This window comes from Calypte anna, chromosome 12 (genome assembly GCF_003957555.1).
Source record: "Calypte anna isolate BGI_N300 chromosome 12, bCalAnn1_v1.p, whole genome shotgun sequence".
Lineage (NCBI taxonomy): Eukaryota > Metazoa > Chordata > Aves > Apodiformes > Trochilidae > Calypte > Calypte anna.
The window spans coordinates 11,328,037-11,454,671 of NC_044258.1; the positions used below are offsets into that span (position 1 = coordinate 11,328,037).

A 126,635-nucleotide genomic window follows, 5' to 3' on the forward strand; every position below is an offset into this window, starting at 1 on the left:
AGCACATGCTAAAATAAGCTTTGCATTTCAAAAGAAACTGCCCCAGATCTGGCAAGGATCTCACGATGAAGACTGCAAAGGATTTCCTCTTCTTCTCAGAAGGAATGAGTCTGCATTCTCAACAAGAACGGGTGCAAAATGCAAATCACTGAGCACTTGCTGCTTTTTGACCAGTGCTCATGCAGCAGAAGGACAGATGACAGGGGCTGTCTTGTCAGTTCCACATGTCCCTTCAGAGATTTTAGCAGCTTTCTTCCACTAGGTTGAAATAAGATCAGTTGAAATTAATTTTGAATGAGAGAGCCCAAGAACACAGCGGGGATGAGGATCAGTGGTTGGCTACAAAGGGAGCCCTGCTCCATCAGTCTTTGCAAAGATGAGATCTGAGCAAACAGGGCTTCTTGCAAAGGCCCCATCTGGGGACTCTTCTCCTTCAGCAGCCAGAGGATGGGCCAGGTTTTTCTTGGTGCCTGTCAAGTATGAAGACTTCATCTATAAAAATGGGCATGGAGAAGCAAGACTGGGAAACAGGGATCAAATGTTTCCCCAGGCCATACATCAAATGTTTTCCACAGCTGCCATCTCCTGGCTGGGTCTGGCCATGCAAAGGTTACAGAGCACGTTTTTCTAGCAGAAAAAAAAATAATTGAGATAAAACCTCCCCTGGCAATAAGCTTCAGCAGGAGGGAGCAGCTGGTAAACATGAGTGGCAGTGGTTGGACACCATGGGGCCATGGCACCTGAATATCACATCTTTGCTGTTCACAGGTGGTGTCCTGCTTGCTTACCTTCTGCATTAGCAGCTGGTCCCTGTTGGGGGGTGAGGCTATCACTTCCATGTGTCCCATAACCTAAGGAGACAGTAGATATCCATGTTACTGTTCAGATTTTCTGTACACATGCAGCAGTCAACGTGTGTGGCCATCCAGCTTTTAGGACAGTCTGATGCTGAGAAGGGAGAAGAACCTGCAGGAAAATAGATTCCTATTCCTAAAATCCCATTACCCACGGGATCCCTGTAACCAAATTGAAGCTGCTTTGCCTCAGGCAGAACAAAGGCAGGAGAACAGTGTTTTGGAACCATCAGAAAATGGTCTGGTAAGGCCACAATTCTTTCATCGAGCAGAAAATCTTCTCCTGACAGCTCACCAGAGAGCACACTGAAGCAGAGAGCTGTCTGCACTGCCTTCAGCAGAGAGAGCTCTTGTAGGTGACATTCATGGACACCTGCTTGCAGATCCCTCCCCTCCTTCCTTGTGTCTAACCCCTGGCAGTTGGCTCCAACTTCCCCTTCTCCTTCCTGAGATGCTCCAGGTTCTGCAGCCACACAATTCACAGTGAAAAAGAGGAACAAGGATCTCTAGAAAAAGAAAAAGCTGTCAATCAATTCAGTATTTCTGTGGTGTTCACTGCTTTACTGCCAGGCTTTTCTCTTTTTGTGGTATGTATTGTGGCTGCTGCCATAGAAATTGAAGTGAAATACTTAAGTTAATTCATCTTGAGAAGACTTCAGACAACGGGGAGATGACTGCTCAGTGACCTGGGCACTGTCCTGGCTACACAGGGAATTTTCCATAATGATAAGACTACAAAGAAATATTGGGTACATTTCTCAATCAGCCATTTCAAAACGTTTTGCCAACATTAATTAACCCTCACACTACCTCTGTGGAAGGGATCAGCATCCCCACATCACCACCAACCTGCCACTCTCACCATGTAAACCACCTCTTTCTCAGCTGAGCACACTGTCCAGACATTTAAGAAGCCCTCAAAACAAAGTGGCCCCAAGTGACATTACACTGCCCAGAAATCCCCCAGGAGCTGCAGACCTGGTGTAGCAGCACAGCCCCTGCCACCAGGCAGATTCTCCCATGATGTTGCTCATGCTACTTACTCCAGTCATCAACCAGGTTACCAGTGGCTAAGAATAGAGCCCCCAAAAGATGTCCTTTCAGCCTTAAAAATTTCTTTGCCCTCAAGGAAAACCAAAGTGTAAGTGGCTTATGGCATGTGCAGGAAATGAGCAATGAGGCACATGGATGAAGAGCTTCCACATTTCCAGCAATTCACAAAATACATTTCTGCTTTTAAATACTCTCTGTTCCAGTTTAGGAAATAAGTGTTTAGCAAGGAAAGCACAGAACAGAGTCATGGATATATAAATGTACCATTCATTGATATGGAGATTGTGTCAGACAGAATCATAGTTGTTCAAACATCTTGGCTTCCTGTTACCTATTTCTGTGATCTTATCACCACAGCTAATTCACAGCTCTGTAATAATCTGGCATTTCTGAACTAAACCAATTTGATATTATGCCCTCAGAAAAATGCATCCTAAGTACAACTTAATAATGAATTATCTTCATGGTAATGGAAATTATTCTATAGTTAAATCTTTGATACATACTCCCCAATACATTTGGGAAATTTCCCAAAGCCTACTAAATATCTTTTTTTAATGGTTTTCTGCATCACTGCTAAAATTCAAAGCATTCAAGTGCAGAATAAAGAGAAATTTCTTCCTGTACAAGCATTTTCCTTCTGCTGCCTGACTCCAGTCTCTTGATAATCAGTAATTACTGAAAAGAATGATAACAATCAACTGGGATTTTGCACTCACAGAAAATCATGCTATTTATTTCAAGAGTTATTCAGATGGAGAAAGCTGTTTGGAAACCTATTGGTAAATGAAAAGGATTGTTCTTTCAGAAAACTGAAATTGTACTCATAGAGAGTTTAAAGAGTCTAGAAAAAATGACAATCCATTTGGAACTGATTTGGCCTTCTCAGAAACAGGAAAGAGTAAACATGGGGATCTAAGGGTCTTTTCCTCCATTAAAATATATTACTTTTTTCAACTGATATTTTAGCAAACCATTTAAAAAAATCTATTTTGGAAGGTGATATTTGGGGTTCTGTTGCACTATTGACTTGGGAAACCTCCAGTAAATGGCACTTTGTTCACCCATATCACACACACTCTCCAAACTGGGGCTGCTCAGACTTTACAAACAAAAAGACAGAGGCTCTGAAATGATAAATCACAGTTCCACAACTGGGGGCTCCAGCTCCCATTTCCTCAGCCCACTGCTTCCCTTGCAGAGGTGGGGTTAAATACCCCATTCCCAGCCCAGGTGGACAAGTAAAGAACCCAGCAAGCCAGGGACACCTCGTACGCCACAGAAGTTTTTTTTTTTGCCTTCTCCATCCTGCCATCTGGTTTGAACTGCAGCGAGCTGCCTCCAGGAGACCTGCACTGTGGCAGCCAGGCAGATGATCTTGCAAAGTCACCCGTGGTTTGGGGGGGACCCACCTGAGCCAGCTCCACTCCATCAGCGTAGTGACACACTTGTCGCTGCTGCAGGGACCCCAGGTTAACACCCGAAGGCAGCGATGCATCCCCCAGCCCCGAGGCTGCCCGGCAACCCGAGCCCGGGTTTCCATGGTGCTGCAAACAAAAACCGGGCTGGGAGCTGCCCAGAGCTGCAGCCACCTCCACATCTGAGCACAGCCCCCCCTGGAGAGGACCCTGGAGGAGCTCCCTTTCGGGTGAGAAACCAACATATAAAAGGATGAGGGCAACCACAGAAATTTCTTTCCCGTTTTTGACATCAGTTCCCGTGTCTCGCTCAGGGAAGTGGAGGTGCCTGGACAAGGACAGGCACTAACCAGCTCCTTCTCTGGGATTAAGTGGGGGGTTATGTACTGGGAAATGGGACATGTCTGTCCCTGGAAAAGTTGTGCTCTAGCTCAAAACCTGGAATTGTTTCCCAGTGAGCACAAGGAGTTTTCTCTGCAAGCATTGGTATAATTTAAATCATTTGAGTGCATACAGCATTGCTAACCCAGTGCTTAAGCATCGCTTATGGAACATGGTGGTTGGATTTTATTGTATTATTTTTTAGAACAGTTTGCATGTTTACTTTAGCATATCTTTTCCTGCACAGCAGCTTGACACTGTGGAAAAGCACTGAATAAATGTTTCAGTAAATTAAAACCATAAATGCCTTATCTATTGATTCACATACTACTGGCTATTGGTGTGTAGCTACTGCAATATAAAAATGTCAGAGGCAGTAAAATACATGCCAAATTATTCTAGCAACAAAGCAATTTTTATCTGCATTATTAAACTTAATAATTACAATTAGCACAACCAGCACTTCTGTAGCTTCTGGCACAATTTCCAAAGTGATGTGCAAACAATCTATTTAAACCACCCACCAAGCTCAAACAAAAAATACCTCAATAAGCTGAATATTTATAAGTTAATCTTTGAAACAGATTCCTCTGCTTTGCTAAAACTGTATTATAAAGCACTTTTTATCTCAGCAGGTTGTACTGACAATGATTTTCCATGTGTTAGTATCTTGTCGGGTCCTGCTTCTCAGTCCCATTCCTCATAGCAGAAATTTAAATCAACCACATGATCAAGGACATTTTTATGAGAAGGTTTTTACATTGCAGAAGTCAAGGTGCACATCCAGGTATTTGATGCAACTGTTCTGCATATTTCACAAACTATATTCAACTGAACACTGCAGGCATTTGTCTGCCTTCCTACCCCTGCCCTGATGGGCTTTTCTCCAAAACTCACATCATCAGTAGTGGTTATGCTGTTCCAGAACGTAGATGAGGTACCCTTAGAGAAATATCCCATTAAGTTATGCAAAGTTCAGAGAAATATGAAATCTAAGCAACAAGTCAAGGAAGTTTTTGGGAAAGGTGCTTCAGAAACTGAAAAGCAGAGACCAAACATTTGGGATGCATTAAACCAGCCCAAACTGACAGCTGGACTTGGTGATCTTAGAGGTCTTTTGCAACCATGACAATTCTGTCATTCTGTGAAATTCTACCCCAGCCTCTGAGTCTCATCAACAGTGAAAGTTTGACACTTCCAAAGAATAAGATGCTAATTGGGCAGCTGCAGGAACACAGCCAATAGGAAACACAAAGCATCAAGGACGTATATGGAAATTAGGTCAGATGAGTTTAGCTCAAAATACATAAAAACTGGAGGTTGTTCAGAGCAAAAAATGATGCTCTAAAATAGCCTTAAAAATGCTGCAATTGAAAGAGGATATTTTCTGCCGTATCTTATTACAGCGAAGATCAGGAATGGTCCCAGAAGAAGAATTTCATCAACTGAACTAATACCTCACTGGACCCAGCTTGCTGCCTTTGTTGATAACTTTACCAAGAGCCTATCTGCTCTTTCTGAGATCATTACAATCATGTCTTTTCCCTCAGGACCCAAGCAAAGACTACAAAAAGAAACTGGATTCAGAGGAGCAAAAAAACTAACCTTCAACTGTTTGCCAGCCTAAAATTAAACACAACAGAGATCCCTACATCATGTCTGTGCTTTCCAACAGTCCTTCAGCCTTATCACAAGAAATGCACAGTGATGAAGCAATTGCTGGTAAGAGCTTTAGGGAGTAAAAATGTTGCTTGCGGACCAGCGATAGGAGGATGAAAAAAGAAAGGTGTGGATTGAAGTGGGGATGGAACAAGAGACAAGGGGGCAAGGGACTTGTTATCTCCAAACTGCTTTGGTTTGTCTTTTCTTTCCCATCAGTGTGAGTGTAAGCAGGACTGTTTTTTTACACAGCTTTCATGTAAGCCAGGGATGAACATCTCCTTTTTGGGGTCAAAACACAAATATTTTCCAGTTTAGCAAAGCTTTTTGTTAATTCCTACAGGCACAAAAATTGAAGACCCAGAAAGCCCCTAGGCCCATCACTGCTATAAAACTTATTGCATCAGTTACTGGCAGGTCCCAGCTGATTAATTTGTTTATGCTTTTCTTTGGGCCAGGGTCAAAGATGTCACTAGCACATACAGAGTCACCATCTGAAAGTCCCTCTTCCAATCCCAGAACAGAAACCCCGGTGCTGTCTGGTAAGGACACAATGCTTTCATCAAAGGAGAAGGATTTATTCAGACTCTTTTGCCCACAGTCAGATGAGGTGGGTAAACCAGCTCCAGACTTACATATGTCCCTGGCTGAAATCCCAGGCTGATCTGCAGATACGGTCAAGCAACATAAACAATGAAGAGAGATTTCAATTATATCACTGGTTTCTTACAAGCCCCATCCAGCTCCTTGCTGTCATTTCAGCTCTGTTAGACATTTGCAGCTGTGAGCACAGTTGCCCTCCCCTCAGCAGCAGATCAGAGTTCCTTGGCACTTGATATTCTGATACTCTGCCTTCTACAGCCTCATCCATTTTTTGCAGAAAGCCCTGAAGAGGCTGAAGAAAACCAAATGAAAAATCCATTTACAATTCCTCCAGATATGGATATTTTCTCAATATGGGACAAGGAAAGAAAAAAGGCTAAGGAGGTAGGCATGTGTGCTTTAGGCCAATGCATATACAAGCAGTTCACTAGGGCAGGCAACCAACCAATACAATGTCAAGATTTAGTGCATGAGAGAAATACTAGCTGCCAAATTCAGCTGAGATTCCCCTTATCAGCTTCAGGCCCACTGAATTCCATGATGAGAGATTAACAATAAGCAGATCTGAGTACCAGCTTGCTGGTTATTAGTGCAAAATTTGGAAAGCACTGAGCATGAACAACCTTTTACCATCCAGAAAGTTCTGGAGAAGGTTTGAATAGTTCATTTTAACCTGAACCTGAAAGCTGAACTCGAGTGGATATTGAGCAAGGCCTGTCCTTTAGTTCCCTTTAACTGGGAGACTTGATGAAGGACAAATCTGAAAACTTCCATTTTCTCCCAGGAATAATCCAAGACAGACACATGAGGACATCAAATAGGTACAAACAGACATAGCTGGTGGTTGGATGCAAAATACAAATCAACAAACCAATGAGGACAAACGCTAAGACATGAGGTGTTTTAGTTGCCTCAAGAGAGAATCCCATTGGGAATAGTCAGCAGAGTATCAGTAGCCTGCAAATTTCTAGACTGTGCATAACCACTCATGTCTTTAAAAATGATAGCAAAAAAACCCACAAAATTAAACTTATGTCCACATAACCGACTTACAGGAACGTGAAAGGATGAAGACCATGAAAGTTCACGAGAAAATGACTTACTCCTCTAAAATAAAAGCAAAGCAAAAAGGGCTTAGGAAAGCTCTGCAAAAGGAGGAAGAAGAGGAGGCCAGAAAACAGGCAACAGATAAAGAGAGACTGACAACTCTTCTGGGTAGTCCTTCATATAAGAAAGCTGGTAAAAATGGTAAGGAACAGTTACCATCTTTGTACAGGTGCTGCTCAGCTGAGTAACAGCCTAAAGCAAAATCAAAGAGGGAATAGCAGATAGCTCTGGCTGATTTCAGTGAGGTATTGCAGATGTAATAGTCACATACTACATTTTGCCAACTTCTGTGGCTGGGCCATCTCCATCTCATGCATTTACATGCTGACCATGTGTCACCCCCAGCACAGAAGCCTGGGCTCCACCATCCCTTGTGGCCTTCTCAGAATCAGCTGAGAGTTTGCAGGACTTTGTGTCATTGAGACATTTCTACTGAGCTGACCTAAAGTTGGGTTTTAGTGGATGTGGGCCTCCCTCTGATGTGAGGAATAGCTTTCCTACTAATGTCTAGAGGACACTGACCTTTGTAAGACAGTCCTCTACTCCATTCTACCTGGGTTATACGCCACAAAAGCCTATATGAAACTGATCCTAAACAAGGTTAAAATAATAATAAAATAAAAGGTATTGCTGGCTCCAACACCACCCACATCAATGCTCGTCTACATATTCATGGTGTTTTACCTTGACCATGTTTCCTTCTCTAGCATGACCAACTTTATAACCTCATTTCAGATTACGCAATAGAAAAGGAGACCTTCCACGACTACATAAAAGACAGAAGAGAGATATTTTTACTTGAGGTACTTGGCTTTAAGAATATTCATGTTCATTTACTTATTCTTCCCTGCATTGTTTTTCTTTTGTTGGTTGGTTTGGTTTTGGTTTGGTTTCCCCCAACCCCCTGAGATCCATTGCCTAGAGATCACAGCAAGGCGACACACATCAGACCTCACAAACTGATTGCCCAAATCCTGTGTTACTCATAGTCTGTAGCTCACTAATTCCCAACCAAGAAATAAATCACCACAGGTCCTTGGCACCACTCAGTAGCATCCATGCAATTATTTCACTCATGAGAGGCACAGACACCCTAACCTATTGGCTGTAGCTGTCCCATACATGGATTACAGATGGTACCCATTCTGAACTCAAAATAAGGGATCCATTCCGGAAAATTCCCATTATTCATATCTATTATTGTGCTGTTACACAACTGAATCCATCTTTATTAGCCAGGAGTTAACACAGTGCCAGAACTTGTAGACTCAGTCTTCAGTTACACTGTGTATTTGCTGTGTTACTTCTGAAAACTCTCCTGGCATCCACGTACCCAGCTTGCACTAAGACACGTACCTTGCTTTGAAATCCTTACCCTCTCTGCCAACAACAGGTAATCAAGAACAAAGCCAAACAAATATACTTTTAAAACCAACCAACCAATGTTGTCTTTTGGGTTCATTTCAGTATGCCATGCAAGTAAAGAAAGAGGAGATTAAAAGGATTGAGAACATACTAAAGAATGAGGAAAGCAAGCTGGAAAAGTCTGAATATCGCCTGGAAAAGGAGGCTGCTACCTTTGATGGGTTCCTGAAGGAGAACCAAAAAAACTCTGTTCAAGCCCTGAAAATGTAATGGCAGCCTAGGAAACCATCTGTGTGCTCTTTTGTGCTGGACAAGGAATTTCATTTGCTTGATATCTGCATGTTTTTTGCTAGCATCTGTCTCAAATGCTCTGAGTTTTCACAGAGCTACAGTTTTGGTGGCACTTTCTTCCACTTCAGTGGAAGAAAGGAAGAAAATCAACAGCTTGGGAATCTCCTCATTGCCAAAGCCCTTGATTTGGTGGCAGGAAGGAACCTGCTGGTGACCCTATCACTTCTGTTCTTGTTACACTCCTCTTTTGAGAGGGAGATACCTCTGCCCAACCCCTCACAACACCGACAGTCCCCTAAGTGAAGTTGAGCACTTTACAGGTATACAAGGGCAGAGCAACAATCAATGCCCAACAGCAGACAAATTAGGAAGGCCCTGACCAGGAATTGTCACTGAGCCCCCCTACTCTCTTTGCCACAGCAAGCAGGGCCCTTAGGTAGGACCTGGTGCACATCTATAAGAGACATTTAGTGTTGCCCCCTACGTATTTCTCCGTTATATATGCACCTCGTTACTTACTGCTGAAGCATTTTATGGCTTATGTTTGTGTGTTCTTCCCTAGTGCCAGAAAAGAAACCACAGGAACCAAGAAGAAAACAACAGAGGTCCGGGCAATTACTTCCCAAATAGAGAACGTCCAAAGGTAATGGTTGTGCATGGCTGCTGCCCGGCCTTTAGCAGCCCCTCCAGCATTACACCCTCACAGCCCTTGTGGAAAAAGGGAATTGGGAAAAAAAGATTTCTAAACACATTCGATTTTAGGAGTAAAAATGTTTTAGCTTTTGTTCTCCATATGCTGACTTTGTTTCTAAAACTTCTTAACTAGTGTTTTAATTACATTTTTTACAAAGTACAAATATTCAAAAACTAAAATTAAATACCTAGCCTTACATTCAAAACCAAAGTGAAGTAATGGGTTTAAGGGTGAGCTGGGGAAAGAAGAAAAAAAAAAATCACTCCCATTATGAGATGAGCTGGCAAGATTTCTTATTCAGTACTGAGTCCAGATGTTGGGCCCTCAACACAAGACGGACATGGAGCTGTTGGAGTGAGTCCAGAGGAGGGACATGGAGATGAACAGAGGACTGGAGCATCTCTCCTATGGAGACAGACTGAGGGAGCTGAGGTTGCTCAGCCTAGAGAAGACCCTAGGGAGATCTTATAGCAGCCTTCCAGTACCTGAAGGGGCCTTCAGGAAAGCTGAATAAGGACTTTCCATGTCCATGAAGACATACATCCTCTTGTACTTTGTCTGGATGAAGCTGAATTGGTAGTTAGGAAAAAAAACCTTCAAAGAGGGGTTTCCTCCCTGCTAACCAACTTTGTCCATTTCTCTCACCCCAGTGACATATCCAGATTTAAATATACTCTGGACGAGTACAAGATGTACAGGGACTTACTCTATCATCTGTCTCCAAAGGAATGGCAGGAAGAACATGGAAAAAAACACACAAAGAAAAAAAATCTGAAAACAGCACCCAAAGCTAATGAGGAAAGTGCCTCATCTCCCACCACTGCGGAACAGGGTGAGTGCCAAGGAAGAGCTGCCCAGTTCTCACTGGGACAGTCAGTGCTCTAAGTGTACATCTCTTCTTTTCTCCAGGTCAGGGTCCAACAGTCCCTGACAGTTCCAACAGTACCAGTAATATGGATGTCCCAAGTTCCCTGCTGCCTTCAGGTTTGGAATTCAGCTCACTACATGAGATTGGGACACAGCTCAAAAACTTCCTGAAGCCTCTATTAACAAGAAAACCGTAAGTACAGGACAAAGCAAACAGCACTCAGTGCTGCAGAGAGCACTAAGCTGACTGGGAGTCAGCGTAGTGGAAATCTGCTCCTCACCTTCACTGTGAACATACCCAAGATCTCAGTCTCACTTAAACAAACCCAAATACCAGCAGAAAGCCACCAGGTGTACAAGCTGATGTGGACCTCCTCCAGCAGAGCTCCATCCTCAAATCCTCTGCTGAGAGCCTGCCCAAAAAGTTTGGGCCTTGAACTCAGGAGGAATTACAGACCTTGGACATTTGTCCTGGAGCAAAGCTTCTCTGTGGCCTATTTGTGGCTGAGTTACTGGTTCACTCTGCTGGTCACAGCCTCCGTGCAATAGCTGCCTCTTGTTTTGCCATTAATGAAGGTCCAAGGCCACTGCAGACTCACAGTACACTGACTGTTGGCTTTCAGTAGGGACCTTCAGACAGGGTGTGCTGGGACACAGGCAGAGCTGGGACACTGTAACACAGGCAGGGACAGCCTGAGGAGAGGAGAGGCAGGTGGGAGTATGAGACAAGTATGTCTCAAGAGGCTGGAGCTGGCCAAAGAAATAAATTGCCTGGAAAAGAAAAGTGTGAGTGGATGGTGAGTCTCCTAAGGCAAAAAAGACAAAAAAAAAAGAAAAAAAAAAGAAAAAAAAATTGTAATCAGTAGAGTCTGAACTAAGCCATGGCTTGCAGGGCCATTTCCTCCCCTGGAAGCATTGCAGGTGCCAGGCCTTCCCAAGCAGGGATGCTGTGTGCCACCCCTGGTGAAGCCACTGCAATTACTGGGCTGCTGCAGGAATGATATGGGGCTGACATTAAGATGATGCAATGGAGGCTTTTCAGCCCTTTCTGGCACCAGCTGGCAGGTGCAGACTCTGCTCCTAGCATTAGTCAGGCACTTCGTGCCTTTCTTTTCCAGCTCTTGTGCTGGCTTTTCTCTGGGGTTGAGCAGGGAAGAAAGAGGCCACACTGCTGGTTAATGGCAGCAGGCTGTGCAGAGGAAGAAGTGCTCAACAACCTTCTCCCTGGGCAGGTAAAAGCTGTAGACTCCCGTGGAGGCTCCACCACGTTGTTTGGCAGCAGTATCACCCCCCACAGAGCACAAGGCTTTCTCTACACTTCTAGTGCTGCTGTCTGAGCCTTTTTAACAAGGCTCCTGCCTCTGCCTTCTCACTGCCCTAGAGCCCAGCCTCCCACAGAGTTTAAAGGCACTTGGATCAACACTCTCAGTTCAGTCTCATACATCATGTCCTGATGCAGCTGTCCATGGGCAGCTCCTGCTGGCCAGCAGCACAGAAGGCAGCTTGCATGTGGACAGTCATAGCTCTCACGTTGTGTGTTTGTGTGACCCCCAGCTCCTACTGACCTCCAAGCAGCCCACAGCCACGGGGGGGGGGGGCAAATGTGTGAATGTGCAAAAGATGATTCAGGGACAAACAAGAGCAGCAAACAACAGCATTCATAACTCACTAACAAGGTCTCTTTTGAGCTATCATTTCTCTACGGGCTTGATACACAAAATGTTTTTTTCAGAAGTTTACTGGAGGATGAAGAAAGTGAAAGCTGCTCAGATGAAGATGAGGTCAGAAGTCTCATGTTGAAATATTTATACTTTCTGTTTTTCCTATGTCATTTACTAAATTTACTAATGTCTCTTATCTTCTTAACCATTCCTTATGGTATCAAGAAGTTACTGTAGCTACTAATTATAAATGTATATTTAAAAATTCATAAATGTTCATATTTTAGCAACACATATTAATATACCTTAGTTTAACTTCTCCACTTTCCAGAAAACTTACATTATCTCAAAGCTTGCCACCCCCAAATGAAATATGACATCATATAATGAGAGAGATTTAAATTAGTGAAGTTATTGTTGTATGTCTGAAATCTAAATTCTCCCAATCCTAAATTGGGAGAACTGGGAGATTGGGAGATTGGGTCCTAGATGTTTGGACCACTTTTTACTTCTCCAAAAGCACCTTGGTTTTGGGGTGATCTACTAAGGTGGAGCCAAGCTACACACATGGCAGAAATGTTTGAGACATTTGTACGTGGGCAGTCATGGCCTCTCTACATGGGAGAGGATTTGAACAACCAGGGCTTGTGTAGCCCAAGCTCCATGTAGTTCAGTGGAAAAAAGCCCTAGAAGATGACAACTCACCCTGTGTGCTTTCCACTCCAGGAGCCTGAGCTGTATTTTACAGAGCCCCAGCAACTGTTGTCTGCTTTCATGGAGATGGAGAAAGAGAACTTGTCCTTCATCCAGAATTCCCAGGAGGCTGAGGAAAGTTTCGACAAGGTCCAACACACTTTCATCACCACATGTGAAAGCACGTAAGTGCAATCCTGTGAGTGGTGGGAAGGGGTTCCTGTGCTCTGACTTTCAAGAATAAGTGATTCCCTTTTTTTCCCCCACCCCTCAATAGCTCCTCATCACCAGGCTGCATACTGCACACCACACTCAGTGCTGCTCAAACATCAACAGTTTCTATCACATACCTGCAAGCCCAGCTGCAGCCCATCCAACATCTTCCGAGCTCCTGAAAAAGTGTCCTCTCTCTGTCATTTGTGAGATAGGACTTAAGCCTGCAACTTCCTTAGTCCTCAAGGCACAGGCTGGGGAACTGATTTATTCAGCATCCTGGAGTAGACATAAGCCAGAAGTACCCTGTAATAAATAAAGATCAGAGGAAGAAGGAAGGCATGTTCTGGACTCATCCAGACCAGCACCGATTCCAACTCAATGCAAACCTTTCTAGAGGAAGCCATCAGGGACCAGGTGTAATTGCAATATAGTATTTCAATGGCAGGTAGACACACATATTCCCATGCAAAGTGCATCTTATCCCCTTCTTTAAGTTTTTTAGTGGAATATGCTTCCCCCACTGACTTATTTAAAAAAATCTCGAATGTTTATCTATGCTACTTCTCCCTTCCCAGCACCAACACAGTTAACAGTCTCCAGCACAGTTACTGTTAATCCAGAAAAATCACAAGTTCTCTCTCCCCTCAGAGCTGTGGGTACAAGTTCACCCAAAACGGCACGATGTGTTACCCCCATCTGCCGGCAGCAGGAGGGACAGTCCAGGCTGGAAAGCAGCAGCAGGAGTCGTGTTTCAGAGATACCCTTTCCAAATAACCTCCTTTCTTTTCTGGCCTAGGGAGAAGGAGTTAGCAGAGCTGAAACAGCAAGTAGACACCCTCAAATCCTCCATCGCCAAGGAAGAAAAGAGACTGGAAGATCTGAAAGTGAAAGTTCACTTCTTTTCCCTTGGAGAAGACAAAGCTGATGATCAGGTACATCCTGAGATCAGAGCAAGGGGGTTAGCACAAGCATAAATGGTTTCTCTCCACCAGCTGTATCCATCCTGGGACCAGAGCAAGCAGTGGGGTGCTCTGGGGAGGGATCAGTGCTGTTCCTCAGCAATGGAGCTACAGCAAGGGCAGGTCTGGGGCACTGCTGACAAACTAGGGCAAAGTGCCAAATTCCTGCAGCTGCTACAAGATGGGAGAAGGGCTTGCAGAGGCACCCAGGCAGCTGCAACCTGTCCCAGGCCACAGCAAAGCTGGGAAGATGAGACTTAAGACAAGAGTATCTCAGTTCAGACATCTATCCCAGAAATGGGTGCTAAGCAAACAGGGAAGCAAGCAATTGAATCTTGCTGACAGAACTAAAGTGTACTAATTTCCTTTGCTTTTGGAGGGATGATAGTTCTACTGAGCAGAACCCAGCTGTATCTCTCCCTGTATCTCCTCTCATCTCTAGGACAAACTGCTCACAAGCCTGAACAAGAAGGTGCTGGAAGTTTATCACCACTGTACTGGAGAAAATGAGGCAAACCTGCAGACAGTGGAGATGCTAATGGTGATAGAAAAACAGTTCAATGATTTACTGGACACCCTGGAGAGAACCCATCCAGCAAAGATAGAGCGAGCTGAGAAAGTCAGAAAAAAGGAACGGAGAATATGGTAAGAGTCTTTTCTGGAAATGAGCTCTCTGGTTTAAAATGTTGATAGTCAAAAGCAAAGCCACTGAAAGAGCCAAAATTGTCACACCAGCCCAAGATATTGTTAACAGCAATGTGAAAGCCAATGTGACCAATACTTCCTATTTTACATATGTAGTGGTTTCCCATTCATAGTACTTGCACCTCATGATCAGCAAGCAGCAGCACACAGCTACATTAGAAGAGACCTGGAAGCTTCACTAGACTAGTGTAAAATCTGGAAGGAAAAGAATAGGGGAAAAAAAATAAAATCTCCTGAGCAGATTCAATTATGAGAATCATCATTTTATGAAGGTGACTTGCAGTAACAATATTTTAGCTGATTAAACAGAAAATTACTGCTCTGTAGCTATTTAACACAAAGTCTGACACTCCCTGATATTTTTTCAGACTTAAATAGGTATGTAGGGACACTTGTCAGTAATGCCAGCTTTCAGATGTTTCTTCTGCAAAACTCCTGTTTAACTTGTATTATTAAATTGTAGCCAATTAACACAATATATTTACGTTCCTAGATAAGAAACATTGCTTTTGGCTCAGTTACACATAGGGTATTTCCCCTCACAAGCAGCAAAGATGCAACTGGACAGTTGATTTTACCTGACCATCCCAAATCAAATCAGATTCAGCAGAGAAAAAAAAATACTGGGAGGTTTTAAAGCCAGACATTTCCTTCCTCCTAACTCTTTCTTTGCATCTTTCTTCACCTTTGCAGTAGAAGGGGTGTGATGCTTCTTATGTTCTGTGAATGGTTTTGCACCATTAACTTAAAGAAGTAAAGCACAACTTTATTCTGCTCTGGGGATGGAGGAAAAATCAGGAAGGAATCTGACACCCCCTCCACAACCACCACTCCCAATAAAAAGCAAAACCAACCAAAACCTTCAAATTTCCTGATGATCACAAAGTTAAGAATTCATTTAATCTCTGCCACAATGTTCAGTAGCTTGAGCACATTTCTGTTCCACTGCTGCATTTCCATAGGAACCAGTTATCAGCCTCCACTGAGCCCATGGAGGCAAAGTGTAGCTCCATGGATGGAAAGCCTTCCTACTCACACCTGTACATTACAGCCTTGGTTGCACAGGTGAGAAGCTCAGACACAGAAAGTATCATTCACCCACAAAGCTGGTGAGCATCTTGGTCAGCTGTAGAGCACAAATCACCTGCTGAAGGTGGTACAGAGTATTTTTGACACCTCCATTTGCAAAGCTTGATGTGCTTTTTTTCCTCCCCTCACTCCAGAAGTAGGATCAACTGCACCAAGTGCTTCCCTCTTACCACCTTCCCAGCAACACACTTCAGCACGGGCTGTACCCAAAAACCCTCTGTGCTCTTACACTGTTAGAAAAGATGGGTACCAAAAGCATATTTGGAGTAGCTGCAAACCAAACTTAACCCATCCTTTATTTGCTCCCTTCAAAAGGCTCAGAGAGGAAAAGCTCAGACAGCAGAAGCAGCACCAGGAGGAAAGAGCCCAACGGGCCCTGGAAAGATCCCAGAGGGCCCTGGAAATATCCCCAGCAACTCGAATCAAACAGGTAACTGCAGTAACCCATAGTACTCCTGCACCCCAACAGCACCCTTCAGAGAAGCTGGGGGTACTTGAACATCCAGTGTTTAAGGGAAGAGCGTTACTGGTGTTACCTCCAGAGCTGAGGAGGGAAGGCACCCATCCTCAGGGGTAGCCCAGTTTACAGGACTGATGTACTTTAAAACTGCAGGGAATTTGGCCACACTGCCTGTTATTCCAGCTCCCTGTCCTCTCATTTTCCTTCTATCCTTGTCTCTTGACTGCATGGCCACCTCTTATTACTTGACAATTTTCTCATTAAGCTGATTTCAACTTAGCAATGTTAACGAAAGCATGAAAAGCAGCAAATGAGGAACCTTGCAGCAGCCAAGACACTCCCTGGAGCAGCAGGCCCTGACATCAGCTCAGCCATACCAACAAACCTTTCTTAGCATTACACCAAACTAATTTTTGGCCCCTTAGGAGGCACAGCACAGAGCTTCAGGCCATAGCTCCCATTCCACATTCCTCAAGGCAACTCAGTGGTGAGGACCTCCCAGTCCTCAGTCACACACCAAGCCAGTGACATCATGGACAGCTGAGAACAGACCTCAGGAGGCCCTACAACTTTACCTAAGATAAAATGAGAGGGTTTGACAGGCTCCTGCAGGTATTAAACCTTCTAGCTTCCAATGCTCTTGAGATCACAAAAATAGGGCTTTAGCCAGGAAAGTTACAGATGCAATAGTACTTTGTAGAAGCTGAAGCACTAGAATATGTTCAGCCTTCAGGTGCTTGACACATGATTTCAAATAGAAAAAACACCCTTAAGAGACACTCTGAAGCCTGGCTAGAAAACAGACAGCAAGGGGCCAAGGTCCTTCACATCAGGAGAGCCTGTAGGCAAGCAGCAGCTTTAGCTGCAGGATTCAGAAATGCTGCTCCAGCCAGCACTGATGTTCATGGCTCTTCTTCCCCTGCAGAGTGACAGGAGGGTGGTGTTTCATACCAGCCCACCTGCCAGGAAAGGGAAGAAAAAGCCCAGACAAGAAGAAATAGATAAGGAGAAGGAAGAAGAACTCTTCTATTTCACCTGACAGCTGCCTTCACTACAGCATGCAGGACTGATACTGCTCTTGAAAATTTCTCACGCATCTGTATCCCTCTTTAAGAGTCTAAGCCACTCAGTTGATGAACTTCATGGTCCATGAAATTCCCCACCTTCTCTTATCCCAAGATCCCAGGGAAAGTTGCTGTGTCAAACAACCAGTTTTTCCTCCCCCTTGATCTCGTGCCTAGGAAAATAAATAAAAAACTTCCCTCATTTTGCTTCTCAGACTTCTGCTTGCAACAGTGCTCAGTTCTGACACAAACAGCACCATCTGTAGAAACCTGACTAGTGGAATTTATTAGTCCTGGATTACAATCCTTGTTATGGCACATCTAAGTCAGGTACCTTGCAAACAGTTACTCTAAACACAGATCTGTTAAGAACTACAAAAAACAAGGGCCATGCTTTAACGTAAAGGATTTCTACCCCACTGCTATGGAAAAGACACAAAGTGAAGGAAAAACATAAGCTCTGAAGAAATTAAGCTGCTAACAAGGAGCTTTATACCAGATGCATCCATAAAAAGAACAATACCCAGTGACAAACTGACCATAAAAAAAAAGCTTTATTAAACCTTTTGCACCAGCAGTTCTTCAGGTATCCATTGCCAGCAATGGAGTTCAAGCCAAGTGATCCCATATTCGGCCCCAAGAGGTTAGCACTTTACATTCACTTACAAAGCTGAGTGAGGTACAATTTCAGAAGTAGAAAGATGCAGTCGCAAGTCCCATAAAAAGATGGAGTGTTCCTTGGCCATTTTAATAGATTAAGAACTGGTATGGTCCTTGAGAACAGAATAATGCAGGCATAAGGAGCTTGAGATGTCTCAGGTTCCAGAGAGGATGGTGACCACCAGAGCAAGACCCAGTAGCATGAGTCTTCCTCAGCCCTTCTACCTCTCAGGAGCTGAATCCATGCTGCAGTCACAGCTCTCATCTACGAATTAGTTTGTTTTGAAAACCCATTCTGAGAGGGCTAAGAGATTCCCTATACATAATCTATGAATTCAAAATGAAAGGAACAGAGACACCTCAAAGCTCAGTTAAACTAAAGATAGAAAAATAAAAACGGTTCAACCAGAGAATAAAATACTGCCTACAAATCAAGATCTGAAGCTGAATGTAACTTGTATAATTTGTTTTCCTAAGTTTTCAATCAAAAAAGCATTTATCTGGACACATACATAGTTCAAAAGGCACAGGAAGTAAATGCATTTCTGAATGACCTCATGTGAATTCAACATCAGTATAACTGTAAAATAAATAAATATGTGCAAGATTAGAAAGATCACAATGTTCTTCTGCATATCTTATTTTGTAAAAAAATCAAACAAAAACACATACGTGCATACACACACCTCATGGAGAATAAAAAATAGTACGTACACCCTTTTATCAAACTCCTATACATAATTTTATGGGTATTCAGTACATCACCATAAGAAACATTTAAATTACTACCTTAAAATGTAACCAAACTGTTTGTTTCTTTCCTATACAACCCTATACTTACTTAGATGTCTGCAGTCCAGGTAAGTACAGTACATACAACCTCTTCCACTTGCCCTCAAGAGAAACTGCAGTGTTTCAGTGGGGCAAATCTTCCTATGTAACAATTCCTTTCCCCTCATAAAATACTTAACAACTGCATATTCTGTAAACCAGCCGGAAGCTCCACGTGCATGTGACACTCTGGGATATCAATAAAGAACAAGTGTTACCAGTGTTCAGTTGAAAAAAAAAACCCACCCAAAATCTAAAATAAAAAGATAGTGGCCTGTTTACAGATAACTTGGCAGCAGTTTATAGATGAGATAAAATAAAGGTGCTTGAAGTTACATGACAGTCAACATTCCTCCCAAAAAAGGGAACACAAAGATAAAACGAACCCCTCTAAGACGCTGTTGGACTCTGCTGATCACTTACAGTGAACACAGTTCTATTGCAGTTTTCTTTATCAAGTTTTGCTGGAAGAATTCAGCAAAGTATTTGGGACACAGGAGCAAGGAAAAGGAGAAACTCAACATGAGCTACAAACTGATTCACAGCTAAGTTAACATTTAGAATCTAGCTTTCTAAAACAAAGTTTTCATAGTATCTCATTTTCATGGCATAGGACATTAATTTTGCTACATGTGACACTTTATTCCAGTTTTCTGCCAAAACACAGGGGCCAAAACTATTTTTTTGGATGTGAGAAATACTTGCAAATTTTAGCTGTTAATACCTCAACACCACTGGCTCCAGCAGGAGACCAACAGAAGGAAAGTTTTAACTGTCGTAGGCAGGATTATAAATTTGTACTTGTTAGCTGTAGAATACTTGCTTTCTGTGAAAACAGTAAATATTACCTCAGTTTGAAGTTTAATACAGTACTTCTCCCTGAAACAACACTGTACAGTTGTCTGCCTCAGTCTCTCTAACCACAAGGCAGACCAGGATATCTTACACAGGCACATCAAGCAGGATTTACATTTTTAAGAAAATCTTTCAGCTGCAACTGTCCTTAGCAAATTGCAAAGAGTGCAACCAGTACTCCAGCTTTTCATATTTTCCTTGGAAAAAGACCCACACAGTTATCTCACTATGTCAAGACACAATTGCCTGATTTGTTTTCAAGTAATTGTTCTTAACAATGGTCATTCCAGATCCTGTAAGTTTATTGTGCTTCCAGTGAATTGAGAGTTATCAGAACCCGCATCATCTTCAGTGGAATTGTGTGGCTCCTGTTAAAAAAAAAAAAAAACAACACAGAAAGCATAGAGATCAGTGCTTTCACCTCTAGATGCCTTTAATGCTTACCAATAAGATCACCTTACCCAAGACATTTACCCAAGACCAGACAAATGCTTTAAATAGTTTAGAGGAAACCCAAAGCTTTCCTGCTTCATGGATCCACACAAACAATGCCACTCCAGTTTTGCTTTGGAACCCTTCAGATGAGCATTAAAAATAGTGATAAATTGACAATCACTGACTATTTGCTTTCCCTATATCAACTCTCTATCATGGCCAATGATCCTACTGGATCACTGGATCCTGTGTGATTTATGCCTATGCTAACCATTCACTGATGCTCAGTTCTCAGTTGTTCCTCCTCACTCACATGCAGTTTACTGAAAGAGCAGAGAACATTTATGCAAGAAGCTATACAGAGCTTTCTGCATTCAAACACCACTGACAGTAGTTGCCAAGGGTAAAGTCAAAGACTGTAGAAGCAAACAGACTTTTTATTCTAACAACCATATTCATACAGACCCTGCTCTGAAATCCTGGCTCAAAAACTGCATTTCCCACTTGTTACCCTTCCTGTTCCCTATGTATCAATTCTGATTCTCCTTCTTGACTCACATCCTATCTGCAGGATGGGATCAGGAAAACAAGGACTGGGCACTTGATTAAGAAATGAGTAACATTTAGTTATTCATTACTCAGTAACCGAGAAAGCAAAAAAACACCTATGATGTGTCAAAGGTTAGTAACACACAGAAGATAAATCTTGCTCTCTGCTTACTGCTTCTTTTAAGTGAAACTGAGCCTCCAATGGAAAATAAGGTATTTTCATTAGCTAGAACACCAGTGTTCATAATAAACTGTCTTCACTTTCAAGCTAGGAAATAATACCCAACAGTACCTGAAGTATGTGAACAGGCAAATCCACTGTCAGATGAGAATGTGATGAGGAGGACTGAGAGCTCAGTTGAAAGGGCAGGTCTCCCTCTCCTGGGGAATCATCCTGTCAATACAGAAATATTATGAGATTACAAGACAACCAAGCATCTCAACACAATATGGGAAATCCAGCTCAACCTCAGTCTTAAAAAATACCTGATAAAGCTAGGGCACTGTACAGCCTAGATCCACAAAGGTATGTGGAAAGCTAAATGCCACTTGAATCTCAACCAAGATGAGTGTGCAACTTGTTATGCTATCATAATCAACTTGGAAAACTGGCAAGACCTGTAAAGGAAAGAATGGTTCATCTTCCAACAAACAACATTTTCCTAGGAAAGTGCTTCTTGCAGGCAAATGCCCTAATGAACATGGTACATACTGCAGGTCTCAAGATCCCATCTAGAGGCAGTAGTAGGACCTGAATTCACAGACAGATTCTTCCAAAATGTGTCCATTTGGGGGACAGAGGAGATGAGATTGTTTTTCCTCCTCAGCTCTTACCTGAAGAAGCTGAATTTGCACATATTGGGCTCCAGTGGCAGGGTCCCTTATTGTCAGCCCTCCATTTGGCAGAACTATGTTGCCACCCAGCCGACTGCCAGGATTGGATGATGAAAAGTTGGTAGGGCTTATTTTACCACCCTTGCTTTTTCTCTGACCAGAGCCAGATGCCCCTTAAAAAAAAAACAACAATTTTAGTATTTAAATGGTCAGAAGCAATTTGCTGAAGTTTCCTGATAGTATTTACACTACGCAGCAAATGCCTGGAACAGTGAAATAGAATTAAGCACCATCTGATAACTGCTGAAGGGACAGACAACAATCAGCTAATGAACTTCAAATGCTGACTGAGCACCTTTTTACATGAATGCCATTAAAATCACACCAAAAACTGCTGATGTTAGGGCTCACCCCTGCAGTAGCACAGAAATATCAGCACATTTGTTACAGAAAGGAATTAGGAAGTAGAATTGCATTTTTGATTTTCAAATTTGCAACTCATTTCCTGAGAAGTCAAGTACATCACTTTTCCAAAATGTAAAAAGAGTTCAGTGAAGCTCATCTATTTCCAGAAAGACTTCAAGGACTACTGTGTAGAACAGGCTACAAAAGTACAGCTACTATAGACTTAAGCATTTTTTCAGTTTAAAACAAGGCAAACAAGCTGCTTGCATCACAAGCTTAAAATCAAAACCTAATAAAAACAAACATAAGGATACAATCCTGTGAGCTGTTCCAGATTTTTGTTTTGGTTTTTTTTTTAAATCTATTCTAAATAACAGGCTTGGATAACATCTTTTTAAACAGCGTAGATCCCTTCATTCAACCTAGTTAAACCAATTAGAAAGAAAAGACTCAAATTTAGACCATTCTGATACACAAAGTAGCATTAAGGCAACAGCAAAAAAGTGGACTATTGTTAGTCTCAAGCAGGAACAGCAACAGGAATTTTCTGAAGTCATTTTAGAAAACAAACAAATTAATGCCATTTCTAGCATTAGTTCTAAACTAATGTCCAAAAGACATGTCTGATGACACATGCAAATGTTTGCTAATGCACTTTGAACTAGATTCATACAGCAGCTATATTTCCACATGACAACTGACTGAACCAGGCAGGGTTCAGTCTGGTTAATTAATGCAGGGATGTCTTTAACAAACAAGAGAAACACGACAGTGCTCACTACAGAATTAGTCTCCTAAAACTCACCTTAACAATTATCACACCTTGATTTTCAAAGGTGGGAAGTATTAAGACACAGCAAGAAGAACTACAGTTAACACAGACAGATGGATATATAGGTGTAATATTCAATTGCATCCCCAAGGGTAAATATAACTCAAATGCTTAAGCTCATGCAAGTCTGGTGAGCCACAGACCACATTAGATCTGACAAAGCAAAGGTGGGTAACTCACACCAGAGAGCTTTAAGTCAAACTACAATTTAAGAGAAAGAGGACACATCTGGAATGATGACCTAAACCTCACCCTGTGCAGGAACTCCCTACATGGCTAAAACCTAAGAGAGAGGTTTGAGTTTTTCTTGATACCTAGGAAATCAATTTCTTAAGACTGCATACACAGTTTCCAAGTGGACACAGAAGCTACAGAAATCCTGCTTTCTTCATTGTCTGCACTGAGTAAAAGATAACCCATTCAAGAAGACCAAAAGCATAAACAACTAAAAGAAAAGTGACCTTAAATTTTTTTTTTTAAGAAGAAAGTAAGAAGCAGATGAAAGATTGAGGACAATGTCTTGTTAAGTGTCACGAAACATATGGTGCAGATTCCTTTGTAAACTTACTGTGAACACGGTATTCCACAGAATGTGATCATCCCCAAGTACCAGATGGCACACATACATAATTATTTTAACTAGCAGTGAACTGGATGGGATATTTATGAACCTACTCAGATACCCATTCCCCTGCCAAAAACCCTAAATAATTGCATTAAGTAAATTTAACAAAAATATTGGCTTCTCACCTGTGCTGCTCCCATTTCCCTTTTGTTTTCTTTTCTTGGCTAGCTGAATGGCTCTGTAGTCTGTTCTTGCAGACCCACTGCTCTCCTAGAAAGAAAATGAAAAAAAAAAAAAAGCTGAGATGTTAAGTTTTTTGAATGCAAGAGCAAAGAAAAACAATGAAAACTGCAGCTAAGAAACTATTTCTCTGTCATCTTTTGAACTGCCAACACTACATTCTAGTTTCCTATGCTCTTCTAACCAGTGTCAATAAATTCCTCAAATGTACTTAATATCCAGACTTCAATACATAAAGAAGTCAGCTCCACATTTTTAAGTGTTCAGATTTTACAGTGTAAACATTTATTTTGTACTGTAAACAAAAAGTTTTGTCTACAGCTCTACAGGAACATGGTAAAGCAGAAAGGGAAGAGTACTTAAAACAGGCATGAGGACCATTATGAAAATGTGCAGTTACTCTTCCAGCACAAACCTTTCCCTGGAACAAAATGCACAATAGATAGCACATATTCTTGTAAATTCCACTTCCATCCTCAGAGAGATAGATGCTTTTTTTCTTTTTTTTTACTCCATAATTCTGAAAGGTTCGCCCTTAATTCCCCCCACCAGAATTCCAGCATGCTGTTAGAGAATTTATCACTATAATGGCTCTACTTCTGACAACACACTGTTCAATGTTACATTCTACATCCTTCAATAAAAAAAGAAAAAATGCACGATCTGCAAAATCTCAAGGAAATAAGGCACAAGTAGCAATGGATATCCCCAAAGTCAGGACGTCTCAGTCATCTGCTGGTACAATTAATATAGTTGCTGCATACCAAAAATGAGCTGCCAGTCACTGTGCCAAGATCCATTTCTTTCTGTGCACTGTAGCTCCCTGGAGGGTTGGAGAAGACAAACTGCGTCACTACTTTGCTGCCCTCTTGCTGACCAACAACATCCGAGCTAGGAAGCAAATTCCGTTCAACTTTAGTTGGTGTTAGTAACTCAGGCACATTGGTACCACCGAGGCTACTAGAAGGAGTCAAAGTGGCTGTGTCAATTGTTAAATTATTGCTGGATGTCAAACCATGCACATCTTGACTGGAATTCCTCACCGACAGAGATGCGAGCGAACCCAAGGCTTCTGCATTGACAGTCTGTACATCATCCAAATTTAAAGTGCTTTGCTGCAGAACTGTTGTACTGGTTCCCAGCAAGAGAGAACTGTCCAGGCTCTGTGGCATGTCACTGCTAGCCACCAGTATCAAGGGATCAACTGCCTGGCTTAAAGAATTGCTGCTGACAGGCAGGTTTCCTCCAAGCGTTGAGCCCACGGAAGCAACATCGATGGTGACAATCCCAGAGTTCACTAGTGCCATGTCTGTTGCAATTCCAGAATTGTTACTAGACACATTGGAGAACAGGGACACCAGGTCTATGTTGCTGAGATCACTCTGTCCTGGACTAGTGAGTTCACTGCTGGGTGTGAGGGAGCTGGTTGACTCAAGCTGAGTTAGGAGATCTGAAAGAGAAGGGTTTGGTTGTAGGACAGACCTTTTATCAGACAATGGAGAGAAAAAGAATGCATGATCAAAGGAAGAATCTCAAAACTCTAGATTCTTAGCCTTCTAAAACACTCCTCAACTTCCCTGTGAGTAGATTTAAGTTAGGCTATAGAGGAGTGGAGAAAGGAATGCAAACGAAGTGCTTTGCTGATAGCTTACAGATTACACAGAGAATGACAAGCTCTACTTTGCTAAAAAAAAATGCAATTTCTCATTTTCTGATATCGAGTTACTGATCTCATTGGAAATTTAAGGGGGGGTTGGGGACCAGCTAGTCTCAGTGAAGATTCTGCCATTCATATCAATGGGCCTCAGACTTCAACATCAGTAACCACACATTTTCTTTAACAAAACATTTAGTTTTTCCACTGCACTCTCCTGTAGATTGTAACAAATACTTTACCAGGGCTGAAGTTATGCTGCTTGACCATGTGTGTCTTCATACTGTGCTTGGAAGTGAACAATTTATTACAGCTGGATACAGGGCAGCGAGTCTTTAATGAGTCCACATCCTGAAGATGTTTTTTGGAGTGAATGTACAGACTACTTCGTGCTGAAAACTTGGCACAACAGCCTGCAAGAAGATAAACAAGGCTTTGAAGTTTCACCCAATTTCAGTTCGATGTTTGCATTCAGTGCCTTAACAATACAAATCAGAGTAGCTCTGCAGAACTCCATCTGCTGTTCTGCAGCACCTGTGCATACATTCAGAGGAACTGGGCTAAAGCTAAATATGTATTTTCTATTTTCCTATTCAGGAAATCTCAGTGGGTAGAACAGTTCAACAACTTGTTTCTGACAACAAGAAACTCAAGTCATTCAGTGTAGTGCACAACCTTTCCCCGCTATGGCATCTTACGTGTAAACTCTTCATACAGCTGATGGCAAAACCATTAAAATAAGAAACAATCACCAAGTAGAGCTTTCTTACTTTATGAAGCAGAACACTCCAAACCAGACCCAAAATCTTTGTTCCTGCAGGCCTGATGAGGTGATGGAAGTAGATCTAAGAAACCCACAGTACACTAGCAAGGCTCCCATGTGACCACAACAGACACCATTCATACAGTCATTCACCATCCCGTCAGCAGAGAGCACCACAGCACAACCACTGAACACTTGAAGTGACATGTCACAACAAAACATGGCCTTGAAAGTGTTGCACAGGACTACTTTCCACTGCTTCTCATGAATAAAGTGAAAAAGTTGAGCTACAGAAGCTGAGTACCAGAAGCAGGATTCTCCAGAACAAATCCTGTTCATCAGAAAGACAAAAAAATAGTAATAAAAAATATCTAGCTAGAGCATGAACCAATGCTTTCTCCACAACCCATAAATTTGAGAATGATCACTCATTTTCACTTTTATCTTCTGGTTAGTTTTACTTCTCCAAACTCTTCTACAAAACTAAACCATTCCAATCCTGTAATAAGAGTATGGTTTGGGGAAAACACACACAATATTTAAGCAATATAAACACTGACTACCAATTAACACATACAAGAGTAGAACAATACCTTCCACTGGACACTCAAATGGTTTTGTACCAAGGTGAGTTATACTATGGCCTTTCAAGTGTTCTGCTCTAGTGAAGGACTTCCCACAGCCTTCTACTGGGCACATAAATCTCCTGTCATCTTCATGTTTCCTACAAGGGAAAGAAATTGGCATGATTAAATCCACTGCTGCTTAGCTACTGAAGAATAACAAAGAAAGAGCAAGTGACTTAGAGCAGTAAAACCAGAAAAAGCTACCTTTTATGTCTAAGCAGCTTAGACATACTGGTGAAAGACCAGCCACAACCTTCAAAGTCACAGATGAAGGGCCTTTCACCTTAAGCAAAGAAAAGTTCCATTAATCATCTAATATGGAAATATACACTGCTAGTAGAAAATCTCAACAGCTGCTTAAACTGAACTAAAGACAAGAAGACTCAACCACCCTCTCCTGCAACTCACTACCAAGCACTGAGCCTTCTGTAATTCAACACTGCTGAATCTTTCCCTATGCATTAGGGAGCAGAGATAATAATCTGATAATAATTGATAATAATCAATCCATCTCATTCTAAACTGGGCTACCTCAAAGATTCTTTAACAACAAGCATTATTCAAAACAGAAACACAACTTAAATGTTTTTTCTCATTTCTCATGACCTATGACTAAATGTTCATTACATAGTGTCTTTCCATTAAGTTTATAAACATGCACTTAACAGAAGTGACACTTTAAAAAAAAATTCAAATAAACAAAGCCCACTCTGTAAAGCCATGAACCCAAGAAAACAAAGGACAGTAGAGAGAACACACAATTTACAAGATGAAAAGGCTGGATTGCAGTTTATCAGTTGTCCTTGCAAATCAGGAGTGCATGCCTGAGTTGAAATTTATCTTCTTGCTGTTCCAAACCTTGGTACGTACACTCAACATTTGAACTTTTGAGTCTTTCAGAATTTACACAATGTTTTTAATGTCTACAGATTTGGGAAGAGAGTTGGGATATTTTTTCTGAACAGAGTTCACATGACAAAAGCCAGTTTTGTGCATACATAGCTACTTGGCATCTGGCAAGTTCATTCAGTGGACTCCTACCCCCTCAAAAAGACCAAGAATAAAACATTTTCCCTGACTCCAAGTAACTCCTATCACTCCTTCTTCCTTCACAAATTCAAGCTTTTCCAGTGAACTGTCTCCACATACTATCTTCTGGGTACTTCCCCAAGTACAAGTCACTCTCCTGAGTACCTGTGTGACTCCTCATGTGGATTTTCAGTCTGCAGGCTTTGTCATACTGCTTGTTACAGCCAGGGAATGAACAGGAGAACTGCTCTTGCTCTCTGAAGTGGGCTCGGTTATGGGAGAACAACGCACTCACTGTGATAAAGGTTCTTTCACAGCCTGAGGAGGGAAACAGCGCATCAGCTTGATACAAAACTGAACCAGACAAAATACGTTCTTATCTTCCTCGCAACTTCTACTGTGGGACCCTCATGATCCCTTTCCCAGGATGTGACATCCTGGCACCTGAAAAGAACAAGCAGGGCAATCCCCATTTCAATTACTGTCAGGGAAAACTATTTAGACAAAGTGAGCAACACCACGCACAGCACCGCTGAAGGCGTTATCAATGAAACTCCTGCTGTGACTTCAAGCTTGGTTTCACCACACCAGCCACAAAGGCTCAGGAAAGCTGACCAGCGGGTGCACAGCGCCCAAAGCTCCCAAACTTTCTCTCTGGATAACTGAGCTGGCCCGGAGAAGGAGCCTTCCCGGGGACACGGGAGGAAACCCGAAGGGAAAGGAGGACCGGGAGGGATGAAGAAAATCAAGCTGAACGGCATCACGGACGGAGACAGCGATCCCATCCTCAGCCTACAGAACTATTTTTGGCCAGGGAACCAAGCCCCAGAGGCTTACCGGGGAAGTCGCAGCGATAGGGCCTCTCGGGCTCCAGGTGGCTGCGGCGGCGGTGGGCGGCGAGGCGGGCGGCGCTGGGAAAGCGCTGCCCGCACGCCTCGCACTTGTGCGCCGCCTCCTGCTCGTGGGCGCGGCTGTGGGCCCGCAGGTTGTAGACGGTGGTGAAGCGCTTGGAGCAACCCGGCGCCGCGCAGGCGAAGGGCCGCAGCTTGTCGTGCGAGTGCAGGTGCCGCCGCAGCTTGTAGGCCGTGGCGAAGGACCAGGCGCAGCCCGGCACCGGACAGCCGAAGGGCCGCGCCGCCGCTCCCGCCGCCCCCCGGCCGTCCTCCCCGCCGCCGTGCGCCGAGAGGCGGTGCAGCCGCAGCTGCTGCTTACGCGGGAAGGCCTCGCCGCAGCGCGGCTCCGGGCAGGGGAAGGCCGGCGGAGAGCGGGGCCGCGGCCCTCCCGGCGGCTCGGCGGGGCTGCCGGCGGCGGGGGGCGGTGGCGGGGCGGGCGGCGGCGGCGTGGCACCCGCGGCCTGCTCGGCGCCGGGCCCCAGCGTCAGGACGCCGTTCTCGATGCGCACCACCAGGCTCTGGTTGTTGATGGTGATGGTCCCCGAGAAGGAGCCGTCCTCCGCCCCGCCGCCGCTATCGCCATCGGCGGGGGGCAGCGGCGGCGGGGGAGGAGGCGGCGGAGGCGCCGAGCCGGAGGCCTCCTCCGGCGGCTCAGCGGGCGGCGGGCCGGGCTGGGTGCGCCCCGCTTTCCCGCCGCCCGAGCCCCCCTCTGCCGCGCCACGCACCACGTTGAAGACGAGCAGGAGCCCGTCGTTGTCGGGAGCGGGCCCCGCCGGCGGCGCGCAGGGGCTGGGCGCCGGGCTGGCGCCGGGCTCCGGTTTCTCCTCCACCAGCAGCACCGGGAAGCTCACGTAGAGGCCCGACGCGGCGGTGCTGGCGGCGGAGGAAGAGGAGGCGGCGGCGGCCGCCGGCTCCCAGTCGGGGGGCGGGCGGCGCGGGGCGGCTGGCGGCGCGGCGGGTCCGCCATGTTGGGCGCCGGGCCGGGCCCGGGCCGCCTCCGCGGCGGGCAGCCCCTGCGTTTCCATCTTGGGGGTCCCTGTAGCAGCGGCTGAAACCGGAGCCGCGGGGCGGGGCTGGCGCGGGCCAGCGAGGAAACCCGGAGCACGGAACCGCGGAGCGGGAGCGGCGCGGGAGGTGCCGGGAAAACCCGGAGCGAGGAGCCTCGGACGGGGCGGGGTTGGGACAGGCGATCCGCGGCCCTGGCAGCCACCTCTGTCCCTTTCCTGGGGCAAGGCTGCCCCGGTGGGTTGCACCTTGAATTCCAGTCGATAACCGAAGTGGGATAGCAGCAGTTATTTTAGTGTTTGGGAGTTATTCCACTGTCTGTTTATTCATCTTCGTATCAGGGAAGAAGCTGTGCCAGAGCAGAGCAAGTCTGAGCTTGCTGTCACGTTTGGGAGTTGCAATATGCAAATACTTTAGCAAAACACCCTTCAGTAGAAATAGAAAAACAGAGTTGTGAACCAAGCGTTCACACCGCCGGGCAGAAGCGGAGCGGAGTGAAGGGGGCGGTGCGGGGCTGTGCGGGAGGAGGACACTGGAAAGGAGGGAGAGGAGAAAGGGCAAACACAGAGAAGAAAGTGTAGAACACGCTGATGCTTAAATGAGATTAACTCGGACAAAACCCCATACAACAAAATCATCTCGTGCATAAGACGTTTTTGGTTTTTCTTTTTTTCATTCTTAACCCAAGACTTCTTTGGGAAGATGTTCAGCTGCCTTCTGCCTTTCTAAAACATAGGTTAAAGGGCAAACGATCCTGTATTTGCCTTGAAATGACACGAGTTACTTGTGCTGTAGGACTGCCGAGCAGCCCCAGCAGATGGTGCTGTGATCCTGCCATTGGACGAATTGTTTCTCCTTTTCTCTCGGCAATTTTGCATCAAATGTGGAACAGCAAGGACGGGAGACTGCTGGCCAAGAACTCTCAGCTCCAGGAGAGATGTTGCTGATCGCCAGAAAGCTGTAGGTACACCCAGGGCTCCACTGTGCATCTTGGCAGCCACCTGTGGTGGGTTGGAAATCCCTGGGTGCTTGAGCTCAGCTTCTTCTGAAATAGCCCTTAGACTACTGCTGAATGTCTCTGGAGGGGGGTCAGTCCTGTTCTTGGCTGCCCCTGGGCTCCCTGTGGAGGTCTTTGCAGGAAAAAAAAAGGTCTGCTCAGAAGTTTATTAAGAAGTTAAGATGCACATAGGTACATCTCTGGTTGAAGGATGCCAAACCTAAAGGAGAAAGGTAAAAGGAAGAAGAAAAAAATACATAAAGCCACAAATCCCTTAGATTTGACCCAGCCTAGAGAGATCCAACAAGATCCAAACTAAGAGAGTTAACAGCTTTCATGAAACAAGCTTCATACCTTTAAAAACCACTGTAAGTACAGACATGTCCTTTGTCATCAAGGTCTTTCCTTTATCTGCAACTGGCACAAGCTTCTAGGGACAAATGCCTGTGTTTTAAGGAAAGTATTAGGTTACTTTTTAGGTTAGCCATAGAAGGAATGACTCAGCCTGTGGCAAACTCAAGATTTCAGTGCAGAAATTGTCTGACTGCATCCTCTACCTGGATCTGATCTGGTGTAATGGCTACAGATGGATGGCTTGAAGACTGCTCTGCCTGTATTACATTTGTCCAGCAGTGAGGTCAGCTACCTAAAAATGACATCAGCATCCCCACAGAAAAATAGCCCCTTCACAGTCCCAGTTTCTCTCCAAACAACTTCAGAACAGGTAAAGCAGAGGCTCAGCAGAGTTCAGAAAAGGATTCTTCACACTGGGCTTGATTATGATTTCTGTAATTTGTGAACCACCAGCTATTTCATCCCAGGCAGTAACAGGTTACTGTGCCCCCCCTCAAGGTATTGTAAATCTCAATCAGTTCACATTTGTGATGTGCTTGAGTTCTGAGGTTAAAAGACCAAAGTAGATTTAAATGTTTACACATAACTATATATACTACAAAATTAAAATAAAAAACAGTGAATAATCATAAATGTGAAAATATGACCAACTGTTCATCACTTCACTGCCTTTCTGTAACTCATTTTGCTTTACTCAGGCTACTTTGTTAAGGAAGATTTTATAATTTGAACTTCAGCTACTAGCTCTTGTGTAGTGTTCATACATTCAGGTTTTTTGTCTCCCTGCAAGCAGTCCAGAGTTATCAGCTCCCCAGGACCAGAGTGGCATTAAGCACAGGCATACTTTCAAGGCTATGCCCTCTGGTCAATAAAGCTACAAGGATCAAAACAAAGTTTTTTGGTTTTTTGTTTTGTTTTTTGTTTTTTTGTTGTTGTTGTTGTTGGGGATGTAAAGGTACACCAGTTCTAAAAAATTCAAAGCTGAATAATTCATAATATTTCTTTAACATTTTGTCTTTGGTAGATTTCATCATTAAGATCAATCTGTGGAGCATCTCTACATTCTTTAGTAAAGAAAAGCCAGTGTATTTTATGATTGCTCCTCTTATCAAAACAGTACCCTAGTGCTGTTGGGCTGTGAAGATTAGAGTGGTTTTGTACAACACCAAGATACTAGCTTTAGATCCACCCCAGTGTGGTTATTAACAATAGGTAATATGTAACATATGTCAAAGCAAAGGTTGTCAAATCTGGCTGACAACTACTCACATCTCAACCGTGTAACTTGGCAGTGCTGGCAGTTTTTTCCGTAATATAAAGAATTTCCAATCAACTGCACATTGCACTTCACAGAAGGTTCAGCTACAAGCAGATGCCAGACTCTCACTATTCATCTGGAGGCACATACTGTATGTGAACAGAGTAAAGAGCTGATTTGTGATTCAAAATAAAGGGTTTCCTTTACTTAGTACTAGAGGCAATATGGAATTGCAGAGTGTGCATCACAGCATCTAACAATTCTATAGTTTCTTGAGTCCCCAAAGTCCTGAGGAGTGCAACTCATCACACCTCATCTGCAGCAGCCAACACAGGTTTACCTTGTGGAACTCCTTTTCCTTCCAGGAGTAAAAGATACAGTGCCAAGAAGGCTGTGTGACAGGCCAGATCAAGTCCAATACCCCATGCACACAGGGGCAGGGACTGCTGATGCTCTGTGTTCATGTCTGAACGAGGTCTGTATGCAGGGGCTGTGCTTAACCTGGGACATGATAGCTCAGAATTATTTTGTACACATACACACACACATATATATATATAGATGTGCACGTAAAACATGTTCTGTAAATACATGTATATATGTATTATAAATATAATATGTATAAATATGTATAATACTATATGTATAATACTATATACTATACTATATGTATAATAATATCTATTACTATACTATATATATATATGTATAATACTATAAATACATGTATATACCTGTCAATATGGATGTGTATGAATAGTATCTTATCCCAAACATTGTTCCAAATATGCTGCTGAAAAGATTGTTCCTGACATCTGTCAGAGAGATAAAGGTTTGCTCCATTAACAGATTAAAGGGGGGGGAAAAAAAAGAACTCGCATGGAAGAGACATTTAGAAGGCTTTTATAATTTAGCCAGAGAGCAAAACGAGGTATCAAGAAAGCAACTTCAAATGTATCTGCAAGGACAACATTTCACTTGGAATACCACTAATATTTCAGGGCTTGCTCCAGGATGTTCTCATCCAGCACCTTGTGAGGGAGAGTCACCTTCAGCTTGCCATTCTCTGCCATTGCCTGGCAGATTGTTTCATAAGCAAAGTCATTGCCCGACCAGCAGCGTCTGGCGACCTGTCAGACCAGAAAATCACAGGGTGAAAAACTGTACGTGGCTCTTGCCACATCCATCTTACACAACATTTGTGCAAACACTGGCACCCAATTTCACGGCAATAAATCTCTCAGCTCTCTGCCAATTTCTAGTTTCCTTACAGATTTTTTGAAGTATTTTTATTAATAGCTGCTTGATTTTTAGGAGTGTGAACTGGAGGGACTCAGTACATTTCCATGCAGAAACATATTGTAGGGCAGGTAACACTGGTAAAGCCAAGTACCTTGTAAACTTTACAAAATTTCCTAAAAGTAATACTGGACTCTCTAAACCTAGCTCCTGCTTAGCTAACAGTCAGATCTAAGCAACTGATGTTTTTGTAGTGGGATAAATATTTTTAAAAGGAAAATGTCACTCGATGCATTTTCAAAGTGTGAAATCAAGGAGCTAAATTCTCTGCCAGCATGTAAGGATGAATTTCTACGGACAGACAGGGAACTGGTAAGTCCCTCTTTCAACAGCAAAGCTCTGCTTTCTGATCTGTGTACAAGCAAGATTCCCCAGATGAAAAAAAAGCCAAAAATTTGGTATAAAATTAAGTCCTTCCTGGTATTCAATGACTTAAAATCTCTATTATGAATTGCAAATCAGTGTCAGAAATATTCAGACTCAAAACAGTTCAAGAAAAAAACTTTGGTTCCAGTTTAGCAAAATATATATGATTAATGTAAACCTAATGAACAATTCATCCATAGCAATAACTGCTAGAAATGACCTTCCAAGTAAAAAAATCAGTTTCCCTGCCACTCAGCTTTTATTATTCCTGGCAGTATATTTTCAAGGGTACACTCCAGTTACTTTCCAGTCTTGTATATAATACAGGTAGCATTCTCAGATCATCCATTTTCAACTTGTTTGTAGAGGAGTGGAAATTTTCTTGCAATAAATCAGAGCATCAAGTATTTGTTGGGGTTTTAATGGGCTTTCTCAGATACACAGGGCTTGTTAATGGTTTGTCTTCATTACTCTACTCTCCAAATTAATACAATAATGCTCCTCATTCTTCCTTAAGAGTTTAGTAATGTGTTATTTCTGATCCAGGACAGAAGTATGTGAAAATTGTTCCTCTTCCTCTTCTTGCCCCAGTCATGCCCATAGGGAGAGAAAAAATGTTTAGGCCTAAGGCAAGAAAGAATTCTGGAATTCTCTTGAGAAGTAAAACAGAGCAGATCATGCCAGTGTTGGCAAGGAGCTGCCTCGACACGTCAGGTCCTTGGGAAGTTAAGTGACTGAAAACAGGTTTTGTCCTGTGATGAGACTGTGCACCACTATGTCCTGTTGGTTTCGGTCCTGCAAGTACTGAAAAACTTCTCTGCCACTTCAGAAGTGGGATCCTAGTCCTAAGCCCAGACAGGATCTATCTGGACACCAGTGGATGGCAAAAACTCTAATGGTAGCAAGGGCTGGCCGAGCTGGCACTGAACACACCTTTCAAGATGCCTAATCTAGAAGGAATAGAAAGACTAAAGTTCATATAATAGTTAATTATATAATGTAGACAAAAGGCAATGCCAGCATGTCTAACAAAATCATCATAAACATGCTTCCCTTTCTGCTTAAAAAAATAGTAAAACACATACTGAGATACATGGAAACTATTGGACTCCAACACAGAGAGAGTGTTCCCCACACATTACCAAGGTATTATTCAGCCTCTTTTACTGACTGAAAGTTCTTTGAGGTTGGTTGGGGAAAAAAACCTTAACAAACAACCTGTTTACTTTAGAGAAAGCACATTCTCAATCCACCTCATTAGAAGCAGTGAATAGAATGAGTCTGTTCCTGAACATAACAAGTCAGATCCCCAAAACTTCTGTCTGAGTGCTTATACTCCCATTCAGATAAAAAGAAAAGGAGCACTGAAACCTGAGTACCTAAGCAAACATAGCCCCAGAGGAAGGAAGATGTTAAAGTGAATGTATATAATGAATTTTGCTTACTCCATTGGAAACATCCCAGCTGAGCATCATCTTAGCCCGTTCTTCAGCCTCTGTAGACCCATCCAGAACAAGGCCAAATCCCCCATTGATCGCTTCACCCCTAAAACAAAAATATATGTGGAAGATAATTAAATCAAAATAATTCAAACCATTCCCATAAAATTCAGAGTGAATTTGTTCAGTTGTGCTGGGAAAAGGATGAAAGCATAGAAATGGTGCTGAATAAGAAACACTATCAGTGTTTATACTTACAAAACAAAACAAAAATACTTACAAAATATATTATACTTACAAAAAAAAAGAAATAATTTTCAGAGGAAAAGCCTAATTTCCTGCTCTGCAGCAAACCTATTCAACACTTCTTGTAATCCCCAGCTAGCGGTCAGTATCTGCTTCAACCAGGAGTGCCAAAAATGAAGCTTGTACTGCAAGTCCTGAGGACTGCAAACTATACTGGCTCTAGAAACAAGTAAAGAAAGGTGAACACCCTTGATGACCTGGGGAGTTACCTATCTCAGGATATTTTTAAAGGTTAAGATATTCATGTTCGTTACTCTAGAGTCTGCCATATAGATAAGGTCATGAAGAGGACTGCACTTACTGAAGCAGATGGATGGATCTATTTATATTCTCTCAGGACAAATGAGAGAGCGTAAGTATTTTATTTAAAAAAAGCATTAACCACCACTTAATGCACATCTGCCTCGATCATTTCAAAGACAGCCATTCATTTTGTGTGAGATACATTGATGTTTAAAGACATCAGTGCCAACTTTTCAGGAAGCAGACTTATTGGCAGAAGAAAACCAGAAATATGTTAAAACTAACAGGTTATACTTGGGAGAAATATTAGCCTGGTTTTAAAAAGAAAGGGAAAACAGTCAGAGGAAACATCTTGTCTGACTTGCTGAGTCTGCCCTGCTCAAGTTTGTTTCATTACATATGGTGAATAGTGCTGAATGCAGTTGGAGAATTATCTGTTTCTGTAGATCTGTGAGAGTTCTGGCATTCCATGTAACTCAGCACCAGCAGCACGTTAGGGACAGGCAGATCACACAACAGCACACGCTATGAAAGACAAATAATGGAAATCCACGAAGGCTGGGTTTCTTCCTCTGTGTTTTACAGTTAATGCAATGAATAAGTTTACAAAATTCACATAGAACAACATCAGACATATCCATGAGTCAGACAGGAGTTGGGTGTGTTCCAGTCCAGGAACAAATAATTTCTTACTGTGGATTTTCCATCTGTAATTTGAGCTCCCCAGAAACGGGAAACTGAGGCTGTATTGGAGCCTGATGTCTGCTTTGAACTAGAACTCACATTTCCTCAGTTTCAATGTAATTATGACATTAATTCCCTTTCACTTGTTATCCACACTGCCTGGGTGCTAGGTAGGACCCCATCTCACAGTTGAGCAAGGTAGAGTTTTTAGAGTTCTAGACCATGGTACCATTCTGTGAATTCCCTCTACCTTATCATTATTAGATGTATCATTATTACAAATACATTTTCTGTTGAAAAAGAGTTTTCTTGAAACTGACAGTTCTCACAGCAGAGGATGAATGGGAATGAATCAGTTTCTTATCTTTAGCAGGAAAATTTGAAACAGTCATGCTTTCAATTAAGATGTTTGAATATTGTAAGATCTGAATCTTCAAAATAAAACGTTTCTTTTTTATTGACAGTCAGCACTTTTCAGCATGGGTTGAAAATTTAATTCCCAGGATATTTTACTATGTGAAATCTTTCACTATTCCTGCTCTTAGTCTCATTTGGGGATCAAAAAAAACCATACAAACATCTGAACTTCTTGAAAATTGTACTTTTTGAATTGCTCATGTTGTTACTATCTCCCCCCAAAAGAAGGAATCAGACTGGATAACAACAGTACAAATCTAATTATATCAAGACCAGGGCCATTTGCCTCATCAAACTCTGCTGCTTCTGTGTGCAGAGACCAAATTAGCAATATTCTTTACTGAGAAATAACCAAGCTAGAGGACACCTATGAACATCAGTGATGCAGAGTAATTGGGGTGATAGTGCATGCACACCTCAAGGCACTGTAGTGGCAATATCAGACAGTAAGAAGATCAGACCTCTGGACCAGTGCTTTATAAAGATATTCCACATGGGAACATCGTGTTCTTTCAGTGGCAAAGATTCCCCCTGTGCACAGCATCCCAAAGAGCATCCTTTGAAGCTTAGGCATGAATAGTGAGCATCAGAATGATCTCACTTGCAATCCATAAATTCAGGGCCTCTCCATTGATTTCAATGTTGTTACACCAGTGTAATTTGGAATCACTTATCAGAATCTGTTCTACTGTCTAAAAATCACTCATAAATTAAATTCCAATGTTTGTTAGGATGGATTTACCAGCAAAACCTCTCACTTTTAAAGGGGAGCTCTGTGCCTTCATTAGCACTGGGTCACATTTTCAGGTAATTAAAGAAACATGTGCCATTTTGACCTAAGCTACCTCCTATAAATTCCAGATGTTTTCTCCTAAGGTGATCAAAGAAAACAAGGCCTCTCTCACAGTCAAGATGTCACACTGTTGACAGAGCAGTTCAATTCTTAAATTGCTCTGCCTTTTTTGTTACTAGAAGTTACTCAGGCTCTGTGCTAACATACATTCAAAATGAATAACATTCATTTGCTGTAATTACAGTCAAGACTATGTTAATCTTAAATCCCTCCAACACCACATGTGATGCAGATTACAGTTAAATAAATATTAATCCTGCTTTTTCCATTTGCCCTTCAGGACTGTAGCACAGAAAAATCCAAGCAGGTAAATGGCACTTCTGCAGTCTTGTAGGGAAGATGGAACAGACCTGTCAGCAATTCCAGGCAAGCCCAGTCTCCACAGGGGGGAATGGCAGCTGAACACAGTGCAGTTTCCATCTCTGAATTCCCTAACAGAAATTCATCACTGACAATTTGATTTCTCTCTTATCACAGGCATATCTGTTAATAAATAAATACCAGCTGATGACAAGAAGATTTTGTCGGGCACATGGAGATTTCTTTATTGCAAAGTCAGCTCAATTTTTAGCTCTCTAGAACTAAAATCTAAAGGGAGTGGAACATCTCCCTTATGAGGAAAGGCTGAGGGAGCTGGGTCTCTTTAGTTTGGAGAAAAGGAGACTGAGGGGTGACCTCATCAATGTTTTCAAATATGTAAGGGGTGAGTGTCAGGGAGATGGAGTTAGGCTTTTCTCAGTGGTGACCAGTGATAGGACAAGGGGTAATGGGTGTAAATTGGAGCACAGGAGGTTCAAGTTGAATATTCGAAAAAATTTTTTTCCTGTAAGGGTGACAGAGCCCTGGAACAGGCTGCCCAGGGGGGTCGTGGAGTCTCCTTCACTGGAGACATTCAAAACCCGCCTGGACACGTTCCTATGCGAAGTGCTCTAGGTGGCCCTGCTCTGGCAGGGGGGGTTGGACTAGATGATCTTTCGAGGTCCCTTCCAACCCCTAGGATTCTATGATTCTATGACATGTCTAAAATCTTCCAGGGAAAGAAAGTAATTTGTTATGGATGAGAGGTTTTTTTGCTTTGTTTATTACCTTTAAATTATTCCTTTCTTTATCCTTAGAAGGCAAAGATGGGCAGCCCTTTAACTAGCCAGGGTGGTGCTGTGATTAGTTAAGCTGAGCAGAGCTACCCATACTGCTCTGAATTTTGGGGCCTCCTCAGACCACTGCATCTAATGACATGAGACATCTGAGTCTCAGCATGAAGGCTTTTGCAGAGACAGACCTAATTTTCAGGCTCCACATTCTTCATTGAAGCACAGTAATTTAATCACAGAGGGCTGTGATGGCTCCTGAGAACAACATGAGCAGATACTGTTCCTCAGTGACAATTCATTGAGCAGCCATAGGAAATGTCAAAAAGGATAACCAAACCCTGTTCTTTCACTGATAACTTGATTTTTAGTGAATAGCCACATTTGCTAATTTTCTGATGCATCACTTTAACAACAGTACCTCTGCTCTGCTTTGGGGAAGAGCTTCATTTTAATGAGGTCACTACACCTATCAATTAAAGAAATTCCAGCACGGACAGTGCCAGTTTTCCAGAAGTTAGGACAGTCTCATCATTCAGCCAGTCTCTCCCTGAATTGCTAACAGGGCTAGAAACATGCAGGAGGGATAGATGTGCATAGGGAATATGATCAGTTGTACCTGTCGAATGAAGCATCATCAATGCACAGACTATTCAAAGAATAAGCAGTTATTTTAGCAAGTCTAAATCATAATTATAATCAAAATATTCTAAATATATAGTGGAAAGTTATTTTCTTTGCTTGCTTTTTGCAAGCAGATATTTTAAAAGGCTAAACTAAGCTAAGGCAATTCAGACAGAACTAGCCTGCTGATGTCTCTGGAGTCTGAGACAGAGATGCCCAGAGTAAGAAGATATTCTGGGATGCATTTTCCATTCAGAGTTATGGAATTTGTGATTAAAATCCTGGCCATGGTGCTTGTTATAACTGAAATAGTAAAGGCAAAATATCACCCCATGTTTCTAGTCCCTCAAAAAGCTTTCTTGTCCCACTGTTAAATTCTGCTCTCATGTACACTCAGTTCAGTAGATACTTCCCTAGAATCAAAGGAATTAGAGTACAAGAGAGGGAATTCTCCATTTGATTTGAAGGGATATTTTCTAGATACAAATTCAGATGAGCAACAATTAAGTATGTTCTAATGTCTCTAAGGATAACATCTGCTACAAGCTCTTTGGCTTGCTGTCCTCAAAATGCTCCAGAGCTGGACGGAAGAGGCAAGTGGGAGGGTTCACTGCAGTGCTTAATAGAGGGTTGTGACCCTATTGACTGGGGACACCACCAAATGAAGGCATGGCTGTAACAGAGACAGGCTTTGCTGGACTAACCTGGTTATAAACCTTTGGCAATCCAAAGTAAACCTTTAGGAGTGTATAATCCATATACAATACTTCTTTCATTCTGCTTCTCAGTTTAGGCATCTCTCAGTCCTGCATCCTATGTGGTGTTCAACTCAGTCCTTACTTGGCTGTGGTCTTTTACCCTCCCATGCATTAACAAGGGGAGAAAGACTGGGGGGGTTGCTGGCACCTGAGCTGGTTTGTATCAATAACCTCTCATTGCACTTTAGCACATGAACATTTATATTGGGGTCCTAAGGTCACAGATTTAAATGCAGCTTAAGGGGAAACCTAAACATAACCTATCCAGAAACACTTTGGTTGTGGATGTATGAAGACAAATTTGAAAGCAGAATCCATTCAAAAAGACAGCAGTCCTGTTTTGGCAAGTTAAGTTCTTCAAACTGTGTCGTGGCCAATGTTAAAAAAACTTTTTCTAGATATATGGGCATTAATAAAAAGCCTCATTCCACACCACACTTTACCATATGACACTTTATCTTTGTCTCCAAACCCATCCTTGCCACGATCACAACATAGTACCACTCCCGTAATGCATCTTTTCTACAATTACCCTCTTGTCTCTCCTCCCCACAACATGCACAGTGGTGCTAACAGGATTCAGAACCCAACTTTAGAAACAGGAATAAGTTCTTACCAGCCAACTCCACCACCATTGTGCAATGCAACCCAAGTGGCTCCTCGGAATGAATCTCCTACAAAGTTCTGCACAGCCATGTCTAGGAGAAGAGGAGAAGTGTTATGGCTCTGACATTCTCTATTCAACATTTTGTTGTCCTGCTCACTCCTTCCAGTAACCCCCTGATTTTGGCTTTGTGATGGCAGTGTTGGGGGCAGGGTTTACTCACTGCTTCTCTCACAGACACACACTGAACATCTCACTCTTGGAAGAAACACACAAGAGAGATTTTCCTCCCAGTCTTTACCCCTACACAATTTCACAGTGGTTTGTGAGGACCCTGACACTTTCTGCATTTGTGATCCAATTCCAGGAGCTGGAGAAACCACCACTCCTCAGCTGGGAGATACATCCTCAGGGTGGAGAGAAATACAAAACCCCTCCTTTAGGATGCCTTAGTCATGGAAGAACAGGCTGGACACACCTGGGGGGACACCTGGAAAACTACACATTTGGCAGTTCTCAGAAGCCTCAAGTATCTTCAGCTCAGCCTGCAGTGTGAATTCAGCCCTGTGCTGAAAGCCAGTCTAAAGATAAAGAGCTGTATTTTGGGAACAAAGCTGGGGGGAAAGTAATATTGGCCTCTGGACATGAAGGAATTTTACCCTGAACATGAACAGCTGAAATTACACAGAAGGTGGGTTTGGTTTGGTTTTTTAAATAGTTTAGCAGACAAATGTAATTTGACTTATGTCAAATGCCTCATTTCCACTGAGATGTTCACTGGAATTTTGTATATTCACTACAATTTGTGCTAAGGCACATACCCAGAGAGGTGGAAATAGATATACGTAGAGAATAAGTGGGCAAAATCTATTGAAAACCTTTGTCAAGATTGAATTCAGGACAGATTTAATTATCACTTGCTATGCTTTTAACACCAAAAAGTAAGAGGCAAGCAGCAATATCCCCACCAGCCACATTTCCAAACCCACATTTGTTACGTGTCTGAGGGAAAAATTAGTTTACTTGAGCACTTATCTATGTTAAATCCTGTCAAAAGCCCCATTATGACATCTTTTACCTGGCATTATGTCACTTTAACAACCCAATTATCATAATTACAGTGCTGTCAAGAGGAAATGGGAGAGATCAAAACCACCATATGCTAAAATGTACAGATTTCTTCCTCTGCCACTAGCATTATAGGAGTGGAGGTTGGACAAGGAGCATGGCAAGTGGACTAATGACATAGTAACATGCTAGTCCTTGGCTTCAATAAAGGTCACTAACTGTGCAAATGTCTGTGCTGAAATAAACTTTGCAGACCAACTCTGACCCCTGTTTACCAAGGATCAGGCTGAGGAACTTACTGTAAAACAAAATGAATCAGACAAACACCCTGGAAAATTCCTGTGTGCTAGAGAGGAGACAATTTCACCTGAACCAGCTCAAATGTAGTGTTAAAACAACAGGAAAAAAGTGAGAAAGGAAGAGTTAAGGTGTTCTTTCATTACCTCCAGTGGCTCATTTGGTAAAACAGAACTAGACCTGGTTTCAAAGACCAGTGAAATCAGTGGTCAACAGGCTTTAGATAAGCCCTTGGAGAAGGAAATGGTCCATGGCAATCAAAAAATACAAAGAAAAGTACACAGCATGATGAGCAATGAGGGTTTTGCAAGCCTTGCTTCTATTGCTTTGCTCTGAGGACATTGCCTTAGGTTTCCTTATGTTGCTCATCACTTTAAGGGAGACATCACTTTGGATTCCTCTTCTCTGTGCAGCTGCACTATTTTCTCACAGCTTATTAGGACTGAACATTATTGGAGGCATCTAACCATCTGCCCTATTATAACCAGCCAGTGTACTCAAAAAGTGTTGAATTGGGACTGATAGACACAGCTAAAAGCCTTATTTCATCAGGAAATCCAGTTAAGATAGAAGGGAACTTTTCTCCTTAAAATTGATCCATAATTTTGTTCCATTATAAAGTTCCATAATGGAAGCAATTCAGTATGCTCAGCTACCTCTATCATAATTTCTCCTTCTACAGGAGCTTGCATCCTCCAATCTCAAGCCACTTTGTGACTGTCAGTTCATGACATGCAGAAACACTGCTGGGCTAAAGCCATTATCATAATTTCCACTTTATGGATGGAAAATTGAGGAAGATTTAGGTTAAAAATTGCTTAGTGTTTCACTTAGTGTTTCACACATTTTTTTCAGGTCTCCAGTCTGATTTTCTTTGGTTTATTGTTCTGAAGCAGCATTTCACAAATTTAAAAGCAGAGTCTAGCTAGCTCAGGCCAGATGAGCAGAGTTAAAGGCTCCTTTTATACAGCAAACCTACATGGTTTGTCCACAGTCACACTGTAAGTGAGCAGCAAAAGCCTTGGAGTCTAATTCAGTATTCCTGACTTCCATTCCTGTTTTTTCACTATCAAAATTTGTTCCCCTAAGACCAGAAAAGCTCCTTCCAGAAGGCAGACTGCTTTCTTGAGTCCAAAGGCAAGGAAGTGAAAGCAGCTGCGAATCTTTTTGCTTCAAGCAAAACACTGTTAGAGACCTGACTTTGATTTTGTGGATCACAAGGAAACACAGCTGTAATTCTGCTCAAATCACCTCTTCGAAACTGTGAAGTGCAAAATTAAAATCAAACAGAAGATACAGGTCCTGATACAGACTGCTCTTCATTTACATTCAGGTAAATCTGGTGCATCCTCATTGAATTTTCAGCTTTGTTCTGGATCTCTCCTATTTAACTAGCTCTACATTCATGTGTGTTGTACTATTAAATCCCATAAAGCTCCTCAGGAAATCTGATTAATTTGGATTAAAGGGTTAAACAAAAACATTTTTTAAATGTTGCACAAGAGTCAAATTTCTCTTTTAAAGCAATTTCCTTGTTTGCCCAGACAGACAAGCTGCATTTGCTCTGCTGACCTGCACAAAAGGCTGATCCATCATAAATGTTCGACGTTTCTCTGTAAGGACTGTCAGTCCCACTCACATCATGGTGATCTCTGCTGAGGACTACTGGAGCCTGTAAAAGCCAAGGACAAGAAAATAGAATCCTTCATGGATTGTCAATGTTAGCAGGGGTGATAATTTGCTGAATTCAATACATTACATCAAACTTCAGCTTTGTCCCCTCTCCCAAACCCCCTCTGTCTGCTACTTATTAGAAAACAGTTGTTCACATAATGCTCATGAAAGCCACCATCCTTTCATAACTAAGAACAAGAGTTTGTTTTTATGCCAATGGCATCCATCAAAGCAAGACAAGGAGAAGAGGAGAATCAGTAAGATTATTTCATCCGATCATTTCTTTGCTGAAATTTCAGACATTTCAGTATGTAAAAATACAAAAATGGTTCTTCTTCATGTGGGAAGTGAAAATTATCAGTAAGAAGTTTAGGACTTTTTCGTTCTTTTGGAAGACTTCAAGAGCAGAAATGACTTAGCAATGGAAATCAGTGATTTCATAAAGCTTGAACAAGTCCAGTCCTGACCTGGGATTTAACTGATGGTAAGAATCTAGACCAGCTTGCAGGTCTTCATTATCATCTGCAACACACTAGGTTTGCACAAGAATAACTCACTCTTGGCATGCTGTGCTCTGGAATTAGCTGGCTCTGTTTTATGTTGGCAGTGAATTAGAAAATCATTGAAAATAGACATCAGCAGCCAGCTTGCAAGAGGAGGAATGGAGATTTGTAGAAAAGGAAGCAACAAAATCCAAAGGGCCTGGGAGTCCGACCTTGTCAGTCATAGCTGCAAGGGTGTGCTCTGTCTGGTCAGGTTTATTTTTTTGAGCTAGCAGTGACGTTCATTTTGAATCAACAGCATTTAAAATATTTTAACAAGCATTTTCTGAGTTGCAATAAATAGACCTTTCCTAGATGGAATCCATTCTAGGTTTTATTTGAGTTTTCCTCTTTAAAAATGGCAATTGTAAGTCAGCTATAAAAAAAAGATGGAGATGAATGACTGACAATGTCTTGGTCAGGAGCTGCTGTACACACAGCAAGTAACAGGTATAGTTACTGATGCTTTCAGGATTTTGGTTCCTCCAGGATGTCACATTGTAAATCTACCTAAAACACTCAAAGAACTTAGAGAATACATATACAATCTTGCCCATAGTATGTGCTTTTACTACCACCACAAACGGTCAGTGAGATTTTACCCAGACAAGTAAAATATTACTCATTATGCATGAGAGTAGCCACGTTAAGCCTAATGAGTTTCTCCATACACATTTACAATGCAAATGAAAATGGACAGCAGAACTTGCTCTGGCCATAATATGGCTGAAAATGAGGGACAAAGGGTAAAAAGCACTGGGGAAAGACAGAGTTTGGTGTTACTTCTGAAGTCTGGGGTATTGCTAAGGAGTTACTACCCATGCCTTGTGTTTTCAGGAAATTGCAGCATGGTTTGTTGTGCTTGTAGGTGCCCAAATAGAAAATAAGGCAGATTCCCAACATGAAATAAAAAGTAGCATATTTCAGAGTTTCTAAACCTGTCCTTCTTGTACTATTGCAGGCAGAGAGGAGGGCTGAGCTTTACTACATGCTAACAGAAAACTCGTACCATGTAACCAGCAGGCTCTCCTGCTCTCACTGGTTGAAGCTTTCTTCTTCCCCACCTGCCACCCCAGTGTCAGATGTTAAACACAATTACTGGACCATATTAAGACAAAAAAGACAAACCTTAATCCTTCCTTTGGAAATTGCTCGATTAATAGCCACAGCTATAGACACACGACCCCTCTGATCAGAATATAAGATTCTAGCTTGGGAGCCAACAACCTGGAAAATAAAAATGACAGAGTGATAAGGTTTGCTGTGCAACTGGCTTATCTTCAGGCCCCAGATAAATGGAGTCACAGGAGTGACCCTTTCCCTTCTGTAGGAGAAAGTGCAGATTATTTCTTCATGAACATACAGCTTTCAGAAAAAAAGAAATTAAAATCTCTCTTTGAAGTGAGTTTTATCTCCACTCACACAATCACTGAGATGTTTTTCTGTATTCATCTGCTACTGTCCAATAAATTCCACTTTTTAAGTCTACCTGATTGCTAGTCTATAATCCCCCTGTCAATAAATCCCTTACCAACAGCTAAGAAGCAGAGGTTTGGAACTGGTGACAGTAGGCTGGAAAGGAAGGAGAAATCTGGAGAAAAAATATGGCAAAGAACATCTGTCCTGCACAACTATTCTCCTCTCCAGCTTTCACCCCTGGCTTCCAGATGAGAAGAGCACGTGTAAGTTCTAGTGTTACCAGTTAACTTCACAATGAGAGCAAGCCTGCCCTAAAAGAAAACCAAAGGATGGATCAGTGCCATCCTGCTTCCCACAGTTCAAAAGGATGGCAGTTCTTTGGCCTCATCACCTGTTCCAAAAAGAGTACTGGGAACTGCAGACCTGAATAGGTTGGTCCAAAGCAACGCCAGGGAGGACACTTTGAATAGCACTTGGAAAGAAAGGTGCTCAGCTATCAATGGGGTGGAGGGTGAATCATGGACATGTTTTATTCTAGATGTAAGCCTGGATGAATTATTTGAACATTTGCAGATGAAGGTATGAAAGGAAAGAACTTCTTCAGTTCACCCTAGAACTCTGAGAGGTTTAAGTTATCAGCCCTGGGAGTTACACACCTATTCCTTCTTTTCACTACAACATCCAGAAACTACATTCTGGCCCAGGAGTGGTGGCACAGGCTGAAGGAGGTTGTGCACTTACCAAGCTGTGCCTGCCAGCTTCTCGAATCCAGCGGATGTTGTCGTGGTACTGCTGCTTCACAGATGTGCTCACTTGCAAGAGAAAGCAAGAAAGAAAAGAGGTTCTGGAAATGAATGCATCATGTTCTAAATTTAATTCATCTCACAGTACTAGAAAGTCAAATTTTACTCTCAGATGCAAGCACGCATATAAGAAACACTGTATAGAATCCTCTGGGCAGCTGATGCACTGACCAGTACCATGTATTTAGAGGGAGGTACAAGATGTCACCCAGGACACAGCTGGAACAGAAACCACCATGCAAATTTTTAGAAGCTAAATTAAACCTTGAAATATGGGTTACACATACTGCTCATTTTTGGTCACCGGGCTTGCTGCCTACTAAAATGCTCAGTCCCTTTCAGAGCCTTTGCTAAATTATTAGCTTTAACAAACTCCATGACATTGGGTGCTACAGTCCAATCTTCCATCAGTTAGGAAATGAGTACTTTGAGTCAACCAGCAGAAATTCTCAGAAGCAGCTGGCAGTACATACTTGAGGATAAGTCACACCAGTGCTGGGATATAGATTCTTAGCACAGCAGTTTCTCTGTACTGAATGTCAAGTGTGAATGTTTATATCCCAAGATAAATCTGAGGTCTCTTATCCCACAAACTGAGATATGTTGTCATGCATTACTATGGAGTACAAACCATAGAATAACTTATGGCATAGCTACTTTATGTGCAAATCCACCTCATATCTTTATGTTGTTACCAAAGAAGAAAATTATATATAATGGCTTTATATTCTCCAGCTTCTCCTCATTTATACCTGTGCTGTTCCATCTCAATCAGCCAAACTAAAGAGGAGTAACAATAAAGATATTCAGGCAGACACGTGGTGACCTCAGTACAATCACTTGCCCCCAAAGTCATGGCACCATCTGTGACAAGTGAGTAAAAAAAGGGAGAGGGGGTACGGAATGGGACAGAAGCATTGTCTTATTGTCTTAAATTTGGGGTTTTTTATGGTTATGGCTTTCCACACAGCCTGAGTTTGAGCTCAGATGAGGTTAACAGTGGCTGAAGAATTATTGCCTGTAAGCTTTTTCTCAGCAACAGCACATTACCTTGTCCTGAGAGACATGGTCTGCTACCAGGGTGCAGCTGGCATTTGCCAGCACCAGTTACTTGCTCATGCAATGGAGCTTCAAGTTAGAATCATTACTGCAGATGCCAAGGCAGCATGGCCCCCATAATTTTCCAGATCTCACTCATTTTCAAGGCAAATTATAAGGTACATACAACTTCTGTTTGAAAGTCAGTCTGACTGGAGAAACTGCATGCTGTTAATTTGAAATTGTCTCTGGTAACTGAGTCTTTAGATGCCAGTCTTTCCACTAGGTACTATGTCAACAGATATGCATGAAAAGCTAAAAAAAAAAAAAAAAATAAAGAGGGAAAGGCAAGATACTCATATTTAATTGATGATAAAGGGAAATGTAAAATACGCTCATTCCTGCAGAGGCAGACCTACCACACAGAGCTTAAATGATTCTGAAAAGACTTGTCAGTGCATTAGGGGTTGGCTCCAAGTGATAGCTTCTCAACTCTGCGATGAGGATTAACATGTCAGCTCTTAGCTTCTCGGGGAGTGAAAGATGAAACATCTGCTAATGCTGTCCTAGTGTAGCTTTGTGCTGCCTTAAGCATAAGCTTTAAGGAAGCATCTTCCAGAAGGTGATGGGTAGTATTTACTTAGGTTATTATAGATAAGGGGAGTTTACAGGAGTTACTCTCAAAAACTGAATAGAGAATGAGTTCCTTTCCATTACTTTAAAAAACTTGCTCAGAGAGTACTTACCATATTTTATACTTCCCAGTGCAGAGACTTACAAAAGAGATCTTACTGTCTGTTAAATCTACAGCACAGACCCAGAAGAGACACCAGATGAGAATACTGGCTACAAGGGCATATCTCAGTACAGCACTTCAGTCCCTCCCAGCCAGCTCCAATAAATACTTATCTTCCCTGTCTTAAACTGTGATGTGTCCATAGCTTGATGTCACCAGTTATTCCTGGGGAATCTTCCCTTTTATTTAGTCTTGCTTCCTGCAATTAAAAAAATCTGACAGTTCTTTCTAGAGAGACCTGAACTTTATAGAGTAGCTCCATTTGCTAAACTGATGCCTCTACCTCCTTGCCCCAACAGAAATATTTTGAAGTCAGGCAAGCTACTGTGTTGCTTTTGATATTTCATAGGCTCTTGTACTTATTTAGGGTTTAAAAGATACTAGCAAGCATTGTGTACTCAGAGGAATGGTCTTCACCAACACAGACTGGTTTCCTTTGCTCGTGGGAGATTTGTGCAGTTGTTATGCTTCAGCACAGTCTTAAACTACCACAGAGGTTTAAAATCCAAGTTACACTTCTATCAGCATTGCTGCACCTCTCCTGCAAAGGATGACTTAAAAGCTGAGGCACCTTAGGAGTGGAAAGAGATAATAAAACTACATAGGAGTTTTTCAGAGTTTTTGAGGTTTAAGCACAAAAATTTATCTCCAGAGATTAATTCCAGAGAAGAATGTTTAACACTGGACTCGAGGCCAGGTCAAAAGTTTACACTTGGAATGCAACAGACTTCAGCTCTGTGGAGTTTTCACTCAGCCTTCATAGCAGATTATTTTGTAAAACTCAAAGACAGGTTCAGATTTTACATGTGTATCTGTGTGAGGATAATCAGGGAATCCTGGAATTTGGTCCATGCCCAGGTCCCATAAGAAGTGGACAGCAAGTGGAATACTCAAAGAACTTTAATGCAGGAACAGCTGCAAATTTTTAGATTCTGTTTTCTTTGCTCTTTGGAATCCTATTCCCACTATCTTGCCAGTTTCAACAGCAAATCCAATAATAGCCTTACCCTTAATCTTGTTTTCAGCTGTTAAAAATTTTTAAATGTAATTTTTCATTTGAATTAAGAACACACATGCAAAAGTTCAATATCTGTGGAAGAGACTTCTCTCCCCAGCTTTACATTACTGTCTATATAAACACCCACATACTATAGTACACACAGTCACTGATTCTTTTTTCAATCTTGAGGCAAGATTACTGGAGACTGCAGTACACGGTAGAAAAAATACTGCAAATTTTTGAAGACCAACTAAGCACTGCAGAACTGGATTTCACTCTCCTTTCAATTTAGCCAAGGGATCAGATTTAAAACCATTGAAGTTTCAGTAACCATTGAACAGGGTATGAGTTTCAAGGTCATTGCATTAAATGCATCAGTGCTATGCTCCAGTGAAGATGACTCCTAAGGAAACTTTAGGAGGACAGAACTAAGGACCTTGCAGGATAAGATCTACTGTTCCAGTAATTCATCTCTTGTGAGGAAGAGGAGGCTGGACATCAGCCTTACACTATAGGAATACAACAGGAGTTTTGTTTCAAATGAGACATACCTGACTGTGGTATGTTCTTTTCAGAAATACCACTTAGATCCTCACAATGTTAACTTTTCCAGAACAAATAGGACAGCTTTCAAAAATACCACACTTCTATTCAATGATGTCTTTCATAAAAGAAGCAACAAATACTTCAATATTACCAGATTAAAAGACCATGCTCTCCTCCCCATGTAATATGCTTTGAATTTGTGATCCATTTCCTTCTGATCCCTTCCTTGATTCTGAGAAGCACAAAGCTCCACTCTCTGAAAACAGAAGAGCAGAGGACTTCAGTGCTAGAGGATAATACTCAACTCTTTGAGTCTACCCTTTAGTTACTGTAAAAGTAGACTAAGAATTGGAAAGTACTAGGGCCTTTCACTGCAGCCTTGGAGATAATGATCCATTTTTGTTTTGTCTCAGTTCCCATTCATAAACAGAGGGGAAGAACTAATAGCCCATGCTTGGGGATATGGAAGAGTGAAAGTATAATTCCTATATACTAGAGTAGCATACAAAGACATGCAGGTATTTCAGATTGGTTCCACAAGTGCATAGAAACAGCTGTCAACTTCTGACAAAAAAGTCAGCCCTCAAATTGTAATCACAAATAAATGACACTGGATGGAGCACCACACCCATAAAGCCTGGATTTCCTGCCTCTAATCTGCTTGTTAGCCTCTTAAAAACCTCCTTGGCTTCCAATGTCCCATCCATCAGTTGGGATGAATAACCTCTCCACATCGTGTTTTCACATTTCACATACTGGTTACACTCCTTAACAGGAGTCTGGAGAATACCAAGGTCTCCTGCCCATGTGGAACAGACAAGGGATTGCTTTTTATAGTTACAGCTAAAAACTAACACGTTTCACAACTCAGTTTCATTTTCTCCCCTCTAAAAGCTCTCCCAGTGATGGGGGCATGGGATGGTACCTTACCTCCCTGACGTATTGTGTCTCCCAGCACAGACATGGCAATTGAGTCAGTGGCAGCAAGGTCCTGTGGGTCACCTGAGGTACAAACCCAGCGGAATGGCCCAAATCCCAGGGAAAAAATGTCCCTGGGAAGAGAACATGTTTCATTAAGAGATAGTTGAAATTCTTCCCTTATTTATCCTGGCTGCTAGCAGTGCTTTTCTTTCATTAGCTGGAGACGGAAGAATTTGAAACATTTTAAATGAACTAATCTAAACAGAAGCATTGAGGACCATTAATTAAGAAATTAAACAGTGATGTTTCATGCAGCCATGGGCTGGTGTATAAAAATATGGTCAGGCTGGAATTTTGGTAGGAATGTTGGACACTTCAATCAAACAAGTGCATCATCAGATAAATGGCAATTTTTCTTTGGTTTCATCAAATATACTCTCCCTGCTGCCTGCTCTCTTTATCCTTAGCCCAGGATAACTCCAATTGCATCTGCACTACAAGAAAAGTGTAAGTCCTGAACAAGTGCTTGCACCCAGACTCATTTGCTATCCACATTTTTTACACATAATAGTAAGACACACTTAAATGAATTCCAGAATGTAATCTGCTTGGTGCCTTGCTCCATGTTAAAGCTCTTATTCACATTATATAGGCAAGTTAAGCATGAGTCAAAGGCAAAAAGTGTTATAAAATCCTCTCCTTCAACAGATGTCCTGAGCTCAGTTTTTTCTACAAGCAGAATGCACAGCTTAGGTAAGAGGTAAAGTTTGAGGCAGTGACTTGGCTATTCTTTTGAGCAGAGCTGCTTAAGAAAAAGTGATGCAACAAAAGAGAAAATGCAGCTATTCATGTAAGGGAGTGAAGAGTTTTGATTTGGCAGTGGTTTTGCTTACTGGTCACTCGTTTGGTGTCTGCTTTCATAGGATCTTCTAATTCTATACAGAATAAAGCTTTACACCAAATTATCAAGGCATTGCCTTTCGGGAAAAAATATAAGCAAAACCTGTGCTGTCAGAGTTTACTTATGTTATTCACATCCATGTCCCTCCAGACTTGGCTGCTCTTTTCTGCTGTACAGAGTTACCCCCTGCATTTTCCTAAGAAAGCCAGTAGGAAACATGAGCTTGACACTTAGAGCTAACAGGACATCTTCCTAAACCACTCTGGGCATTACTACAGAATGGAAATAAATAAGACTAATTCTGGAACAACACCTGGGAGTTCAATTTTCCTACTGCTACTGTTGGCTTAATCATTTACAGTACAGTGCAAGATGTGCACTAAGTTAAATTTCTGTTGTACTCTCCCCCTGTACAAAGGGAGTCACAAGGCACTCGAATGCTTTATTAAAAGTTTCCCAACATACCCCATGATGTGCTGAACATAGGAAGGATATCGAAATTCTGTCTTATTGGCTCCTCTTTTCTCAACATCAGCACCTATGGAATAATTTTAATAGTCAGTGGCTTGATGAAGAAAAATGTAAAGCAGATTGCACATGGGTTCCCAGAAGGCTCTACTTCAATCACAGGGAAGGTCAGGAGTCTCAGAGAAGGAGAGAGAGACTAAAGAGTAAGCACAGCACAGTGGCCAGCCATATCTTATCAAAAGATATAGCTGTGAAGACACATACAAGATTGCCATTGTTACCACTGAACAACTCCAGGGTCTACTCACCAGCCCTTTGAGCTTCCAAAAGAAAAGCATTTCCATAATCCCAAAAAAACATCCCCTTATCAGCTAGTCTGTTAATAGCAGCCACATGTCTCCTTAGACTGAAATAAAGAAAAAAAAATCATTCCTGATATCAATAAAATATTTAAAAGAATAATATCATGAACTCACTAGACATGAGAGTAGGGGGAGGCAGATGAAACTGAAAGATAGAGAGAAATTCAGACATAAATCCATAGTATATCAACTGTGATGCTTTCAGTTTCTGTAGCACCTTTTATCCCCAAATTCTGAAGTGATTTACAGTCTTTAAGAGAATATCATTAATAAGCAGAGGGAGTTGTGTCTTTCAAAGAAATGTAGCCAGTTCTGAGCCTCTTAGAACTCTAGAGAGGTAAATCAATGCCTAAAAAATGAAACTGGATTTTTTAAGGTCATAATTAGGTTGTTAGAAATTAGTCCCTCCCAGAAATTTATCATTCTGACATTTTTGTCTCAGAGTAGTATGATAATGAAGAAACAGGAAAGGTCCTTGTAGGTCCTTCATCCAAACTCACATAGATTATATGCCCATATTCTACAGTCCACTGGAAAAAGGTCTCCAGGAGAACTATTCAAGGTGAAAAAAAACCAGAGCAGAAGCCATAAAGCCAACTGAGAGCAACAGTGGAGCTTGCTGACCTCATTTCACCATTCTTTATTCTGAATTGCTACACTGATAACATTTCAATTTGATTTGCAAACCTGTAAATCAGGAGTAGCTCCCCAAAATCAAGATATCAAACAGAAATTACAGCTGCAGCAATCTGGGAGGAGTGATGGGCTAAGACTGTCCACCTTTTATATCTTTCCCAAGAAAATGTTGCTGGCCACAGCTGAAAGCACAGCTGGAAGCCTGAGTGGACTTTCTAGCTCACCCATTGGTTATTTTATGCTATATTCACTGATCCTAAAACAACTAGTAGACTATGTGGAATTGAACTTTTCTCAGATTTCTAAAACCTAATGCAGTTTAGGAATTTATAGAAGTGAAATAAATCACTACTCTTCATCTCTCTGGTCTTGTAACACTAGAAACTACTCCTAAAACATTGGGTAAGTGATGTCTGCCAGACTTGGAGTAACAGCTGTATCAGTCAGGAGTTATTAGTTCTGTAGCTCTACTTCAGATTTCCACTGAAATATCAACAAACAGAAACTTCTTGCAAGAAAGACAAGGATCTGATCACCTGCAGAGCAACTAGATGTAAAGGTTAAAAACAGGTACACCAAGACTTTCACCTCTCTTGTACCAGCGTCCGGAACTTCCCTGGATTGGTGGATAGAAGCTTCTTTGCTTCCTCAAATCCAAGCTGTACAGGGTAGTATCCCCCCCTGAATGGGTTATGGCACGAAGTTTGGTCAGAGCCCAGATCAACCAGGAGCTCTCCTGTTGTGTCCAACTCCTGTACCAGCCTTTCCCTGTGGAAGACAGTGAGTGGAGTTTTCAAACAGAAGCTCTCATTTCCCACTCTAGACCCTCTTTCAAGTGAACTTCTTCCATCCCAAGAGGTTTTACACAGTAGCATAATGTCTTTGGCAGGCTAAGTGTTTGTTTTAGCAACCAGGAGATGGGCAATGATGGTGAAAAGGATTTAGATTCAATTTTTATACCTCACATTTACCCTTGCAGGAATGGTGACAGATGATTCAGATACCACAGTGACAAACCAGTCATACTGGTCAGTCTCAGCCCCTGGTATTACGGAGTGACAGCAAGGTTTACCATTGGATAAAGCCTCAAGAGTGCCAGAATTTCTATACATCATCTGATTATTTCGGTTCAGTCAATACCTCAATACTTCCATACTTGACTGAAGTCAAAGACATTTTCTTGCTCTCCAGTTAGTGAAAGGTCAGAAGGATAAGGATAAATAATTTCTTCATCCCAGGAAGAATCTTAGAGATTTCTTCTCCTGAGAAATTCATTGTTTCAAAAGAGAAGGAGAAGATGCATAGGGTATAAAGACCCCTCTTTTGACAATACAGTTTTTCACAAGCATCTAGAGTGATGAACTCAGCACTAGGTTTAATTCCTCTTCTCTTTCAAGTTTGGGGAATAATTCCAGGCTGACTAGCAAGCAAGGGCATTAATATATCAATTATCCATACACACTACTCACCATAAATCTACCACATTCCCATGGTAACCCAAACTTAGGGCAATTTTATTCTTTCTTGCCTCTCTAGAATGGAACAAAAAGGTTGGTTGAAAAAAAAGTACCTCAGGTAATTATATTTTGCAATGTGCAAATCACACAGAGTAAAATCCAGAAAAAAAGTCTATATGTGGCTTCCAACACCCATCTAGGCAACAAATCTTTCCACCTTTATGTAATTGTTCATCACTGATTCCAGAGATCTTGAGTGATGCCTGAGATGTAACTATTTGTAATTGCTCTGTGAATATTCATGAAACTGAATGAAGACACATTTAACATAAATAAATGATATGAAGCATTACTAGTGGCTTGCAGTAAGCCTTGGCAGTCACTAATAATGACTACTGCTGTTCAGAAGGATGGATTCCCATCCAAAAGCAGACCCAGAATAAGAAGTGTCCCTCAATCCCTTCTGTATGCACTCTGAAAAGGTACAATGCAGAAGGATGTGAAGTGAGGGTTCAGAAGCAGAGAGAAACTCACAGAATTATGCTGCAATTCATACCTCAGACGAGCAATGCAATGGTCCAGGTTGTTCGAGATTTCCATCAGCCACCCCTGATTGTGACGTTTCAAAAGTGCTGCTTCATCAACCTAAAAGAAACAGCAAGGATCTTAAAACTCCTATTTCCCCTAGCCTGTCACTTCTAGCTTTAATTTTTCTACTAGCCTGCAAGAAAAAAGTGGTAAGGAAGTAAAGGGAATAGTCCTGCCTCGGCAGTCAGAGTGATTGTTTAAATACTTACTTTCCCCACTGATTTTTTTTTTTTTTTTTTTTACACCCTCTGATCTCTTTTACTCCAGACTCAAAACAAGAAACCCAGACTTTTCACACATCATTTCCCAAAATATTTTACAAACTAAAAATTACCTTTAAAATTGTACAAGAGGTAATATTTTCCCAATAATTTCAATGTCTTGTGTCTTTTGATGAGTACATTGAAAAAATAACCCCCCCAAAATGTTTCAAATATATTTTTCAAACCTGACTATTCTCTGTGAAAACAAAATTTCTATTTAATTAAAGAAATATTTTCTTCCATCAGCTCAGAAATAGACATTTCTGCCAGACTAGCCCAGACAAAGCAATGGCTTGTGGAATAAAGCTGACCATCACTTGTGTTCTCAAATACTGGTTACAATTCTCAACCAAATATGGAAAAGAGAAGAGGAAAGAATTTTCTTGTCCCAGCTGGTTAATCCCTCTGAAAAAATGGAATGGATAAAAACAAAACTGCATCTTTAATTTCCTCTTGTTTGAACTTTGAAGCTCCAAAGAAGCTCAGCCCCATATCTCTCTTCTGGGCTTGGCTGTGAGTCAGTGTGTATATGCATAAGAGATGTGGATAAAAAATAAAAAAGAACAGACAAACTGTGGAAGCTTTAGCACAGATTCCATATTAATGGATCAGTGTACAGACTTCTGCATCATTAATACTTTTACAATGAGCTATCAGTGGCAAAAGTAGCAAAGTAGCAAAATTCATTAATTTTCTGTCAGAAGACAATTTTCTGTGGTATCAGTGGATTTAAACAGCCAGGTAGTGTGTGGCCGTAAGAACTCACAACCTGAGTATCCCCTAGGATTTCATTAAAGCCTTTTTACTTATCTATAATCAACCCCATGATTTTCATTCTCTTATTTCTCATTAACAAGGTATTTATATGTAAATTAAATAAATTCTGTATTCTGGAGTCGCTTGAATACCAGGAAACCTTTTCTCATGGTAAGAATAATTAGGAAGGAAACCTTCCATCATTTCCCACATCAGCAATAAAAACTATCCTTCCAAAACCTCAGATGATGACAATTTCTGTGTCAATACCAATGAAATTATTTAATAAAGTCAGGTGCCATGGCAAACAGCTTCTTTGGGAGTAATTTAAATCAGCACAGGAGGAAAGATATTAAACGGTCTGTATGAATTACAGGAATTGGGTTCATTTAAAACTCAGCATAGCACAGATTGCATCTAATTAAATCTGCTACCACCTCCTACATATTTTACTTCAGCCCTCTCTGACAGTTTTCGCCTTTTCCCGACTTGCCAGCACATTGAGGAAATCTGACTTCCTTTGAGGTACACTTCAAAGATATGCTCATTTCTTAATCAGCATCTCAGTAATTTAACAAATTTCACAAAGATGATGAGCTGATGTCACTTCTAGGCTAACCCCAGAGAGCTCTCCCTGTCCCTCCACACAATTATTTCATAAAATTACAATCTGCTTCATGTCAAACAGAAGAGGTGAACAACCTGCACCATTAATCCCTTCTGTCTGAGCTTCGGAAGCCTTGGCTGATAAAATGACATCTCTTGCACAATTCATTGATGTAATTTGCATAAATAGTTCCTCAAATAAATAATATGTACCTATATAAAGCTCTCCATGTGTGCTCTTGAGACTCATTTCCAACAAAGACCATCTCACAGGAGATAAAAACCAGCCAATATTTAGTCTCCTGAACAAAATCATTTGCAGCCATAGAGATGAAAAGGACAAAGGACTGCTGTGAATGGCATTCACTGAAATCTTTCTTTTGTATTCTAGCATTTGACAGACCACAATGACAGAGTAGAAGTCTGAATAAAGATAATGAATTCAACAATTTATTCAATAATAAATTGAATACATTTATTTCATCTGCAGGAAGTGTCAGATGAAGTATCAAATACATGGAAGTCTTGTGCTAAGAAAAACTTTTGCACCATCATTGTAAAACAGATGCAACCCGAGCCTGCCGTGAATAAGACCTGAGCTAACCAGCACTAGCCATGTGGCAGCCTGACCCCTTACATTTTGAAGTTTAATTATAATTCCCATTAGTCAGATTGCATTGTCACCTTTCTCATTGCAGCAAGTGAGATACCCACAGCAGAGATCTGCCTGGTAATTGTCTCTATAAATTACTTTGGCTGAGAGGGCTAAGATCCCATTTCTTAAAAATCTGTCTTATTCTGCAGCAGTAACAAGAGATCATCACTTGCAACAAAAGAGCTCAATGCACTTTTGTCAGTTCTGTATCTGATCCACCAGGAATGTTTCCCTAGTGTCCTAAATTCAAAGGTAGTCATGAGGAAAGAAATGGATGGAAATGTTTATTGTTTCTCAATAGTCAATATCATTAAAGATATTCACTATCATTTTCACAGAACTGCAGAGCAACATTTTCTGCTAAGAACTGTTGCAGTGTTTCTGCAGTCCATCCTTCCATCTGATTTATTAGAACAGAGCCCTATGATAAGCATATTAGCTGAAAAATGCAGGTGTTAGGAGTTTCTAATGTTACTTTTATCATTTACATTACATTTCACTTAAAATTTACAGGCATAAATGCTTATCAAAGTTATGATGTAGGTGTTCTGCATTACACAGGATGCTTAAGAATATCTGTCAGCATCATTCTGCATTATTTGTGAATCAATCACAGGAAGTTACATTCCATATCCTTCCAGTCTAACCCAGAGAGTGAACAAATAGTGGAACAGCAGCGAAAAACGTACAGCAATGAAAAGGACTGACAGATCTTAGAAAAGAGTAACTTTTTTGAGTTTAGCTCCTCAGAGTTACTTGTGGAACATGTCAGGCGAGGAGAATGAGGATTCTGATTCAGCACATGAAGGAGGGAAGAAAGAATGAAAGAAACCTTGCACTCACCTCTGCAATGATCCCCACACACCCAGCAATGACTGCAGCCTTTGCTTGAGCCCCACTCATCCCTCCAAGACCAGAAGTAACAAAAACCTTTCCAGACAGATCTTCTGCCTTCAGGTAGCGACGTCCTGCATTGAGCACAGTGAGCTGCAGACAACACAACCCAGCAATGAGCAGGAGCTTTTTTGTCTGGGGTCTCAGAAATTTCAAAATCATCAACCCTTTGCAAATAGAGCTTGAAACTCAGGGGTCATTGGGACCATGAAACTGTTTTAATCTTTTAAGAAGAAAGCATTTTACAAAGAGATACAATTAAACCATCTGTTCTATTTAATTCTCCCACCATGAAAGAAAACAGAATAATCACTGGTTTTCAACATGCTGCTCTTGGGGTGTAGAGACTTCCTTGGGATGGTTGCAAAAGACAGGTAAGGAAAATAGCTAAAAAAGGTTTTGTCTATCACATTTGGTTAATTCATATTTCAATTATTGTAACTAGATATGAACTGAGATTGAGACTTCGATGGCAGATTCCTTCAGGTCTGTGTTTCACATGAGATGCCATGGACTATCTGAGTGGAAAGACAAATTTTTAAGGTGTGGGCAATGAGAATTTCTTCAGTAAGAAGAACACCCTCTCACAGCAATCCAATGCACTCCAGTCCCCAGCCACTGCAGGAGATACCCTCCCTCCAAAAGGTATTGACAGAGACCTGTCCACAAAAGGTATCAACAGTTTCTTACCACAGTCCCATGGACTATTCCCTGAGGCCCAATGTAGCAGTAGCTCCCTGCAGTCATCTGGCCATACCTAGCAATAGCAACAAACAGTGACACCAAATGAAATGACACCAGCCTGAAATGAATTTTGAATGTCTACATATTTTTACAGTATTAAAAAAAAAAAATAATAATAAAAAAAATTATAATCTCTGAACCTCAATTTTTTTATTAAGGATCTGCTATTATCAGAAACAAAATTTAGTTGAGTGTCTTCATTAGCAATGCACCAACATGTTTTCAGAGGAGCATTTATATCATTAAATTGAGTTTAAAAATGCATGGATCACAAAACTGACTGTAAATTTGTCTTGGCATTTAGCACAGTGATTAGGACATAAGGACACTCCTTTTCATCTTGTTTGCATCTTTAGGCCATCATGCTTTCACTCATTCATGCTTTTAAATCCCACAGTCACTTTTGAAGTTATCAGCCCAAAATGGTTGTCCACATTCCTATGAAATACCCAGGAATGTGGCAATAGATATTATCTATTCATGCTCTTTATTTATTATTTACTTATTTATTTATTATTTACTTATTCCGGCTTCCTTGTCTTTACACACCCAGCTCTTCAATGGTTTTATTCTCTCCATGGTACACAATAAAATAATGATCCTCAGCTCATCAAGAAGTTCATCAGAAACAAGCATATAAATGATAATTGAGAAACAAAAACAAAACAAAAGAAAAAAACACACACAAAAAAGTTAACTTATTACTTTGCTACTTCAAAGCCTTCTCAGTGTAAAGGAATGTTTCATAGTTGTGTTTTCTGTAGGTTGCAAAACAAGTACAGCCAAGTGGAACTAGCCAGTGCTATAAGTAGGTTATGATTAAGGCATCAGGCTATAATTCATCCAAGTCTCACACATAAACCAAATACTAATCCTAGCAGACCTCAATTGCATCCTTATATACGTGGCTGAACATAACTCAGCTTCCTAAGTAATTTCACTTCAGTGTTCATTAATGCTTTGTGGCATCAGAACTTAATGCAGCACAGGTAAAATCTATCTGATTGAAAAATTTTAACTATCAACTGTTTAAAGTCTAAATTGCATTTTAGTTACATATTTGGTATATTATAATGGCGAGATATCTTCTTACATTGTTACTCCCAAAGCAAACATCTTTTCATATTCATCTCTGGTGGAATAGTTGGGAATTACCTAGGAAGACAATCAAAAGAAAATCCACATTAGTAAATTAGAGATTTAAGCAGATCTTTTTATCAACTTACATTTCTCTAACTATGATCACACATCTAGAAAAAAAGTGGAAAAATAGAAGGAGTATTTCAGGTGTTTTATTTCATGTATTCTCCTTTTAGGAAACAAATATGTCTGATTTTTCTGCCACTGTGACTGTCACCCACAGGAAAGCAGCTCTCCAGCCACAAAATAGCCTGCAGGGAGATAGATATTGCCTGGCTCAAAAGACCAGCAGTGAACCACTCTGTTCACTTGTGCAGCTTTCCTTCCAAGAAAAGCAGTCCAGATATCTGAGCAGCTGATTAATAATCATCTTTTTGTCTACTGAGTGCTTTTAAATCTTCCAAACTGTTTTGGTCAAGAACATGGACATCTTGGGCTCAGTCAGAACAGAATCTGTCTAATAGGACAGGAATTGTTCCTTCCATCACTGCAGATCTGAACACTCGAATCCAGAGCAGCTGCACTGCAATAAATGCTGCAGAATTTGGACCCCAGATTCTCCTGTGTGTTGTTGTAGGTTCAGGTGGTACAATTAATATTTTAATTTAGAGAACACTTTAAATTGAAGAGGAGAAGAAGAGAAAAGAAGATGCTAATACCTACCATGCCATTAGTAATGATTAATCGAGGAGCTTGCTTGTGGCTGGGAAAGAGTCCCAGAGGATGTCCACTGTACAGTACCAGTGTTTGCTCTTCAGTCATCTCTGACAAATAGTGCATTACCAACCAGAACTAGAAGGAAAAGCAAGGAAAGTGAGGGAATCTGTTTGCATCTTACATTTACATTTACATTTCTTTGTGAAGCTGCTAAACTGTGAGTATAGAGACATAATTTCATCTTTTTGCACTGAAAGGTACAACTAATAAGGGAAAAGCAAAACTCTAGCTAAAATTACAAGCCTGCAGACAACAAAATTGTTAAGTTAGTTCTGGACGTGGTTCTTTCTTTGAAAATTATTCAGAAGAAAGCAAAGATCTGCATGGATGATATAAACCAAACTGAAGCTTTCACTAGAAATTTTGCAATGACTGATTTAAAAAAAAGCCTCTTGTTTTCAAGCCACAAACAGAACAAAATGTTCTGTCATAACTGAATCATTCATGTGATTGCTACTCTAAGTAAGCAAAACCAAAGAGGTTTTGTTTATCCTGCTGTGAAACAACTGCAGGTCAAGCAGTCTCATCAAGCTCTGACTTGGATGAGAACAAGAGAAAACAGAGTATTTTTTACTTTGGCAGTGCATCGACTTCACCTTGCAGCCCAGCATCCACCTAAGGGATGTCAGTCCAGTAAAAGCTGCTACACAAACTCCTGGCACTGCTCACATCAGAAATGCTGTAAAACTCATGTAATTAACAGGCTTTAGTTATCTGGCATTTACTAATTAATACACAGAATAAAGAAATGGTATGCCTTGCCTTTATTTTAAAAGGTCAGAACAGTTTTGCCTCAAAAGCTTCCTAAGAGGGAATGCCTTTATCAGCTTAGGTAACTGAAGCACGAGATTTCTTTCAGCCACAAATGAAAAAAAACACAGTTAAACTGGGAAGCAAACCCAGGCCACTCAGTCTCATGCCACAATGAGGAATCCATTCCTGTCCCCCAGTAATTTTATTTACAACTTAATTTTGCTTGGATCTTTTAAAAAACAGGAGGCCAGATTCAGATAAAAACATAACAAGATGCACACATTATATTTCAAGGCAGAAGCTGACTCCTTAAATCAGCTTTTGCTTAAGTAAGCTACAAAATTAAAAAATCAAAACCTTCCCAGGCATTGGGAGTGATGCTGCCTTTCAGAGTGATGTAGCTTTGTACCTGTGCTGTTTCTGTTCTGCACTGCAAAACTCAATGCCACATCCCCAGCCATCCCCACTCAGTGGCCTTGGGGCAGACCAAAATCTGCAGGGATGATGTGCAATAACCACATATGCACCTGTGCACAGACCCTCAGGACAGTGGTTCCTTACATGTTCCACCTGCCACCACACATCTGTGGTTCCTTACATGTTCCTCCTGCCACCACACATCTGTGGAGCATTCAGACACAGAGCACTTTTGGTTTATTTCTTGAGAGAATAAACTGAGTTCATCATATAAAACATAAGCCTAAGCCTGTTGCTGACGCCATAGACCTACATTGCAGTTGCATGTTGCAGTATTTGGATTCTAGCAAGTGTATTTATTACCATTTTTGATAGGGAAGAACAGAGGTTATACAACCACACATGAAACATCCAAGCTCTAACTTTAGACAGGCTTTTACCCACCTGCCATTATTCTTATAAGATAAGGAATAATGTTGCTAGGAAAGATAGTAAAGTGCACTATGATGTGGCCAGATAGCATGTAAATATTTACAACAAATCTGGTTTGCTTGGAAAAACGCTCAGGACTGCACTTTCTCTAATCATAGCCCCCCCCTCCCCCGCTTTTTTTTTCCCCCCACTACTTGTAAAAAATGCTACAAAAGTACCAGAAACAAGCAAGGAAAAGGTGCACTTTTTGTTTCCTACAATTAATTTTTTATTAAAATTATATGTACAAAATACATAAGCACATACAAATGCATCAGAAAAATAAAAAGAACTGGTCTTCACATCATCATACAGAGCTTAGTGTGTTTCTGGTATTATGTTTATTGTTTCTGTTGGGCTGTGCTCTCCTTACTAAATAAAGCTCTCCCCATCTATGTAGCTCATAACTGAGAATTCCTCTAGCCAAACAGGATGTTTTGGCTTATTTCAAGACTGCCAAGAAGCATCACAAGCTGCCTAAGCAGAATGTGTGTGGGCGAGGGTGAAACAGACTTTGTGAAACAAGCTGCAAAAGCAGCACTGTCCTACCTGTGCCCAGTTGCTGAAGACTTGCCCATTTCCTCCATAAGTGACAAGCTCCTGAGGAAACTGAAAAAGACAATTTATCAATAATAAGACAGGCACTTTTCTGAAATATTTCACTGTATCTACAAGCTGTTTTTTTTTTAATCTCAGTAATAAACATTTTATAGCTTATTGCATCAACACTCCTTTGAAGTTTCTTGAAAACAGAAAATACCATCATAAAAGTGATAATTGAAGAAAAAAATAGATCAAAAATATTTTTCAAATGTTTTGTTTCAGATGTTTGTTATTTTTACAATGGTATTTTGAATTCAGAATGCCACAAAGCTACTGCTGGGTTGGAGTTTCTGTAACAGAGAGACAAACATCCCAGGGAACTCCCCAAGACCCAGACTGGGTGAGCTTGCAGCTGGAGGATTCTATGACCAGAATTTGCAAGGAGATGCATTACACTGGGCAGGGTTTGCAGAGATGGCCTTTGGTCCTGTAACCATCTAGTAAATCTGTCCTTGAGGGAAAAGCTTTCAAAGATACAGGAAGCATCAAGGCTGATTTTTCCAAAAATGCTGGAGAAGTAATGTACTAAGAGCCGAGCGACCAATCCCACAGGCAGTGACCTCGCTCCTGGATACAGTGGGAGCTGGAGGGAGCCTTGTTGGTCCTGTAGGAAACCTCAGAGCTCTGTTAGGACCAGGACCTACTGTGCAGGATAACTGCATACGACAGGAAACCAAAGAACATGATACAAAGGACCCCAAGGCCTGGGAATCAAAATATAAACACAAGAAATTTATGGAATCACCTCCAATGTTTAGCAGGCTTAGCTTCAGAGGAATGGACACTATAGCACATCACTCCATAAAGAGGCTGCCTTGGAACTACTGGAATTGGCCTGATTAGCTAACACAGAGCAGCCTCTACACATGCAGGGCTGGCATGTGCCTTGGAGCACAGAACCAGCCCAAAGCTGACGAACAACTAAAATCATATTCGTTCCATGGTAGAGTGATCATATACACAAGGATTAATTCCACCTACGTTACTAATTTCTTCAGTTTTTACATGATAGCACACATATGAAGTAACCTGTAGATCTGTTGTTGGCCCATGAACCCAGTGTCCTATGTTACCTGAGCCACTGAGGGATCCAGATTATTCATGATCATCAACATAATGGCAGCAGCTGATTTTGTTTTGCAAGGGTAATCTCCTATGGGGTATGCCCTGAAACAGGAGTAAGAGATTTAGGAGTGATGCTCCAACTCACAAGAGCAACCATTAAAAGATACTCCACGGAAATATCCCTGCATGCAGACATACTGATCTGAGTTGTAGGCTTTCATTCAAGAGGGAAACAAGAAAAAAAGAAGGGAGAAAGTGGAACTCTGAAATGACATGCATACCTTAACAGGCAAATCAGGCTCTAACTGTTATGAGAACTAAGGAAAGAAACAAACTGGATTCAGCTTATCATTTGCTGATTATGTTAATCACAACTGGTTATAAATATGGTGACCAGGAGCTCTCATTGCATTTTAACTGGATTATTTTGGGGATGATGGAACTGGCAAAGCAACTAAATCCTGCAATGCCAAGGGACATATCAGTGGAAGTTGCCTTCAGGCTTATCAGCCCTTGTTATTTAAGATCCCACCAAAGAATAAACAGCCAGCTTGAATTTTACTCCCAAAGAAGCTCTCAAAAACTGAACTAGTTAGGAGAAAAATGGGCCTTTTTACTGAACAGGGTGCATTTCATCCAGCAAGTTGACAGATGTGGTTATGGGAAGCCCTCCCAAAGGTATTGTGAGTTAGGTTTCCTAGCACTAATGTGCTCCAATGGCAGCTGCTGTGATCATCTCACTCTTATCTCCCCCTCTGCTATTTGTTTGTTACTCCAAAATACTCTGAAACCTCCAGTCCTCTCTTCAGGCAAGGGAGAGTTCCTTTGCTGTGTTTGCCCAGGTCTTAGTACAACGGTGCTGAGCCCTCTAAGGTGTGATACCAAAAGGAATATTGAGCATTTTGCTTTTTCCATTTCTGTAAGCAACAAAATCATTACAGGTGCTGGAAATTCCTAAAAGTAGATAGAATCATTTGACGTGGTTTCTAAATGATCTTCCTCTTATTGGACCATAGATCTTCAGTGGCTGGACACTTGCTTTCTGCAGGGCAGACAGTTATGCTGAAAATGAGAGGCAAAAGGAGTGCCAACTAAAAGCAAAAAAATTGAACATTGCTGGCCAGCTCATAAGCCAATATCTGGAATGCATATTCTGCAGATTTAGCAGATGGGTTCCTCCTCTGATCATATGCACTTTGTCCTAGATTTTTATATCAGGATATTATAACAAATGCCTTTTAGTCATTGCCAAATCAGGGGGAAAATCATTTGAATTTTTCCACAATACTTTTTATTAATGTTTTTTTCTTTTCTAAGCTTGATGTGATAAAGTAATAGGATTTCTGTGGCATGATACCAGTTCATCAAGAGAAGATAATTCCACATAATATTGCTTAGAATGTAAGAAACCAAATGATCAGATACCATCTGAGTGGGCTGGCATGGTTGTTAAATGGAACAGAACCAAGCTGGACTGTGATCCCTGGGACTTAGAGAATAAACATCAACTACTACCAGACACAGAGAACAAAAGGCATTTTCTTGATCTGTGGCTGCAAGAGTCTTTTAGAAATGGTGATCAGTGAAATGGTCACAGAAAGTATTTGAAGCTATCAAAGAATCACTAATGCCAGTGATGGAAACAAGCTGGTGAACTCTCTCATACAAGCCTATTTGGAAGGTGCCCTCATATTTACTTCAGGACTAGGGTCCTCTGCAGACAATCTTCCTGTTGTCCTCCCTTTGCTGAATTCTGCAAGAGCTGATCCCAGACTACTATTGACAGTACAGAAACATGGATGTCTGGAAAAATCAAAGTGCTTTCTTGTTGCTTGCTTTATTCAGATTTTGTATAGACATTCACCAGGCCCCTGCTGGATGCAAAATGAATCAATCAGTCTAAATAAAAAGCAGCTAGCCCCTGGCAGCCCTCTCTAAAACTGTTCTGCTTCACACACAGCCCTAGAATGAAACAATGCTCCAAGATCAACAGGCACAGCACATTACAAACCAGGGTCAGATACAGGTTCCAATGACAGAGAAAAGTATGGTCTTCTTTTCAGGGTGGAAAGCCTTCCCTCTGGGAAACAATCAGCCATTCACAGTGGGTCTCAAGCCATCCACTCATCTGACCTTACCTCTAGGTTCAGGTGAGACTTGACTTGCAGCAGCTCAGGACTATTACATGTGTTCTGTCCAGGCTGCAATCAGAGGTCTGTGAGTAATGACTGGCCCCTAGAAACTAAGACTTGCCATGGGGCAGAGCATTTGAGATCCATGTGTATAGTAAAGCTGGCATTACCCTGCACAAAAGCTTGCACTTTCCCTCAGTTGAGTGGTGGTAAATTTTCCAGAAGCAAGACAAGAAGCACAGCCCATCCAGAAGGGTGCACACTGTCTCTGTACTTGTTCCATGGGAGTTTCATGGGTACAGAGAACAGGATAAAAGCTGGAGAATGAACAATCACTGCACCTTTAGAGAAGAGCTATCCAAAATGTGCAGTATCCCTCACTGGAAATGAAACCACTGCTATCTAATGACACAAAGAACATCCAATTTATTTACCTGATGCACTTTGTTAATGTTATGACGTGACCTAAAAGAGGTAAATTAGGACCCCGTAATGCCACTATCTAAAGGTCCATTTCACAGGTAAAAGCTGGTAAGCGAACAGCAGTTCGCTGAGGTAAGTTCAATCCTTACCTCATCTCAATATCTGGAAAGAACCTGTACATGTAGATATGGCCATACAGCCTGAGCTCTTCAGCGAATTCCAGCGCCAGCTGCTTCTGTACTTCAGGCGGGAAATAACGCAAGGCATTGCGCAAAGCCAGCTGCAAAACAAAACAAAACCAAAACCACAAAAAGAGATAAAAATCGAGGTAAAAGAGAAATGGAAGTAAAAGTGTGGCCCTGGACATTAATGAGACACAGCTGGAAGCCTGCCTAAGCTCTCACAAGGATGATGTACTTTGAAAGGCCAAGCTGACACCAGGGGAGCTCCTGCTTTCCTGTTAAGTGTTTTTACCTGCACCTTTTCTTGTAGATTCAGTGGCTGTACACATGTAACCCTCCCTTTCCACACACACTCACACATTAGATCTGCATGGAGATTTCTTGGAGAGTTAATTTGTGCTGCATCCTATCAACACCAGATATGGACAAATTCCCTCTCACAGTGCTAGGGGGCACTGAGCTACCAAAGAAAATGTTCAGAAACCCTTAGGTTGAGCCCCTGAACTCTTAAAGACATTGAAGACTTTACTGTACTTTCCATTCAAAAAAAGCAATCCTAGCCCTGAGTTACGTGACATACTTCCAGATGAAGATGTTCTTGAGCTAAGTTTTATTAAAGATTCACTACATTTAGCATCCTAATGTATTGCAGAGGGTGGTGGTTTACATTCTTTTATTGATGCTACATGTATCACTTCCAAATGAGATACAGTGATTACTAGGCACTGAATTAAATTCTGCAGATGATACTACGTGGCTTATACTCCTTATTGCCTACAAAGACATTACCCATAGTTTGCAAAGTACAAACTTTTGATGAAAGAAACCATAAATAAATCACTATCTTTAGTAACAGTCTGTTAAGCCATGTCTCTGTGTTCCATGCTCCATTTTATTAAAACCATAATGAGAATAAAGATTTTGCCATCTTTATAAAGTCAATTTCATGCAAATTGTTAAAAGATCTTATAAGTTTCCTGACAAATAGTGACACTATACAAATTACTTTTAGCTGAAGAGGTTCACAAATCATACGGAATTTCACATATTTAGGACAATTTTTAGTGGCTGTGAAAAGAATAAAGCCTACAAAACAACCAGGTGGTCTCTCTGGTTGGTCTCCAGTTTCAGAGAGAGCTGGCTGAGCATAGCAAGGATATTCCATGTTTGTGACACCTGCCACTGGCAATTCAAAGAGTATCAAGTATTTTCTAAAGGAACTGAAAGAATATGTTGTAGTACAGGAAATAGGTATCAAGAACAAAGGCAGCTAGAACCATTCAGTCTAAGTATCATTACCATCCATCCTGGTAAGAAGTCTTGAAAAGCTCTATAAAGCCCTTAGGTCAGTAATAAACCTCCTCATTTATCATGACTATGGTTTATCTCTTCTGGCTAGAGTTCTTCAGCCCTTTCACCTGAGCATGTTGTTCTTGCAAACCTTAGAGCAGACTGAAAGAACAGTATCTCTAAATCTAGAAATGCCACATACTAAGAATAGTTTTTTGTTGGCATAATTGCTGCTGGACAGGTATACAGTCACTGAATCATTCTGGTTGGAAAAGACCTTTAAGATAATTGATTCAAACCATAGCCTAACTATACCAAGCCCAGTGCTTAAATCAAGTTCCTAAGCCCCATGTCTACGTGTTTCAAACACCTTCAGTGATGGTGACTCAACCACCTCCCTGGGCAGCCTATCCCAATGCTTCATTAGCCTTTCAGTGAACAAGTTTCTTCTGATACCTAACCTAAACCTCCCCTGGTGCAATTTAAGACCATTTGGGTCAGGCCCTTTCAGATCAGTAGAGCTATGCTGATTTACATCAGCTGAGGGTCATACCAGGAAAACTCAGCAAGTCAGATTTGCCACTTCACACAGAGAATCACAAAGAGCAAAATTAATTTACCAGATGAACAAATGCAAATTCATCTTCAAATACCACCTTATTCTACTCCAGTTACATAAGCAGTCATTTTTCAAGGACGTGTTATTAATAAAAACAAAAAGCCCCAGCAATATCCACATGAAGAAAAAATATGCAGGGATTTTCCAAGTCAATCTCTGAGGCAAACAGCCATCACTCTGTGTTCTAAATCTAAAAAGTTTCTAAAGTAAAAATAAAATCACTCCCACCCCTTTCAACAACAAAACAAAGAGGAAAATATTGCCACATTTGGCATTTTGGCTGCCTGTGAGAACTACAGAGAATTAGCAGGATGAGCATTTTGCTTCCAGTCTGGCAAGGACCACTCAGTCTTTTATTCCTATATTAGTGTTGTTATTAACCTGATGGGCAAATATTTTCCTTCATCCTAAAAATACAAGCAAGCAGAATCTGTTTGGATTTTCAAATAAATTGACTTAGACTAAGCCTCTATCATATTAATGTTACACACTAGTAGAAGCCTGAATTTTGATGATGCAGATATTAATGAAACATGAACTTGGATGTTACATGAAGGTAATGATGCCTTTGTTGTATAGACAATAGAGAACTGCTCTTATAAAAAAGGGCTAGACTGTGGCTTGTTTAGCTTAACTGAACAAAGATGACATTTGATTTCTGTCACTGCAGAAAAGAAGTCAAAACAGGAGCTCCAGGGAAATTGTAGAAGAGGAGTAAATCACTGTGAATTAGCCAGGAAACAACCATAGTCTTTAAGTTAAAAGAATTTAAATATACAAGATTCTGAAAGAGTCTCTCAATAGGAGGGCTGGAACTTTCAAAATTACTTTGATGGAGCTTGACTGCTTTATGAATGGGTAATTGCCATGTGCATGGGACAGAATTTTGAATATTCCTTATTGAGCCATAAACTGAATAACCCAAGAAAGGCACCCAAACAGCAAACTCAGATAGGTTGATCATGATGCTGTTGTGGAAAGGCAATACAAGGACATTATTCCTTGCATTTCATAAAGGCACCATATAAAACATTACTCTGACCTATAAGTATAGTTGATTTTACTTATAATTGACATACTGTATTTTGCATATTAGACACTGAGCATTTGATATTTAAGTTCTCTCTTTAACTCCCACTGACAGAATCTGAAGCTGCACACACTCAGCACCTCTGAAAAAAAAGGTAGAGTTCACTGATGTCTTAAAATAACAAAATCAATTCCACTTACACTCCTGAGTCTGCTAAATTTTGAAAAACCCTCTGTGAATTTGCCAAGTTATTGATTCAGTTCAGCTCAGTGCAATGCAAGCATCAGATGCAAAGTCTTCCTATTAGACCTGCCAGGTGGATCCAACATTTGATTCTCTTGCTCAAGCCCTACTCACTAGCAGGGTGTCTTTGTATTCACTGGCATTTATACAGCAAAACATAATGCTGATGGCATTTAATCAAAATCTCAATTTCAGACTTTTCAATGTCAAGGAAAGGTAGTAAAAAGAACTCATGAAATCCTACTCTGATTTAAATATCTTTGTTGTAGGATTCTCTTGAAAAATCAAGCATACCAGCCTCTTTGTTAATTAGTGTTTGTTGAAGAGAGTGTCTCTCTAGAAAGAAAAGCATTCATCTCCCTTTTCTAGCTAGATCATCAGGACTTCCAATTTATGGATTTTGGGATGCTCAGACTAAAATTTGCAGTCTCCCTGGGCTGAACTCTCCAACAGTTTAATTCTTAGCTTTGCCCTTTTCCACCTGCCATCCTCTGCCTAATGATACCTGGGCCCAGAATCTTTGGTAGAACTCTTCTCTAAACAGCTACTGGAAAAGCAAGATTGTTGTTTCATATAGTGTTGCTTCTTCTATCTTTCTTCCTGATAGGTGTCAGTTTAGGTCAGCTCACCTGGTAAGTAAACAGAGCAATTTCTGCCTGCCCATTGCTGATAAGGCTCATGGGCTGTGAAAGTTTAACCAAGTTCTTTATCATCTAGGTTGTCCAAAGCAGGAGCCAACAGATTGGCCTTCTCAATCCATATATACATTTTTAAAAGCAGCCTTTTTTTATGGATGTGCAAAACAAGCATTAAGATCAAATGTTCTGCTTCTTCTCCAGAAAGCTCTGCAAGGACTTCAGGTGCAACTTCACAGGCTCTGGTTTTCAGCTCTTTGTGCTAGAATGAAGCAGCAAGCCCAGATAATACCTAAGGGATGGGGAGTCAAGCAGAGCAATACAGCCAACAGGAAAGGCACTTCACCAGCCTAGGTCCAGCCTCATGGTACCTGATGGAGCTGACCAAGGCAGCCCAGGGACGGCAGCCTGGTTCCACCATGAGTCCAGATCCTGGCAAAATGCAGGTCTTCAGCCAAACCAGGAGTGGAAGTCAGGATCAAGTCTGGTGATGGCTACTACAGAGAAACAGCCCAGAAGCCATCAGGAATGTTCATAGTGGGTTTCCAGCATGGCCCTCAGGCTGGAGACCAGATCAATGAGGTCCTTAGATGGCAATGAGGGAACATACTGTGACATGACCAGAGACAGACACAAATCCCGAATAACTGAGACTGAACACCCAGCCCTGAGCTTAAATGGAGCCCATAAGGCTGTGGGCAGAGGGTGTGGGTGGATATCTCAGGTGTGGTTCATCATGGCCCATCAGTGCCCTCAGAGCACTGAAACACAAATGATAACTGCAATCAGGTAACAGATGATGGTTCTGGGGTAGCAGTAAGACCCCAACATGACTTGGCTGTAAGATAAGGGAACAGACGCATGGATAAAGAAAATTTTTTTTTTTTGTACTTTCTTTTTTCCTGTTCTTATCAACACTGAGAAGTGCACATTCTTCCCAACTGCACCAGCTTTACCCCAGTGTTAATGAGCATTGAGCATGCAACATTCTTGTTCTGCAAAGGACACACCATGCAGAAGATTTTAGGGGTAAATTCTTTGTAGCATATTTACACTAAGATACAGATGCTGGGAAACAGAAAGCTAGAGTTTCCTCATCTTTGGAGGAAAAGAGAGAGGATGTGGGTCTTTCAGGCCTCAGGCAAAGAATGCTGAAGGAAGAGAATTCAGAAAACATACAAACAGAATCAGTTCTGAGAAATGGCTTGATTTATCCAAGAAGATTAAAGTTTGCATGAGAGGAGAAAGTATGTACCTCATGTCCCTGCCCACAGCAGAGGGATTGGAATTAGAGGATCTTTAAGGTCCCTTCCAACCCGAACCATTCTGTGAGTCAGCAAGCCCTAAAACTCACAGAAATTTTATAAATCTCACAAGATTTCTATTATAACCACAAAAAGGGGCTCAAGAAAATAAAACATTGCCAGTGCTAAGGTTTAGTATTGCAGAAAGGGCTAAAACTGGAATGAAGGCATATGAAGAGGGGGACAAATCCTGAGGAAATTAGCACAGCATTATTAACTTCACTTCTGCCAAAGTTTCCCATGAGTTAGAAAGTGAGCTCAGCATCATACATAAAAACAAGCCTCACAATATGCTCAGCATTGCATACTGCCAACAAAATCTGGGCACTTGTCTCAGGCTTAAAAACCACCTTGCAGACAGACAAAAATTTTACATAGTTGTCTGCCTATGTGTTTTTACAAGCATCAACACCTCTTCAAAAAAAGAGAGATTTGACCTTTCAGATATAAAATAAGTACTAGCTGAGCCTATAGCCCTGTTAAGAGTTTAAGGTGGAGATTAAGAATAAAATAAATCAGAAAGGGAGCTTTTAAAACCTTTAAAACAGTCTAATAAAAAAACCAACTTGCATGACCTCTTATCACATGTGAAGGGTAAGGAGAGATGAGGGTAGCTGTCTTCCTGCAACACTTAAAGGACCCAGAAATGATCCCAGATTCTATATAGGGAATGAGGACTTTGTCATTACCATTCTGCCCCAGCTAGAGAGTAAGGTTTGGCATTCTTTACAGAGATACCATCTCCCCTCCTGCAACATAGATTCTTTCATGATATAGCAGACTTCTGCTGAAGAAAAGTGATTTAGCAAAGGCAAGGAATAAAATGGGGATGATCAGCAATGTTCTGCAATGTTCAGCTCTCTCTTGCTTCTTTATCTTCATAGCCATCACCACAGCCTCTTCTGCACACTTACAAGCCACATTTCATGTGGCTGAGCTGTCCCAGGCAGCACCATGAATATTCTTTACATGGAAGTACATCTTACTTGGATAGCCCACTGCTCTTTCACTTTCTACCCTTAGACTGGACTCTTGTCCACTTGTGGAAGTGGACTTCAAAAGAATCTGGTTGCCAGTTTGAGTGGGGAACTCCCATGAAAGCAAAGAATTTGTGTGCAACTTTTTAGTGGGGAAGGAACTATTGTGTTCTGGCCAGAATACCACGTTTTTTAGTTCTGTTTTATGTGAAGAAGCACAGACTGTAAAACTAAGGAACTCACCTTATCCTCTCCCACTTCAATTCCTAAGGATTGACCATTTCTAACATGAAATAATGCAACGATTACTTCAGTGTGTACACAGACTATTCAAACAAAAAGAGACAGGAAAAGAATTACACAATTAAAGACAAATAATTAACTCTACTCCCTACAAAATGGTCTAAATTCCAGGATGCTCAGACTACTGATTAAAATAAATTATCCTTGGATTTCTTATGCAAATATAAAGATGTGTAGCTTGTACCACAGTGTTGATTACTCCCATTAGTCATTCATTGTATTTCAGAGGTTGGCTTTCACTTCCACGCATGTGCAAAGTTTTTGCAGCAGCATTCATAATTTCATCCTTGAGGGTCAGTGCTGGACTGACAGCACTGAAGTCTCATCTCTCTTGTTCAGTCAGTTACAGTCACGGAAGCTCTTGTGTGGCAAATCTCCCTCGTACCAAGCTGCTTACCTCTGGCAGAGGAAGGAGGAAAGAAAGCAAGCAGAAGAGTTTCCAGTACTTTGCACCATTACCCGCTGAAATTATAATATCAAGGAAATACATTTGCCCCAAAGTCAGGTGCACACTCAGAAAAACATTTGAGGCAATCAGGCCCACTGCCCCCAGCTGAATTTATCTGAAAGGAAGAGGAACAGTGAGGCCCTGTGAACCCCCATGTTACCTTTTTCTCCTGAGCAGTGAGATTAGGGGTTCTCACAGGTGCATGGGGTATTCCTTTCCTCTGACCTCTGTTTTCAGGCAAGGGGGATAGAGGAAGGCCACAACAGATTTCCTTCAGGCTGGTCATAGCTGCTGAGGTAATACAAGGAGGAAAGGCAAGACAAACTGGAGAAGTATAAGGAATGGGGAAAGGTTGCAGACAAATGAGATGCTAAGGGATTGAGATGTCCCACCACCCTGAGGTGATGTCAAAGGAGGCAGCCTGTGCTCTGGCTTTTGCAGACAGGCTGGTAAAGCAGAGAGGGCAGGTGGCAGAGGTGACACACCTCCCAGCTCTGTGCCATGCCATTGGCTCTTTCCTCCTCCCCCAAAATGAATGATTCACAGTTTTGCTGTTTATTCTCTGGGTGCTTTGTCAGCTGGTGCTGTGCTAAGCTACCAGAGCAAACTCAGTCACTTTCCAAATTATCTGATTCCCTCAATGTCCCAGTGAAAGTCATGTTCTGGTGCATGAACCTTGCCTGAGACCTTCAGGACTATACATTTACATTTCTGTAGTTTAGGAACAGACTCAAGTTAATGATTGTTATTCATGTCACTATTCATACACATGGTTCAGCTAAGATGGGCTTTCCCTGTTTGACAGCTCTAGGTACAGGCTGTTTCTCAGATCTCATCAATTTGTTTCTAGACAAAAGCACTTGTCAATGATAACAGCAAAGTTTCCCCCTTAGGTGTTCCTCTTAGCTCACAGACATGAATGGATTTTAGTAGTAGTATGAAACTGGAAATGTGCTCATTAGCACCGGTAGTGGTTTTCAGAATCCAGGCATTAACTGGGACAAAGAATTAAGGCTTTCATCTCTATGTCACTTTTATACCCTAAGGTCAACAAAAACTATAAAGTCTTATGGTACTGCCATCCAGATATCACACTAAATTAATATGGTTAACTTTGGTTTTGCACTTACAGTGCAACATCAACTTTGGTCTCCATTTTAAGTAGTTTTAAATATACAGGAGCTTCTTCACTTTTATTACATCCAGGGAAGAACAACTCGTGGCCATGGTATTTTCTCAAGTGCCACAGCCTAAGCCTGGTGAAATGAACGAGGAGAAATATTTCAGAACCTAAAACCTAGGAATAAAAAAAATATGACATTGTCCCACAAAGGCAGCAATTAACAAGCAATGAAAACAAAGCACAATTATTAAATGACAGCATCTCATTAGTGTCACATTGAGTTTAGCTCTAGGACATATAGCACATCCCCAGCTCCCACTGAAGATGCTTGAGTTGAAAGAACTCAGAAGATCCCAGGGGAGCTTAGTGCACAGCAGAGCCAAACCCTCTGAAGGATGCTAACTGTCATTTATGGCAGAATTTTGTTTTGTAATTATCCAGTATTTTCACTATTTCAAACAAAAGGCAAAGACGAAAAGGAAAGTAAAAACCGTCCATGTTTTTAAATTTTCTATTTGGTTTTCTTATTAAAACCATACCAAAAAAATGAAGAAAAGGGTAAATTCAGAAAATTCTACCCCAAAACCTAGCTAAATAACCCTGCCTCACATGAACACTCCAAAGGGAAATGTCTCCATATTCTTCTCTTCATGATCCACATTCTCCAAATCCTTCTAAAGTCTGATCCTGTACACACATGAGCACAAGAACAACCTCATCCACATTTGGTTCCTATTGGACAGGCTTCCCTCCATGATGTTCAGCAGAAGTTAATGGCATTCTGTCACTGTGAAATGTGAAGAAAGAAAGAATTAATTTGGGCAGGAGGAACTCACCTCCTGAATTAAAATTATTTTGGGGGCTGAGCACTTTCACCCCCTGATCGCTACGTACTGGAGCTTCCCTGGGTCCCTGTGAGCTTTGTACTGGAGTTGTCTGAGAAAATCAACTTGGGGACCATGCCCAGTGTTGGCAAGATTGGCAGTGGTGCCAGAGGAGAAACCCCAGCATCTCTGGGAAGCCACAAATCCCCTCACTGCCTGGTTTGCCCCAACTCATGTCTGTGATTATGGACAAGTTCAGGCACAACTTACTTCTTTTGTTCACAGTTGAGATTTTTTATTCCTGCCCATGAAAATTTAAACTTCTGTTTCCTGAAAAGATATCTTAGCAAATACATAGTGTAGAGTTCTTAAAATGACAGCTTAATTCTTTTGTTTACAGTGAATTTCTGTGATGTGTCCATCATCTTCAAAGCATTTATTCTTACTACTCCTGTATTTCTTGGACTGACTGCATGTACCCTGCAGTTAGAGAGAGGCTTCAGCAAACTTGGAGCAGGGTGTGCTGTCACATGGATATGGGGCTGGTTTTGTTTTGGCTTGGGTTTGTTTGGTTTTGGGTTTGGTTTTGTTAAGGTAGTTTTTCCTTTTCAAAAGCAAGCTTTGCAGATATGATAATTGATACAGATCAGTAGAAACTGCTTCAAGAGAGTGGTGAAGCTGTTATTTTTTCTATTATTAATATTAAACAGTTATTTCTTGGTGAGAACTTCTTTTCTGTGATTGTGATGGTGCATGTGCCCGTTTGTACAACGTGTGAGCCGTGCCTAAACCAAACCCCGAAGCCACCCCGCTTCTTCCCGTCCTGGGGATGCCTTCTGGGTGCCTGGGCAGGGGCTGTGTCCCCGGGGCGCCGGTCAGTGCCCGCTGCAGGGCAGATGTCATGTGCCGGGCGGGCTGGCAGAGGGTGCTACAGGGACGACAGCAGGGACAGAAGGGACAGCAGGGACAGCAGGGACAGCAGGCAGCGGGCGGGCTGCGCAGGCTACCGCTGCCCTGCGCAAAAGCACACACATGTAAACACGCACACATCTAAAAACACAGACACACAAGCGCACACACGCACCGGCTCCTGGAGATGAGGATAAACAACGCTTGAATCTGAGTGCAACAAGGACGACGAGGAGGTGCGGAACCGACGCAGACCCATCCTCTTCCATCCTAAAAAAAAAAATAAAAATAGCCACATATAAAGAACAGGAAGAAGATCACATGTCATAATAATCCTCTTCGCAGCCAGACAGAAGCGGAGAGGAAAACTGCCCAGTTAGGACTGAGAGATGTGCTAGAGGCTGAGAGGGAGGCAGAGACAAAACTCAAATACAACAACCCAGCCCTCGGGAGGGACGGAAACCCCCAGCCCTAAACCTTGGTATAGCAGGAGGGAGGAAGGATCCTCTGTAGCCCCCTCCCGTTTCCTACCCCCCCACGCCTGGGCGCTGGGCACTGCACCCCTACCCCGGGCACAGCAGCCCCTGCCCTCGCCTGTCCCTCCCGCCCCTCCCCGGGCACGGAACCCCTCGGTCGGTGTCGGGGGCTGCCGTCCAGCCGCGGAGCCGGCAAAGGGATTTCCCAGACACCGGCACCGGAGAGCTGGCGCTGGGTTTGTTTTTTACTCATATCCCCTGGCGCTCGCTGTGTGAAGCAAATCCTCTGGAGGTGGGGAAAAAGTGGCTTCCGTGACAGCGGAGGGAGGAGGGAAATAAAATAAGGCCCAAAATCTACAAGAAAGGAAAAAAAAAATAAAAGAAAAAAAGAAAAAGGAAAAAAAAAAAAAAAAAAGAAAAAAGAGGGAAGAGCCAAGAAAGCACTTGCTTCTCATCATCTTTCAGGGAGAAACGCCAGCTCTGTTCTTCTTATGAACCTATGCTGCAGGGAGCACAGGGAAGGAAGGTACCGGGGCAGCCCTCCTAACAAAGCAGGGTTCGGGCTCCCCCGGTTTGCAGCGGCTGCGGGAAGTGCGGGGAGCGAGGCGGAGGGGGGGAGGGGGATTGGGAAGGTGGCCAGTGGGAACGCAGGCAAAGCCAAAAAGAAGCTCTACCAAAAACAAGGAGCAGAAATGAAAGTTTCGAAATAGCATCCGAACAATCGCGAAGGACCGGACCGAAGAGAGCTCTCGGCGTCGCAACAGCCCCCGATGGTGTGTGTGTATCCGAGGGGCTGCGTCAGGGATGTGAACGTCCCCTGCTCGCTGCATGGAGAGGGGTAAAGACACAGAAAATCCTTGTTATTTATTTATTTATTTATTGGAAGCAATGTACGGGTGACACCCAGAAGGCATCCGAGCCCTGGAAAAAAAAAAAAAAAAAAAAAAAAAAGCAAACAGCAAACCCAAACAAAACAAAACAAAACAACATCCAAAAACACCTCTGGATGCAAACGAGAGCAAGAAGAATAAGGCAGCAGCCTTGACCCCCTTACACTGAGAGGAAGGTGAGCAGAAAGAAAGAAAGAAAATACAGAAAAGCCATGCAAGAACCAAACCTGTAGATTACTGCAGCAACTCTTTTTTGCTTCACTGAGGACAGATATTTTACTGACAGCCATGCAGCATAAAGGCATAATGCTGATTGTGTTCTTGGAATATTTTATATCTGGGCATGGGGAAGCAGGTAAGCAAAATAAATCAATTTTGACATTCATTAAACAGTTTATCTTAAGTTAAGCAAGGGTAAAGGAGATAGAAATAATGTCTGTTTGTTGAAAAATGTATGACAAAATCTTTATTTTAGACTGGATTTTTATAAGTAACCTGGGTTGGTCACTGACTATAGATGCTTCTTATTCCCTGCAATACACAGGTCTATAGCTCAGTCTCCTTCCAAAGACTTACAATAGGATGTACAGTTTCATACATCCTTAAATAAATAGAAACATCCCTAAATAAATAGAAAAGTGTATTATTGTTGTAAATGAAAGAAAAGTAAGAGAGAAAGAAAGACAGATGCACAGAAATATTTGTTTTGTGATGAAACACTGCCTTCCTAGGCAGGACAAGAGTGAAATGACAACATCCTTGAGCAGCATCACTGTAGAAGTCTGAATTATTGTTAATTTCATTTTGCATCATTAAGAATCAGAGATGCTGTTTAGGAAATACTCTTTATCCAAGGCAGTCCATTCATTCAGTGTATTCACTGTGGTAATGGTTAGCATACAGTGGACAAGATAAAAGTAGTATTAGAGAGAAAATGGATTAGTACAGAAAGAGTTGATAAGTTGTGTGTGTGTGTGTGGTTGTACAAATAAGCATATATAGGAATGATACAGCTGTGATGGTATTTACATAGGGTCCTAAAAATACTTGGACTATGATGGAGAAAAATTCCTTAAGGGAAAGGAAACAAAGCATTAGATTCTTTTCTTCTTGCTGTGGTTTAATACATAGGGTTAGGGTAAACCTTAAACTATTTAAGGTTTAAAGAGATTGATTATCCACGTCAGGTCAGAAAAAGGAAGATAAGTGTTGACAAAACAACAATACATCCTCTGTGAATTTTTATTTTAATACTGACTTGGGATCTCTCTCTCTGCACAGGAAAGCATGCAAGGGGTTTAAATTTCACTTGTGTGCTCTGAGTACTAGGACAGGAACAACACTCTACCTGCAGTGATTTCAGAGATAGAAGTGTTCAGCTACCCTGCAAGCTTCAGTGAAGCCACAGGCAGATCAGGTGGCTTCATCTCAGATTATTCCCACATTTGTTCCAGGAAGGATATGAGGAGGCAGACTGCAACCACAATGGAATATTGCCCAGACCTAGGATGTTATTCTTCTGTCCATGCCTCAGGTCATGGAATAAGGAGTTCATAATTAGAAAGAAAGTACTTTGAAATGGTCATCAAGTAGTAACCATGCTCTGGTTTCATAGCATATTCAGAACTTCACCTTTGGGGTATTTATGAAGGCTGGCTCTTTAGCTACACTTATCAGGGCTATTTTAGTGCAGAAATACATCACGTTAGTCATAAATGGCTTGACAAACTTATTCTGTGTTGGCTCCAGACAAACCAAAAGGTGATACAGCACTTCTGCTGTAACCAGCATTGAGAGGTAAAGATCTAGGTCTGATTCATAACAACTTGAGCAACTCATGTCCTCAGGGTGGTTAGTTTTAAAAGAGCATTTTAAAGTTTTGAGTTATTGAGAAAAAAGTCAAACAGATATAGAACAAGTGAAACCAACCCAGGCAGACATACACACTGCAATTGCTCCATTAAAAACATAGAGGAAGATGTCCAAAGGTTTTAGTGTTGCTCAGGACTGTGATATTTCTTCTCCTATCTCACTGTAGGGGACATGAACACACAAAATCATAAATTTGCATATGGAAAAGAAATAAAAATATCAATTCAAATAATTCAGAAAATAGTAGGCATCTTTCCAGTCACATCAGCAGGCTTTGACTGAGTTGCCATATGACCTTTCTTTCGTCAGGTATCCAGTGGAGGGTGAACAAAAAACCTTGAATTGAACCTTTTTTTAGTTAATGTCTACAATGTTTTGTTGCATGACAAGGCTCTGAAGTAAGACATTTTTGGTTGAAATGGCACCTCAGGAACAAAGGGAGGATGACCTCCCTTGAACTGTGTGATTCCCTGATCACTGGATAACACCCTTGTTATAGCATATGCTGGGCATGTGTCAATGACCTGAAACTTTGTGGCACAGCTCTGAGGTATCCAAAAGCTAACAAATAAATCAGTCATAACATTGGTGGAGCCAAGACTTCCTCCGTGGAGTAAAAGCTCATCAACTAGCATGCAGTACTCATGCACAATCAGATTGCTCAGTTCTTCATGAATTATTCAGTGAGTCCTCCTGGCAGTTGGGATTTGTTGTTTGTTTGCCTGGCCACTGCTTCTCTTCTGCAGTGGTCCCCCTCTGGCTGTCCAGATTCAACATCTCATCTTATTTCCAGAGAATCAGAGAGTGATGGATTGGCTGCGTTGTCCTTGTGGCCAAGCAATGTTCTGTTAATTGATTTCTTTAAAAGCAAGGCTTTTAATCGACTGCAAATTTTGTTTTCCAACCTCTCTCCTTTTCTAAAACTCCCTTCTGCTAATTTGCACTTTGTTCTTCTCCTATTTTCCCAATGACACAGCAGTTCAGACAGGAACTGTTTATTGATGTTGCTGCATTAGCAGGCAAAGCTGACAAACCTTCTTGTGACTGTTGTTCAGGAGGACAACCATGGTGTTCTTCCTTGTCCAGATCCAGATAAAAACAGCTGAAAAACTCAATGCAAGACTAAGAGCCCATTTATGAGTAATGCCCTTTAAAAAATACTTCCTCTTTTACTTTCTAATATTCTTGTCTGCAAAGCTTCCCCTATATAACTCCTTAAATTTAGATGTCCAGCATCCTATTTCCTCTATTTCCTTACGTGGTGTGATCCATCAATAGAGATGGACTTTCTTTTAATTATATGGTATATTTATCCATAATCCAATAGCATTTGTAACATGGGTCCATTTTTAATCAAATGCAAGTAACCTGACCCTTAATTAGAGCTAATGTTTGTTCAAAGCTCAGTTGTAAGACTGGTACCACTTACATTCTCTGAAGGCAAAGCTGACACCTTTCTGCAGCACTGAGCAAAACCAGTTAACATCCAATCTACTTTAAACATTGAAACTGCTGTGCTTTCCTTATTTCCAGTAATTTCTACCAAAGTGCTTGGACATGAACATGAATCTAAATGCCACTTAAAAGGACATTCTTGTGGCATGAAGTTGTAGCTCATTATGTTTTTGCTGACCAGCAAGAGTAGGCTTATCTTTATTTCATTAATTTTTTGTGACTAAGTGAAACTCACCCTACAGAGCATAAAAAAATTTGCAGTTTCAGATGCTTTGCAAAAAGAAGGAAGCTGTAAACAACTCTTGTAGAGACCTGAGTCCTTCTACAGGACAAAAAGACTCAGAGAAGTTTCAAGGAACTTTCCAGATTAAATCTCTGGAGTCCTTGGTGTTCCCTTGTAACTGTAATAGGCTCAGATGGAATAACAAATTCATAATTAGAAAGAAAATACATTGAAATGGTCATCAAGTAGTAAGGATGGTGTGAGAACTTCATGGAGGATCTCCAATAGTGCTAAGAATCACCTTCTCATTCGAAGTTGGGGAGCAAAGAATAGAAATGACAGATCCAGACATCCCCTTTCCTCTCCAGCTGCTGTCTTCAACTCCTCTCATGAAAATTCATCCCTCTGCTGGCACAGGGAGAGGTGGTGGGACTGAGGAGGAACAGCTTTTATTTCTTTCATCCAAGGACTATTGGGTGCACATGTGATTCAGGCACTGCTGCCCTCTAACCTCTGCCAGTCTCCCAGGACTTCTTTGGGATACTAAAACCAATCTTGGCCAGCTCATTAAAGCCACTGGTGGAAGAAAACTTCTACCAGGAGGAAACCAACTGTGTCTCCAGACACCTGCTTTTTCTTGGAGTCTGCTGTTTACAATGTCTGTAAGACAACACACACTTTCAAGTCCAAGTTCTTCTGAAAGTGGCTTGCACCTCTTTTTAAAAGTAGCCAAGAGGATTTTTGGATTATCTGTTTCCTTATTATATGAAGTTTATGCTACTTTATGCTGCATGTAAGCTAAAATGACACATGCATTGGCCAGTGGGATTCAGTGGACATACAGCAAGGTCTTTGTGTGCACTAATCCTGGGAAGCAAAATTCCAAGCAATGTCCATCTCTGACCTTTCTCTTCTGGTCTATGAAGAAATGTCACCAAGGAACCAAGGACAGAAGCAGCTCAGAGGCAAAACTGTGCATGCTGGACACATTTTTTCACCTTAAATATTCCTTTTGGAGAGAGTGGCATCAATTTCATCCAACTAAATTTACATTTTGAGTATTTTTATAAGGCTGAATTAGAATTGCTTCTTTGACCTGATTTGATTTTAAAACTAATTTTGCCCGATGAAAGGCTGAATATAAACCATGTAGGGATTTTAAAATTTGACCTAGAATGTTGAACAAATAGAAGACCTTTGAACTGCCCTTAGACTACTCAGGGTTTATGGTCATCCTATGTTTCATTGGAAAGGTCATTTCCTGTAGGACTTCCATGCAGTCATCTGACTTGTGACCTCTTGGATTAGATTTATGACCTTGCAAGGTCAGACATTAACTCATTCTAGACTGTTAGGTTGCAAAAAGGACATGTAAGCCATTAAAAAAAGCAATTTTCTCCAGTATATTAATAAGGCTTTGGAATGAGCCCTTTAACTCCGATGTTACAAGACACTAGTGATTCCCAAACAATCTTAAAGCCTTATGGGTACCCCTACCTTTTCTGACTTTAGAAATAAATATCTGATATATATATCTTGAAGATACAAAAAATTTGCCAGTATTTGCAAATTTTGCAGAGTATAGACACTGACTGTCATGTTAAGGTACTGAAACAAAAGAAAGACTTGATTTTCATCTCTGCTAAGTATTAGCAGCTCCAGCTGAACTCACTAGGAGCAGTAGAATCTCAACACCTCTCAAAATTATGCCAGGAGTGCATAATTACAGACATCCATGCGTTCTATATGTGTTCATATGTGTAAGTAGTGTCTGCAATTTGCTGGGCAGGAATTCTCTTTTCTTAATGTATCTACAGTGTACAGAACAGTTTGACTTTGTGTTCTGCTGACAGTGAAAATAAATGCATTGAATAGATTCAGTCCTCAGATACACAGTGTTACTTGAATGAAAGTAAGAAAACACCAGATTTCTGTGGTTAGACATAAAATGCAACAGACCAAGGCAACTGTGCTTTTAACACAAATCAAAGTTAAGTATGATAAGCATACGTTTTCTAAATACCTCAGGAGCTAGACACAGAAAACAAAGATTTATTGAGAATCTCACCCCAAACTTGGTGTGAAAAGACAAAGTAGTTCTCCTTAGAAGTCCTGTTGTATGCTAGTCCCCAAATGAGGACTTCAAATATTTGCATGGTCACCTATATCACAGTCTGAGAACTATTTGAGCAATTCTACTCAGCTGTGTTTCTTTTGCCTGTCTTTCTCAGATCCCACAAGGCTACGAGCCTTGCGCTGCCATGGCCGTTCCTGCAACCCTCCTGTGGGAAACCTTGCAAGAGGGAGGACACCAGTCACCCTGACCACGTGTGGCCAGAACAGTACAGAGCTGTACTGCTTCTACCCAGGCCAGAATCTCCTGCATCAGGTCTCCCACGTCTGTGGGCAGCCTCGTTGCACCAAATGCAATGCCAACCAGCCTGACAACTCCCATCTCCCTGCTGACATGACAGACGACTTCTTTGCAAACCCCAACTCCTGGTGGCAGTCTGCCCAAGGAGTACATAGGGAAGAAATCAGACTGGACTTTGAAACAGAATTCTACCTGACCCATGTCATTGTTGTGTTCAAGTCACCTCGCCCAGCTGCCATGGTGTTGGAAAGATCTCAGGACTATGGGCAGACTTGGAGGCCCTACAAGTATTTCTCTGCCAACTGCACAGCGACTTTTGGGCTCCAGGATGATCTCATTGAGGAGGCCTCCATGTGCACTTCCAGGTATTCAGATGCAGTGCCCTGCACCAGAGGAGAGGTAAGCAATAACTGAGGTTTGATCTAAGTTTAATGTCAAAGAGCTGAAGACTAGCTGAAAAGCAGAGCGTATGTGCTCAAAGAGATAAATCAAGAAAGGTAGCCCCTCCCCAAGGGTTTGTGTTAAGAAAATAAAGGGAAACAAGAAGAGAAATCATGTGTCATTGAAGATATGGAAATGCTCTAGCACATTTCTTCTATGAGGGTTCCACAGGATAGGATTGACCTTGCTAGTTTTACCTTGCAGGTGCCAACAACTGAACTAGAAATCTGACAAAGTAGTTGTAGGGAAATACACATTTGTAGAGTGATATATCCAAACTTTTTTTGCTTTAGGATGATGAGCTGCATGGTCTGGTCTTTCTTCTTCTTCTCTATATAAAAGGTACTATGTGGTTGGACTTGATGCACTTGAGAAGAAAGGAACTGGTGTACTATGCCTGGGACAGGGAAACAGCAGTAAGGAGAGACTGAGTTCATCTTTGTGCACCAGGCTGGGAAACATCTCTACGTATTAGAAATCTAGAGCAGATCATCTGACTGTTAAACTTGTTCCTGGAGCAGGTAGTCTGCTGGTCAGTTGTTGTGATACAGTTATGTTAGTAAATGCAAATGCATTCAATATATAGAGATTACAATTTGCCACGTCAATACAGATCCTAGGCAACTAATACAACTTTCTACTCTTGTGTGCCTTCCAATAAGAAATCTGGAAGTACTTTGCAAGATCCATTTAATGATCTTTAGCACACAAATAAGAGCCTTATTGCCATTTCACAGATGTGGAAAGAGAAGCACAGAAAGGTAAAACATTTCATGGTAAAACAGGACAATTCTGCTTGATTAAGGAACAGAATACAGGGTCTGAGACAAATGCCTTGAACTTAAATGCAAAACACTATTCCTTCTGTATTACAGTGTCCCCTGTTGCCCTGCACTCTCCTGGTTTTAGTGCTTACTAAACCTTAGGGAATATCATGAAGTCCATGTGTTGCTGCTACAACAAATCTAAGAAGTGGATGTCAGAGAATCAATTAATGAAACATTCATCCAACACAAGCCTTTGTGATTACTAGTGTCAAAATGATTCTGTCAGCTTGGGCAACAGCTACACTGAAATGAGTATGTGTCTGCTTAATCAATATACACTGTGCTAGCAGCTTTTAGAAAACAATAGCAATAGTAAGAATAGATATATTTGCAAGTTATACACCTGCAGATCCCAAATAATTCCATGAGCTGTTACATGAATTGAATGCATGGAGAGGTCACTTTCTCCATGGGCTGGAGAGCTGAAGCTTTAAAGGAAGACATAGGAATCTGTATGGCAACTTAACAGACAACAAGACAAATACTGTTTCACAGCACATAAACCCAAGAGGATTCTGAAGTTCTGGACTACAGAGAGCTCTTAATCAGTCCATGAAATGCCACGATGGGAAGGCTGCAAAAGCATCAGGCTTTTTAGGTCAGCAATGTGACACAGCAGATTCTTTTGTGAATGAAAATAAAGGAAGGCAGAGTATAGTTATTTAAAGTGATACCTGATCAGATTTGCCTGACTGACACTGCTACTCTTAACTACAAGTCTCACAGGAGCTTTGCCCACACATCTTAGAACTGCAATTTTACACCTTATTTTAAAGACGTCACAAATGTCACCAGGATATCCCCAGAAGCACTGATTTACAACTGATTTGGAAGGAGGAGGATTAAATCTCCACAGCTACTTTCTGTATTGCTTTCTTCTTCTTTTTCACCTCCACTCTTGACTTATCCAATTACTACTTATCCAATTACTGATCCTGGCTAAGCCTTGGATGGCTGAGGAGCTGACATCACAAGCTGACAACATTTCTGAAATGATCAAAACTGTTTCCACTTAAATGTTAATTAATGCTCTGAGATAAATACCAGTTTTATCTGCTGAGGGGGTTCCACTCCTTACCGTTTTTTCTTGAGCATTGTGCTATTCACTTGGAGAAGAGATAAAAATCCCTTTACAACAGAGCACAAAAGGAATGAAAAAAAGAAAACCAAACCAACTAACAACAACAAAAAGAGATGCCTTCTAAGAACATTTAAGTTTAAAACTCACATGGGACACATCATGAAACAAGATTTTAGGTTAACTGGCTTCCAGAATTGAGAATGTCAGTGTGAAAGGAGAAGGAGGTAGAGCATTGATAAACTCCCATGGATCTCCATAAGTCAACACACTCTGATAATCTTCCAAGACCACTTCCCAGGCTTTTCCTGGGAACATGATGGGAAACTTGGCAAAAGAGAAAGTTTTAGGAGACTAGAATAAAAACAAAAGACATTTGGGTGACTTCTGTAACAATCTCACAACAGAATATATTGCATCACTTTGTTGAGATGTATCCCTTCTCTCTCACAGATTATCTCTTATCTTTCACCTCTGACAGGGTCACACGTTTCCATTGAATCTCAGATATAGTAGAGCTGAGACAGAAAGTGTCATGCATTGGGGATCAAGTCCTGTAGAAATGAAAGAAGATGACTTCCTAATGTCTCTTTTGCAGTTCTCTTTCACTCCAGCGTTTACTCAGTCCCTAACTCCTGATCAGACCCAGAGTAGTTCTGCAGCTAGAATCTATCTATTTGAAATCCTTGGTCACCCATCTTAGTTCTTCTGCCAATAAACTTGCTGTCCTCATGTTTTCTGGTCTAGGAGGCAGACCAATTTATTCACTGCCAATTGCCTACACACCATTTTCTTCATATGAAGCACCACAAAATCAAGATCTAGCCTTCTAAGCTCGTAAACACTTTGCAGTGAAAATGCTCTACTAGCATGCCTTAATGTCTGGTTCAGTACCCTTTGTTTTGACTGTTGACTTCTGTCACTAAGAAATTATATAATAAATGGGAAATAATTTAATATTTTTGCTTCTTCTTCCAGTCTTTATACTGTTCTTAAGGGAGAGTAGTAATTACTGCTGCACTCATCAGCTTCAGTCTGCCAGCCTCCAACATAACATCATGAACCAAAACCAATCCCACCTTTTTAAGGTCTGTTTATCTACTCTAAGTGCAGATACAGACAATGCCTGTATGAAGTCTTATGCATCAGCTGAGATCTTTTTTAGCTACTTGTCCATCCATCTCATTTTCAAATTTAAAAACTTTCTACTATATAGTAATGGAGCCTAAAATAATTCTTGAAGTCAGTTAATGTAAATCAAAACTCTGGCCCAAACAAAAGGAGAAATTACCACAATGTTGCATCAGACATTAGTGTTACTTAAAAGTTCAAACATCATATGGGGGAAACAGGGAATATTTCAACCTGCATCCTGACAGCACATGCACTCAAGGATCTGAGAGATTAAAAGCACATTTGTAATAAACTGGAATATCAGGAAATGAAAACAAATGTTCTCCTCCATCGAAGATGATATTTGCATGAAAGAAAGACATTAGCATGCAAAGCAGGGTAGAACACTGACCTGCTTATAGAACACTGACTTCCCCTGCAATAGGGGAAAGACACCCTTCCCCTGTTGGGTCTAGCTAGAGGAAAGGAGCTTTGAATCAAAGGCTGGTTCATTTATGTGAGTGTCTGTGTGACAGATGACACCAATGAAGTGTGATATAATAAACCCATTAGTGGAATTCACTGGGGGCTTGAAGAATTGTGTATGCCTGAATTAAGTAACTGGTTTCTATGGCAACATGTTAAGTGTGCCTTGTGCAGAAGACCTGTTCATTCTCCATTTTGGATCCTGTGGTGACCTCTTTAGGGACAGAAGTCCCCAGCAGTGCCTTTTGTCAAAGATGAGTGGTCTCTCTTTGTGGCTAAAAGACTTTTAATCACTCATCTAACCAGACTCTGTGAATGCCAGATCAAGAGATGGTGTGATGGGATGCATGCAGTTCTCTCTTCTTCAAAAGCCACCAGGTTATTCTGGCAGAAGCCACAGTTAGCCACAGCCCTATAGAAGGCCTTTTCCTATACAACGACACTAAAGGCTTCTCAAGCACTTCTCCATCTACAGGGACTCCCTCAGCAAGTTATTGCAGAGGGGACCACTTGCACACAGGCACCAACCCGGTCCAGGGACAGGGCTCTGTGTGGATTGGATGTTCCAAAGACCTAAATTTTTGCTGTCTTTCCTCAGGCTTTTCTTTTACTGTGTTCATGCCAAACCTTTTGATAAACAAAAGCAGATATTACAGACACACGTACACCTCATTAAGTGGCAACATCAATAATTCAAGAGATCACCACTGAGGCTTCAGTGGCTTCTTAGGACTGATCTCATTTAGCAGTAGGCTGACTTAATATAGAACCATGCTCAGCACATCACAAGGTTGAATTCCTAGTAGCTAAGATTCACGGGCAGGTCTTGTACTGCAATGAATTGTCCCACAGTCAGCAAGCCTGGCCTCTCTAAGTTGCATGGTGCTTGGGTTATTCAACTTCCAGCTGGAAATTCCAGGAGGGATTAGTCACTAGTGAAGGTAAGTGCCCAAATGTTATGACTAGGGCCGTCTGCTCAGCATTTCTTTTAACTTGAACTGTAGAGGAGATAAAATGCAGAGGCAAGTTGAGAGGAAGCAGTTAACACCAGCAGTGTAAACAAGCAGATAGCACTGCCAGGTCCTGCTTCCCTGGAGGAAGAATTAAGGGGCTCAAGGATTTGTCTCTGAAGGGAATGTGAACTGACATGAGACCAGCCCAGCATTCCCATCCCTGGCAAGTGAACTTTAGGAGGTCACCCAGTGTCCTACTCTGACCTGATTTGTTCTGAGCCATTTCAGAGACACGGAATCTTATAAACCAGCCAGAAAGTCACAGTAGGTTTTTGGTTTTGTTTTGTGTTTTTTTTAAGAATTGCTTCTACATTTCCTGAACATATAAAGGAGCAGATAGTTAAATATTTTTGTTTCTCTTGTTTGAAGCCATGCAGTTGCAGCCATGACATTTTTTTTCAAGTCTCAAATGTGAAAAAAATCTTGTCTAGATGCTATGAGTGTTAGAGAAGCATTGTCATAATTTTCAGACTCCAGCAAAACACTGAATTGTTTGCTCTACAGTTGGTGTGTGGACACACAACAGTGTCATGGGAAGACTACAGACTCAGCTAAGTCTGTCCATGTCTAAGATTTCAGCCAAGACGTAGGCATAAGAATGGCTCCACTTACAAGAAATGGATGCTCCCTCATGACTAAATGACTTGGTTGACATTGGTTGACACTGACAGTGATGGGTTGTTTTAACTTCTCCTGACAATTCAGCAGGGAGAATGAAATGAGTCTCCTGGTTCTCAATCCACTTCCCAGACAGGCTGTCTGCATCACGGAACTCTTTATGCCACCCTTTGCCATTTCAGAGCAAATGTCATTCCTTGTAATGAAAAAAGCAAAGCACGTTGTGGGAATGTGCAAAATGTTCTCACAGCCCCATGTAAGGTGGTGATGTGTGGAATTTTATCCATTCCCTGTATCCAGATTGAAGGGTTTTGTGCCCAATAGACAGATTTTGCACTTCAACTACAATATCTGGCTTGATAGAACATACTGCTTGTCCCCATTATCCTTGCCCTTTTACACAGACATAGATTTACATCTGTGGATAGCCTGAACCTACAGAAGACTTTTTTTTTCTTTTTTCTTTTTTTTTTTTTTTTTTGTGGAAGAGAAAAAGTCCATAAAACTCTTCAGATTTGCCTGCTTCTAACTTCAGATGTGTACTCTTTCCCCATCATCATATTGGCAGCAATGCCTACATATTAATATTAATGCCACACTGACTGGGTTACTGGAATAACCTCAAAGCAAATGCAAACTGAAGGGACATTGACCCTCTCTGGTTTCATAGAATCATAGAATTAGCCAGGTTGGAAGGGACCTCAGAGATCATCTAGTCCAACCCTTGACCCACCGGAGCAGTTGCTAGACCATGGCACTGAGTGCCACATCCAGTCTTTTTTTAAATGTCTCCAGGGACGGAGAATCTACCACCTCACCGGGCAGTCCATTCCATAGCCTAATCACCCTCTCCGTGAAGAAATTCTTTCTAATATCTAACCTAAGATTGTTTGGAAAATACAGGATGCATTCAGTATAATACTGTCTTGGTAGCAGCTAAGTTTACCCAGATCAGAGAAATTTTAAAAATCAGACAGTTATTTATTTAACAATCTATCCTGTTCTACACTGGCTTCTAAATTTTCTTCACAGGGAGGACAGAAAAAGGATGGATCTTGACTAAAAACCACTATCCCCCAAACTGTCAGAATGGTCCTTCTAATAGCTAAGAGAATAGCTGGACTTTCTTTGTTCTCTGAACAGTATTTCAAAACAGGAAAAAGACTGCCTCTTAGAAAAGACTACTGTACCACAAGATGGAAGAGTTCATTTTAGTCAAGGGGTCCATCAAATAAATCAAGGGATATTTGCCACTGGGTAGAAAAAATTCTTGTGTTTACTATTCCTTTAAGAACAAAATCAACTCACATGAAAATCTCTTAATGAAGAGGATTTAGGACTGATGAGAGTTTTTATTGCAGCTTCCTTCTGATGGGCCTAGTATAAGCACACAGGCATTTCTGATCTCATTAACCTGATTGTGTGCAACGTGATCAACGTAGCTTAAGGATGATTTGTAATATTAAATTCTTGTTCTGCACAAGGATCTTCTTTTGTAGGAGGCCATGCATTGGCAATGCCCTCCATTTATGACTCATATTCCTTGACCTTAGGCTATAAGCTTACAAGGGGGAACCTTTGTTGTGTCCACATCATTTCTGACTAATGCTGGCTGGAAGATCAAGTTAAGAAAACAGAATTATCTGCATCAAGAATGGAGAAGCAAAACATATGGCAAGAAATCAAAAATCTGAGACACTGTCTCTGGAATGAAGATGACCTCTTGACTGGCGATAAAGCATCGCCCCCCGTGAAGCTGTGCCAACTTGTGTACAGCAAAGCCAATCCTTTAACAGTAGCTTACCTATTTTAGCTTTGCACACTTATACGGCGCTCTTCAAACTTCCTTGCTCTTAGAAAGGTCACGAGAGGACAGAGTAGAGACCATCTTTTTGAGGCACAGCTGATGGACTTGTGAAAATGAGAATGACAAATATGCGCTTGATAGCAGATATGCAGATAAGCATGAATGTCCTACTCAGCATTCAGCTCTAGTGTCAGCTTCTGATTATAAGGGAAACTCAGGATCTAGGATGTATTTCCACAAAGGGTTGAGACCATAGCAGTGCTGAATACCTTCAACTTCCACACAGTTTAATGGAAGCAGAAAGATTTCTAAGGTGATTTCTATAAGATTTCTTAGCAGACTTAACTACCATCAGATTTTCTTCTGCAACTTTGCACATGCTACTATCAAAAAAGCTGTACACTGATGTTTAAAGAAATGACTGAGAGATTTCAGAGTAGTCTGTTACAGAAAAAAAGAACAGAGCTTCCACAGAGCTACCAGATCTCTACCAGATAGAGATTAAATTAGATGAGAAAAGATTTGCAGTGAACATCATGGGAAACTCTTTTCAGAGCTTGCATCTTAATTATGAGAACACACTTCTTTTTCATTACACTCTCTTCATGTCTTGTACCTTAATATACTGGAAAACTGCAAATTTGTACAATATCTCTGGGAAATGAGAAAGAAATCCTATTTCTGCCTTTCTGCAAAAGGCAGAAGCCAAACATCTATCTGTAGAGAAGGAATCTGCTTCATAGACTTCAGAAACACAAACTTTCTGTACTAAAAAGAAAAAAAAGAACAGATAGCACCGTGAAAAGACGAAGTGTTTCTTCCCATGTCTCATGACTTCAGGAAATCTTAAAAACATTTATGCAGAAATGGTTGAGAAGGCCAAACTCTTATCTTTTACCTATTATTAAAATTGAGTGCATTGAACACCCATCTCTAGGGATTCTAAGAGAATTTTACCAATAAAAATTTATTATTTTCCCCCCATTCCATGAAGTACTTGAATACCTATATTTCACTTTAAAAAAGGGCATTTAGCACATAAACAGACTTCTGCTCCTACTGAATTCACTGGCAATCCAGAACAGCATAAAGAGTAAGTTACTTGCTGAACATTATATCTAACAATTGTGCTGGGGCTTTGAAGAAATAGTCACATTCCCAAATCTATATTTTGGTCACAGTGACATCTCTTCTTTTTTTACAGATATAAAATATATCCCTGTGTAATATAGAATTATCAACCCATATATACGACCAGAACCCATCTGCTTCCTCATTAAGGATTTATTTTTTCATAGGGACCCACAAACCCAAATGTATTTACCTAAAATATAATTATGTATTTTTAGTACAAAAGAAAGTTTAGTGGTGTTGTTTGTTGGTTTTTTTGGTTGGTTGGTTGGTTGGTTTTAGGTAAACTATGCATTTACAGAAAAATTATTCAGCGTACATAAAGTAAGATATCAGATCTATTTAAAAATTCATGTCACTCTATAATTATTTGAATCAGTACACATGGGGGACTAACAAATATAACTTATGGTTTGTAACATATTGCTCTTGACAGTAGAGCAACATGTATGTAAAGGAAGATCTAAGGACTGGCACTTTAATGTGAGGAAAAACATTCAATCAAATGTTAAAAATTAGTCAAGATATGGTATTTACATTATACTGTTCCTTGTGTTCAAGGGTTTTAATAAACAAATATTTCAAGCAGAATTTGTTCTCCAGAACAAAAGACAGAAGCAGATTTCGTTTTCCATTTTTATACATATATGAAATAATTCTGCTAAACTGGTTCAAATACTAAACAAAACTGTGTAACCATTGTGCAAATAGCAGTTTACCTAATCCTACTTATATTGGCACAGCATAATTGCTTTGATTGAAAATACAAAATGTCTTTGTTTAAATAAGTCCCCAGTATCTTGGAGTTTTACAAAGCTGAGGAAGGCTAATTTAATAGTAGCTGTTGAATCCAAGGAGAACATATAAATGCTTCTCCCAAAAGACTTCACCAGTGCTATGTTACCCAAATCAGATCTTTAACACTTAACAATTCTTGCCTTGGGAGAGATAAGGACAAACAAATCCAGCCTCACCACTGAGCTTATTCCAGACAGAAATGTGTCATGAATTAATCATACAAGCAAACTCTTGTACTTCAATTGGAATGGAATACTGTTTTTGCTTAAAAGGATGCCACAATCCCTAAGGGACATCCAAGCTATTAACATCTCTACTCACAAATAATGTTCAGAGTTCTAATAGGATATGAAAAATGCCTGAGTAGCTCCCCTCAAGTGAAGCAAGGCCAGAAATTAAATTATTCGCAAAACAATAAACCCACAGGGAACCCAACCTTTTTCCAATCTGTCAAGGAAAGGAGAAAACACAATACAGCTTCGTTAAAGCAAATGGCCCTATGCTGAGAAAAGAACACCCAACAGCTGCTCTTTTGCCTAAAGAAGTCGGTGCTATCTGGATGCCAATTAAGACTTGGGAAGGATGGATAATTGACTGAAGACCCCAAAACATGAAACCACCTCTTTAAATTATCATACTGCATAAAAATAAGTTTCTAATAGTGCAGCGCAACACGCAAGATTTCCCTCATAGTTCACATTGCACAATGCAAGACTGCTGTCATCAAGCGGAAGTTTAATACCAGAGACATACAGCAAAATGATACACTTTGGCAATTATCTAGTTATTTCTCTCAGAAACACCCCATAAAAATTCTTGTTCTTCAACTCATGCACCCTTTTGGTCTGTCTCCAAAGATCCATAGCTGTTTGAAACAGGGAGCTCTGGAACATGGAAAGATTCAGCCTCTTGCCCAGCCTTGTATAAGGAAGTCACTGGCAGGATCAGTGCAGATCTTTCTGAAGCTGATGACATATTGATTACCTTTCTTCAGATATCTTGTCCTGGAGCAAAGCTCCTATAACATTTATGTGGTCAGCCAGTGATCTGTCAAGTATGATCTGGAGAGCTTGCCAAAAAGGAAATATCATTTTTACTAAGCATGGTATCAGAGAAGCCACAGACAAGAAAGGCAACTGTGAGAGCAGAGCCTATGGAAACTGGTAACTGAACAGACTACTTTACCCTTGGCTCCTCTGTTTTATGCCAATTTAAAACACGAGGACTTTTAAGCATTTATGTCCTAGTAGTTTGTTCTTAACCCTGCTTTGAGATCTCTGATCTTAGCAGGCTCTGCAGAACAGTTCTGTGCAGTTCACTGCCTTTGTCTTGGATTCAGTGACCATGTGGGAGGAGATGTGTATGTGCATGTGACAAGGTGCTCAGGATTCTGAGAAACTACCCTACCTCTGTGGTGTCCACAGGAGATGGGGAAGAAGGAGAAAGGGTTTCAGGAGAATGTACACATTAGGATGGAAAGGCCTGAGCTATTTTGTCATTGTCTCCCCATGTGCCATCAACATACGACAGAATTACCTTGCAGGCTTGTATCATGGGCTCCTACAAGCAAAAGGGAGCAAAAGTATTTTCCATGCTGTATTTAAACTAGTCAGTTCACTAGAAAGAAATAAATAGAAAAAAACAAATACAGAGTGAGAAAGAGGGAATCCCTATGGAAACAAAGCTTTCACTCTGCTAATGGAGTTCGACACTGTCACCACTTACACAGCAGGGCCAAAGGATCCCGAGGGCAGACCCCTCTGCCATGATGGAAAAGCTCAACCAGAGGAAACAAGCTCTCAAACTGGAGTTAACTTATCCATAGAGAACATCTAAGCCTGGGAACAAATGCAGCCAGCTTCTAGTTCACTGACATGGACTGGGATGCAGCCCTTCACTGTAAACCCTGCTCCAGAGCAAGAGAAACAAACACACCCTGAGAGATACAGAAGGGTAGAGTAGAGCATGAACTAAAATACCTTTAGCCCCTTTAGTCACTGTTAAACACCACATTAGAACTGTGACACTCAAAAATCAAACTGCTGCTGCTCTGAAGAACTATCAAACAGCATAAAAGTTGCAGTGAGAGTAAAAATCCACAGACACCAGGTACAAAGCACCTTTGGCCCTGCAAGCTCACTGCAGTGTAGCTACTTCTAATGAATAAACTGCCTGGCTTTTGTTGAAGATGAAGATTCTTGCAATGCTTACTCACCCTAAGCCAAGCTGTGTTGTCTAGCACATAACTGAAGTGACCAAGTCAAAAGTCTGATCACAGTTTCCACTTCTTTCACAGATCCCTTTAGTGCCTTACTTTACCTGAGTCTAGAACTCATGCTAAAGCCATGTTCTGAAAATGCTTTGAGAAATTTGGATGCCATTAATACTGCATTTATGCCAATAATCTTGGATTTCTCTGAGTAACACAGTTGTCACTTGGCTCAGAAACAGAAGTAAGTAACCAGCACTAGAGAAGATATCACGTACTGCCTGAACTGCAATAAGTGATGGCTCAATAAAACCCGGGAGAGATGTTTAAACTAAGGCATTTCATCTCTCACATCTGAGACAGGATAAAAGCAGGTACACAGTCACTTGCTGTGGTTTGGCCAGCTGGTGGTAACTCAGCTGTGATGTTCTTGGATCAGTCACAGCCCCACAATTGTTTTACGTAGAGTATTCTAAACAGAAACTGTTACTTTTTCCTGAGCATCACCTTGGGATCTTTGCTGTGTATGCAGAGTCTTATATCTATTCTTGGATCTGTATCTTCTGTCTTTCAGGTGATTTATCGTGCCTTAAGTCCAGCCAGCAAGATCGAAGACCCCTATAGTCCTGAGGCTCAAGATCTCCTGAAACTCACCAACCTCCGCCTCCTCCTGTTAAAAAGACAGGAATGTCCATGCCATGGCTCGGGATTGGTAGAGAAGCCTCAGAGGTTTGCCCACTATGCTATTTATGACCTGATCATCCGGGGAAGCTGCTTTTGCAATGGGCATGCAGAGGAATGCGAGCTTGCCAACGGGACAGGAGTCATGGAAAATGTGGTGAGTTCTAGACATTCACAGACTTACCAGACTTGTTACCTTCTTGTGATTTCTCAGCCTAACTGGACATTCTGTGTTTGATCCTGTCCATGCTTCCCTGTCAATCCACGTTTGTGAAACCTAAACCATTTTCCTGTAACTCTTGCTGCAGTTCCATGTGTATCAATGTCCTTGCTAAAGATGAGTCCTTCAAAGAACTCTGGACCTCAAAATACCTAAAAATTGTGCAAGTGCTTTGTTATTGAAATAGAGATCCAATCCCAGATATAGTTAATTAAATATCCTGTCAATATGCCCACACAGAACTCAGCTAATCTCTTTAATGCAAATACTGCACTGACCAGAATTACAGCAGCAGATCTCAAATCTTAGATCTTCTGAGCTTTCAAGATATGAGCAGTTCTGTCCTTCTTAGGGTTTCAGCTTTTACTTTTAGGATTTCATCCTTCTATGTTTTTGTTACTTCACTGTATAGACAGCAGCATTCAGGATGTGAAAAGAATTTCCACGGTTTTACCCATTCAGCTTAACATGAATCAGATTTAAAAAAAAAAAAAAAAAAAAAAAAAAAAAGCCAAGTCTTGTAGGAAGATTATTCTACAGTACTATGACTAGCCTCTCCCTCTTCAGTCTTCTATTTGCATTTGACCCTGGATGTGCAGAAGATGCAAGGTGTGTTTTTATTCATAGTCAGAAGCTGTGATTCATGGGGAATGGCTGCTGTCTTCTTTTTCTGATTTAGCTGCAAGTATTATGGAGAAGAACTCTAACAGTCACAGGGAAATGATGCTAACCAAATACTCAGGTACATATAAACACAGACAGAATTCAAGCCATTTTGAACTAATCAAAGTCTTGACTGGTTCCAAAAAGCTGTCTCTGTAATGGATATTGAAAACCAGAATAACTTAGAACTTTGGTCCCTGATGCTCTCTTAACATAGTAGGCTCAAGAAATACATCTTCAGCTACTTTCTGTCCCTTTAGATATATGATTCACTTTACATTTTGGTTTGTTTTCTTCTGGAATGTGTATTCATTGCCTTCCTTTCAACTTTTGTAGGTTGAGCATAGATATTATAAGATAACTAGGACTGCATGAGTTTCACAGAATTTGCAAAATCATATTTGAATCAGTTCCATCTGTGGTATAAATCTAAGATTCAGTTACAGTATTCTAGCACTAGGTGATATTACCGTATTCAGTTAACTATAAATATAGACTCACTTAATACATAACAGTGTGGAGAAAAGCTGTTTAAAGAGTGCATCCCCCCTGTTGCAAACTGTTGAATATATGCATAGTTAAACCAAACAGATGAATATCATGCTAAATGACTACAGATGGCAGAAGAATAAACTACCCATCAGAAAATGAAAACACAATATTGTGTATATTACTGGCATAACCATTGTAAACTATGACTGGATATCTTCTTTTTCCCACTAGTCACAAGGGAATAGAATCTTCTTGTGCCATCAGTGACTTCATGGGGCAGAAGGTGAAATAGTTTTGATGAAATACACTTCATGAGTGACTCATGTCCCAGGAGACAGGAGGGGTGGATACAGCACATCAGTCACACTGGAAAAGATGTTAGCAAGTCTTTCCTAAGAGACAGGGAAGGTGCTCTACTTTCAGTCACATGGTGACTAAAACAGGACAAGGAAAGCAGATGTTAGAAACTAACACTATATGCCCAGAAATTATTTCTTTTCTGGCCACATCTAATTCTTAATGAACACAGGGGGAAAGCAAGTCTCATGACACACAGTTTATGATGTGACTGGTGTGGGTGATACCACAGCAGGAAGAAAGAGCAGCTTCATCTTTCCTGGGCTGCTGTCAAGTAATAAAATAAAATGCTGGAAAAAATACAGGCTTCCATAGAAAAGCTTAGGGACAAGGAGTTTTCAGTCTGTTAAGAGTTCAGAGTCCTCCCATAGTGTTGTTTGTTTTTTTTTCTGGTAGTTAACAAAAACAAAAGCAATTCCATGTAGAAAACAACTGTAATTGTTTGCCATGGGATAGGCCCAAAACTTGAGATCATTCTGCACTTAGGTCTTGGAAGAGATATAATTGTGCTAATTTGTAAGTCTGCTCTTACCCTTTAAAGAAATCTGTTTTATTTAATACTTCTAACACTGCTAGACTGATACTATATGGAGGCTAAATAATGGAGAAAGCTAAAGCAAATTTTGCTATTAGGAAAAAAGTTTTCAGTCTTTTACCAAGGCTTTTCAAGGCCTTTCAGCCAATTCACTTGTTCCCAGTAAATCTCCCAGTAATTTAAGCAAACCTTTCTAGAGTTGCACCTTCTGGCTGCATCGAGTTTGCAGTTTTACACTTAATCAGCAGGTGCACACAAAATATGGAGAAATTTTGCACAGGGTTCATGTTACCTAGTGCAAGAGTTACAAAGTTCTAGATATACTTCCTTGCCTTGCTTTGCTTACTGAACTGGAAGAGTCCTGGGGATTAGCTTTGCACCCTTTGGTGCTTAGAATCTTTTCCTGGCTGTGCAGAAGTTTCCTTCGAAATCATGGACCTTCTTGCCCTTCTTTGTTCCCAGATTCCTTACAAATTTGGCTGGTCCAGTGTTGTTTTCATCCCTGTCCTTCTCCCACTCTCCAAGCTGCAGCTATCTGTAGAGAAGTTACAGAAAGCTATTATTATCTTGGCTTCATCTATTCCATTACTCAACATAATTTCCCTTGAATGGCAGCTCTGCATCTGACAAGTTCACTCAATACAGATGTGAAAATCCAGAGAAGAGCTCACAGGCCCACTTTGGAAGTGGATTTTCAACCTAACATCCCTAGAGCCACCATGGATTAACCAGTAGAAACCCAGCTAATTCCAGACAGACCTCCAGCTGGAGGTAGTCAGATTTACTACAAAGTAAATGACAAAACCATTTTGCCTGTTGAATGGACAAGTCATGTCCAAACTTCCCGGAGCTAACAGTGTGCTAACCAGTTATGCCTGAACTTTAAATCCACAAACCCTTGTTCATATATCAGAATCTAGAGCTTCCTCCATTTCCTCCTCCTCTGAAAACTGATTCAGGGTCTTTCTACAGCAAAGGTTGGCAGTCAGGCCAGACTGTTCAGTAGTATGAAGCACAAAGCCTTGAATAAGACTAAATTGATTTGGTCTTATTAACTTCCAGATTTGAATAGTGGCATTTACTCATTATACTGTGATCCAGGCATTCACCTATATAATTACTGAGTATCTCCCCCCTTTCTACTTTCTCCATTCTTAAGCCAAGAGCTGGTGAGCTGCTGTAACTCAAGGGCTGCATTTCACTGTGACAGCTGTTACCTGTATGCAGTTTTTTATAGATTTGTAGTGGAGACATCACCGTAGGTAAAAAATAAGCTTAGCCTAAAAAGGAATAAAAATCAAGCTAGCATTGTGAAAGAAAACAATAAAAAATCAGAGTGAAATGTAGGCTAAGGCACAGCCAAGCATGTGTAAAGACTGATGGAGGTGAATTCAGGCAGAGAATGGAGTTGTGCCTTGAAACTGTCACCGGATGAGTTATATTTCCTCACATGAAGCAAGAATTTTGTGCCTCTTCCGGTCTGTTTATCCTGTTCTTTTGTTACTCTTCAGAAAAGGGCTTACTGGTGCTAGTCTGAATATCCAACTAAACCCTGTCACTGTTTTTACCTATTTACTGAATTTGGAATCAGTGGCAGCTCATTCACTCACTGCCATGGAGTCCAAAACCTGTATGGGCTCAGGTGGCCTTGCCCCAAGTTTTCCAGCTCTACTTATCCCTGCCAAGTTCCCTCAGACTTAATTTACCAAAGTGACCAAGTATGAAACAGAAATTCAGTTCCCTCAGAAAACACCCATGCGTGTTCCAGTTGTTAGACACATACACTTACTGGGACTTTCCCCAGAAACCAGCAAGTGTCAGAGGAAAGTAATGGCTTTTTTTCATTCCTGCTTAAAGTAGGTATTTAAATTGTCAATCTACCCACACCAAGCACTGTAATCTGGGATTTATTCCCAAACCACCCATTCTCTTAGGTCTTTGCAAATCTGAGAAAGTTTAAGGGACTTTTAATTTGGTCTCTAAGAAGTCATATGTGTTCTTCTCAGGACCCGATGTTGAAGGAGTTATTATAATCTTCATGGATACATCTCTTAATTTGGAGAGATAACAGAGCCCATTTCAACTGTAAGAGAACCAAAGCAGAATAGCAGTCAGTGTTGTATGTAACCACTCAAAATAACCCAGAAAACAGTCAATTTACTAAAAGCAGGTAAGGGACTAGCCTCTGATGTCATTGCAAACTGCTGTATCCAAAATCTTCTCTGGCGACATTACAAAGTGAACACAGAGCCCAAAGACAAACATTTTCTCCGAATCAGCAGCAGTTGCTCTGTTCTGGAAGGCTTCCCAGTTTAACCTTCATTCACTAGGAAAAAAGCTCCAAAATAGACTGACACTAGGACAGGAGAAAGAGTAACAACCACAATATTTACTGAAAGGATAATGCAAAAGAAATGAAACAGGCAGAGAGAAAGCAAGAGGCTTCAGGTATTATATAAAACTGAACAGACTTTAAAACAATCAAAAAATTGCAGGACAATCAGATGGAAAATTACCACTAGATCTCTCAGCTGTGGATCAGAACCCAGGTTAAGAAACTTCATGTAGTCAAAGGTGAATAGTATCATGTAATTTTTTGGAACAGTTGTATGAAAGCAAGCTATGGTTCTACACTGTTTGCTATAAATCAACAAGAACTTACTAAGCTCTATGGAAGAACTACTGGATGAAATGCCTGGCTTAGTACAGCAGGTCAAGCTAAATGATTAGAAGTGCTCATCCTGGCACTGAAATCCATGAAGCAATAACTTCCTCTGTGTCCTGACTCAGTGCTCAGGTGGTAGATGTACAAATGAAAGCCTTTGGCAGCAACACCAGACTTGTAACAGCATGGCTGTACAGTGAGGCAGATGAGGGAATTAATCCAGATTAAAAATAATAATGCCAAGAAAAAAATAATAGATTTAACTTTTTTTTTTTTAGCATGGTTTGTTTTCACAGCCCAATTTACTCATGATTCAGGGCATGATGCAGGAGGTGATAGCATAGAAAGAAGTAGTAAAGAAAGCAGAGATGTCTCAAATTGAGATTTCCCCTGAAGACTTTAAATCATGGAACCAAAGCCCAGAATTTGGCTGCTACACCATAACACAAATGCAGAGCTTGCTTTCAAGTAGCAATTAAAGTCAAGGTGATGGTTATTGGGAGTATAGCATAACATTTTTGTTCCTTTCCTGAACTAATAATATCCTCTAACTGCAAGTGTGTCAGCCTATAAACTTCTACATTTCACAAATGATTTTTAGCAAACTGGAAGCTTGATGCAACATCAAGCTGAAAACTGGCTAGGTTTCCCAGCTGATGGTTTGAATCTCATGTAAGCCTCTCTTCTTCATACCTTGCTTTCAAGCTCCCTCCACCTGGATTGCCAGCTCCAAATCTCGAAAGCTGAAATATTCTTTTCCTCAGATGCCTCCTAGTAGTCAAATATCCTAAAGCTTCCAATTACATTAATCCAGTGGCACACAAAGTACTATTATCAGGGTCCTGAAGGTAATAAAAGGACCTTAACAGCCCTGACTGGCCTCACCTGAGAATCCTACCCCAGCTTGCTGTCCATTGGCTCTATTTCAGCTCAGCCCTCAGCTGGTGGTGCCTGAGTGATGCTGTAGATATCCCTGTCCGCCTCCTGGGTGGACCTTGGTCCTGTGGTGTGGGTAGCTTCTCTCATGGTGGAGTCTCTCGCACATGTAGCTTGTTTCTCATTCTGCCTCCTGGACTTCAAACATACATTGTGAGCTTTTTTTTTTTTGTGCCTGTCTCTTGCTGCTCCAGAATTGCTCCAGTTCATCCTCTTCCTCTGTCTGGGGCTGTCAATACCAACTTCTTACTCTGTCCGTTGTGCTCAGGATACTCACACCCTCTGTAAGGGCCCAGCTTTGGCCATGGTAACCCTCCCCTTACAGTTCTTCAGTCCATAAAGAGCAACTGCTCCTTCCTGCTCTCTGACAATCATCTCCTTAATGGTCATTATCTCCTCACAACTCTGACACTACTTTCTAGAAAACAGAAAAATAAGTGTTGTTCCCCTGAATCTGTACTTCTCTGACTGTTTACCTTGGCACGGTCATCTTTGTGTTCCAGTGGGATCAAATGCATCCTGAAGTTTTGCATTTGGTAGAGAGTGCAATCTTCTGGCTTTTTGGACCCACTTTTGTGAGAGAGATGTAAAACTCAGCAGTGAATGACACGCCAGGGACACGCGTGCCCTCTTTGTATTGGCAATGAGTACAACTCTCAGATTCTTCCTTCCCTGAGATATCCCATCTCCTATTTTGTCTGACAGGTTCCTGTATTTCATTCTTGTTCCTTCCTGTGTTTTAGTCCCTGGCTGCCTCTCCTATCTCTTCCTCTCTAATAGAACAAATTGTTTGTCTCCTTCCTTGCAGCCACCTCATCTACCTTTATTCCACATCACACTTAAGTGTAGCAGGTCTCTCCCACAACTCCGTTTGTCCTGCATTAACAAGTCTGTCTGCAATGTCCACTTACATCTATGAATCACATTTCTTTACTGTTTTATACTTAATCTGTTTTTCTTTGCTCTCTTCTTCTATCTAACTCCTTTTTGTACTTCATGTTGCACTCTCCTCCTTAGTTCTTTTACCTATGAATGCTGTCTGTGATTAGTCTCCATGAAAAAAATCTTCCATGATCTCCCTATCCACAGATAATACATGGCAGATTTGTTTTCTCTTTTGTTATTTTTCACCTTTGCCGCAATACCCATCAGTTGTCTTTTCCTTGTTCTTAAATCTGTACAAAAAAGTCCTCAGAGCTAACCCCTTCTAAAACAGGTTCTGTGACAGCTCCACTGTTCACTTCTGCCAGCTCAGTGGCCCTCCTGGCCGCTTGGCTTTTCAACCCTTTTGTCAAAGCTAGTCATCCTGCTACATATATTTGGGAAACTGTTCAATAGCAGGGATCACAGGCAGGAAGTTTCCTTTATGCCTCTGTCCTACCCACAACATGCCATTCCTAGATAGCCTCTGCAAACTACAGTTTGCAACAAATCAGTGGGCAATGAGGAAGCCAACACATCTACTTACCACTGAAGAGCAACTAGATTCTTCCTTTCTTGTTGAATTTTCCTGTTAACTTTCTGAGTAATTGTTCGTGAGTGTTCACACCATCTGTGCTTTGTACTGTAAGCACAAGGTCCTGTGGAATAATGAATATTTGATCACGTAATTCAAGGCTAAAACAAGATTGCATGGTTTGATTCTGTCCTACCCCAGCTGTACAATCTCAGCATTTCTTTAATATAATTTTTATATGGTGAATGCACAGATTGTGTATATATCTCTAAAACCCCCCAGGGAGCCAATTTATAAATCTTGCCTTGAAACACAATAGCATTTTTCTAAGAAATGACTGGATGCAAGGTTCTGGTTTGGATCCATTTTGGAACAAGCTGCAAAGTCACACAGCCTGAAGTTTGGGGACATTAAAATCTATGGTTCTGGGATAGGCTTATGTTATCTTCCCCCACTTCTAGTTCTTTTCTCTGTTCTGTGGCTTCTGAAAAGTAACCACTATGTCCACAGGGGGGAATTTATAAACCTGAAGAGCCAAACCCAAACAGGGAGAAGTTTGTCACTTGCTTGTTATCACTGTTGTCTTTTCTCTGTAATTTCTCATCCTGTTGTGGGCTTCGAACATGGATGCTGCTCTTGTGCAAAGGTCTGGGGAGGCATCACTTAATGTGCTACATGCTGTATCCTCCTGAGGTTTACTGGTGCTGAGCTCTGACAGAAATGCATACCCTGAAGTCTGTGCTCAGTCTTCCGTGAGGAGGCAGCCAACCGCTCTGTGCAGCAGCAAAGCTGCCAGCTGGCCATAGAGGAGCAATGGCATCAGCTGCAGCCTATCCCCTCTGCAGCTCCATGACATATCTGGTCTGGGAGGATTAGAAACCAGGGGAGCGGAGAGCAAATTGCTGCAGGGAGGTGGGTTTGGGGGCAGGGGAGAGCATTCATGCAACTGCTCTTTTGAACAGCTCTCTCTTGATCTCAAGCTACCTGCTACGTGAGATGGGGGAGGGAGAACTTCAAGGGGAGAGCCTGACTTTCAGGAATGACTGTGGAGAAACATAACGCACATTAATGGTGAGATTAAAGGATTAGATTCGATTCACACCCCAGTCAAAATGAAATCTCAGCCTGCTTTTTCTGCTCCGTGCAGTGGGCCAGAGCTGTGACAGTGGTGGTACAGACCTTGGCATCCTCGAGAGTGCACAGAGGAGGAGAGGTCTGGTCCCTGATTTCTGTGTGTTTCCTGCTCTGCTGCAAGTGTCATCTTGCATGTGAAATACTGCTCAGTAGCTACTCTTGTGATCTGTGTAGAACATAACCGATGGTTCCACCTTTCTCTTACTCCTGGTGCTGGATATTTTCTCAAAGAACTTCTCGGGAATTCTTTCTCTGAGGCAAATAGATTACAAACAGATACTGTAATCCCTTAATTAAAAACAAACAAAAAACCCCAACAGAACAAAAAAAAACCCAAAACCAAACACAACAAAAAACCTCCTTCTGTAAAGCACTTATTGGATGTAGCTTGGTATTACAGAGTCTTGTGCACTAAATTACAGTCTGTAATGGAACAGTTTCAATAGTAACTTTGCATGTGAAGTCTGGACTAGCTCACTTTCCAAGGTCAGATTTCTGGTGTGAATACCTGATTCCAGAACTGACATACGTTAGAATAGTTCCATCACTGAAATTTATTACTGTGTTCCAATGAAGACAGCTGAGTACAGAGAAAGCAAGTTCTATTTTCAAGTACTTTTTCAAGCAAATATTCATAGAAAGAACTCAGACAGCTTGACACTTCCTGTACTTCTTTGTTTCCCGTTCAAATATTTTGTAAACTGTTATTTCCTTGCTTAGGTGGTGTTGTATTCTTAGTGCTTGTGGAAAAGCTCCATTCTTCAGCCATGCCAGCTCTTACTCTTTTTTGGTAAACATATTCCAATTTCTCATTTATCTGATAAGATATCTGTCCTGGTTTGGGCTGTGACAATGTCCAAAACTGAACACAGTATTTAAGGTACAATTTCCTATCCACTTGCAGTAACAGTGCTCTTAATTACACAGTCTAATTTTAGTGGGATTTTTCTGTTTTTTCTGCTAACCTATTCCTTGCATACTTATTAGTAGGTTGGTGCCTGTGTCTCCTCAAACATCAGTGCTTTGCTCTCACAGAATATGTGGTTTGAATTGTTTCTCTGGGGGTCTATTTGTTGGTATTTTTTCAAGGTTTACTATTTCTGCTGCATTTGTTATGGTGCTATGAGGTTCGGGATTACTTGCTCATTCTTCTAACAATTTATAATCTAGTTATTTAGAGTGATTTCATTGCCCTATACTTACTCATGTTCCCAGGTCACTGTTAGTACCAAATAATACAGAGCCCAGCACCCTCCGTTAGGCTGTGCACTCCTGGGACTCAGCTCTGATAGCCAAGAGTGTATTTGATGTTGCCTGGAGGTGACTCAGGCTCTTTGCATACTCTTGCCCTAAACTTGTAAATCAAAATAAACTGTATTAGCTTACCCAAGTTAAATAGTGTAGAGGCTGTTCATCAGTGTAATAGTAAAATAGCCAACCAGAGAGTTAAAAAGAAACTATTGCCACATGAATTTAAACTGGAAGACAGAGGGACAAGATACATCATTAGTGACTCTGAAGAGATAAAACTACACTTTTCAGCCCCAGATTCTGTGGGTTTCCTAAGAGAGCCAGGCAGCTGTGTGGGAGCTGTGCCAGAGAAGTCCCACCTCCTCATGAGGCTGTTGGGTACTCCATCATGTTCTTGCTAATAGCTACTTGAATATGTTCTCTTCTTCCTGACAGGTCCATGGGAAGTGTGTGTGCAGACACAACACAGCAGGGGACCACTGTGAGAAATGTGCACCCCTTTACAATGATCAGCCTTGGAAGCCAGGAGATGGAAAAACAGGGGCACCAAATGAGTGCAAAAGTAAGAGAGAGGGAGTTACTGATCCAGACTTTAAGAATGAATGCTCACCCTGCCAGGGGGTGAAGTTCCCCAACAAAGACTTCTGTCAATTTACACTAATGGTACTATTGCAGAAACTGGGGATAAGTTGCTGGTCATTGATGGAAAACTTCAGTATGTGTGTTGTTTTACTGCAGTTGACCCATCTGGGCTATTGGGAAGTGGGGTTGACAAGGCAGAAATCTGTTCTTCATGCAGCCACCTCCCCTCATTTGTTTTCGCATTCTGGAGTTTTGTGCAGAGCTTATGATACCATCAAGCTGCCTTATCTTAATGTAAGAACACCACAGAGCTCCCAAACACTCAGGGTTCTCAGACCCTACTGGGATTCTCATGCTGTGTTGCAATTTCTAGTTTTCATGAAGATCAAAGTTTTCAGGCAGATGAAATGTGTTTTATTCTGATATTTCCTCCATGATTCATGGTAGGAACATTACACCACTTGAATAGCAGTGCTGTGTCCTTTACATAAGGCTGAAATATATTCTCTCATGTCCCACCAGAGTGTCGCTGTCACAACCATGCTGATAGCTGCCACTTTGACCTGAGTGTTTGGCTGGCATCAGGAAAACGCAGTGGTGGAGTCTGTGACAACTGCAAACACAACACAGAGGGACATCGGTGTCAAAGATGCAAACCGGGGTATTACCGGGACAGAGGGAAACCCATGTCTTCTGCTGAGGTCTGCAAACGTAAGTGTTGTTACATGGGCTGGGGACAGAGGGTGGAAGAATCAGTAAAAGAATGATTAAAAGAAATCAATAACTCATGTGGAAGTAACTTTTGAGTATTATTATTCTTTCTTTGCATTCTGTTCCTAAACTACAGTTTTCTGGTTTTCTATGTCTGTTTCCCCTGCCAGTATCACACATTATTTCTGTGGTAACTGCCTCAGTTCTCCAAATGAATTGCATTCTGGAGAAAGGTACATTATTCATGTGCTTGCATTTAAAATAATATAGGGGTTTTTTTTCTTCAGGCACATTTCAGCTGATTTTTTTCTGCATCTCTCAAGGCTGCGTGTGCCTATGTGTAGTATTGTTAAATTCCATTTGATTGTGCAACATCTGTGCACAGAAGTATATATAATAATGGTTATAAGAGGTGTAGGAAGCATGGGACCATGCATATCCACTTGGAAACAAATAGATCAGAGCTCATTTAGACTTATTTCTGGATTATACAACTGTATTATGGGGTGCTCTGTAGGATGTGTTAGGAAAAAACTCAGGCATGGAGACATTTATTTGTACAGTCTAATGAGTAAGGTACTTTGCACCCAGCCAGTCTGGAGCATAGCCCGTATCTCCCTTACTTGGTGTAAACATTTCCTAAGTATCCTGCCAGGCTTCACACATCTAATTCCATCTGCCATCTATTTAGGAGGTTGCTTTTTTCATCAATATACATAATTTCATTTCTTTCTTTGGACAGTTTGCTTTCCCAATAGCTCAGACATCAGTTGCCAGCACAGAGAACTTCATTCTTGGTCATCTAGACGCATAGTCATTGGCATCATGTCCTTTTGAAGCTTTCCTGAACTTCTTAAACACTTGGATGACAAACACTCCTCTCCCTAAGACTGTATGGCTTGTGATACTGCTTAAATTTTCTGTGTGTAACCCATCCTATGTTTCTGCTCTTTGGTATTCTTTCCATTGGATTTTAGTGCCAGCATAGGCTGATTCCACACCCCGACCTTCTTTTCAGTTTCAAAACATTCATCGCAAACAGTGATCAGCAGACCTGGCTGGGAGTGAGCTTATCTAACCCTATATCCCATAGTGTTCTACCGTGACCCCTTTCTATGCCTGTTTCTACTCTGAGCAGATTTGATTCAGGGAAATATTGTAATGAGAATAAATGGTTGTGCCAGAAGATTAGTTTTTGATCTCACAGTTCCTGAAAGAATCTCTGTATGAACTCTTGTATTTAACAGAGGTGATGGTGTAGTAACCAACATCAGGTGTAATACTAGATAACTGCTAAAGTCAAGGAGCACTGGAGAGCAGCAAAGAGGAAAAAACATTGTTTGAAAATACAGCCTATCTGTGTGGAAACCTTAGACCAGTCTGCCTGGATGAAATCAGACCTTGACTCTACCCCTGACCCTTTTGTCTGGTCTGGTTACAGGCCTCTCAGTACCTCCTGCCAATACTCTGCATAGCAAAAGAAAAGCTGTTTAGAAATTTGCCTTGTTGAAAGAGCTTTATTCCTACCATGCCAGTCAAGCACAATAATGTTCTTTTTACCTGGGAAGATGCTGCTGCCAGAAAGAAGGCCCCCAAATGCAACTGTTTCCACTCTGACTTGCATGCTCAGGACTAGATTCTTGCCATCCCACTTTAGCCACCTGAATGTTGTATGTCTTTTCTAGGCTGCCTGTACAGTTAGTGGAGAAACAGTGGGACCTCTAGGGAAAGATTTTTTTTCAGTCTAATGTAGATGCCAGAGACAGATGAGCTGAATTGCCCTCTAGAGGATAACTGTTCCTCTTCCTTGACATAAGAGGTATTCTGGGTAACCAGCTTGCACTAGAGTTTCTTTTGGTTGAGAACAGGGTTTGATTCTGCAGCATGGCAAATAGGTAAGCATGAGCCTATCTGTGCATGATTCAAGTTAACAGGACATTTCACAGGTGTGTGAGGGCATGCATGAATGCTTGCCACATCAAGGAAAGGGCACTGCATCTCACTCTACAAAGTGACAGCAGACTGAGAGGTGCACAGTGTGTGTACTGTGTGGGTATAGAAGGAGCATTGCAGATATAACTCCAAAATTATGAAAAACCTGGGAGAGTGATGGTTGGCCTGTGCCTTTTCTCTTTTATTTAAGATGAGGAGAATTCCCACAATGACATATGACAATAACTTAATAGGGTAGTGTTTTGTATGATGAAAGAACAGATGCCCAAATACTTGGCCATGTAGTTTGCAGGTAGTGTCTTAAGTGTTCCCTTCATGTTGAGCTGAACCTCTGCAGAGAATTTTCAGGGAATGTGTCACTACTTTGGTTATTATCAGTAACACCAGCACAGAGTTGTTTTGGCTAGAACAGACTCAGTTTGACAGAGGGCAGATTTCACCTCCAGGACCCTCTTCATCTGCTTTTGCCTAAAGCTGGTATTAAAATGAAAGGCCTCAAGCTGGATGCAAGATAGAGGCCCTCTTCTCAATCTTCTAGGTTGCAAAATTTGAATTGCTTTTCAACTTAATCTGACGTAGCCTCAGTAAATGATTCAGATTGTGTGACCCTAAAAACAACTCTGGTTACTAATTTTAAAATGTTAGCATTTTGAGCATTTCTAATACATAAGAAATTAGTCAACTAGACTACCAGGTACATTCCTCTCATACCTTAGCCTGCTGATCATAAATTGGAGAGCAGCTACATCTGGATTAGTATGTCTGTAAGGATTTAAATGTACCAGTTCCAAGGCATCATCTCACTTTGAGAAAACCACACAAACAATGCCCAACTAACAACACTAAATGAAAAACCCACCCACTGGACAAGTGATGAAAAATAGTGAAAAACTTCAAACAGCAGACTGAATGGGTTATTTTGATGAGAGCAACCGAGTCCTCAGCCTCCCATTTTGAACTCAGAGGGAAAAAAAAAAAGCCTCAATGGGAGATCAAAACTTGACCCTTCTGTACAGTAGATACTGAGCTGGGAAAGGAAATCTGATGAAAAAGCTGAATGAAATGCTGTGCTAATCCCTTTGAGAAAGCACGCTTGAAGAGTGCTCTGCCATCCAGAGCAAAGTCTAGGTTCAGCTGTGACATCCCCCTCAGGCTCCCAGAAAGTTAACAGGACATTGCCCAGACCCAGAAAGAGTCTTTAAGCATTAGTCATAATAATGAACAGCATTCTCTCTTAATCACTGCTAGAGGAAAAAAAAAAAAAAAAAGTTGTATAACAATTGGTTGCCATGGCACTATCCAAACCACATTTTGCTGATCCTCCAATGTGAAACTGCAAAGACATTTTCTTAAAAAGAAATTTTTAGAAAACTGAAATTTGACATGTAAATGTGAATCTGCTAGTCTTTTTGTCTGCAGAAGCATCCAGCCTCCAGTCCCTTTGCTTTTCCAATTCCTTGCAGCTGGAATGAATGAGAGCCAGGTCATGTGCAGAGGGTTGTTTTGATACTGCTTAGATCTACAGTAAAGGAAAAAAAAAAAAAAAAAAAAAAAAGTAAGGCATGAAAACAGCCCCAGAGCAAGGCACACACCTGCCTGGTTTTGGGGGTGACAACACAGGATTAAGTTTGGATATAGACTTGTATGGGAGCTTTGATTCGGAAGCCTAATCGTTTCCTAACCAATGGTTACAAAAGCTGCTGTATCTTTGGCTCTTTCCTGTGGTTTATTTGGAAGCTTAAGGGATCCTTCTGAAATGGCACCATCTTTTGTACTCACCCTTTGCTTAGCTTAAAAATAATGCAGGCATGTAGACCCATTAAAAAGGGTCTCCAGGAAAACAAGCTTTTTTACTCTAAGCACAAGGGATGAAAATTAAAATGTGCCCAGATGCACATGCACGCACACACACACACACTCTGAAAAGCTTTGCTTCTCATCCTTTTACTTCTGAGCAGAGGGAGTGAACTTTTAATTGTAATATCACAAAAGGCTGATCACATCTTGGTTCAAAGTCTGTCTTAATCAGCCCTGACCACACACACAGCTGTCTATCTTATTTCCTCCATTTAAGAGACATGATTGGCTGAGTCAGTCCCCCATTCTGACATGCTTTAAAAATTGCCCTGATCTGGCCATATGCTCCAAAGATGCACATGTATACATTTCAGGTTCAGAAGACTTTGGCTGATTTTTTCATTTTGCCTGGTTTTCATCAAATAGCCAGAGTGTGCTCCTAGCTATATCTTATGCAGTATTATTAGACAATTTAAGGCAAGGTGCCCCGAAGCCCACTGAATGACTTGGAGCACTTGTTATTTTCCTGGAAGTAGGGACCATATTGTCACAACAAATATTATAGTTTACATCTGTGTCTAATTACACAGGAAAGACAGATGTGCAGAGGACAGACAGATTTATTGAGGACTTGAGTGGAATCCACTGTATGAATTATTTATTTTTCATTATTCCTTCTCTTTTTTACAGTAGTTTGTGACAAAACAAACTCTGTATAGGAGGGAGACTAAAAGGCAAGAGGGTACTTTGTGACACTTCATGACTGATGACCAGTTCTAAAGTACAGCACTGAAATTTTTCATTACACTGCTGTCAAGAGGAGAACACAAATAAACCATCCCTCTCTGAGCCAGAACTGTCTGCACACCGTCCCTAACATAATTGATGATGCCTTTGACAAACAAGGGCATTGTCATGTTGGCTGCTGTTTTGTTAGACAGGGAGGCGGATGGAGAGAAAACTTGGGTTTGCCAAGAGAAAAGAAGCAAAAAGCAGCAGGGAAAGATACTGTCAAGTATTGGGAAAAGCAAAAGGGTGAGGTTTTAGAAACTTGCTTTTATGTTTATGTTAACAGTTAGATGAATCTACAAATCTGTGGTACTATTAAACAGATCAAACCCAGTCATTAACAGCTGCCCCTTCAGCATGTGACAAGTGGGCTCTTATTTTGGGAGTTACCTTAGACGCACAACTGGGATTTTGGCCGTAACACTCTGGAAGCCAGACAATGCACACACCCAAGCTGAAATGCTAAATAAACACAGACTGAGTAAAGAGTTTGCAAGTCACTTGTATAACTCATCTGAAAGTGTTGTGCATTTATTGATACAGCTTGCTTTCTGATCCATTATTTAGAGCCTGTCCCAATTTCTAATTGGGGAATATGCCCCACAGTTCTTTTGAGAACATTAATTTTCCTGAACTGTAGCCTCAAAATGAGAAAAAAAAAAAAAAGCCAAACCCACAAACCACTCTTCTCCTGCCTCCTCATTAGCTTCTGCCAGTTCTGCCAGTCACTGCCCTGTAATACTTTCCCTTAGGGATAGAATGGGAGAAGGTGTCATAGTTCCATCTAGTCTCGGTGATAGACTAACTGATGAAATGTGAAAGCTGGAAATAGGAATAAAGAGGGACCCAGAAGCTGAAGAAATGTAAGAAATCTATATTGAAAAGTCCACAGATAGATCCTACATAGAGAAATACCACAGTGAATTCAGAAACCTGGATGGAAGCCAGTCCAGATGTTGTCTACCTCTTACTTCTTGTGGTTCAGACCTGTTCACAGTAAAGGAAGCATGTATTTCCACTCCTTACCCCCAAATCTGAGACATCCAGTCTTTTGAGTGATAGACAGAATTAAGTGTCTCCTCTTCTGGGGTGATGTAGTCAGTCCTGCAAAAATCTGGGCAAAAATAATTCAAGTTTAGCAGCAACAAATCAGAACTTGTCTTTGAAACTGTCAGTGCTAATGAGCACTTTGTTACACCTGGCCTCCAGAACTGACAGAAAAATCCCTGGGTTTGCTCCTAAAGTCAAGACTGCTTTGTGGCAAAGAGGCAAGCCTGCTGCCATCCTCCAACCAGCTTATTGTGTTGAGTATATTGCCCATGATAGCACACTGATTTTCTGTCCTTGGGCCATTGTGCCTTGCAAACAACTGACTGAGATCTGTCTACAGCAGAGTGTAATAATATTATTAAAAATACTGGCATAAAGAACACAGAGCATGATGAAAAAAACTACTATGTAGTAAGCAGATCAGAAGAGAAATGCCCTTTAAAGAAAATTGCTCACCCTTTCTCTTGAATTTTCAAAAGATATTTTCTTTTCTTGAGCATCAAATATGAGGTTGCAGATGAAAGTGAATCTGTCCCTGCTACAGTTAACGATTTTGGAATTATATACTTGCCCCTTTCCCTTGGAAAATGATGTGTGGAATCAGTGTTCATTTGGTCTTTTATCTGTGAGCTCATGAAGAAAAGTAGTTTGATTAGAAGCAATGATGGACAAACTTCAAAAGCTTTGAAAATTGTGTTTTGATCAGATAAGCATCAAAAAGGCTGGCCCCTGATCCAAGCTATCTAAACACCTTGGGTGTCCAACATTTAACTGAAAACTTGTCAAAGTGGGTTTTGGCCACAAGATTTTTATTTCTGCTCTCTTCCAGATGGATGCAGTAGTGATGCATTTCCTTTTCAGTCTCTGCTACAAGCAAAAGCCAGGGCACACTGCTTTCTTAATAAAGAGGGGGAAAATAAATAGATATATGATCTGAGACACAGAGGCTTAGAGTTCATCTCAGTTCTCATTTTAATCAAACTTGCTTGAATGTCAGAAATGAGAGGCTATGTTTATTGACTGTATTTTACCTTTACAGAGCTGTTGACACAAGGCTTGACCATCTCAGCTCACCTGTGAGATGGAGAGGAGTCAACTGTGCTGGCTTTGCACAACTATCCATCACTTTCCACCACACACTCCCTGATTTCATCACATTGGGAGTGTACTGGTGGTGTAGGATTATGACAATTTACTGTCTGTGAAAGCAGAGTTGCCCACAGGAGCTATAACTATCTATAACTATCTGTTTTGCTCTCAAGTTGCCTTGAGATGCCAGGTTGCTGTCAAACTGGCAATAGCATTAGAAAGACCTGGGATTCTTTTTCCTCTTATTTGCTCATCTCCAGCTGCATGTAAAATACATCTAGTGAGTTTAAAGGTCTTCTCTTATTATGTTGGCTATCCTTATAATAAATCTGCTTATGCATTTGTAAAAAAAAATTCATCATAGAATCATTTTGGTTGGAAAAGGAATTGTGCCTCCACTGCTGCCCCAGACAGCCTATTCCAATGCTTGACAACTCTCAGGTAGCTGTAGACATCAATAATGTCTCCCCTCAGCCTCTTCTCCAGGCTAAACACCCCTGGTTCTCTCAGCCACTCCTTGTTAAACTTTAGCTCTAGACCCTTCCCCAGCTTTGTTGCCCATCTCTGGACATGCTCCAGCACCTCAATGTCTTTCTTGTAGTGAGGGGTCAAAACTGCACACAATATTTGAGGTGTGGCCTCATCACTGCCCCAGTCCCTCTGGACACACTATTTCTGATACAAGCCAGGCTGCTCTTTGCCTACTTGGACACCTGCATGTGCTGATGGCTACATAAACCACATCTGACCCCAGAGGAAATTGTAGATTTGTGATCTCTGTGTTCACAGGAAAGACAGCACAGGCAATACCTATCCTTTTTTACCTCATCCATGCTGGTCAATCTTTTTGCAAAACAATTTAAATTACCTGAAAACCCCTTTAAGTTAAACGCACAGTGCAGGCTCCCTGCCATTGCTTCAAACCCCTGTATGGTCAAGGTTTGTGTAGCAGGGAAGAACTGACTTTTACACATAAATAGAACCCAGTTGTACTTGTTTTCCTATGTCTAATGAATTAAAATAAAACAAAAATAATATTGCAAATATAGGCTGACAGTGCAATGGTTACCTATTCTGATCTAAAACTGATAAGCATAAGGCAGAAGGTATGAGTTCATCAGCCTTCCAAAAATGTCACTAAAGCAGATGACCTCTGGGCACATCATCTGAGTCACCTCTTCTCTTATCTCCCTCCATAGCTTGTGCCTGCCAGCCCATGGGTTCAGCCAACGCAACTTTCAGCAGGAGCTGGCGATGCCACCCCAAGACGGGATTCTGCTACTGCAAGCCGGGTGTGGCCGGCCCCAAGTGTGACAGATGTCTCATGGGCTACTGGGGCTTCGGAGAGAACGGCTGTCGCCCTTGTGACTGTGCCAGAGACTGCGATCAGCACACTGGGAACTGTTTCAATGGGTAAAGAAGCCCTCCTTTAGGTTCTCTTTGAGATGGGATTCTGTGAAATGAAACCGAGATTAACTGAAACAGAGCAGCAAGGACAGGAATTGGAGGGTGTTAGAGGGTGAACAATCATTTGAAGAAGGTGGCTGTAAATTGTAGAAGTTTTTTAAGATGCCATTTGGTGGCTGGTATACTTTTATGTGCATTGTATTATCCAAGGCAATCTTGAAATTATGACTTCTTGTAGTTATAATTGATAGTTCCACAATCCCATGGGAATATGTACAGCATCTTTAAATACATCTGTTTGCCTCCTAAATTAGAAGGAAGGGCCAGGAGAGTTTGTGTCTCATCTGTGCCCAGGATAAAATTAATTACAAGGTCTCCCTCTTGTTTCTAGAGGGCAGGCATTTGTCTGTACTGCAAACATGCATTAATCAGAACAGAAATTCCATGATTTGATGGGTGACTGCAGGTGTCCTCAGTTCCTAGTGACACCAACAAGCAGTCACTAACTTTGAGCAGCCTAATTCACTAAAACCAAACAAATAAAAGAAAAAAAAAAAGGCCCAATACACAGTTACTTAAAAAAAATCCTAAGCAGCAGTGGTAAAGCCTAAGCAAAAGTCCTGATCTTGTGATTTCTCTGTATAGCATGAATTCTTGGTTTTATGGGCACCCCTAACCTGAAGAAGGCAGCTCTGGATTCATGAAGACATCTGTCTGGATTCAGCCACATGCTACCAACACCTGCTTCACTCCATCCCATGTTCTAACCAATCCTTCTGTTTTATGTGTCCCCCCAGCTATGACAATGAGCCATTCTTTAACATCCCCATTGGGGGACGAATCCCCGAGCTTGTGCATGTACCAATGAATGAGAGCCAAGAGGAGTGGAAATGGAATGACCATGAGCAGGGATTTTCTGCACTGAGACATCCAGGTATCCCCCAGAGTCTGGGAACACTTTGTAACTTCACTCAGTGCCAATTCTTTCCTCTCTCCAAGCAAACTTAATTTCCCCCACATATCTCTATCTAGTCTGTCCCCCATCTGCTGGCAACATCTGCTAATGTGAACTATCCAGAGGTTATCATTCCACTTACACTGCTATTTTCCAAACCAGCTGTACTATCCCACTGGCAAATCATGAATAACATTGTGTGGAAGAATACTCTCCTTTTGTTGTCATAATTATACTCATAATGCTTATGATCTTAAATGACTCCTTCTCAAGCATCCAGTTGCTGTTCAAAACATCAAAGGCTATTTGTAAAAAGATCATGTCAGCTGTTTTTGAAATGCATCACCTCCAGGTGGAATGCAAGTGATTTTAAAGATAGTCCTCCTTGTGTACCAGCTCAGGAGAAACAATGTAAAGTATACTAAACAGCTAAAGTTCCAAAATAAGAAGGCTTATAGAATGAGGTGAAGCCTTTAATACTTCTATAGTTCTCAGTTTTTCTTGCCATGTATGAAGGTCAGTGCTTACCAGCAACAATGATTTTGTGAGACTCAGAGATGGTAGTACAACATACTGCATATTTTGACTCTTCTGAGAGGGATACAACCTTAATACTAGCAAGGATCAGAATTTCTTAGCTTATGGGATGGAACAAGACTATTAATACTTACATGATTTATGCCTGGATCTGATTCTTATAAATCTCTTTATTAGTATCAGTTTAACTTTACAACAAACCCCATAAGGGCTGCATTTTACTTGACAGTACTGATCAGATTTCAGAAAAATTATTGTATCATGTAACAAGAAACAGATTTGCAAATAACTGAGCTCACTCTCAGAATTAGTCTTATGGTCCATCCAGATTATGGGAGCTACAAAGGTATAACTTTATAACTGAGTATCATTTACTTTTCTCTCTCATGTCCTGGCTCTTCTCCCACCCTTTGTCTTCTGTGTTTCCCCTGCTAGAAAAGTGTGTGTGCAAAGAAAAGGTGCTTGGAAGCGTCACTGACTTCTGCCAAATGAAATATGCTTATGGTAAGTGTGTGACATGACCTCAAGGTATGATATGTATAATTTCACAGTGTTCTCCCTGTACATCCTATTAGCTGATAGCTATAAAAAATGACAGCACTGGATAAGCCATGAAATAAGAGGTAGGATTTCTTCTGCCTTTTTCTTCTGGTGACATATCCAACTTCTGGTCAGAACTGACTAGCATTTTTCATGTTAAATGTTCCAGTTAAATGCCCCCCTTCACAGCACAAGTGCTAGAACTGTAACTCAGTAGAAAATTTGGCCTCTACATAAAGAGCAAGTGATATAAACCTTGCATCTAAGCTACCATTGTTTTTGCACTATTACACAGGTTCCAATGACACTGCTTGTTTACCAAGAATGTGTTTAATACCGGTGTTTATGAACACTTAGCTCATGCCATCACGTGAAGGAAGAAATGAAAGCTCTGGGATCCAAAGGTTCCATGTGCTTGTCATGACACAACAAAGCCTGCTTGTGGGGCCAATCTAGATGAGACTACCCTGCCAAAAAGTTATGGGATCCTTTTAAATTAAAGGAACAGAAATTTATCATGGCAACCAGATGTTGGGCCACAAAACAAACATGCTTTTTCTGGTTTGTTGAGCAATCATGGAATTTTAGCCATGTGACATGCCTGCAGTCTGGTGAGAAACTTCCTGGTTTCCTTCCTGTAGAGCAGACAGTTCCATCCCACAGGGCAAAATTTTTGAGACGCCAGTGTAAAAGCTCAACACAAGTTTTCAAATGGTAAAATATAAAGCCTAGAGCCAGTACACTTAAAATTAGACTGTTAGGTGCTGATCTGTTTTTTCTACCCTTACCCTGTAAACATACAAGTGCTCTCATAGAATGTTTTGTGTTGGAAGGGACCTTAAAGATCATCTACTTCCAGGCCCTCTGTTTGGGCAGGGACATCTCCCACTAGACCATGGTTGCTCAAAGCCCCATCCAAATTGGCATCCAACACTGCCAGGGATGGGCCAGACACACCCTCTGTAGGCAACCTCTGCCAGTGTTTCACTAGCTTCACACTAAAGAATTCCTTCCTAATGTCTAATCTAAATCTCACCTCTTCCAGCTTAAAGCCATTATCCCTTGTCCCATCACTATATGTCCTTGTAAAAAGTCCCTCCCCAGCTTCCTTGTAGATCCCCTTCAGGTACTAAAAAGCTGCTAGAAGGGCTCATCAGGGCCTTCTTTTCTCAAGGCTGAACAACCACAAGTTTCTCAGCATGCCTTCATAGGAGAGGTGCTTCAGCCCTCCAATCATCTTCATAACCCCCCTTTAAACTCACTCCAAGCATTTAGACATCAGCCCATTAAGAAGTACTTGCTAAATAACATGGTGAAACGATCAGTTAACTACTTCACTAGAAAAAAAAAAAATGTTTTCTTCTACACATTTATTTAGAAGAGCCATGACTGATGTGGATAAGCATTGGAATACACTTTCTGTACAACTGTAGTTTTTATTATGTCTTCTTTCAAGGTGTTAAGGTTCTACTTTTTAGCAGCATAAAACAAAATTTACTGAGGAATTGTTGATCTCTATATGTTTTCTGGCAGTGATAAAAGCAAGAATCCTATCAGCTCATGATAAAGGTACCCATGCAGAAGTTGTTGTGAAAGTGAAGAAGGTTCTGAAAGAAGGCAAAGTGAAAATTGCTCGGAGCAACAGAAGCATTTACCCAGAATCCTGGACCAACAGGGGATGTACCTGTCCCATTCTCAATCCTGGTAAAGACAAAATGCTTATTAGCTGTTTTCCTCCCCCTGAAAACAGTGATGACACTTCATTAGGAACATTAGCTAGGTCTACTCAACTTTTCCTCTCAGTCTTTTCAGGGCTGCGTCCTTTGATTCATCCACACCAAAGAGGGAGTCAATAGAGAGCTGTAGTAAAAAGAATTTGTTTATCAGGGAAGAAGTTTGTACCAAAAAGCCCAAACCTCATAGAAATGTTTTATTTTCAGTGACTTGTTTTTCCAGAATATTTGTGACTAGAATGTCTGTGAGGAAAAAACCCACAACAACCTGTTTTGTTGTTTCCAAAACTCTTTCCCACTATTTATAGATGGTAAGGCTACTGCATCTAAATCAATTTGTAGTTGTAATCCCTGAGCATTACACTGACAACATTGAACCTGTGTCCCCAGGAGTCAGCACTAACAACAGGCATGGGAAAGTATGTTTACATGTAAGATAGCACATGCAAAAACTGGATGAAGCTGACTGAAATGCTACATGCCTGATACTAATGAAATAGAGATAATAATTTAGTTCTCTTTTCTTCTACTTACTGATTGAAATGTTTTGTTTTGTTTTAAACTAGGTACTGACTATCTTATAGCAGGCCAGGAAGACTCTAGGACAAGCAAACTCCTTGTGAACATGAACAGCCTGGTGAAACCCTGGAAAGCATACTTGGGAAAACAAGTATCAGATATTCTTCGAACTGGGTGCAAATAATTTCTGCTTCAGAAGTTACAGTACTGAACTTTTGTCTTTTAGTAACACTGCAGTGAAAGGTGTAGTTAGTTCATGCGTTCCCATTCAACATGCTCCTCACTGAAGTGATGAAAGCAGACATACTTTCTCCTTTCACACGTTTAGACAGAAATCTTGGGACATGACTACTCTTTAAAAATATGCACGGCCTTATCATGCAAAATTAACTAGTGCATAATATGTAGGTTTCAAGTCAGTTCTTAATTTGAACCTGATTCCATGCAGCCAGAGATGCAATGCAAAACTAAAGATATGGATTTGTGTTTCCATATTTCAGGTCAGAGCTTGATATTAATATGTATGAACCACTTGCATCACGCATTCATTACCTGGGTGTAGTTTTCTTTGTAAGGGATCGCTAACAGCAAGTTCTTCCAGCTTTACAAGAGGCATAACACTAAATAAGCATGTCAAATAATACTTATTTAAAAGAGCTCAGATCAATTTAACATCAGACTGCAATTATGCCAATACAACGGGTTGCTTTCAAGGACATATTAATCCATTGCTGAATAGAAAAAACCCCTAACATGTGACTTATCTTGGGACAAGGTCATTTACAGCTGTACATTGCTATTATCAGTGCTGAGTGCTGAAGTCTGCTGCAGAAAGAACCCTGGCTCAACCTTGATTTCAAATTCAACCCCTGCTCTCTAAGATCATTTTGTCTTTCCTGTAGTACTTAACTTACTGCAGTCTGTAACTGCACCACAAAAACACCACAAAGGTTTCACAGTGATTACCACTAAAAAGCTTTATGCTAGGAAAGAGCCCAAACATGTAAGGAATTAGTAGCTGCTTGAATGTTGAAACTGTAACACTACAGAGGCTACAAGGCAGAAGCAGGAGGAGGTAAATGGGTTGGCTGGACTGTGTATTAAATGAGGTAGCTATAGTTACTCTGAGAGCAACCTGGCTATTCAAACTGTGCTCAAGACCACTAGAATTCTACTGCAAATAGCTCTTTCACTCTGCTTTATCTCTCTTGGTCACACTTTAGGTTAAGATACAGAAGCAAGGTTTCCCTCCCATTGTGCCTGGGGATTATTTTTCCCTCCACAGAAGTACAGGAGTGGTAACATCTGCAGTCTAGGTAAAAAGAGTTCTGTTCCACAAAAGCATTCTTTCTGAATCAATTTTACCCTACCCTACAGTAATTAAGAAGTAGATATTTAAATCATTGCCTAACACAATATTTTGAGGAAATTGTAGTTTAAGACCTGTGTCCCCTGCTAAGGACTCAAAATAAAACGAAGCTGGTTGGGACACTTTTACATTTCTGGAGCAGAAATTATGAGTCAGTCTGTTCTTCCAGGGCCTTACAGAGAAAAAGGATGCACACATCCTACTTATATTCCATGTCTATAAATCTTTAATGGTATCAGAAAGGTCTTCATTTAGCATGGAGTACAGATGGAGTATCTAGAAAAACCTAATACCAACACAGGAGGATGGAAGTCCCACTCTAGGACTTAGGCCATCAGTTTATTCTCTCTATTGCTGGCAGCCTGGAAAAACAGCTTCTTTCAGTCCATTTGTTGCTGTTTTCTCTTTAACTTTACATTGGTTTAACAGCAGAAAAAATATTCAGCTCATTTGGAAATAGATGACAGGCAGATATTTACAAAACAAAAGCCTCACTTTCTCCCAACAGTGAATAAACAGTGTTTCTTCCTCCCCCCTTTTCAGGAAGTTTCCCCTCCTCCATTGCCATTGCTTTCCCTTTTTCACTTCATTATTTATTTGTTGTTACCTAAAGTGGTATCCAACAATGTGGCATCTCCAGCAGGCCATTTAATTAATGCAATAAAACACTTTTTAATCAAGGAATTTGGCTGAATTTGAAATCTCAGCTTACTGAAATTAAGAGCATAGCAACTGCTTTCTTTTCTGTCTCCAGAAGTTGTCTCACAACAAAAAGATTGACTAGTTCTCTTTCAAATGTCAATAAAGATGTGTACATGAATTTACAGTCTGTTCTCAAAAGAGCCTCTCAGAATAGATGAAAATCAAGTGTAGCCTTACAACTTAGCTAAGGAACATGCTTTTCAACAAAGACCATTTAACTTTCAGGAGATCTTATTTAATGATGATCCAATTCCTTTTTGGTTTAAAGTCAGTACCATATTAAAGCAAACTCCCATATGTTTCGATGTTTAGAAGAATTGCACATTTTGTTCCAGCTACTAGCTCTTGTTTAATGATTTTCCTCTCTATAGTAGCAGGTATTACACAAGTCTGGGATTTAATTTGAAAGTGAAAAATGAAAGCACATTAGGGCAAGTCCATGCTGCACACTATCAGAAGTAACAACACCAATAAAAAGTCAATCAGGTACCTGATTCCACAGAGAAGAAAAATAAAAGAATAAAGTTCCAACTCACCCAGAATACCCTGTGCAGTCTTTGTTCTGCAGTGCTAAAACACAGGTAGCCTGTCCTAAAATAAATATCTAAATAGAAGTGACCCACTAGAACAGCTATTGATTACAGAAGAGATAAGAAAATTTAAATTCACCACGAGAATTTGGAGATAAAAAGTTATTTTCTTGTATACTGGTACCTGAAATGAAGATAGGCATGAGACAGTGCAAGATGACAACTGTCTTCCTAGTAGGAGCTGTGACATCCTCCTCAGAACAAGCACACAAGGTCATACATAGTGAATTAAAAGAACTACCATAGAAGATATGGGATTCCTTTAAAAAAAAAAAGTTTTGTAGGCCTGTATACAGTACAACATACCTTGTGATCCTTGTGATGCATTTGGCCAATACAGAAATGGCTGCACAGCTTTTTTATTATGTATAAAATGGGACCTATCTTGAAAACAGCCACACGAACACTACAGCACCTAAACAGACAAGGTGTCTTGCAAGAAGCAGAACCACATACCAAGCAGTACCAATGATGTTTCACTTGGAAATCCTGCCATAGGATGAAGTAAAAGCCTTTATGCAAATGAAAAGAAGTCCAGAAAGCTGTGGAAAATTTTTAGGAGGACAGGTTATAGCTTGAAGCAGAACACATACAGCTTTTCACAGATAGCAGCAAACCCTCTGTGGCAGCTGTGCAGCTTGTGTACCCATGAATACATGATCATTCTGGCAACATGGATCCTGAAAGCATCAAAGGAGCTCATTAAATGGACACTGAGCCCTAACTCCACTGTACTGAGATGTTGCTACTAATGCTTCTGCAGCTTCTGCTCTTGGCAAGCAGCTAAGAAGGAAAATGTAAATATACAACCTTTAAGCACTGCTCTTCTGAGAGTGGCTCACTGCTATAAAGATTTAAGTTTTCTCTGTAGCATTTACCATGTCTCATCATTTTTTAATGCTGCTTGATGTAAGATTTCTTTGAATCACTATAATTTACATGATGTGCTCCTTCAAGTCCCCCAGATCTGGAAAAACTTATGTGTTGTTATGTGTTGTAGCACTTTTTTTGTACTTCGAACTTCAATTAAAAATACTCAGACATTTACATTGATGTGAGGTTTGGGATCTATTTTTAAAATTTTAAACCATGAAATCCTCAAACCTCATGCACATTAATTCTTTTTAATTTAATAAACCACAAACATTTCCAACAAGAGGCTCTTGCTTCCACAGTGTTAGCACAAAGCCAAGCAATTAGAGAAAAGCACTGACTCTTCAGGATACTGTACAAGTTCTAACCTTACCTGGATACTTCTGTTGAGAAAACTGTTACCTCTACAATTCAGTCTTCATTCTTCATGTATTAATTACATAATATATATTGCTATTGTCCTCTGTCTTGCAGCTTAGTAATGAAAAACATGATGATGTCCAACTGGAAAATGCACAGGTCTGAGTCTTAAAGATAATTTTGACCCAGGAGACTGTCCTGTATGTTTGTAGACAGTAGCTTTATGTCAGGTGTAGCACTTTCATGACAGGCCAACATGGGACAGTGTGCAGTACAAGTTCTGCTAACCCAGATTCTCAGGCACTTGGCTTTTCTGCATTTGGGAAATCGTGAGTCTAAGTCTGAAAATATTAACTCAAATTCATTTGAAACATGGCCTTTATGATAAAAAAAAAATAAATCACAAGCACTGAGTATATTTTAATCTTTAACTTTACTGGTAACACCTGTTAATAACATCTGTACACACAATAAAAAAACATAATTATTATCATCTGGACTAATTCTAAATCTAAATTCTTCACACACAGGATGGGAAAAGCTAACAAGCATGGCATCCAACTATCAAATTCTGCCAACCTTTGCTTGTTCCATACCAGGTTAATTAGTTTAGCTATGAATTCACCCCCAGATTTCCTAGTTTGACATTTTAAATTGTGCCACACAGGCCCATGAACGTTATTAGATACTATCTTGCATTATTGGGAAGAGTTATAACATTGGTGTTCTAATTGTTCTTCCATCTCCACTTTTCCTCTACTGTCTGGGTCTTCTCTCAAGTTCTCAGTATCACTAACAAAACATCAGATTCAGAGGGGTTAAAATCAGTGGAAAAACAACTGCAGACAGGCTGGTGCTGTTCAGCTAAATGAAGCAACATCCAATAGAGTTGATTAAGAATAAACGGCCAACTGCTGCTAGTTTATTTCTATATTCTGCCACAGTAACACTGCTAGAATTTTAATGAAAACTAAAACAAGTCTGTGCAGCATATATTTTTTTTTCCTTCTACTGGAAGAAGAAAATAGGTTCTACCTATTTAAGTAACAACTCTCCTCAAAGAGATTCATTGAGGTGTGATCAGATAAGTGCCTCAGATGAACAAGAGACATTGCTGCAAGGTTTAACAAGGACATTCTCAGTAGAAACCGCATAGGATATAGATCTTGTTTCCAACACAGCCCTGCCAGATCCCCAGATCTAATGATCCTTAGAATTAACTCTAAGATAAACATCTCCCTCTAGACACTGTTTCATACTTCATTCCTGCTGCAAAGAAAGAAAAAACAGGTCATTTTCACACTGAAGCAAGGTCATCTCTCTAGGAAAGTTACTAAACACAAGTTAAAGCTTGGTCTCTGAAAGACAGGTAGGCTGTGCTGCAGAGATAATGAGAAAAATAACTGATTAATTTTTAAACCCATCCTGAAAGTGCAATTTTATCTAATTTCAACCACTTTCCAGTACTTAACTATATTGTAGTATATATTTTATGTTAAAACATTCACCTGTAAAAGACAAGTTTTATTGGCAATCTTTATCCTCATCATTACATGTGACACATGCTCCTAAGATTCAATTTTAAGTTGACTGCAGAACAACCCCCTCCTAACAAGCAAGTCATTTCAAGTAATACATAAATTTGTGGCCTGGATCATGAAGGGGTTCTAGCCAGTTGATCAAGGTCCTACCTTCAAAACTATAGCTTGTTTCTCCACTACAGCAAGTCCAGAATCACAAGGGTGTGCAACAAACTGAAGAATGACTAAAACTGGAATACTCAAGTATTATACAGTAATATTGTACAAAGCAGTAATTTAGGAGCAAAAGTCTGTGGACAAATAACAACTAAAACTACCCATCTTCTAACAATGAAATGGATAAAATTAAACTGCAATTACATCTGCATATAACTGTTCAGACTGAGTAATTTGTATTAAAGACATATTCTATTACATCTAGAAGTGCTTCATGCATTGTTAAAAGTTCCTTTTGGGTAAACCCTAGTAAACATCTAATCATGCTCAGCACATCAGTTTTTACAGGACAAAGCTTGACTAAAAGGCATATAATTAAATGAAGAGCTATAATTTGGTAAGTTTCCCTTCTCCCCACCAATGGTTCCTTTTGACCTGACATAACAAAAGAACCTGACACACCTTGCTTAAAATCATTACAGAATTACCCTATGCAAGCAACTTCTCAAAAACACTTGAGTCTATCACTTGCCCTCACCAAGAAACTGTAGCTCAGTGATGGCAGGTAGAGAACCAAGACATTATTTATGCAGAAATTAAGAAATACTTTAGAACAAGACAGCAATATCTAGACAATAAAAACCCAGCCTCTTATCACCTGCTTTTTTTCAAAAGCTTACCACATATTGCCATTTTGTCATCTTTATTACATACTAAAATAACCACTGATTGATTTAAGATTTAAAATGGGAGCATGCAACTGAGAAACACAACAGAAACAAGGAGTTATCTATACATAAACAAGTGTATTAGTTTACATAGCTGTCACGGTTTAACACTGGCCCGGCAATTAAATCCAGACAATTTATTTTTCACATTCAACTAAAGTTAAAAGCAAGTTTCCCTCTTAGAGACAGAAATCTCTATGTAAATTCTGTAATACTTTGAAGTGATTTCTAGTAGTCAAGACTTTACCCTAATATTGCATTACCCAAGTCAGCTGCAGAGTCCACACTGAAAAGCTTCTCTTTCTTTGCTTTCATGTGTCCAAGAAGGTGGCCATACATATTTACTATTTATCTACCTTCTAATTCCTCATCCTTCACTGAAGTCCAAACTATACTACACAGTATCACAAATTTATATTCCAGAAGGAAGACTGACTGCATTTTACTTCTCTCTTCTCTTCATGGAATGATGTGTACTCTAAGAATTAAACCAGAAAACAGAAGGGTCTGGTCTCTGTGTCTGAACATGTAACACCTAGCTTCTTGTCAAGAAAATATTAATTTTTTAATGGTGGAAGAATGATAAAATGGAGGCGGGGGAAAGTAGGTGAGAGTGAGAGAGTTTTAATTGTGTTTTTTTAGTTCAAGTTACATTACTTACACTTTTAAGGGATTATTAAGACTGCAAAAACAGTGAAGTGATAACAGCTAAGTTAGTTTCTTATCAGAGGACAGTAGGAAAAGAAAGTACACAAGGACTTCTTTAGGATGTCTGACTTCCTTTCTCAAAACACCTTAAACACATT

At 41.0% G+C, this 126,635-nt stretch overlaps 4 protein-coding genes across 5 annotated transcripts; 2 read left to right on the forward strand and 2 right to left on the reverse strand.

Annotated features, from left to right (window-relative positions):
- Window positions 1-3,399: 3,399 nt before the first annotated feature.
- Window positions 3,400-17,273, forward strand: CFAP100 (cilia and flagella associated protein 100). Its single transcript, XM_030458657.1, has 14 exons — window positions 3,400-3,555; window positions 6,227-6,352; window positions 7,024-7,216; window positions 7,811-7,878; window positions 8,543-8,706; window positions 9,294-9,374; window positions 10,076-10,257; window positions 10,335-10,485; window positions 12,025-12,073; window positions 12,680-12,831; window positions 13,659-13,794; window positions 14,264-14,466; window positions 15,931-16,045; window positions 17,001-17,273. Exons 1-14 carry the CDS (start codon window positions 3,400-3,402, stop codon window positions 17,112-17,114), a joined length of 1,890 nt encoding a protein of 629 aa, XP_030314517.1. The 3' UTR covers window positions 17,115-17,273.
- Window positions 17,274-17,674: 401 nt separating this feature from the next.
- On the reverse strand, window positions 17,675-29,335 carry ZXDC (ZXD family zinc finger C). Its single transcript, XM_030458589.1, has 10 exons — window positions 28,255-29,335; window positions 27,583-27,735; window positions 26,593-26,671; window positions 26,356-26,486; window positions 25,242-25,412; window positions 24,110-24,795; window positions 23,291-23,375; window positions 21,304-21,476; window positions 20,762-20,863; window positions 17,675-19,853 (listed from the first exon to the last, which is right to left on the reverse strand). Exons 1-10 carry the CDS (start codon window positions 29,333-29,335, stop codon window positions 19,767-19,769), a joined length of 2,748 nt encoding a protein of 915 aa, XP_030314449.1. The 3' UTR covers window positions 17,675-19,766.
- Window positions 29,336-32,672: 3,337 nt separating this feature from the next.
- UROC1 (urocanate hydratase 1) lies at window positions 32,673-74,252 on the reverse strand. The gene is made up of 20 exons (XM_008504573.2): window positions 73,952-74,252; window positions 66,910-67,040; window positions 64,214-64,307; window positions 63,087-63,146; window positions 60,843-60,971; window positions 60,133-60,194; window positions 58,986-59,052; window positions 58,245-58,388; window positions 55,090-55,178; window positions 54,546-54,608; window positions 53,665-53,844; window positions 52,387-52,484; window positions 52,076-52,148; window positions 50,719-50,840; window positions 46,347-46,417; window positions 45,315-45,413; window positions 43,543-43,642; window positions 40,618-40,699; window positions 35,035-35,134; window positions 32,673-33,054 (listed from the first exon to the last, which is right to left on the reverse strand). Exons 1-20 carry the CDS (start codon window positions 74,075-74,077, stop codon window positions 32,914-32,916), a joined length of 2,031 nt encoding a protein of 676 aa, XP_008502795.2. The 5' UTR covers window positions 74,078-74,252; the 3' UTR covers window positions 32,673-32,913.
- Window positions 74,253-77,840: 3,588 nt separating this feature from the next.
- On the forward strand, window positions 77,841-119,877 carry LOC103534432 (netrin-4-like). 2 transcript variants are annotated; one of them, XM_008500429.2, is made up of 10 exons: window positions 77,841-78,368; window positions 83,795-84,336; window positions 96,033-96,296; window positions 106,284-106,410; window positions 106,953-107,141; window positions 115,019-115,232; window positions 116,024-116,160; window positions 117,154-117,222; window positions 118,792-118,962; window positions 119,558-119,877. In XM_008500429.2, exons 1-10 carry the CDS (start codon window positions 78,302-78,304, stop codon window positions 119,692-119,694), a joined length of 1,917 nt encoding a protein of 638 aa, XP_008498651.2. In that variant the 5' UTR covers window positions 77,841-78,301; the 3' UTR covers window positions 119,695-119,877. The 2 variants fall into 2 exon arrangements, with proteins under 2 accessions (XP_008498651.2, XP_030314275.1); XM_030458415.1 differs by having other exon boundaries at window positions 77,841-77,961.
- Window positions 119,878-126,635: the final 6,758 nt, after the last annotated feature.

Coding starts and splice junctions, on each gene's coding strand:
- CFAP100 (XM_030458657.1), top strand. CDS start 3,400: ATGCATCCCCCAGCCCCGAGGCTGCCCGGCAACCCGAGCCCGGGTTTC. Junction 6,353..7,023: donor AAAGAAAAAAGGCTAAGGAG/GTAGGCATGTGT, acceptor ACCGACTTACAG/GAACGTGAAAGGATGAAGAC. Junction 9,375..10,075: donor CAAATAGAGAACGTCCAAAG/GTAATGGTTGTG, acceptor CTCTCACCCCAG/TGACATATCCAGATTTAAAT.
- ZXDC (XM_030458589.1), bottom strand. CDS start 29,335: ATGGAAACGCAGGGGCTGCCCGCCGCGGAGGCGGCCCGGGCCCGGCCC. Junction 26,672..27,582: donor CCACATGAGGAGTCACACAG/GTACTCAGGAGA, acceptor TCTTTGCTTAAG/GTGAAAGGCCCTTCATCTGT. Junction 20,864..21,303: donor TGCAAATTCAGCTTCTTCAG/GTAAGAGCTGAG, acceptor CTGTATTGACAG/GATGATTCCCCAGGAGAGGG.
- UROC1 (XM_008504573.2), bottom strand. CDS start 74,077: ATGACCAGCCTGAAGGAAATCTGTTGTGGCCTTCCTCTATCCCCCTTG. Junction 60,195..60,842: donor TAATCATTACTAATGGCATG/GTAGGTATTAGC, acceptor TTGTCTTCCTAG/GTAATTCCCAACTATTCCAC. Junction 58,389..58,985: donor GAATAGTCCATGGGACTGTG/GTAAGAAACTGT, acceptor TGTTGTCTGCAG/CTCACTGTGCTCAATGCAGG.
- LOC103534432 (XM_008500429.2), top strand. CDS start 78,302: ATGCAGCATAAAGGCATAATGCTGATTGTGTTCTTGGAATATTTTATA. Junction 78,369..83,794: donor ATCTGGGCATGGGGAAGCAG/GTAAGCAAAATA, acceptor TGTCTTTCTCAG/ATCCCACAAGGCTACGAGCC. Junction 117,223..118,791: donor CCAAATGAAATATGCTTATG/GTAAGTGTGTGA, acceptor GTTTTCTGGCAG/TGATAAAAGCAAGAATCCTA.